The sequence below is a fragment of the Primulina tabacum genome, chromosome 8 (assembly GCF_025594145.1).
Source record: "Primulina tabacum isolate GXHZ01 chromosome 8, ASM2559414v2, whole genome shotgun sequence".
NCBI classification, from domain to species: domain Eukaryota; kingdom Viridiplantae; phylum Streptophyta; class Magnoliopsida; order Lamiales; family Gesneriaceae; genus Primulina; species Primulina tabacum.
Window position 1 is genome coordinate 21,060,430 of NC_134557.1, and position 144,179 is coordinate 21,204,608.

Here is a 144,179-nt window from a genome sequence, read left to right on the forward strand (position 1 = left end):
TAAAATTAAGTTCTGAATATTTCCCACGAAATCACTTTACCTCTCTGTTCTAGCATTCTTTTACTTGTAATCCACCAACTCCTGGCAGTCTCTCATAACTGGTGGAATATCAGTTTAATTCTCTGTTCATCTGAATAATCAAGTAAATCAAACAGTATTTCTATGTCATCAAACCAGTTCTCACAATCTTCAGACGTCTCGATACCACTCAGAATCGGCGGCTGAAATACCTGAAACTGTTCCAACTGTATTTCCATCGGAGTTTCTGATATATCTATGTGTTCAGTCGAAGTACTACCCCTTTCTGGAATTCTCCGTGGAGGTATATCTGCTTATCAAAACATTAGTACCCAAATACTACAAATCTTTTCGAAATCTTTCTCTGATCATCTTACTGCTGATCGAGAATCAAATATGATTCATACTGAATAATACATATTACCAATTCAAATCAGATAATTAGATAACATGTACGTTAAAGCAGTAAAACATAATCTCATGCTAGCATACACAATGTCAATCAACATTAAAATAATTCTCATGCTATCAATTACATGCAAGGAAAGAAAACTCAATCTATCTACCCCGCTCATTCTCTTCTATCTCAGTCTAAAGGATCTATCGCTCTGATACCACCTGTTGTGGGGACCCGGATGCTAATCATCTTCTTAATCATCTTTGGGATTTAATTATCAATTGAGATAAACAGGGTCTAAAAATTTTTCTTTTTAAAATATAAGTGCGGAACGTAATGGAATTTAACTAATATACATCTCAGTATAAAAGTACAATAATGTACAACAATTATTCAAAGTAGTCTAAGGTCCAATTACTAATTTCCATTATTAACCCAAATCTACATCCAAGTCCGGAATCACCACTCTAATCTCGGTCTCTCATCATCCTCTTGACCCTGATCCTGCCCAACCTGTTGTCATGCACACATGCAAACAAGACAACAGCCGGATACTCCGGTGAGAATAAATCCCAGTATAAATAATGTATACATGCAGTTAACTGAATTAACATAAAAGCATGAATTATATCCTATCAAATGTAGCATAATCAAAAAACATGTATCAATACCAGTCTGTAAATAAAACATAAATCGTAATCTAAGAAACATAAATCAATACGGATCTGTAAATCAAATTCAAGTCTCAATATCTAAGACTCGACTCATCTCTCATTCTAATTTAGGGATCCCGGTGAATAAGAACGTAACAAGTCTCCCACCTACTACTACCAGTCGCGGTGGCGGTACGTTCTTATTTCGGGACTTTGGTCTAGCTGTATCGAATAATCTACAATAAGAACAATGTCTGTATCTGTAAGGCTCGAGATTTATTAGTCTTCATTGATGTGATTATTCGGAAGATATGAGTATGCATGCCATGTAATGAGAGGCACTAAATGAGATTATGAAGTGTTGCATGAGATATAGACCGCACCCGCGTCCTAAAGAAGGACTGCACCCGCGGTGCATGGACAGAAAGTTGAATAGAATTACAGTAGCAACACCGCACCCGCGGTTCCAGAGGCAGCGCACCCGCGGTGCTGCTACAGTGAGGTCAGCGCACCCGCATTACAGGACTGAGCGCACCCGCAGGTCAAAGCTTTCGGAAAAATTGATGTATAATCATTACACTGAGCGCACCCGCGGTTATGGAATGAGTGCACCCGTGGTGCGACGAGCAGCATGAAAAATAAGCCACGTTTCCTGGTGTTGCATGCAGTATATATATAAGAATTGCACGCCTTTCCTTCACAAAATTCAGAAAAGGGTCGAAGCTTTTGAGAGAAAAATCCTTACGCCTTTGTAGATTTGTGATTGTGAAAGATCAACCCATTAGAATTTTAATCCGATTTCAGTACTGTGTTCCTATCGACGCAGGCTACAACTGGACGTAAGTTTTGTTACATTTAGACATGATTTGAATTTATGATATTGTCAGAATTGAATATGAATCAGATATGATGTTTATGCTACAGTAGACATTGTATAATTGAAGTCAGATTAAAGAATAGATTGGTTATGCAATTGTTATGATTTTCGAAAGATATTGATTGAGATTTGAAATCAGAGTAGTGTTGTTACTGATTTTCAATATACCGATATTGAAATTATGAGTTGTACTGGTATTGATTATGAATTCCGGTACTATATTTTTGATGTTGGGATTGACGGGATTATCGAGATTTCATTGTTATGCCGTTAAAACATCAGTTGATTTAGATTGATCAGATTCAGTAATGATCTCGAGTGTATCGTGATATCGTTTATATGAATTAGATTGTACCTTGTTCAGATATGGATCAGATTATATACTGAATTGAGTATTGATCAGAACATGTTTTGAATCGAATTATATACTGATATTGTATTTATGCAATTGTCATTGCCAGACTGGTTATGGACAGATTGGAATACAAGACTTCATCTTCAGTCAGACCGGGAAGACAAAGGTATAATTCATGTGAATTCGGGAGATATGACTCGAATCAGACTTGGTTGGAGTTTCCCTAAATCACATACTAGATTTATTATTTATATTTAATTATGATTGTGTCTTGTTTATAGATTTATATTCAAGCATTGAGATAGGAGAGTCATTGGCAGACTTGCTAAACTAGACGTTCGGTGGTATCGACGCTTCGGATCAGATTCAATCCGATTGTAGACATTCAATACAGACGGGGCCGAAGTCTAGGAATAAGACGTACACTTACCCCGATTGAGAGGGTAGGTGACACACAGTGACGTCTTATTCACACCGGGATCCCTAGAGTTAGAGTTGAGTCGAGTCAAGACATGAATTGAATTGAGTTGCATGCTTATGTTATTTTGGTTTCAGAGATTATGGAACCCATTGTACTGCATGCTTATTTTGATTTAGTTTCATAGACTATGAAACTTATTGTTATGAATTTTATGCATGATAATATGCTTTATGATTTATATTGTGTATATGCATGTATACATGTTTTATACTGGGATTTATTCTCACCGGAGTATCCGGTCGTTGTCTTGTTTTGTATGTGTGCATGACAACAGGTGGGACAGGATCGGGGTCAAGAAGATGAGGAGAGAAGATGAGTTAGAGTGGTGATTCCGGACTTATTGTAGACTTGGTTTAGTACTTGAAATTTAGTAGTTGAACCTTAGACTAGTTTGAATAATTGTTGTACATTATTGTACTTTTATACTGAGATGTATATTAGTTAAATTCCATTACGTCCCGCACTTACATTTTAAAAAAGAAAAATTTTTAGAACCTGTTTATCTGAATTGATAATTAAATCCCAAAGATGATTAGCGTCCGGGTCCCCACAGTATCTTAAGCATATCGATACACCAAACGTCCAGTGACTTGGGGTATCTACCAAGACTAAGCCTAATCTGACAATGTGCAATGGGTCAGTGACTATACTGTCAAAATCTAACCCCTCTGTCAGTGACTCTCACTCAATAGCTCTCTGCTTTCTACTTCTAATTCAATAGAATAAACATAATCATTAAGACACAAAGGTATAGAAACAATACCATACAAGTATGTGGTTTAGGGAAACTCGAGTTAAATCTAACTCAAGTCGATCTCCCAATTAACATCAATTTATACCTTTCTCTTTCGGTCTGATGAAGACGAAGTCTCGTATTCCAATCTGTCCATACCCAGTCTAGCAATGACAATCACATAAATACCATATCAGTATATAACTCAACTCAAGACTTGTTCTAATCAATACTCAAATCAATACATAATCTGATCCATATCTGAACAAGGTACAATCTAATTCATATCAACGATATCACGATACGATCGAAATTATTACTGAACCTGATCAATCTAAATCAACTGATGTTTCGACGGCATAACGATACAGTTTCGATATCCCCGTCAATCTCAACATCACAAAGATACTACCAGAATTCATAATCAGTATCAATACAATTCCTAATCTCAATATCGGTACACTTAAAATCAGTAATAACTCAACTCTGATATCAAATCTCAATCAATTCAACTCTAAAAATCATAACAATTGTATAACCAGTCTATTCTTTAATCTGACTTCAATTATACAATGCCTACTGTAGCAGAAACATCATATCTGATTCATATTCAATTCTGACAATATCATAATTTCAAATCATGTCTAAACGTAACAAAACTTACGTCTAGTTGTAGCCTGCGTTGATAGGAACACAGTACTGAAGTCGGATTTAAAATCAGATCAGCGGATGTTTCACAATCCTAAATCTACGATCAAAGAATTGAAAATTCCTCAAAGCTTTCCTTCGGTGTCCTTTTTCTCCCTCTGAATAGATTTGTATAATGTATATTTATATATACACACGTTGCACTTCAAGAGACCAAGTGGCAATTCGACAAAATGCATGCCGCGCGCATATGCGCGCACAAAGCCGCGCATATGCGCCGGTAGTTCTGCCCGGCTGCCTGCTGCATAAATCTTCTCGCGCATATGCGCGCCTTCCGCCGCGCATGTGCGCCGAACTCTCTGGACGTTCCGCGCATATGCGCGCATTCAAGCCGTGCATGTGCGCGCATGGTTCTGTCTTCCTCGCGTATTTGCGCCCAACACGTCGCGCATGTGTGCGGGGACTCTTCCTTACACCTCATGTCAAATCTTCTTACGGCTCTCCCGGTCTGATCCGTTCCGTCTATAATCATCTCAATTAATAAATAAATCATTTCAGATTAATCTGAGATTACAGTAATAAAATCTCGGGCCTTACAGAAGCTTTCAAAACCTCACTGTCGTGCAAAAGGGTTATCATGTCAGCTTTATGTTGGAAAAGTTCCATTTCTAACTTCTTCACTAGCTCTTTTTGGCGTCAAACTTTGCGTACTTCTGTTGTTGAGTGGATAAGGCTTTTTTTCTCTCGAAGATCATACCATCCAACTTTTCTTTTTGTGATTCGAATTTTTTCACCTGAATCAACGTCTCCGAAAAAGTGGAACTCGAATCCTGAAAAGCTGAGAAAATTGTTGGCAAAGTATTTAACACGTCATGAAATGTGGATGGGGGAAAATCAGGGCTACCCTTTAGAATAGACAATATAGACAAGACAATGGCTTTTTTCATGGCCCGTAATGCTTAGATATTCATGTTCAGAAAGTGTCGCAATGAGGCTTTAGCTGTGGCTAATTCCAAACCAAAAGGAAGATGAGATGAAGAAACCATGTGGGAGGGTCCTGAATCTAAAAATCTAAAATAAAAGTCCAGGTCCTCTTCGACCAAAGAAATCATGGCACGTCTTGCTGTTAAGTCCTGCATTATAAAAAAAAAAATTAGCATTGTGTCATAATGAAAGAAAATGAACCTACATTATCAAAAGAAAAAATGAGCATTGTGTCATAACGAAAGAAAATGAATAGAACTACATTTTACCTGAAGGTTGGAAGTGACTACTAAAGGGCATTCTTCTAAGTAATCGGTATGGCTCTCTGTAGCAAACTTCTTACGTTTACGGCAAGACAATAGAATAGCCGTGGAAAAATAATCATTTGATTCGGTCTCTGGATCGGCGGAGTGGGGATTACTTAGTTCGGAGGAAGAACTCTCATCTTCCACGGTTACGGCGCCAATCGACGTCCTTGGTACAGGTTTGGAGATTCCAAAAAGTGGTCTAGTTGTTGACTTGGTTTGTCTCCTCGATAGCTTGGACGTGGAGCCCTTCTTTCCTCGGTCAATGGTGTGCAGTTTAGCGGTGATAGCTTGTGGATCTTTACCCTTTTTGTTGTTCCGGGAAACCGACAAGTCCAATGCGTTTCGGACACCTTGAGTACCTGTAAAGAAAAACATAATATATTTTAGACAGTAATAGTAACAAATCACAACAAAAGAATAAGGAAAAATGAGCGTACCCGAAATTTTTAACGCCTCGAGAACAAGTGTGGGGACCCGGACGCTAATTCATGTCTTAATCATTATTAATGTCCAATATAACAATTAAGATAAGTGGGACTAAATTTTTTTTTTAATATAAATGCGGAAACTGTAATAATGATCTATCAAATATACATGTCAATATAAAAGTACAAGTCATGTACTACATGTATCTATCATAACTAGGTTCAACGACTAGCCATCGAGTGCTGAATCCTATTACTACTTCTGGGCCCAGATCTCGACTCTAACTATCCTTTCTCATCCTCTTTCTGATCCTGATCATGTCCCACCTGTTGTCATGCACACATACAAACAAGACAACAGCCGGATAACTCCGGTGAGAATTACATTCCCAGTATAAATCATGTATACATGCAATCATATAACAGATATAAAAGCATGAAATAGATATTCATAACATGTATCAAATCAGAAACGTAAATCAATACAAACTCTGAATATAACATGTATCAAATCCGACACATGAATCAACACAAACTCTGAATCACACTCAGTGACTCTTGGACTCTGACTCGACTCGTCCTAATCTAGGGATCCCGATCGGAATAAGAACATACACGCACCTACACTCCCGATCGGGGTGGTGGCACGTTCTTATTCACGGACTTTGGCTCTTTCCATATCGAACATCAGTAATAGAAGAAACTCCAATTCTATCCACTTCGATATAACCAAATGTCCGGTGTCTTGGCGAATCAGCCACAGACTAGGCACATCAGCCCTGGCATATCGGCCAAACCTCTATGACAATGTGCAATGGCCTAGTGACGATTCAATCACTATCGGGTACCTCTGTCACGAGATCAATCGTCTACGACTAGGCGTTTCAGCCCATGGCTCAATGCATAAATCAATATACCAAAAATGACAATCACGTCAATTGCAAATAATCAATGCAATAAGATTAAGTATGTGATTTTGGGAAACTCAAGTCGAATCGAACTCGAGTTGTGCAATCCCGCATCAACATCAATTTATACCTTCCTCTTCTCGGTCTGACGAAGTCGAAGTCTCGAAGTCAAATCTGTCCATATCAATCTGGTAATAACAAAGGTCGAGGAGTGTAATATCAATACCCCCATCAAATCAATACTTGATATAATCAGAACTTAATCAAATTCTGTTTCAACGGCATAACTGTACAATCTCAAGATACCGGCAATACAATATCAGTAACACAATCAACAACTCATCTGATCCAAATATGAATAATATCAATATACCCAGCAATACAGTATCCATCACATATCAATCCCAACACCTCATAATAGATAACAATACAATTCTGATATCAAATCGGTCTAATCATAATCAAATTGATTCTGAAAATTCATAACAATTACATACGATATCTGTTCTTCAATCTCGTTTCGATTATACAATATCTGATATCTCAAGAACAACATATATGGATCATATCTGATTCTGCAGTATCATAATTTCAAATCATCATAAAACATAAGCAAACTTACGCCCAGTTGAAGCCTGCGTCGATAGAAACTCAGTACTAAAGTTGGATTGAAAATCTAGCGGACAGATCAAAATATAAAGGCGTAAGGATTTTCAGCCGTTTCTCTCTTCCCTTTCCTCGTTTCATATGTTGGAAATGAAGTATATATGTATACATATATCCTAAGTTGCATGTTTATGAGACGTGTCTACTTTTCACAACTTTCAGGTGGTGCTCGGGCGGTCATAAAGTACCGCTCGGGCGCCGAACACTCTGTTCGGTTACTCGGCTTGATAAACACTGGCGCTCGGGCGGTCAAAAACTACCGCTCGGGCGCCAGAATTTCTGTCCAAGCCCTCATATTCTCATCCCCTGGCGCTCGGGCTGTCAAAAATTACCGCTCGTGCGCCAGATGTTCTGTACGAAAGGTAGACTTATGGTGCATTGGCGCTCGGCTTCTCCTCTCGCATCTTCCTTTGCTCTTGAAATCTCAATTATGTTAATTAATCAATATCTGATTACAGTGTTAAATTCTCGGGCCTTACAACAAGAGATGTATATCTCACAGCCACCAGTCAAATTTTCCATCAGAAACAGTGACATATTTTCATTGACAGGATTCTTGAAGAATCTTGCTTTCTCAAATAACTCGATGAGAGACAGTGAGGTGAAATTTTTCTGGGAAAGTTCCATTTTCATCATGTCATTGATGGGGTGAGGCAGATATAAGGTGCTAGAAGGGAAACTCGGTCACAAGCCTAGCTGAGAATGATACAATGCAGGATTGTAAAACTCAAAGGAAGTGAGTGCATTGGTCGCGAGGGGAGGTCTCATCACAAAATAAGGATCTAAGGTGAAAAACGGTAATGTGGACAGCCTCAACGACAGATGGTGCATCAGCCTTCCTCGTAGTGGCCTGTGTTCGATCCATTGGTAGTCTTCAGCCCTAAATGTGATGCAAAGTGGACGACAAGTTGGCCTATCAAAGGGTAAAGGTTGCAGGAAGGAAAAAGCCTCTACAATAGTGAATTCAGTTTGGCAAGACATAAGACCTTTCCACGACAAATTTTCTGTAAGAGAGCCTAGACGAGATGTCAGTTTAGGGAAGTAAGAAAACAACCATATTTGGAGAATCCACATGACACCATTCATCTTGGACAGAGGCGCGTCGTTCACAGCAACATTAAACATCGATAAAGGGACCCTAAGAACATCACGCCGAGAACATGGATATGTCCAACACTTAAAGACCTAGAAAGAGCTAAATATTCCATGGTGGGCTTATCGGAAGAGGGACAAAAAAGATATTTACTTATCAAAACCCACATGAAATATATGCTCTCCTCACTGATGGAGGAAGTTCATTTAAAGGCACACCAAGACCAGATAATTTGGGAATAGGATGAAGGATTTAAATGTTTTTCGAAAAGTTGAGGCAAATCTTTAGTGTCGACTAGACCAGCAAATTCACTCCCACGAAGTGGAAGACCCGTGAATTGAAGGATATCTTGCAAAGTAACAGACATGGGACCACAAGGGAATATGAAAGAACTACATGGAATAACCGACAACCTGATAACACCCTCGAGAAGATCTATATTGAAAGTTGTGTCAACAGTAAACATATGGATGAGTTGGTAAAGACCTTGTTTATCCCGGGTAGTACCATCAAACTTTTTCAATAGGTCTACCCAAGTGTTCCAATTTGCATCACCCCGTCATAAGGATTAAAACCTTGCACACTCCAATGGTGGTGACACTTTGCTATCTAACAACAAATCACTAGACTTGATAGTGGAGAGAGGGCACAAAAGTTTGATGCTCTCAATGGGTAAAGGGATTTGATGGTAAGAAGGATCTATGGCTGGATCGAAAACTTCTACCAAGGTAGAATTTTCAGAGATGTCTCCAGACCTGCAAGTACATATAAAATCAAGGAAAGAAAACATGGGCTGATCCATCGAAACCAAACAGATATGAAAGCAGTACCAAGAAGTCAACATTTGTTGATTACCGAAAGGGAATCGCCCTGATAACCAGGGGAGTCGGCGCCAACAAAAAGAGAACCACTAGACGTCTTTGCCACATCAAATAAGCAAATCACATTGCCTCATTGGCGTGGTAACCACTGAAATTTTTTCACTTCCAGGAATATGTTTCACAATTTATGACGCAAGAACAAGACATGACGACTAATAGGGTTCAAAAACTACTACCCTCGTATATGAAATTCGTCTCAAGGGCTTAGGGAGTTTAAGTATTTGCGCATACAATTAAAGACACAAGCACCACTGAAGCGAAGGAGATTAAAAGGCTAAGTGCCAGTTACGATTTTCTTTGCCAAAGACTTCTAGAGATCCCACGCAAATGCGACAATAAGAAACATGCACACGAAACGTTCGAATGAGATCCTTGATAGAGCACATAACTACGTCATCAAATTTAATCCAAAACTTCCCACACTAGAGAAAGAATTGAAGGAATTACTTGTCCCGAGAGGCCTTGTGGTTGGGAGATGGGGGGAAAATTCGATGAACCCTATAGGAGAAACACCTACACCACGCAAAGACTGGAGTCCACCAAGGCTCTAGCGATATCTAATAAACTCCTAGGAACCCCGACGCTGGCAGGCTTCATCCACTGAAGATGCGGAAGGCGTTGACGCAATAGAGAGAGGAGGGGAAAATGAAGACCTTAAATGCTTGTAGCCATTATGAAGGTGAGAGAAGTCAAGAAATGAGAGGTAGCGAAACAAAAGCTTTGAAGTCCGATGACAATGGAAGCTCGAAAAATGTGGAGAGGCCCAGTAGACAAGCCTAAGAAGGAGTCAGTTGAAGACCAGGATGAGAGGAGTTAACCCATGATCCACGATGATGGATCATGGAAGATTGCCAACTATTTGGTGGAGTGGAACAAAAGCTGATACGAGGAATCGGAAAAAGAACACGACAAAACTTTCAACAAAGCAGCAACAAAGCTTCTTCAATTTCTTTTAATATTTTATCTTCACATTTTTCAATTTCCATCATCCTAGTTTCTTTAGATTTTGGCATATTTCTCCAAATTTCTTGTGAAAATGTCGTTCATGTTCATAACAACATTGTTGGAACTTTTCAAGTTCGCAATCTTGATTTTGATGATAACAAAACTTGTTAATTGTGTTACTAATGATCTACCTTAGTGTGCAGCATCTAGGATCACTCACGAGATGTTTACATCGCAAAACTGAAGACTCAACTGATCGCTCAAAATGAATCAGTCTAACTGATTACATCAATTGAGCAGTCGAGCTGATTGTCCAGTTGATAGGTGATTCAGCAGGAGAACCTCAGAAGCCTGTCCAGCCGAAGGAGTGTTCAACTGATGAAGAAACCCAACTGATCTGTCCAACTGAACAAGTGTGAAATTAGTTCTACTGACAAGTCAACTGATTTCACCAGCCCAACGGAAAGATCAGTTCAACTGAACAGTTCGAAATATCAGTCAGAATCTTTCAGTTATGGATGAAAACAAACTCTTTCAAGTGGAATCCAGCTGTACATGAAGGTACAAAGCCATTGTCCAAGTCAAAGGACAATATGAACGTTGCAATCAGAGTATTAAAGACAAAACGTTTCAGAAGGGCAGTCGAAAAGTCGAGACACAAAGTCTAAGAAACGAATTCAAGATGCAACGGATACAACAAATGTGTCTCACTGTACGATCAGTTTTTCCCGCCTATATAAAGAGAAGATCAGTGAAGACTCAACAAGAAGAACAACGAGAAGAAGAGTGATCAAAAATAAGCTTTTAAGCATATACGAGAGAAAAGAAATGGCACGCTTATTGCACATCAGATTTTAGAAGCAATCAGCCCAGAGGGAACTCTTCACAGTTATATCAGCTTAGATTAGAAGTTTATTTCTCTCGGTGTGTGAGAACATCTTTGTTCAGTTCTCACACACAAACACTGTAGAACCCGTAATTTAGACTACGTATAAGCCATGCATAATTCTAGTATTTTAAATGATTTTATTTCATGAGGATTTAAATGATTTTCCTTAAGTTAATTATTTCATGCAGCAGTTTGATTTTTATCATTTCAGTTAATTTAGTGAGGCCGGACTGGAGTTGGAGTTTAGAGATAAAATTTAAGATTCAGAAAAACATTTCCAGAATTTATTTTTAGCTAGCAAGTAAGTTCATTTAAGTTAAAAAGGAGGTTTGAGGATTTAATTTAATTACTTGAGATGAGTAGAAAATAAATTTATTTAAGTTCCTTAATTAAGGAATTAATTCACTAAATTAATTAAAAGATAGGTGAGGCTTTTAAGGGTTATAAATTTAGTAAATAATCAACATTCCTCCCTTCATTTTTATTGAAGAATTCGGCCACCCCCCTTAGTAGATTAAACAAGGACTTGCAAACTCACCTTTGACCCATTCTTTGTTGAGTTAGCATACTAATCTTTTTAATTCTTGATCCACCTTAATTAATTAATTAATGAGCATTATCCTAGTCTAGAAAGCATGAGGATTTCTTTCACCACCTTCTAGAGTCATCCAACAACTCATTTGATATCAAACAAGAATTCAAATTTCAAAAAGGGGAGACTTGGTCTTGCATGCATCCCACCTATATTGCACCCATCTCCCTCACTCCCCTAACCATTTCCCCCTCTCCCTTAGTCTCGAAATTTAGAGTGTTTTGGAGAGAAAAAAACGTGAGCACCATAGCTAGGAAGAGAGGAGAAAATCGAGCTAGCAAGGTAGAATAGAAAGCGTTCCACCTCCTCCGCGCCGGATCGTTTCGTTCTTTCGTTTTTCTTTCAAAATGAAACCAGGCATGCATATATTTTCCTTGACTCTTCAATCAAGTCCTAGTATCATTTATTTCATTACATGATCATGATTTGATAAACAAAACCGAAGCATGGCAAGAAATTTCAGAAATTACACATGCAGATTTTCGGCCCCTTTTTCTTCAAGCTTCACGATTTTCTTTGGTGTTGTGGTTTCAGGTATTGGCTCGATTCCAAGCTCCTAAGGCGACATCTAGACATGTAATAGGATGCATTAGTACCATTTTGATCCATTCATTTAACCCCATGCACGCTGGAAAACACGAAAACGACAGCAACTCCACCTCTTGTCCAATTGAGCTTTTTCGAAAATTCAGTTTCTGTCATATGGGAAATGAATCTGATCATGGCTGCCACAAGGCCTATAGCCATGGTTAGATCACTTCCCTAGCATGTCTAAGACGTGACTAAGTTGCCCTTTTGGTGGCTTAGTCCACGGTGAATCAGTTTTCAATTTAAAACATCAAGATCGGCCCCTTTCCCTTTCGGCCCTTCATTTTTCAGCATGTGTGTTTCGACTTTTGTGGAATGATGTGGATCTTGGTTGGCCTATGGCCTTTAGCCACGGTTCATACCATACCCCTAGATGTCTAGATCGTGTCCTGGTCAATCAAATGGCCATTGGAACGATTCGTGACATCGAAACAAAAGCAATGCATCCTACGTGCAGAATTTGTTCTAGTTTGGAACGTTTGATTGCTTGCAGGTGTGGTTCGAATTGTGGCTGGCCTAGAGCCCTTAGCCATGGTTCAAATCATTCCTTAGGATTTTGGTAAGAGGTTTTGGTCGGTGGTTCAAGCCCCAATGACCTATTAGCCTCGCAAACGACGCAAGGAAACCAAAGCACTGCTGCTGTATTTTTGGACTGCAACTTGCTATGACGGTTCAGTGGCTCGTTCGAGTTCTCGGTTGGCTTTTAGCCTATGGCCTTGGACTGGGCAGTGCCTTATTGAGTTAGGAAGGTCATGTTTTTGACCGTTTGTAATTCGGTTCATTTTTGAGGTCGTACGAGAATTTACGGTGCGATGTGCCAAATTGACTCTCGAAAGAGCGTTTCATGTTTTGGCCTCCATCCACCTAGATTTCGGCCCTTACTATTTTAGGAGCATTAATTCATCATTTTAAGCGTATTTTAATCATGAGTATATGATGTTTCAGAGTTGGTTCGGGTTGGTTCGGAGTCATGATTAAATACGAAGTCATTAATCGCATTTGTCTCAGTTTTTTTGGATTTAATTGCATAGTTGGGTCAAGTAAAAGCTATTGCATATTTTTAATGGCATATTTAGGTTGCAGCGAGCCTGGGAGCGATCCAATCCATCACTAAAATTATTACAGGATATTTAATTTTGTGTATTAATTATGTTACGTGCAAAATATTCATTTTTGAGATTTATGCGATATGGCTTGTGGTCACTTTACTAACATGATTAAACCCGATCCCCAGTTACCGGTCCGGTCACAAGTTACCGGTCAGTTCAGTTGTTTCACCTAGTTTACTGTGGCAGCAGTCTGATCAGACGTAAATCCGGTCACCAGTTACCGGTCCGGTCCCCAGTATCGGTCAGCTCAGTTCAGTTCAGTTCAGGGACCACATGCGTAGACCATAATCTAACTAGAAAATTATTACTAGCTATTTCAGTACAGGGCTCCAAGGAGCAAACATTTTCACTATGATTTTTAGTTCAGTTATGCACGTATTATAATTGCTCATGACAAGTTATTTTCACTTTATGCCTCATGACATGATATTTTTATCCCATGCAAATTTTACTACATTATTTACTCGTTATTTACGATATATGCATGTTGAGTCTTTAGACTCACTAGACTTGATTGTTGTAGGTACTGATTATGTCGGGATCGAGGGCGGGGACCAGTGAGCTAGCTTGGGTCAGCAGTAATGGCACCCCCGAGGACCTCAGTTTCAGCACTTGCCATTTTATTTTTGATGCTCAAATATTTTATCAGATTGTTGAATACTTTAACTTGTTATTTTGGCAAGTAATAATTTCTTCCGCTGCTATTTTGAACGTTGAACATTTTATCAGTTTTTGGTATGAATGAGGCACTCCATTTATTTTAAAAGAAAAATTTTAAATTTCCCGCAAATTTTCAAAGTAAGGATTTTTAGGCCTTTATAGCAGGTATCAGAGCAATGGTTCTGTATAGGGTTGCACTACTACTGACCGTGAGAAGCTCATGAAGTCACGTCCTCGGTCTATAAGTTTTACATTCACGCAATTTATTTAAAGCATGAATTATTTTGAACGGCATGATTTCATGAAGCATTTTATGTCCAGATTCATTTTATTTGTTCAGTATTTAAATATAAATAAATTATAAAATTATGCATGTTAGTTACGTATGAGTTATGTATGGAACAGTATGCCCCCTAGACGCATTCTAGAGCGCACTAGAAATGAGGAGCCTCGCCAGGAGGACAGGGAGGAGCATAGACGAGAGAGAGATTTACCACCTCCACCCCCACCGGACATGAATGCCCAGATGCTGGATGGGATGACTCAGTTCTTCGGACAGTTTGCGGGGAACAATGTTGTGGCGACCAGGCCGACAGGGCCTGAGGCTGTATATGAGAGAATCATGAAGATGCGTCCAAAGGAGTTTTCAGGGACGTCGGACCCCATGATTGCCGAGGGCTGGATTAAGTCCCTCGAGGTTATCTTCGAGTTTATGGAACTTGGGGATGCAGATCGAGTTCGTTGTGCCTCTTATCTGTTCGGAGGAGATGCCCGCTTATGGTGGGAAGATGCTTCAGTAGCCCTTAATTTGGCTACACTGTCTTGGGTGCGCTTCACGGAGGTATTCTACTCCAAATATTTTACTGAGGAAGTGCGTACCAGGTTGACTACTGAGTTCATGAGCCTAAGACAAGGAGATATGACTGTTACGGAGTTCATCCGTAAGTTCGAGAGGGGTTGTCATTTCGTGCCCCTGATCGCGAATGATGTTAAAGCCAAGTTGATGCATTTCTTGGTTGGTCTACGGCCGATCTTGCGCCGTGATGTTAGGGTATCCGACCCTACTTCTTATGAGGTCGCTGTCTCCAAAGCTCTAGCCGCAGAGCAGGATCAACGTGATATAGAGAGAGACCGCCAGGGCAAGCGCCCAATCCAGGTACCACACCGCCCTCCCCCTCAGCAGCATCAGCAACAGCATCAGCACAAGCGGCCGTTTTACGGCCCGCCCAGAAACAGAGGAGGACCTCAGCAGCAGAAGCAGCAGCAGGGACGTGTCGTCCCGAGGACCTTTGAGCACCCAGTCTGTCCCAAGTGCTCACACCGTCATCCTGGAGCATGCATGTATGGCTCAAGGAAATGTTTTAAGTGTGGCAGCACAGACCACGTGCTGCGGTAGTGCCCCCGGAAGAATCTGCCTACCCAGGGCAGAGTTTTTCTCTCCATGCTGCGGAGACGAACCCCGATACCATGTTGATGACAGGTACTTTACAGCTTTAAGTTTACATTTGCATTCCAATGTTTTGGGAATCGGGATTTAGATTTTGAACTTAGAATTGCGATAGGATTGCATGCTCTACTCAGTATTATTTGAGGGATTAAGATAGAGGAATTGTGACCTTTGCATGCCAATAAGTTCAGCTCTTGTGATTATTTGTGTTCAGCTAAGTGTTCCAAACTTTCAGGGAGAATTTTCATAGCTGGCTCAGCTACCAAAGCCCTGATAGATTCAGGGGCTACCCACTCATTTATTTCGGAGGTCTTTGCCAATTTCCTCAAAGTCAAGACCATCGGGCTAGATGTAGCCTATTCAGTAGTGTTGCGTTCAGGCGAAGAGATGACAGCCACCAATGTGATACGAGACATAGATCTTGAGCTCCATGGCAATCTTGTCTATGCGGATCTTATAGTGTTGCCGATGCCAGAGTTTGAAATCATTCTAGGGATGGATTAGCTATTGTGGAATAGAGTTTTGATTGACTTCCAGCGGAGATCAATTCTAGTCCGACTACCTGGAATGACTCAGTTCTTATTCGAGTCGGACAGGTACTTTCCTTTACCGCGTATTATTCCTTATGTCCAGGCTAGGAAGCTCATGCATAGAGGGTGTCGGGAGTTTCTAGCAACCTTTGTATCTGTCCCCGAGGCGCCCAGTCAGTCAGCCTCAGATGTTCCGATTGTTAGAGACTTCTTAGACGTTTTTCCTGAGGACGTCTCTGGTATGCCACCTGAGAGGGAGGTGGAGTTTTCAATCGAGCTTATGCCAGGTACGGCTCCGATCTCAAAAGCACCGTACCGACTTGCACCGACAGAGATGGCAGAGCTTAAGAAGCAGATTCAGGAACTTCTTGACAAGGAGTTCATTCGCCCTAGCTTCTCACCTTGGGGCGCGCCAGTCTTGTTTGTTAAGAAGAAAGATGGCACAATGAGGCTTTGTATTGACTATCGGGAGTTGAACAGGGTTACAGTGAAGAATAAATACCCACTTCCGAGGATTGAGGATCTGTTTGACCAGTTGCAGGGAGCTTCGATTTTCTCCAAGATAGATCTGCATTCCGATTATCACCAGTTGAGGGTGAGAGATGCTGATATTTCAAAGACAGCTTTCAGGACTCGTTATGGCCACTACGAGTTCCTTGTGATGCCGTTCGGTTTGACGAATACGCCAGCGATCTTCATGGATCTCATGAATCGCGTGTTTCAGCCGTACCTCGACCAGTTTGTGGTAGTGTTCATAGACGACATTCTTGTCTACTCCAAGAATCGGGAGGATCACAGCAGGCATCTGACCACAGTGTTGCAGACATTGCAGAAGCACAAATTATTCGCAAAGTTCAGTAAATGCGAATTCTGGTTAGAGAAGGTGGCGTTCTTTGGCCACATTGTTTCCAGCAGTGGCATTGAGGTAGACCCCGCGAAAGTTGCAGCAGTCAGAGATTGGGTTGTGCCGCAGAATGCATCAGAGATCCGCAGTTTTCTTGGCTTAGCAGGATATTATCGGAAATTCATCAAGGGATTCTCCTCGATTACAGTTCCACTCACAGCACTGACCAAGAAGAATGTGAAATTTGTTTGGAGCGAGGAGTGTCAGAAGAGCTTCGATACTTTGAAGCAAGATCTTATATCAGCACCAGTTTTGGCCGTGCCGTCAGGGTCCGGTGAGTTTGTAATGTATACCGATGCTTCGAAGCTCGGTCTTGGCGCAGTATTGATGCAGCATGGGAAGGTGATAGCATATGCTTCTAGACAGTTGAAGACTCATGAGAAGAATTACCCTACCCATGATCTAGAGTTGGCTGCAGTAGTTTTTGCCTTGAAGATTTGGAGGCATTATCTGTATGGAGAGAAGTGTCAGATCTTTACCGACCACAAGAGCCTCAAGTATTTCTTTACGCAGAAGGAGCTGAATATGCGTCAGAGGCGTTGGTTGGAGCTTGTGAAGGATTATGATTGTGACATTAGCTACCACCCGGGTAAAGCTAATGTAGTTGCGGATGCATTGAGCAGAAAAGTCGCAGTCATGGCTCATTTGACAGCTTCAAGACCTCTTCAGCTTGAGATGCAGAGGTTTGATCTCGAGACTTATCCTCAAGGTAGAGTTCCCCATCTTTCTACCTTGACCATTCAGTCTTCCCTTTTGGATCGTATTCGCAGTGGTCAGGCAGCAGATAAGCAATTGGCCAAGTGGAAGCAGAGGGATGAGGCCAAGGGCAGTCTCTTGTATTCAGTCAGTGATGGTATTGTGAGATACCGAGACAGGATATGGGTTCCTAGCAGTGATTCTGTCCGAGCAGATATTCTATCAGAAGCCCACATGTCCCCGTACTCCATTCATCCAGAGAGTACGAAGATGTACAAAGATCTGCAGCTTTTGTATTGGTGGCCTGGGATGAAGAAAGACATCAGACGATTTGTATCCGAGTGCCTGACTTGTCAGTTAGTGAAGGCCGAGCATCAGAGACCAGCAGGTTTGCTCAAGCCTCTTCCCATTCCCGAGTGGAGGTGGGAGAATGTTACCATGGACTTTGTGACCGGATTGCCGAGGTCAGCCAGAGGATCGAATGCCATCTGGGTGATTGTAGATCGTATTACCAAATCAGCGCACTTCTTGCCTATTAAGACGACTTTCACCATGGTTCAGTATGCGGAGTTGTATATTCGGGAGATAGTCCGACTCCATGGTATTCCAGTTTCTATCGTATCTGACAGAGATCCCAGATTCACTTCCTTGTTTTGGAAGAGCTTGCATTCGACTATGGGTACGAAGTTGCTGTTTAGCACATCTTTCCATCCGCAGACAGATGGGCAATCAGAGCGAGTCATTCAGATTTTGGAGGATCTTCTCCGTGCTTGCGTCATTGATTTCTCTGGGAGTTGGGAGTCGAACTTACCATTGGTCGAGTTCACCTATTACAACAGCTTTCAGTCGTCTATAGGTATGGCTCCTTATGAAGCATTGTATGGCCGCAAGTGTAGATCTCCTATTCATTGGGATGAAGTAGGAGAGAGAGCAGAGCTGGGTCCAGAGATTATTCAGCAGGCTACCGATGTAGTAGTCAGGATCCGTGATAGCATGAGGACTGCTCAGAGTCGACAGAAGAGTTATGCCGATCAGCGGAGGAGAGATTTAGAGTTTGCATTGGGCGATCATGTTTTTGTGAAGGTGGCACCTATGAAGTGTGTCATGCGATTTGGGAAGAAAGGGAAGCTCAGTCCGAGATTTATTGGACCATTTGAGATCCTTGACAGAGTTGGGACGCTAGCTTATCGTGTGGCTCTTCCGCCGAATTTGGCCGGAGTACACAATGTCTTTCACGTCTCGATGCTGAGGAAATAAATGGCGAATCCTTCGCATGTCTTGAACTTCGAGCCGTTGCAGCTTACTCCGAACCTATCTTATGAGGAGAGACCAGTACAGATCTTAGACAGGAAGGAGAAGAAGCTTCGGAACAAGCTGATTAAGCGAGTCAAAGTCAAATGGCTCAACCATTCAGAGGAGGAAGCTACATGGGAGTCTGAGCCGGAGATGAGAGATCGTTACCCCGAGTTATTCGGTGAGGTTTAATTTCGAGGACGAAATTTCTTTTAAGGGAGGAAGGATTGTAGAACCCGTAATTTAGACTACGTATAAGCCATGCATAATTCTAGTATTTTAAATGATTTTATTTCATGAGGATTTAAATGATTTTCCTTAAGTTAATTATTTCATGCAGCAGTTTGATTTTTATCATTTCAGTTAATTCAGTGAGGCCGGACTGGAGTTGGAGTTTAGAGATAAAATTTAAGATTCAGAAAAACATTTCCAGAATTTATTTTTAGCTAGCAAGTAAGTTCATTTAAGTTAAAAAGGAGGTTTGAGGATTTAATTTAATTACTTGAGATGAGTAGAAAATAAATTTATTTAAGTTCCTTAATTAAGGGATTAATTCACTAAATTAATTAAAAGATAGGTGAGGCTTTTAAGGGTTATAAATTTAGTAAATAATCAACATTCCTCCCTTCATTTTTATTGAAGAATTCGGCCACCCCCCTTAGTAGATTAAACAAGGACTTGCAAACTCACCTTTGACCCATTCTTTGTTGAGTTAGCATACTAATCTTTTTAATTCTTGATCCACCTTAATTAATTAATTAATGAGCATTATCCTAGTCTAGAAAGCATGAGGATTTCTTTCACCACCTTCTAGAGTCATCCAACAACTCATTTGATATCAAACAAGAATTCAAATTTCAAAAAGGGGAGACTTGGTCTTGCATGCATCCCACCTATATTGCACCCATCTCCCTCACTCCCCTAACCATTTCCCCCTCTCCCTTAGTCTCGAAATTTAGAGTGTTTTGGAGAGAAAAAAACGTGAGCACCATAGCTAGGAAGAGAGGAGAAAATCGAGCTAGCAAGGTAGAATAGAAAGCGTTCCACCTCCTCCGCGCCGGATCGTTTCGTTCTTTCGTTTTTCTTTCAAAATGAAACCAGGCATGCATATATTTTCCTTGACTCTTCAATCAAGTCCTAGTATCATTTATTTCATTACATGATCATGATTTGATAAACAAAACCGAAGCATGGCAAGAAATTTCAGAAATTACACATGCAGATTTTCGGCCCCTTTTTCTTCAAGCTTCACGATTTTCTTTGGTGTTGTGGTTTCAGGTATTGGCTCGATTCCAAGCTCCTAAGGCGACATCTAGACATGTAATAGGATGCATTAGGACCATTTTGATCCATTCATTTAACCCCATGCACGCTGGAAAACACGAAAACGACAGCAACTCCACCTCTTGTCCAATTGAGCTTTTTCGAAAATTCAGTTTCTGTCATATGGGAAATGAATCTGATCATGGCTGCCACAAGGCCTATAGCCATGGTTAGATCACTTCCCTAGCATGTCTAAGACGTGACTAAGTTTCCCTTTTGGTGGCTTAGTCCATGGTGAATCGGTTTTAAATTTAAAACATCAAGATCGGCCCCTTTTCCTTTCGGCCCTTCATTTTTCAGCATGTGTGTTTCGACTTTTGTGGAATGGTGTGGATCTTGGTTGGCCTATGGCCCTTAGCCACGGTTCATACCATACCCCTAGATGTCTAGATCGTGTCCTGGTCAATCAAATGGCCATTGGAACGATTCGTGACATCGAAACAAAAGCAATGCATCCTACGTGCAGAATTTGTTCTCGTTTGGAACGTTTGATTGCTTGCAGGTGAGGTTCGAATTGTGGCTGGCCTAGAGCCCTTAGCCATGGTTCAAATCATTCCTTAGGATTTTGGTAAGAGGTTTTGGTCGGTGGTTCAAGCCCCAATGACCATTAGCCTCGCAAACGACGCAAGGAAACCAAAGCACTGCTGCTGTATTTTTGGACAGCAACTTGCTATGACGGTTCAGTGGCTCGTTCGAGTTCTCGGTTGGCTTTTAGCCTATGGCCTTGGACAGGACAGTGCCTTACTGAGTTAGGAAGGTCATGTTTTTGACCGTTTGTAATTCGGTTCATTTTTGAGGTCGTACGAGAATTTACGGTGCGATGTGCCAAATTGACTCTCGAAAGAGCGTTTCATGTTTTGGCCTCCATCCACCTAGATTTCGGCCCTTACTATTTTAGGAGCATTAATTCATCATTTTAAGCGTATTTTAATCATGACTATATGATGTTTCAGAGTTGGTTCGGGTTGGTTCGGAGTCATGATTAAATACGAAGTCATTAATCGCATTTGTCTCAGTTTTTTTGGATTTAATTGCATAGTTGGGTCAAGTAAAAGCTATTGCATATTTTTAATGGCATATTTAGGTTGCAGCGAGCCTGGGAGCGATCCAATCCATCACTAAAATTATTACAGGATATTTAATTTTGTGTATTAATTATGTTACGTGCAAAATATTCATTTTTGAGATTTATGCGATATGGCTTGTGGTCACTTTACTAACATGATTAAACCCGATCCCCAGTTACCGGTCCGGTCACAAGTTACCGGTCAGTTCAGTTGTTTCACCTAGTTTACTGTGGCAGCAGTCTGATCAGACGTAAATCCGGTCACCAGTTACCGGTCCGGTCCCCAGTATCGGTCAGCTCAGTTCAGTTCAGTTCAGGGACCACATGCGTAGACCATAATCTAACCAGAAAATTATTACTAGCTATTTCAGTACAGGGCTCCAAGGAGCAAACATTTTCACTATGATTTTTAGTTCAGTTATGCACGTATTATAATTGCTCATGACAAGTTATTTTCACTTTATGCCTCATGACATGATATTTTTATCCCATGCAAATTTTACTACATTATTTACTCGTTATTTACGATATATGCATGTTGAGTCTTTAGACTCACTAGACTTGATTGTTGTAGGTACTGATTATGTCGGGATCGAGGGCGGGGACCAGTGAGCTAGCTTGGGTCAGCAGTAATGGCACCCGAGGACCTCAGTTTCAGCACTTGCCATTTTATTTTTGATGCTCAAATATTTTATCAGATGTTGAATACTTTAACTTGTTATTTTGGCAAGTAATAATTTCTTCCGCTGCTATTTTGAACGTTGAACATTTTATCAGTTTTTGGTATGAATGAGGCACTCCATTTATTTTAAAAGAAAAATTTTAAATTTCCCGCAAATTTTCAAAGTAAGGATTTTTAGGCCTTTATAGCAGGTATCAGAGCAATGGTTCTGTATAGGGTTGCACTACTACTGACCGTGAGAAGCTCATGAAGTCACGTCCTCGGTCTATAAGTTTTACATTCACGCAATTTATTTAAAGCATGAATTATTTTGAACGGCATGATTTCATGAAGCATTTTATGTCCAGATTCATTTTATTTGTTCAGTATTTAAATATAAATAAATTATAAAATTATGCATGTTAGTTACGTATGAGTTATGTATGGAACAGTATGCCCCCTAGACGCATTCTAGAGCGCACTAGAAATGAGGAGCCTCGCTAGGAGGACAGGGAGGAGCATAGACGAGAGAGAGATTTACCACCTCCACCCCCACCGGACATGAATGCCCAGATGCTGGATGGGATGACTCAGTTCTTCGGACAGTTTGCGGGGAACAATGTTGTGGCGACCAGGCCGACAGGGCCTGAGGCTGTATATGAGAGAATCATGAAGATGCGTCCAAAGGAGTTTTCAGGGACGTCGGACCCCATGATTGCCGAGGGCTGGATTAAGTCCCTCGAGGTTATCTTCGAGTTTATGGAACTTGGGGATGCAGATCGAGTTCGTTGTGCCTCTTATCTGTTCGGAGGAGATGCCCGCTTATGGTGGGAAGATGCTTCAGTAGCCCTTAATTTGGCTACACTGTCTTGGGTGCGCTTCACGGAGGTATTCTACTCCAAATATTTTACTGAGGAAGTGCGTACCAGGTTGACTACTGAGTTCATGAGCCTAAGACAAGGAGATATGACTGTTACGGAGTTCATCCGTAAGTTCGAGAGGGGTTGTCATTTTGTGCCCCTGATCGCGAATGATGTTAAAGCCAAGTTGATGCATTTCTTGGTTGGTCTACGGCCGATCTTGCGCCGTGATGTTAGGGTATCTGACCCTACTTCTTATGAGGTCGCTGTCTCCAAAGCTCTAGCCGCAGAGCAGGATCAACGTGATATAGAGAGAGACCGCCAGGGCAAGCGCCCAATCCAGGTACCACACCGCCCTCCCCCTCAGCAGCATCAGCAACAGCATCAGCACAAGCGGCCGTTTTACGGCCCGCCCAGAAACAGAGGAGGACCTCAGCAGCAGAAGCAGCAGCAGGGACGTGTCGTCCCGAGGACCTTTGAGCACCCAGTCTGTCCCAAGTGCTCACACCGTCATCCTGGAGCATGCATGTATGGCTCAAGGAAATGTTTTAAGTGTGGCAGCACAGACCACGTGCTGCGGTAGTGCCCCCGGAAGAATCTGCCTACCCAGGGCAGAGTTTTTCTCTCCATGCTGCGGAGACGAACCCCGATACCATGTTGATGACAGGTACTTTACAGCTTTAAGTTTACATTTGCATTCCAATGTTTTGGGAATCGGGATTTAGATTTTGAACTTAGAATTGCGATAGGATTGCATGCTCTACTCAGTATTATTTGAGGGATTAAGATAGAGGAATTGTGACCTTTGCATGCCAATAAGTTCAGCTCTTGTGATTATTTGTGTTCAGCTAAGTGTTCCAAACTTTCAGGGAGAATTTTCATAGCTGGCTCAGCTACCAAAGCCCTGATAGATTCAGGGGCTACCCACTCATTTATTTCGGAGGTCTTTGCCAATTTCCTCAAAGTCAAGACCATCGGGCTAGATGTAGCCTATTCAGTAGTGTTGCGTTCAGGCGAAGAGATGACAGCCACCAATGTGATACGAGACATAGATCTTGAGCTCCATGGCAATCTTGTCTATGCGGATCTTATAGTGTTGCCGATGCCAGAGTTTGAAATCATTCTAGGGATGGATTAGCTATTGTGGAATAGAGTTTTGATTGACTTCCAGCGGAGATCAATTCTAGTCCGACTACCTGGAATGACTCAGTTCTTATTCGAGTCGGACAGGTACTTTCCTTTACCGCGTATTATTCCTTATGTCCAGGCTAGGAAGCTCATGCATAGAGGGTGTCGGGAGTTTCTAGCAACCTTTGTATCTGTCCCCGAGGCGCCCAGTCAGTCAGCCTCAGATGTTCCGATTGTTAGAGACTTCTTAGACGTTTTTCCTGAGGACGTCTCTGGTATGCCACCTGAGAGGGAGGTGGAGTTTTCAATCGAGCTTATGCCAGGTACGGCTCCGATCTCAAAAGCACCGTACCGACTTGCACCGACAGAGATGGCAGAGCTTAAGAAGCAGATTCAGGAACTTCTTGACAAGGAGTTCATTCGCCCTAGCTTCTCACCTTGGGGCGCGCCAGTCTTGTTTGTTAAGAAGAAAGATGGCACAATGAGGCTTTGTATTTACTATCGGGAGTTGAACAGGGTTACAGTGAAGAATAAATACCCACTTCCGAGGATTGAGGATCTGTTTGACCAGTTGCAGGGAGCTTCGATTTTCTCCAAGATAGATCTGCATTCCGATTATCACCAGTTGAGGGTGAGAGATGCTGATATTTCAAAGACAGCTTTCAGGACTCGTTATGGCCACTACGAGTTCCTTGTGATGCCGTTCGGTTTGACGAATACGCCAGCGATCTTCATGGATCTCATGAATCGCGTGTTTCAGCCGTACCTCGACCAGTTTGTGGTAGTGTTCATAGACGACATTCTTGTCTACTCCAAGAATCGGGAGGATCACAGCAGGCATCTGACCACAGTGTTGCAGACATTGCAGAAGCACAAATTATTCGCAAAGTTCAGTAAATGCGAATTCTGGTTAGAGAAGGTGGCGTTCTTTGGCCACATTGTTTCCAGCAGTGGCATTGAGGTAGACCCCGCGAAAGTTGCAGCAGTCAGAGATTGGGTTGTGCCGCAGAATGCATCAGAGATCCGCAGTTTTCTTGGCTTAGCAGGATATTATCGGAAATTCATCAAGGGATTCTCCTCGATTACAGTTCCACTCACAGCACTGACCAAGAAGAATGTGAAATTTGTTTGGAGCGAGGAGTGTCAGAAGAGCTTCGATACTTTGAAGCAAGATCTTATATCAGCACCAGTTTTGGCCGTGCCGTCAGGGTCCGGTGAGTTTGTAATGTATACCGATGCTTCGAAGCTCGGTCTTGGCGCAGTATTGATGCAGCATGGGAAGGTGATAGCATATGCTTCTAGACAGTTGAAGACTCATGAGAAGAATTACCCTACCCATGATCTAGAGTTGGCCGCAGTAGTTTTTGCCTTGAAGATTTGGAGGCATTATCTGTATGGAGAGAAGTGTCAGATCTTTACCGACCACAAGAGCCTCAAGTATTTCTTTACGCAGAAGGAGCTGAATATGCGTCAGAGGCGTTGGTTGGAGCTTGTGAAGGATTATGATTGTGACATTAGCTACCACCCGGGTAAAGCTAATGTAGTTGCGGATGCATTGAGCAGAAAAGTCGCAGTCATGGCTCATTTGACAGCTTCAAGACCTCTTCAGCTTGAGATGCAGAGGTTTGATCTCGAGACTTATCCTCAAGGTAGAGTTCCCCATCTTTCTACCTTGACCATTCAGTCTTCCCTTTTGGATCGTATTCGCAGTGGTCAGGCAGCAGATAAGCAATTGGCCAAGTGGAAGCAGAGGGATGAGGCCAAGGGCAGTCTCTTGTATTCAGTCAGTGATGGTATTGTGAGATACCGAGACAGGATATGGGTTCCTAGCAGTGATTCTGTCCGAGCAGATATTCTATCAGAAGCCCACATGTCCCCGTACTCCATTCATCCAGAGAGTACGAAGATGTACAAAGATCTGCAGCTTTTGTATTGGTGGCCTGGGATGAAGAAAGACATCAGACGATTTGTATCCGAGTGCCTGACTTGTCAGTTAGTGAAGGCCGAGCATCAGAGACCAGCAGGTTTGCTCAAGCCTCTTCCCATTCCCGAGTGGAGGTGGGAGAATGTTACCATGGACTTTGTGACCGGATTGCCGAGGTCAGCCAGAGGATCGAATGCCATCTGGGTGATTGTAGATCGTATTACCAAATCAGCGCACTTCTTGCCTATTAAGACGACTTTCACCATGGTTCAGTATGCGGAGTTGTATATTCGGGAGATAGTCCGACTCCATGGTATTCCAGTTTCTATCGTATCTGACAGAGATCCCAGATTCACTTCCTTGTTTTGGAAGAGCTTGCATTCGACTATGGGTACGAAGTTGCTGTTTAGCACATCTTTCCATCCGCAGACAGATGGGCAATCAGAGCGAGTCATTCAGATTTTGGAGGATCTTCTCCGTGCTTGCGTCATTGATTTCTCTGGGAGTTGGGAGTCGAACTTACCATTGGTCGAGTTCACCTATTACAACAGCTTTCAGTCGTCTATAGGTATGGCTCCTTATGAAGCATTGTATGGCCGCAAGTGTAGATCTCCTATTCATTGGGATGAAGTAGGAGAGAGAGCAGAGCTGGGTCCAGAGATTATTCAGCAGGCTACCGATGTAGTAGTCAGGATCCGTGATAGCATGAGGACTGCTCAGAGTCGACAGAAGAGTTATGCCGATCAGCGGAGGAGAGATTTAGAGTTTGCATTGGGCGATCATGTTTTTGTGAAGGTGGCACCTATGAAGTGTGTCATGCGATTTGGGAAGAAAGGGAAGCTCAGTCCGAGATTTATTGGACCATTTGAGATCCTTGACAGAGTTGGGACGCTAGCTTATCGTGTGGCTCTTCCGCCGAATTTGGTCGGAGTACACAATGTCTTTCACGTCTCGATGCTGAGGAAATAATGGCGAATCCTTCGCATGTCTTGAACTTCGAGCCGTTGCAGCTTACTCCGAACCTATCTTATGAGGAGAGACCAGTACAGATCTTAGACAGGAAGGAGAAGAAGCTTCGGAACAAGCTGATTAAGCGAGTCAAAGTCAAATGGCTCAACCATTCAGAGGAGGAAGCTACATGGGAGTCTGAGCCGGAGATGAGAGATCGTTACCCCGAGTTATTCGGTGAGGTTTAATTTCGAGGACGAAATTTCTTTTAAGGGAGGAAGGATTGTAGAACCCGTAATTTAGACTACGTATAAGCCATGCATAATTCTAGTATTTTAAATGATTTTATTTCATGAGGATTTAAATGATTTTCCTTAAGTTAATTATTTCATGCAGCAGTTTGATTTTTATCATTTCAGTTAATTAAGTGAGGCCGGACTCGAGTTGGAGTTTAGAGATAAAATTTAAGATTCAGAAAAACATTTCCAGAATTTATTTTTAGCTAGCAAGTAAGTTCATTTAAGTTAAAAAGGAGGTTTGAGGATTTAATTTAATTACGTGAGTTGACTAGAAAATAAATTTATTTAAGTTCCTTAATTAAGGGATTAATTCACTAAATTAATTAAAAGATAGGTGAGGTTTTTAAAGTTTATAAATTTAGTAAATAATCAACATTCCTCCCTTCATTTTTATTGAAGAATTCGGCCACCCCCCTTAGTAGATTAAACAAGGACTTGCCAACTCACCTTTGACCCATTCTTTGTTGAGTTAGCATACTAATCTTTTTAATTCTTGATCCACCTTAATTAATTAATTAATGAGCATTATCCTAGTCTAGAAAGCATGAGGATTTCATTCACCACCTTCTAGAGTCATCCAACAACTCATTTGATATCAAACAAGAATTCAAATTTCAAAAAGGGGAGACTTGGTCTTGCATGCATCCCACCTATATTGCACCCATCTCCCTCACTCCCCTAACCATTTCCCCCTCTCCCTTAGTCTCGAAATTCAGAGTTTTTTGGAGAGAAAAAAACGTGAGCACCATAGCTAGGAAGAGAGGAGAAAATCGAGCTAGCAAGGTAGAATAGAAAGCGCTCCACCTCCTCCGCGCCGGATTGTTTCGTTCTTTCGTTTTTCTTTCAAAACGAAACCAGGCATGCATATATTCTCCTTGACTCTTCAATCAAGTCCTAATATCATTTATTTTTATTACATGATCATGATTTAATAAATAAAAACCGAAGCATGGCAAGAAATTTCAGAAATTACACATGCATATTTTCGGCCCCTTTTTCTTCAAGCTTCACGATTTTCTTTGGTGTTGTGGTTTCATGTATTGGCTCGATTCTAGGCTCCTAAGGCGAACATCTAGACATGTAATAGGATGCATTAGGACCATGTTGGTCCATTCATTTAACCCCATGCACGCTGGAAAACACGAAAACGACAGCAACTCCACCTCTTGTCCAATTGAGCTTTTCGAAAATTCAGTTTCTGTCATATGGGAAATGAATCTGATCATGGCTGCCACAAGGCCTATAGTCATGGTTAGATCACTTCCTAGAATGTCTAAGACGTGACTAAGTCGCCCTTTTGGTGGCTTAGTCCAAGGTGAATCGGTTTTCAATTTAAAACATCAAGATCGGCCCCTTTCCCTTTCGGCCCTTCATTTTTCAGCATGTGTGTTTCGACTTTTGTGGAATGGTGTGGATCTTGGTTGACCTATGGCCGTTAGCCACGGTTCATACCATACCCTAGATGTCTAAATCGTGTCCTGGTCAATCAAATGGCCAATGGAACGATTCGTGACATCCAAACAAAAGCAATGCATCCTACGTGCAGAATTTGTTCTCGGTTGGAACGTTTGATTGCTTGCTGGTGTGGTTCGAATTGTGGCTGGCCTAGAGCCCTTAGACATGGTTTAAATCATTCCTTAGGATGTTGGTATGAGGTTCTGGTCGGTGGTTCAAGCCCCAATGACCATTAGCCTCGCAAACGACGCAAGGAAACCAAAGCACAGCTGCTGTATTTTTGGACAGCAACTTGCTGTGATGGTTTAGTGGCTCGTTCGTATTCTCGGTTGGCTTGTAGCCTATGGCCTTCAACTGAACAGTGCCTCATTGAGTTAGGAAGGTCATGTTTTCGACCGTTTGTAATTCGGTTCATTTTTGAGGTCGTACGAGAATTTACGGGGCGATGTGCCAAATTGACTCTCAAAAGAGCATTTCATGTTTTGGCCTCCATCCACCTAGATTTCGGTCCTTACTATTTTAGGAGCATTAATTCATCATTTTAAGCGTATTTTAATCATGACTATATGATGTTTCAGCGTTGGTTCGGGTTGGTTCGTAGTCATGATTAAATACGAAGTCATTAGGCGCATTTGTCTCAGTTTTTTTGGATTTAATTGCATAGTTGAGTCAAGTAAAAGGTATTGCATATTTTTCATGGCATATTTAGGTTGCAGCGAGCCTGAGAGCGATCCAATCCATCAGTAAAATTATTACAGGATATTTAATTTTGTGTATTAATTATATTACGTGCAAAATATTCATTTTTGAGATTTATGCGATATGGCTTGTGGTCACTTTACTATCATGATTAAACCCGGTCCCCAGTTACCGATCCGGTCACCAGTTACCGCTCAGTTCAGTTGTTTCACTCAGTATACTGTGGCAGGAGTCTGATCAGACGTAAATCCGATCACCAGTTACCGGTTCGGTCCCCAGTATCGGTCCGCTCAGTTCAGTTCAGTTCAGGGACCACATGCGTAGACCATAATCTAACCAGAAAATTATTACAAGCTATTTCAGTACAGGGCTCCAAGGAGCAAACATTTTCACTAAGATTTTTAGTTCAGTTACTGCACGTATTATAATTGCTCATGACAAGTTATTTTCACTTTATGCCTCATGACATGATATTTTTATCTCATGCAAATTTTACTATATTATCTACTCGTTATTTACGATATATGCATGTTGAGTCTTTAGACTCACTAGACTTGATTGTTGTAGGTACTGATGATGTCGGGATCGAGGGCGGGGACCAGTGAGCTAGCTTGGGTCAGCAGTAGTGGCACCCGAGGACCTCAGTTTCAGCACTTGCCATTTTATTTTTGATGCTCAAAATTTTATCAATTGTTGAATACTTTAACTTGTTATTTTGGCAAGTAATAATTTCTTCCGCTGCTATTTTGAACGTTGAACATTTTATCAGTTTTTGGTATGAATGAGGCACTCCATTTATTTTAAAGAAAAATTTTAAATTTCCCGCAAATTTTCAAAGTAAGGATTTTTAGGCCCTTGTAAACACTCTCAATCACTCAAATACAGTCTTCCACAAAGACGTTAAACTTGTGTATGTAGTCTTTCTCACATAGACATTAAAGAAGTGTTGACTGGAAGGTGCTGCCTTCAGTTTAGTCTAGGAGTTCAGTTTAGGCAGTGGGTAAGTCCTAGCTGAGTGGGTTTGTACAAAGAGTTGTATAAATCAAAGTCTTCTAGTGGATCCTAGGCGGTAGAAGGGGTGACGTAGGAGCAGTTGAAGTCTCCGAACATCCATAAACATATCTTGTGTATTTAACTGTTTAACTATTGTTTTCAAACTGTTTGGATCAGTTTGAGTATCCGTCAGTTCAGTTGTCACCATAACTGAACTGATGAATGTAAAAACTAATCTGTCCCTTTTCGGTTATTCAATTTATATAAGATAAAATGCTTTCTAATATAACAGTCTTCTTCACGAAGGATTACTTCGAGTTTCTTCCACTTGGTTTGTAACCAAACTCGATTTAATTCATCGGTGTTAATATTCTTAGAACACGAGCTATTGCAGATCATTGGAGAATATTTTGTTTGAAGCATCCCATAGATGCTCACCAAACCGATCATTCAAACATAATTAAATTTGATGTTGTTCATTGATTTTCTCTATAATTTTATCATATTCCACAGTTTATTTTTTTCGATTTGCCAACATAACGAGGGAATTAGAACTAAACGGTCGAATCGAACACACAATGCTTGATAAAGATGTCAGATCATTCCATATTTTGCACGATCATGTGTCTGGCATGCCCCGCAAGTTTCGTGAGAAACATATATATATGTTGATTCTAACTTTCTTATCCTTTGATTTTATACATGAATTTGTTGAAAATATGGATAAGGAAAGAATTAAAGGATGGATGACGAGCAGTGGACATCCGACGGTGGTTTCAAAGACTCAACGAAACACAATGTACCTTAACTTATGATATTTTTTGCTATTATATTATAGCCTGTCGGTTTCTGGCTTAATTTCATAGCCTTTACGCTCTCTTGGAATCTCCACCACATTCGATGCAGTTGTTTTCCGTCTACGACTGTCTCCTCCGTCCATCTGTCTACCTCTTGACCAACTATTCAGGCAAGAGAAATGAAAGTTTTGATGTTTTTTGGTTGGATTTTGCATAATTCAAACTCAAATATTTGGGAGAATTTTTTTGTTCTGTATTTATGAATAAATTTTAGAAATTTTTTTCATATGCTAACCTTAATAAAGAAGATTGAAGTATGCAAAAATCCAACCATATTTTTTAGTATAATTTAGCAATGTTTTGCATAAAAGACCATTGCAGATTTTTTGCGGAAACCAATAGGGATGGCATGAAAAAGAGTGCTCACAACTTTGTAGCACTTTGGAGAGTGTCCATGAAGATTTTGATTGGGTAAATTTGGAAGCTGATCTTTATCACTAGACAAGATCATTACGTACTGCTCAGGTAGAAATTGATATTACTCTTCGGCATGATGAACCAATTATTTTCTGATGTATTTTATATTTTCTTCTATGCAGATGTTGCCATGGAATTCTCAATGGTATCCTGAACATATAGAAAAAACTGAAAAAGAACTCAAAGAATAGCTGAAATTGATGGATGTTGTAATAAAAGTTAGAGATGCAAAAATACCGATGTTCGCAAGTCATCCATAGGTTTATAAATAACTTCTAGTTGATACCTTGGTAATTGAATGCATCATTTCTTAGGCATAATAACTTTGAAGTGAAGTGCATGCCCTTTACACTCAAAATTACAGACTCGAAGAACTTATTTGGCTAACTACTTGAAATTATGTTGTTATAATTTAATGGAAATTTAATATTCTGACCATGTTGCATCTTTCCTTTATTAATATGGTATTGTGATGATCATTGAACTTTGAATGACATAGATGGTTTCATGGTTGGGGAAATAGGAAGAGGATTATTGTTTTAAATAGAGATTACATGATATCCACAGTGGATCGAAATTATTTGGCTAATTATTATGGTACACATGGAATTAAAGTCGTATTTTCCAATGGCAAGCTTGCAATGGTATTTAACGACATCTCCTTCAAACTTTGGTTAATGAATGAGTCTATTTGAAAATTTCAATGATGACTATGTATTGAGAACATCAGGGTACCATGAAGCTCAGCAGGTTAGCAAAGGCATCGGCAAGTAGCATGAACACCAAGCGCAAGGCAAAAGGACTACTTCCTCGTCGTGTGAGTTTATTGTCCTACTAATAAATTCTGCACTCACTTGTATTGCCAAAAGTTTCTGGCCATAAATATATTCCTAGACATGACTTTGATTAATTTTGTTAACATTTATGTTTTATCTTTCAACCAGATAGTGTAAGAACATTTCAAATAGCAAAATATAGTTTGGCAGGTCAGCCTTGATATTATAAGCTAAATGTTTTTGTTAATTTTTTCATGATTTAAAAATAACAATCTTGTACTATTGGAGCAATCTAGTTCTGAACTTATTAAAGTCGAGGTAAACGAATGTTCTGCAAAATACATTTTTTAAGACATCTCAAAAATGATACATGTTTCATTTATGTTGTTTTTGCATCTTTTCATAGGTTCGAGCTGGAATAATTGGCTATCTCAATGGTGTAGAATTTACTGGTGGATTGCCTCAAAGGAAATTCCTAGTTTCACCGTTTTTGTGTTTGATCTAGATTCTTTTCTCTCCTGATAAAAGATGGGTACGCTTTCGGGATGACTCAGAATAACCGGATTCCACGAGAATGATACCTATGAGGATCAATGATCAATCAACTGCCATAAAATTTTCCATTTGTGATGACACTGGAGAACAGTATGATGTTCCTGAAGTTGCAGTATTCTTGTACAGATGTTGTCTAGGCATCCAACAGTAGGTACATTGCACTGTTTTCAAATATATTACTATTCTAAGCTAATCACAACAATAAAATAACTTATAATATTTCATAAATGTGTCCAACAGCGATCTTGCAACAATATTTTCTTAGTCTTCCTTGTTGAGTAACAGTTTGCTTTTCTTGCTAGAACTTGCTAACATCTTGGAGGGTTCTAATTCTATACATGTCGTGGAAGTATAAAATAAAAATATATTTTTGGCCATGATTATACCACATATTAGGGTGTAATTTGGCATTTACAAGGCAATACATATTCTCTGGTCAGTGATGAATCTCTTTACTAATGGTCCCAATGACCCATCGTCTAATTTCAAAAGTCTCTGTTTTTCATTCTTGTAAGAGACTGTAATTGAATCAACATTAAAGCATAAAAGCGTCAAACCAACTCTTACAACTTTTAGATTGTATCATTGTGTCTCTTAGTTGTATAATTTGATTCTAAAATGCATCTATATAAGTTATTTACTAAAATATGCATTGTTAATGAATGCATATATCACGGAAAGACACATTCATTCATGAAAAGACACATTCATTAATGGAGATACACATTCATTCGTGGAAAGACACATTGATTCCTGAAATAACACAACTCCCCTTTGCAAATCTTGTCTATCTTTAAATATATGTTCTGCAATACAATATGATTGCTACATTATTGTATTGAAGAGTTTGTTGTATCTTGGGGGTAATTTGCCGCCAAAACTCATTAGCAAACTTAAAGGAAAATATTCCTAATACGCCTTAAACCCAAGTTTCTCCCTACACTAGTTCTTTATTCTCGATTGCATATTGTTTTCTCTATATTAACCAACAATCTTTAAGGTTTAGATTCATTCATGCAGTGGCAACAAAAAATAACAACATGAATCATTTTTCCAATCCAAATGTTCAACTTGATCAATTCGACGACATCAAATTCACCCACTGGAAAGGAAAATTATTTTTCTGCTTTTCTGTTCTCAAGATTGCATATGTTGTTGATCCAAAGTTGGAGTCATTTCTGGAACTGAAGGATGATGATACTGAAGCATTCAAGGCTGCATGAAAGAAGCGAAGAGGACATGGTGATATGTCATGGTCACATTCTCAACACACTCTCTTACAGAATCTATGATCTCTACAACTTAATTGAATCTCTTGTGAAGATTTGAAATGCATTGAGCACAAATACAAGACTGAGAAGGAAGGGACTGACAAATTTCTCATCTTAAAAAATCTTGAATTTGTCATGACTGATACAAAGTCCATTTTTTATCAAATACATGAATGGCAACTTATTGTTACGAAGATTCTTGAGTTAAAAATGCTCATTTCTGAATCATTTCAAGTTGGGATTATTATTGCTAAAGTACCCGAAAGTTGGAATGGTCATCGAAAGAAATTTTTTCATAGCAAAGATGACACAACTTTAGAGGATTTGCAAAAGCATTCGAGGATTGAAAAGTTAACTAGAGCTCATGACCCTAAGGGAAATATCCATGAATCCTCTAAAGGTAATGTTGCTTAAGCAAGTAAGTTCAAAATGAATTTCGAGGTAAACAATGATAAAAAGTTCAAGAAGTCAGGAAATAGCCAGAATAATATCTTTAGAAAATGTTTTAATTGCGGAAAGAAAGGTCATATACAAAGTGACTGTAGGTACAAGAAAGAAGTCAATGTCAATAAAGCCAATGTTGTTGGAAATCAACATGAAGATATTTGAGTTATGATTTCGAAAATAGAATTTACATGATTATCGGAACCAACATGGCTGCGACAAAGTCCAATGATTGATGAATTGATTCTAGTGCTACCATTCATGTCTGCAACGAGAATAAATTATTCTCACCATATCAAATTGAAAAGAAAGAGCAAACAATTCTCATAGGGAATAATAATGCAGCAGTGGTTGTTGGAAAAGGAACAGAGCAAATTAAATTTTTCTCCGGAAAGAAAATTTAAACAATTTCTATCATGTTCATGACATTAGAAAAAATCTTGTATCTGCTAGCCTCATGTGTAAGCATGGATTTAAGGTTGTACTTAAATGCAACACATGTATTGTATCTAAGAATGGGTTTTTGTAGGAAAAAGGTTACCTATGTGATGGAATGTATAAGCTTAGTATCAACGATATTAATAAAACTATGAATTATGTTTATCTTGTTGACTCTTTCGATGTTTGGAATGTTCGTTTATGTAACACCCGAAAAATCAGTGTACGTAAATCGCATGCATGCAAATGATTTAAAGTGCATATTTTTTTCTTAAATAATTTTAATTTTTAAATGATATATTTTACATGCTTAAATGTTTAAAGTGCATGATTTCATGAAATTGAAGGATTTTACACGAACATTCGATAATAAGATGTAGAATTGAGACCGGGGACGATCAAGACAAAATAAATATTTTCCAATAAATATTTTCAAGGCTTATTCTTATGATTAAATGTGATTAAATTTTCCTAAAAATAGTAGAGTTCAAAATATTTTACGAATCGAGTACGATTTTTTTTAGGAAGCCGGGTTTGGGCAAACAAGGGATTTTTGAAAAATCAAAATTATTATTTTTGAAAACTAATTTTCATAAACTTTTATTTTTCAATTAAATATGTTTTATTGGGCAAAATTTACCTAGGATAAGTTGGCTCAATTGCTCCTAAACTTGAAAACCCAAAACCTAAGCCCATTATCATGCAAATTAAAATCTATAAAATAAAAACATAGGCTTCAAATCACCATATCAGCCGATCCTCACACACAATACAAACACTAAAATTCGAAAATTTTAAGGGAAGAAAACAAGGAGTCTTCGTCCCCCGTTTGTTCTTCCTCGCACCCCACGCCGACGATTGTATTGTCGAGCGTTCTAAAATGCAAGGCACACTTCTAAACTCCTCTGCGCATAATTCAAATAATAATATGCAGGTTTTATGTAGGTTTGAATGAAAAATATTTGAGTTTAAATTGCTTAATGTTTTGACGAAAATATTCAAAGTTTTGATGATTTACGCTCGATGAAAAAAGTTATGATTCCTAAGTACGCACTGCCATTAGTAGGTGTTTTAGGGCTAGGAAAAGTGTCGTTTAAGGGGCAACACGAGGGCTGGACAAGCATGGAAGATCCGTGCATGGCTAGGAGAAAGAAACCTAGGGTTTCTAGTGTTTGCTGTTGGGTAAGGGGACGGCTAGGGAGAAGCAGCGCACAGGGGCTGGCCAAGGCTTGTTAAGGGATTGGCATAGGATTTGATTAGAGGTTAGGAAGAGTCCTAGGGTAGCTGGACACTGCTGCGTGCAGATAGGGAGCCAAACGGCAAGCATGAAGGCTTGGAGGTGGGCGCAACTCACGTCCGAGACAAGGAGAGGGGAACATGAGGTAGGCTTGAACAAGGGGGCTCTTAGTGGTTCTAGGTGGTGTACCGGTTGGTTGATACAGGCCCGGGCATGGCTGGTTTGAAAAAAGGGCCGAGCGCATGGTATGGAGAAGAAGGGAAAAGGCGCGGCTTGGCTTAGAATTTGGGATGTCTCGGTGGTGGTAAGGAGGGGTTCAGGTAGAGTCTAGGAGGGTCTGGTCATGGATAGGTCCAGGGTGGTCCGGTGGTGGCTCGAGAATTTATGATGCGAATGGCTCTAGGGAGGTAAAGGGTTTGGATTTGGTGATGGCTGGGCTAGGGGCTAGCTGCGCCTTTTAAAGATGGTTCGGGGTGGTCTAGGAGGGGCTGGACATGGTTCTGTCTAAGGTAGGTGTTATAAGTTTATGACGAAAAGAACAAATGATATAAGTATTTGAAATAATATTTAATCGGCAATATTATTATTTTTGTTTTATCGTAAGATACAAATATCTTTGGGTTCAACGATTGCTATGGTATCGGAAGGATTGGGAGTTTGGTAATATAGATAATTTAAGCAAGATAATTTGAGGGGACAAATGACTGAAGGAAGAAAATCAGTAAATGGAATTCGTGTATATGGGGATATTAGGCAAAACTAAAGTTATGAAGGAGTCGAGGAATATAAACAAAGAAATATCGGAGATCGTATAATTTTGTAAGCTTCGATTTATAAGATTTGAGAAAATATTATTTGGGGACTACACGAGATAATTGCGAAATTTTGGGAAGCAAGTGAAAAAGAAATAATTTTATTTCGGGGTTGACAATGCGATTGCTATTATTTCTAAGGTCCAGAAACCTATGTTTTTAAACTTTGTCACTAAACCTTATAAGGATGAATTCATTTGGGGAAATATTTAAAGTTATTAAGAAACAACTTGTAGTGTAATAAAATATTTATTTGGGATTATGAAGTTAGGAACCTAAGTTCTGAATTGGTGATAAGAGTACAATGGTTGCTAAGGGACAATTATTTTCTGATCAATTGAAAATATGTATTGGGATATAGTAAGTTAGGTAAATAATTTATGATTTTATGGATGCTAGGTTCTGTAGACTATGAGATTTATCGTAATAGATCGAACTTAAGCCTCATGGATAAATTTTCGAGTTCCAATATAGGAAATATTTATTTTGGGTCAAGGATTTACCTTGTGAATATTAAGTTTGAAATTTAGGAATGCTACACTTAAATTAGAATATTCAGGACCTTGAATTATCTTGACTACAATAAGTTAAGGAATGACATTTACAGGATAAAAAAATTACTCTACCTTTTGGAATAACAATTAGATAACTACCTTACGTGAAATAAGCCACATAATATAGATAAGCATCTAGGAAAGAGTATCACAATAAGTTTTATATTTACACGATACTAAAAGTAGAAATTATTTTGGAAGGTGGATAAAGGTTTTCTTCCATAGGGCATTAAGATTTTGTAAGTACAAGGTCATAGGACATTATCTTGAATTCCGAGTTTTCATATGTGTTTCAATTTGATAGTGGGATTTAGAAATCAAATCATGATGTGGAATGGTGATTTGGTAGGCTTGAATCGTTTAAGTACCTGGAATTTTTGGGATTTAAGAAATTGAATTGGCGATAGGATTAAAAAAAATATGTTTGGAATATACAAGAATGAGGTTCTAATAAGTATGAAGGATCGTTTGCCGAGCAACTTGTAGTGCTTCAAACAAAATATTCTCCAAGAGCTGCAATAGCTCGTGTTCTTAAGAATTTGTACATCGATGATTTAGATCGAGTTTGGTATAGAACCAAGCGGAAAACACTCGAAATAATCCTTCGTTAAGAAAACACTAATATATTTTTTATCTTGTGTAACTGAATGACTGAAAATAGCTAGGGATCAGTTCTGGCTTATATCAGTTCAGTTATGGACATAACTGAACTGATATCAGCTGAACTGATCAAATCAGTTAAGAATAAAAAAGTAGTTAAACAGAAATAACACAAGATATGTTTATAGATGTTCGGAGACTTCAACTTCTCCTACGTCACCAATTCTACAACCTCGGGTAGGATTACTAGAAGACTTTAATCGATACAATACTTGTACAAACCCACCTAGCTAGGACTTACACTACTGCCTAAACTGAACTCCTAGACTAAACTGAAGGTAGCACCTTCCAGTCAACACTTCTTTAATGTCTATGTGAAAAAGACTACATACACAAGTTTAACGTCTTTGTGCAAGACTGTATTTGAGTGGTGATGTGTGTTTGTGAGAACTGATCTCTGAAAACTACCCGAAAGTGTTCTCACACACTGAGGGAAATATGCTTCTAATCTAAAGCTGATAACACGTTTAAGTGTTACCTCGACAGGGCTGAATGCTTCTTTCTTAAGATGATATGACTTTGAAGCGTGGCCTTTTGTTTTCTCGCGCTTGTATTGTCTATTTCTTCATTGATCTTCATCCTCTATTTATAGGCGTGAAGTTTGATCGTACAGTGAGACTCAATTATTGTATAGTTGCATTTTGAATTTATTCCTCGAAATTTGTCTTATTCTTTCTGGAACACTTTGGTCTTTCAGCTCTAATGCAACGTCCATTATTGTCCTTTTACTGGACAAAATTTTTGGTACCTTTGCGCACAACTGTATTCCACTTAGTTCAGCTTGTCTTGATCTGCAACTGATTGCTCCTAACTGATGTTCTGAACTGGTCAGTTGAACTGGTCTTCAGTTGGGCTGGTGAAATCAGTTGACTCGTCAGTGGACTGATTTCACTCTTATTTAGTTGAACTGATCTAAGTTGGTCTCTTCATCAGTTGAACACTCCTTCGGCTGGCCGGGCTTCTGATATTCTCCTGCTGAATCCACCTATCAACTGAATATTCAGTTGAACTCATTTACGACTCATCAGTTGAACTAGTTCAGTTTGATTGATCAGTTGATGCTTTCAGTTGGCGTCTTCAACAGCTTCAGTTTTGGCTCGTAACTGATTATTTCAGTTTCAACTATCTGCGCACTAAGGTAGATTATAAACAAACAAACAAGTTTTGTTAACGTCAAAATTAAAATTGCAAGCATGAAATGTTCCAACAATTTCCCCCTTTTTGATGATCACAAAACTTGAGCAATTAAAGCTAAAAGAAGTTCTCCCAAAAGAGAATCAAAAAAATAAAGAAAAGATTTTTTTTATAAAAAAGTTTTTCAGTTCGAGAAATAGAAAAAAGAAATTCTTCCCCCCAACAACTGAATGAAATAATTTGAAAACAGTTTTTCAGTTCAAGAGATATTTCTAAACAAAACTTCCCCTCAGAAACTGAATGAAAAACTCCCCTTCAAAAATATAATCATTTACGCGATTAATGAAGTTTTGGTATCAATCAAGCACTTTAGGCAACAAATCTTAAAATAGCAGTTCAGTTATTTAAAGGCTAACCGGATGAACAAGATGTTTATTTAATCAAATAAGGTCCCTTGTATTATACATCTGCACATATTAACCAATGTAAGGGAAATTGCTACTTCACCAGCAGACTTTAAATAACATCAAACATCAATTAATTTACACATAATAGAACTGAATATACCAACAACTGGTCGCCTTGAATGCTTTGAATGTTGCAATGATTTTGAGTTACTTTTTCCAGAAGATCAACTAATTTTTCTTTGGACTTGATCTCTGTGCTGGTTAACTGGTTGAGCTGACTCAAACTGGACTCAACTGGTGCTGAACTACATTGATCATCTATATTTGATCTGATATGGCAATTGATCGGCAGCACTGATGATGATTAAGCTCCACTTAACTCATCAGTTTAAGTTGGCAGCTGGGTTTCGTCTGTTGATCAGTTGAACTGGTAGGCTTTCAACTGAAATCTTGTCTAAAGAGCAGTTTAGTTGAACTGCTGTCAACTGAACTTAAAAACCTGCAAGCTACTTAAAACAACAACGTTAACGAGTCGAGAGAAGTGGCTACAATGTTAGTTCCAGAGCTAAGAACCTTCTCTCTTCTCATGACAAACGCATAAAATATTTGAGAGGATTTTGAAATCCATTTTAAATAACATTTAAAATATGTTTTAAAATATCAATTTTCAAATGTTCTTCTTAGAACATCTAGCTCTGATACCAATTGAAGGATAGTTTTCCGAGCACCTTGTGGTGTTTCAAACAAAATATTCTCCAAGAGCTGCAATAGCTCGTGTTCTAAGAATGTTTACATCGATTAATTAAATCGAGTTTGGTATAGAACAAAGCGAAAAACACTCGAAATAATCCTTCGTTAAGAAAACACTGATATATTTTATATCTTGTGTAACTGAATGACTGAAAATAGTTATGAATCAGTTCTGGCTTATATAAGTTCAGTTATGGACAAAACTGAACTGATATCAGCTGAACTGATCAAATCAGTTAAGAACAAAACAAGCAGTTAAACAGAAATAATACAAAATATGTTTATGGATGTTCAAAGACTTCAACTGTTCCTACGTCACCCCTTCTACCCCTTCGGGTAGTATTCACTAGAAGACTTTGATCGATACAAATACTTGTACAAATCCACCCAGCTAGAACTTACACTACTGCCTAAACTGAACTCCTAGACTAGACTGAAGGCAGCACCTTCCAGTCAACACTTCTTTAATGTCTATGTGAGAAAGACTACATACACAAGTTTAACGTCTTTGTGCAAGACTGTATTTGAGTGGTGGTGTATGTGTGTGTGAGAACTGATATCTGAAAACTACCCTAAAGTGTTCTCACATCACTGAGGGAAATATGCTTCTAATCTAAAGCTTATAACACGTTTAAATGTTCCCTCGACTGGGCTGAATGCTTCTCTCTTAAGCTGATATGACTTTGAAGCGCGCCCTTTTCTTTTCTCTCTTTTATTGTCTATTTCTTCAATGATCTTCATCCTCTATTTATAGGCGCGAAGTTTGATCGTACAGTGAGACTCAATTATTGTATCTGTTGCATTTTGAATCTGTTCCTCGAAATTTGTCTTATTCTTTCAGGAACACTTTTGTCTTTAAGCTCTGGATGCAACGTCCATTATTGTCCTTTGACTGGACAAAAGTTTTTGTACCTTTGCGCCCAGCTGTATTCCACTTAGTTCAGCTTGTCTTGATCTGCAACTGATTGCTCCTAACTGATGTTCTGAACTGCTCAGTTGAACTAGTCTTCAGTTGGGCTAGTGGAATCAGTTGACTCTTCAGTTGAACTGATTTCACTCTTATTCAGTTGAACTGATCTAAGTTGGGCTCTTCATCAGTTGAACACTCCTTCGGCTGGCCGGACTTCTGATGTTTTCCTGCTGAATCCACCTATCAACTGAACATTCAGTTGAACTCATTTACGACTCATCAGTTGAACTAGTTCCGTTTGATTGATCAGTTGATGCTTTCAGTTGGAATTTTCGACAACTTCAGTTTTGGCTCGTAACTGATTATTTCAGTTTCAGCTATCTGCGCACTAAAGTAGATTATTAAAAACAAACAAACAAGTTTTGTTAACATCAAAATTAAGATTGCGAACATGAAATGTTCCAACAAAGTACCAGTCATTAAGGTTATTTATAATCATGGATACTATAAGATGATTATGGATTGAAACTGAGTTTGGAAATAGGAATATATTTGGGGAAACTAAATTATACTGTCAGGAGGACGCGAGGTAGAGTCAACTAATCAATTACCTTTTGGTAAGATAAATAATTTAAGGTAACTTAGGATTTCACTAGTAGAAAAATCGGATTTTACTTCGGCAGGCTTTACTTAGGCAATAATAAATTACGAAGTAATACATTTCCAATAACTTCAGTAATAACACAAGCGAAGTAAAATAATATATTTTACTTCGGATGTTTAAAAACACGGGTTTCACTATATTTTTTTATTATATTTTACTTCGGCATATAAATGTTGACGAAGTAAAAAAATAAGAAAAATAAGTTCATGCTGAAGTAATAAGATGAACCGCGCCGATTAAAAAGAAAGCTTAAACTATACTGAACATTTAGCGACGGTTTGTAGTTAAAAACCCGTCGCTGATTTAATCAGCGACGGTTTTTCAAAAAGCCGTCGCTAATAGCGACGCTTTTTTCGCGCATATGCGCTAAAGTGTGCCTCTGTTCTATCGCGCGCATATGCGCGAGGTCCTCTGCCTACCTCGCGCATATGCGCGCATCGGTGTCGCGCATATGCGCAAGAGACACTGCCCTCACACATCAATTTTCGCATGTAATCACATTTCCAGTCACGGTTTGCTTTAAACCGTCGCCGATTTAGTCAGCGACGGTGTTATAAAAAACCGTCGCTATTAGCGACGGACTTGTCAAAAACCGTCGCTAGTAGCAACAGATTTTTAGAAACCGTCGTTGAATAATATCGATTATATCATATTTCCTTCACAGACGAGCTCATTATATCCATCCACATTTTCTTTCAAAATTAACCCTAACACCACGCCGTTCCACTCACCGCCGTGGGCTTCGAACCACCAACACCACCGCCGTTCTACTCACCGAGAGGGAAGCAAAACACCACCACCACCACCGTTCAAAGCACTGAGTTAGTCCGGCACCAGTTTCCCGAGGTATGGTATTGATTGGAACGATAATTGGTTAATTTCTTGTTGTCGTACCTCTGTTGAGTTATTTATTGAAAATGGCCACCACCAACCTTATCAGAAGTTCTAAATACATGGTGTTAAGACTTTATAAGTCAAGTGTATTCTATGCGGCTCACGTGTTGACAGAATTAATGCAAGCAATTGGTAGGTCTTTCGATACTGTAATTGATATATTGTTGTGTTCAAAGACTCAGTAGTCTATTGTCTTGTATTATAAAGAGATACTAGTTGAGAAGTCCCTTTCTGTATGACTCAATAGTTTCTGATGAGGTTGGTGGTTGAGATACACACCATTTCTCTGGAGGTGCGTGTTGTTTTCTAAGGGCCTTGGTTGTCCGTCTCTGGGTTCTTAATGTTCGGCATTGTCTAAAATATTTGTTGTCCCCTTCTTGTTAGGCATTGTCTAATTTTCGGTTTTTCTAACTTATATGCACTGTGTGTTGAGGACTGGACATGACGGTGTTTGCTAGTCATTGTCTCCGTCGAATTTTTTTGTTTTTCTAACTTATATGCATATGTGTAGTCTTCTTTCGTTTGTTAGTCAATAGGTAGTCTTCTTTCGTTTTTTTTGTGCTCAACAAATTAAATTGAAAATGACATTATTAAATTTAATATTTTCAGGTTTAGATCAAATTTATTGTTATATATTTCTGGTATTTTGCTGTATTGAAATGGATAATTCTTGGATTCACTCGGATAGAAGGTCAAAACAGTACGAGGAGGGTGTGGAACTGTTTATCAGAGGTTGTTTAGAGAATCCCCATATTGACCCTAATTTAATTCATTGTCCTTGTTGCAAATGTAAAAATCTTAAAAAAAGACCAGTTAAGTCCGTTCGAGAGCATCTTTATTTCCATGGTTTTAGTCAAAATTATGTGAATTGGATTTGGCACGGTGAGTCTGCTGAAAGTGACAAAGTAAATTGGAGCATGAACAAGGAGCCAATTGGTAACTATCACGGACACTTTGAAACCACTAATATGTGTGAGACAGCATATGATAACTATACAGAAAATCCAGAAGCGTTTATGGAATTTTTTGAGGAAGCAGAGAAACCTTTGTATAATGGATGTAAGCGTTACACAAAGTTGAGTGCAATTGTGAAACTATACAACACCAAAGCAAAGCATGGGATGAGTGACGCTCTATTTTCCGATCTACTAATGTATTTTGGGGATATGCTACCAGATAATCACAACCTGCCAACCAAAATGTATGATGTAAAAAAGACATTGAGTTGTTTGGCGTTGAGTCATGAAAAGATTCATGCTTGTTCCAATGATTGCATTCTTTATAGGAAGCAATATAAAGACTGCTTAAACTGCCCTAAATGTGGCTTGTCACGGTGGAAGCTAACCAAGAAGAACGTTGAGAAGAAAGGTGTTTCTACAAAGGTGTTGTGGTATTTCCCTCCCATACCAAGATTTAAGCGCATGTTTAAATCTCTACATACCTCGAAAAATTTAACATGGCATGCAGAAACCACAGGAGTTCCAGGTCAGTTACGTCATCCAGCTGATTCGCCATCTTGGAAGTTGGTGGATCATATGTGGCCCGACTTTGAAAGTGAACCAAGAAATCTTCGCCTTGCACTTGCAGCTGATGGCAACTAAACGATATATATCTAAACGATATATTTGTGCATCTATATCATGCAGTCACCTCTACAAAGATTTGAAAAAAAAGACAAGGCTGATTATTTTTCGTTTGTGGATCCTGGTAATATACCTACATGCCCGATTGGCACAGATGGCCGTGACTTATCACAACATATTGCTGATCAGTTGGACGCAGTGTGTAGAGATAGCATCTGCCTCATCCCATACAACACTGGGTAAGAATTTAGTTATTTATAGATTTTTACTTCATGGTAGTCAATGCTGTAATTTCATTTTTTCAGGCACCATTGGATCTTGACAATCGTCAACGAAGATAAGAATATGATATATTTATTGGATTCAACGTCTAACAGGAACCGAGATGATACATGGAAAACTATTGTGACAAAGTAAGTAGTAGCTTATGTTGATTTTGAATACATTAACTTATAAATATGCAAAAAAATAACTTCTTACTTTTTAAAATGTAGTGGGGTGAAGATGTACAATGCCTCCAAGGGTATTTCTAAAGGGCCAGGTTTTAAAATATTGACGGTATGTATCGTACTTATTTATGAATACATGAATTGGTAGTGGTTATTAATTAGATTGTGATTGTTGCATTAACTTTTCAATTTCACTATAGGGTAATCTGAAACAAAGTGGTTCGGTTGAGTGTGGATATTGTGTGATGAGGTACATGAAAGAGATAGTCGATTGTGATTATCCACAGTTGGAGAAGATGGTGAGTTTCTTCTTGGGATAAATTTGTTGATTGATTGAGATGAATTGTTGTCATTAAGATAAATTTTATTGTTGAGATAATGTGTTGCCATTGGGATATATTTTATTGTTGAGATAATTGCTTGAGATGAATTGTTGTCATTGTGATATATTTTATATTATTGATAAAAAAAGGAACTTTTGTTCCTGATTTTCATATCTTCTATGTTGTAATCTTAAGCTTTTGTGTTTATTCTGTTTATTGCTGATATATGTTTTGGTTAAAATACTTTCTTTTCATTTGTTTTATTTGGTGGGTTGTTGGTTTTATTAAGAAATTTGAAGCCCAGAAATCATATACGGGAGTATGATTCTGGACTGTAAGTGTTGTCTTTTTTTCAAGATTCTTGTATCATTTCAAGTGGCACAAATTCAATCTGTTCTTACTTTTAAGTTGATTTCGCTTCTTGAAACAAGAAGTTGGTTGGTTCAGATTTTGTTGGAGTTTAAGGTGATCTGGTTTTGTCTTTTCCTGTTTTTTTGGTCTATATCTGTCCTTATTGGTTCCCTCATATCGGATTGAACTCGAGACTCTTGTTGTCTGCGTTTATTGGTACATGCATCATGTTAATCATATCAAAATTGTCTCATATATTAATTCTTTTACGTTAATCTTCAAATTAATATGGTTTTACTTTTTTATGACAGCTTGTTCTTCGAAAAAAAATATGTTGTACATGGGAAATTCTTATAATTGTTTTTAAGCATGGGTTAATTATATTTGTGTTCCAAGATTAAGTTTTAATTTTCCTAGCTAGCTTGGCGGCTCATCCAGCCTTACGTTTTTTATGTTTTAATCATCCAGCCTTACGTTTTTTATGTTTCAAATTTCAGTTTGCAGGATGCATCAAGAACCAATATTACACTCAATGTCAATATGACGAGGTTAGAAGTGAATGGAGTGAATTTGTTTACTCCTATGTAGGTGCTTAGATAGATGGTGTATGTTAGGACAAATATTTTGTTTGTCATTGTGGATTTTGGATATACTTTTGGTTTTGTGGATACATTTTTTAGGTTACTTGTGGATTGATGAATATGTAATTGTGGATTCGTGGATATTAATAATTTTTAGATGGATAATTTACGAGTTTAATTATATTAGTGTATTAAGTCATATATTGCGAAGTCTTTTTTTAACAATTACTTCATCAAAATAAAAAAAATGAAGTGTAATAGATAAATTACTTCGTTGTTATTTGCAAATTGTGAAATTACATAATATTAAATACTTCGTCAATAAGAAATCAGACGAAGTGATAGAATTAATTTACTTCAACATTGTTCTGTTAAAGTGAAGTTGTTTTGCGCAATTACTTCATCAAAATACAAATTACTGAAGTCTTTCGAACCACTTACTTCGTCACTAAATGTAAATTGTGAAGTAACATAATATAAAATACTTCAACAAATAGGATAAATGCTGAAGTTATAGATTATATTTACTTCCACAAATAGGATAAATTGTGAAGTTGTTTGTGTCTATTACCTCATCAAAATACATAACTACGAGGTCTTTCAGATGAATTACTTCGTCGATTATTGTAAATAATGAAGTAAAATTTAAACTACTTCGCTAAATAATAATTAAGACGAAGTTATATATAATATATTACTTCATTATTTACAATAATCGATGAAGTAAAACACATTTCTTACTTCGGCACTGGTCCAATTCTGGACCGGTTTTCCTTCGAAAACCGGCCAAAGACTTCAGTATTTTCAATCATACAACTTCGGTTATTATGCGAAGTAAAAGGTACATCTATTACTTCACGTCCATATACTTCGGCAATTAACTACCTTATTACTTCATTGAATACGCGAAGTAAAAAGCGATTTTTCTACTAGTGTTTATAATTGATAGGCTATGTAGAGTTAGTTAAATCTTTGAGCTCATAGGGATCAAGAAATTTGGGATGAATATATAAAATAGAAGATGGCATATCAGAGTACGCAGCGAAAGTATGATAGAGTTCAAAATTTAAGCCAAGTGGATTAAGTATGAAGTGAATAAAGGAGCCTAGGCTTTTCGAGAATCACGACTAGGCAAATTTCGAGGACGAAATTTTATTCAAGAGGGGGAGATTTGTAACGCCCGAAAAATCATTTCACGTAAACCGCATGCATGCAAATGATTTAAATTGCATATTTAATTTTCTTAATTGATTTTAAATTCTTAAGTTATATATTTTACATGCTTAAATGTTTAAAGTGCGTGATTTCATGAAATGAAGAAATTTACCCGAATATTCCATAAGGCTGAGGAAAGGATCGGGGACGACCAATACAAAATAAATATTTCAAGGCTTATTAATATGATTAAATGTGATTAAATTTTCCTAAAAATAGTAGAGTTCAAAGAATTTTACGAGTCAAGCACGATTTTATCCGAGAAGCCAGGTTTTGGGCAAATGATTGACTTAAAAGATCAAAATTATTAATTTTGAAAACTAATTTTCATATACTTTTATATTGCAATTAAATAGGTGTTATTGAGCCAAATTTACCTAGGATAAGTAGGTTCAATTGCTCCTAGACTTGAAAGCACAAAACTCATGCCCAATATCATACAAATTAAAATCTATAAACTATAAATCTTGGCTTTTAAAGCACCTTATCAGCTGATCCTCACACACAATAAACACACTAAATTTTGAAAATCTTAAGGGAAGAAAACAAGGAGTCTTCGTCGCCCGTTTGTTCTTCCTCGCACCCCACGCCGACGAGCGTATTTTCGAGCATTCTAAAACGCAAAGGCACGCTTCTAAACTCTTTTGACGCACTATTCAAATCATAATATGCATGTTCATGTAGGTTTGCATGAAAAATATTTTAGTTTAAACTGCTTAACGTTTTGATGAAAATATTCAATGTTTTGATGATTTTACGCTCGATGAAAAACGTTATGATTCCTAAGGACATGCTGCCAATACGATGTGTTTAAGGGATAGTAACAGTGTATTTTAAGGGACAACACGAGGTCTGGACGAGCATGGAAGGGTTGTGCATGGCTAGGAGGAAGATTCCTAGGGTTTGCTCTTGGGTAAGGGCACGACTATGGGGAAGCAACGCACGGGGGCTGGCCATGGCTTGTCAAGGGCTTGGCGTGGGCTGTGATGATGGTTTTGGAAGAGTCCTAGGGCAGCTGGGCACTTCTGCAGTGCAGATAGAGAGCTAAACCAGAAGCATGAAGGCTTGGATGTGCGCGCAACTCGCGTCCGAGACAGGGAGAGATGAACACAGGTTAGGCTTGATCCAAGGGGCTCTTATTGGTCCTAGGGGGTGGACCGGTGGGTTGATGCAGGCCCAGATATGGATGGTTCAAAAAAGGGGTCGCGCGCATGGTAGGAAAAGAAGGGAGAATGCGCGGCTTGGCTTAGGACTTGGAATGGCTCGGCGCTTGTCAGGAGGGGTTCACGTAGAGTCCAGGATGGTCTGTTTGTGGTTAGGTCAAGGGTGGTCTGGTGGTGGCTCGAGATTTTAGGATGCGAATGGCTCTAGGGAGGTAAAGGGTTAGGATTTTGTGATGGCTGGGCTAGGGGCTAGGTTTGTTGGTCTAGGATGGTTCAGGGTGGTCTAGGAGGGGCCGGACGTGGTCTGGTATTTGGTGGCTCGAGGATGGTTCAAAGGTTTTGGGAATAAAACCTGACCTAGAAATATTACGGTTCGAAATTGGATAGGAAAAGAAAAGGGTTCGAACCATGATCCACGACAGTCAATTCATGGTTCATGAGGGTATTTTATGGATGAAAAGTTTATATTTAAAGTGTGGGATGGAAATATTAAGTTTTGAATTAATTTGAGAATTAAACACGGAAATAAATCGAAAGGCTCACGTTTACATCTTAGAAAAATATTATAAATCAGTTTTAAGCTTATATGATGGTTTGGGATAGGCTCGAGTCAACAAAAGTAAGGAAAAATCAGAATCGAGAAATTTAAAGGTCAGGGGCAAAATAGTCATTTTATACTTGGGTAGTACAAAAGGGGTTGGCAGTGCCACGAGGGATCATAACACATGCTAAATGATATTTTAAAAGGTTTATGATGAAAATATGAGATTTTATGATTAATGGTAAATCTGTGAAATTTTTACTATTAAAAAATTTTATTTTTCGAATGTGAAAATGACATGATATTTTATGATTAAAAAGAAAAAGAAAAAAATATTTTGAAGGATGTAAATTGACTGAGACAAAAAAATATGATATATGATTTTTGAGAATATCGTGAGGAAGAAGGCCTCAGAGGGAGCCCGTTTACGGGAGAAAGCCCCAGAAAGAGCCAAACGATCGTATTTCTATTTTACGCCGGTTCGTAGTGCCAGTCCCCTAGATTCATAGGATCATTCGAGATCCTAGAGAGAATGGGGACGCTAGCTTACAAATTCGCATTACCGCCGAATCAGGCGGGAGTTCCTAATGTGTTTCATGTCATTATGCTACGGAAGTACATGTCATACCTTTCGCATGTTCTGAATTTTGAGCAACTGCAGCTGACGACGAACATGTCTTTCGAGGAGAGACCCACTCAGATACTGGATAGGCATACGAGGAGGCTCTGGAACAGGGTGATCCACATGGTGAACGTCAAGTGGCTGAATCATTTTGAGTAGGAGGCTATTTGGGAGATTGAGACCGAGATGAGGAGTCGCTACCCGGAGTTATCCGGTACGTCTTAAATTTTGAGGACGAAATTCTGTTTAAGGGCAGGAATTGTAAGGTCTGGGAAATTTGAACTACGTAACCTGACTAAGTAACCTCCTCGCTACTCCCGTGCACATTCTACGCAAAATTTTTCGAGGGGCAATATGGTCATTTTGCACCCGGATCGAGTTACGAGTCCTGGCAGCGCCCTGATCCCAAATTGACATGTTTTAATTGTATATGTTATCAAGAACATGAATGTTTATGGAAATATGAAAAATATATTGCATGCTTAATTTTTAGAAAAAATTACGTATATTTATGATTTTTATAAGTGAGGAATTTGATGACATTTTTTGAAGGATGAGAGTTGGTTGTGACTAATACAAATTAGATAATACGATGACATGTAAGGCCAAGGCTCAGTGGATGGGTAATACTATCGCTGATGTCCCTGCCGTCGGGTACCAGGGTTACACGTAGATGGATCCATCGAATATAGCTGATACGAAAGTCACAACTAATGAACAAAATTCAAATAAAGAAAATGAACACGTATATGTTTTTATCATGAGATATGTTTTGGACACGTTATGATTTGACACGATATGTTTAAGTTCAAGCTTTTAAGATCATGAAGAGTATTTTAATTACTGTACTTTTCACTGCTGCATGATATGTATATGTACTTGTTATAACATTTATGGTGTGTTGAGTCTTTAAACTCAAAAAAATGTGAATGATGTAGTTGAGCATATCGATGAGGAGACTGGAGCCGCCAAAGACTGAGAAAGCGGGGCTCACGCTAACTCGAGGACCTTATTTTTCCGCACATCATGTTTATGAGTTAGGAGAGATCATGGATATTTTCATACTCTGTCATTTTTATATGTTGATGGTTTTCAGGATTTTTGCGTGTTTGAATTTTGAATCACGATGCTCGACCGTCTAGGGTTTGACGTTTTGTCGTATTTTTTTAACTGTAGTGTTTTTACTGTTAGTTGAATACTTTTATTTTAAAATGTGTAAATTTCAGTTGTTGTCGCATGCATGCATAAAAATGTTTTTTTTCGAAATATAGCTTTAAAAAAAAATTTAAAATTTATTAGATGTTACAATGAAGATATGCCAGACTTGGAGCGTAAATGGGTAGAACATCGATTACCAATTAAAGATGGTTTTAAACCACATCGGCAGCTGGCTAGAAGAATGTCCAAAGCAATTGAGTTCAAATTGAAGGAAGAAATTGAAAAATTGCTCAAAGCCAAATTCATCCGTCCAGTGAGATACATGGAATGGCTCACAAATATAGTCCCTGTTATGAAGAAGAATGGAAAACTTTGAGTTTGTATAGATTTCAGAGACTTGTATTGAGCCACCTCGAAAGATGTTTATGTAATGCCAATAACTGATATGCTCGTTGATGCAGTGGCAAAGAACGAGTTGATGTCATTCATGGATGGATTTTCAAGATACAATCATATAAAAATAGCAAAGGAAGATGTGTCTAATACAAACTTTAGATGTCCTGGGACGATTGGCACACTCGAATGGTTTGTCATGCCATTTGGATTTAAAAACGCAGAAGCAACCTATTAGAGAGCCATGAATGCAATTTTCCACGACATGATAGACGTTTGTTTGGAGGTTTATAATGTTGACATTGTCATGAAGTCAAAAAAGCATCAGATCACATCAATCACTTAAGGAAGAGTTTCATAAGGATGAGTTAATACAATTTAAAGTTGAATCCTTTAAAATGTGCTTTCGGTGCTAGAAATTTTCTCAAGTTTTAATTGTACCAAAGGGGAGTGTAGATGGATAAGAACAAAGTTAAAGCTATTATAGAGGCGATGCCACCAAAGAATAAGATAGAGCTGCAAAGTTTCCTCATCAAGGTAAATTATTTGAGAAGATTAATCTCAAACTTCGCAGGTAATGCTCGAGAATTTTCTCTATTATTAAATTGAAAGATTTTGAAAAATTTAAATAAGAGAGATGTCAATAAGAAGCCTTTGATAAAATAAAAGAGTACATTTCCAAACCTCCTGTGCTGATGCGCCAAAATATGGATTCCCCTCAAATTATATATATCAGCCGCTCAGGAGTCTATTGAATGTCTTTTGTCATAGAATAACCAAGAGAATCATGAGCAGGCCATTTACTATTTAAGACAAACACTTAAAGATGTAGAGATCAAATATTCAGTGATAGAAAAATCGTGTTTGGCATTGAATTATTCATGTATGAAATTAAGGCATTATTTGATTAATTCATGAGTTTACGTGATTTCACAAATATTCTTGTTAAATATATGCTTCACAAGCCCATTTTAACCGGGAGGATTGGTAAATGGTCACTAGCCCTGGATGAGTTCACTTTGATTTATTCCCCTAAAAAATCGGGGAAAGGCCAAGAGGTGGCTGATTTTCTAGCAGATCATCCTATGGTTGAAGTGGTGGGAATGGTGCCAGCTAATATCCTCGTGTATTATGCTAATCAGTCATGGATTTTGAAGTTTGATGGTTCAAGTATGGAGAGGGCGTTAGGAGCTGGAGTTGTGATAACATCCCCAACCAGAGTTAAGACGGTTTTTGTCATTTAATCTGGACTTTTCATGCACCAATATTCAGGCCGATTATGAAGCACTAGTGATTGGATTAGAGATTTTATGATATCTGGGTGCTAAAGATGTTTTAATTATTTGAGATTCTCAATTGGTTCTCAAAAAATGTCGGGAGAATATAAATGTTCAAGTTTTGTATTAGCCCCTTATTTCACCTCTGCTTCACAACTCCTTGATGATTTTGACTATGTGGCGTTCCACCACGTGCCGAGACAAGAAAACTGAGAAGCTGATGAACTAGCTCAGATTGCTTCTGGCTTATAGATGCCACCCGAGCTCACCCAAAAGCTTTTGTTGGTACAAAGGATAAATCATCCTTCTATTCATCAACGAGGAATACACGTAAATACTTCTGATATTGATGTTGAGCTTGCCGGGGATTGGAGAGATGAGATAAAAGACTATTTGAGGAATTCTGATCATAAGTTACATTATGGTTTGAAGATGAGAATCCTGCATTATGTCCTTGGTGGAAGATGAACTGTACAGGAAAGGGGACGATGATTTATTGTTGCGGTGTTTGGGCTTCCCACAGTCCATGAGAGTAATTCAAAAAGTACATAAAGGAATATGTGGAGCACACAAGTCTGAAATTAAAATGAGGTGGTTAATCCGCAGACATGGCCATAATTGGCCATCGATGCTAAAGGACTGTATAAGATATTGAAGAGGGTTTTAACAGTGTCAAAAACATGGGAATGTTCAGAGCATACCAGCTGATGGATTGTATGCTGTCATAAAGCCGTGGCCATTTCAGGGGTAAACCATGGATTTGATAGGTAAAATATATCCTCCTTCATCTAAAAGGCATTCCTTCATAACTATGGCTACTTATTTCTTCACCAAGTGGGTCGAAGTCATCCCCATGAAAAAGGTAGAGCAGAGTGATATTTTGTGAAAGAACATATCATTCACAGATTTTGAATCCACAATCGATCACAACCGAACAGGAAACTATATTCGTAGGATCATAAATGAAGGAGTTAGCTGAGGAATACGAAATCCAGTTGATTAATTCTCCACCTCACTATCCCCAATCCAACTGTAAAGTTAAAGCTTCAAACCAAGTATTGATTAAGATGTTGAAAAAAATGATGGAGGAAAACCCCCGAGATTGGCACCGGATTCTATCGGAAACTTTGTGGGCTTATCAAATATCGAAAAGAAAATCTACTGGTCTAAGCCCTTTCACCTTGACTTACGGACATGATGCTATGTTGCCTAAGGAAGTGGTGATTCCTTCTTTGAGAGTGATTCACCAAAATGAGTTGGAGCTAGAGCATTTAGGGAGTCAATGATTATGGAACTTGAAGATTTGGACGAGCAGAGAATGCAAACGTATAATGCTTTGATGCTTCAAAAATCCAAGTTGGCTAGAAGTTACAATAAGCATGTGAATAAGAAAGTGTTCGAGGAGAGAGACGTAGTTTGGAAGGTAATTATACCCTTCAGATCAAAAGACAGGGAATTCGGCAAATGGTCACCCAATTGGGAGGGACCATTCAAAGTTCGTTGAGTGTTGGATGGAAATGCATATTGGTTGGCAAGTCTAGATGGAGAGCCACACAGGAGGAGCATCAATGGCAAGTACTTGAAACATTATTATCCTAGTAGTTGGATAGGGGTACAAGAGACAGATAGTTCATGAAGCTGGAATAGAGTAGAAGTATTATACAAAGTAGGACAAATAGCCACTTTGATGGATTTTGGTAGTGTTGACTTTTAAGAAAATTCTATAAATTTGTGAATAATGAGCTTTTAAGCCATTCCCTTTTTGAGCTTATTTGTAAATAATGATGGAACAGCTGTGAATAAATGAAGATACTTGCTCATGGTGTCCGCTGTAGTTAATAAATTTTGGGCAGAATGTTTGTTGCGTTAGTTTGCCAAATCGATGACAAAGTGAATCTCGTTTAGTGCATGTCTTGAAACTTTGGTGAGCATTATTCGAAAAATGTTTTTTAGCTATTGGTTGGTGACAAATGTTGACTAGCAGTGTTTGCGACAAAATTGCAGAAAAGCAGGCATCCTGTTAAATTTTTTTCACTTTAAAGAAATTTAGCCGAGTTTTCTTTGTAAATGTGATATGCCAAAAATGTAAATACCTGCAAATAAATCCCAAGAAACAGATACAAGAACAACAATGTATTTTACTAGAAAAGTTTGGCTTTTCAGTCACCTTCTAACATTCTTGAAACAAAACGAGGTAAGCCAAATCATTGCAGACAAGTGAAACAAATCGAGAATGTACCACACTACGGTCTGATGCCAAAATAAACCATGATAGCAATGAGGGTGAGAACGAGTGCTCAAGAGAGATCAAGTTGATGCAAATCTTCCCATTTAGAAAGACACTCAGTCTTCTCAGCCACCTTCAAGGTATCTTCCCACTGTTGATAGGCATGCCTGTGATTATATCGTCGCCCAAACATTGGATGTCAGCCCTGAGTTTGAAAGAGGAAGCTTTCAAAACCTCACTGTCGTGCAAAACGGTTATCATGTCAGCTTTATGTTGGGCAAGTTCCATTTCTAACTTCTTCACTTGCTTTTTTTGACGTCAAAATTTGTGTTCTTCTGTTGTAGAGTGGACTGAGGCTATTTTCCCCTCGTAGAGCATACCATCCAACTTTTCTTTTTGTGCTTCGAATTTTCTCACCTGAATCAACGTTTCCGAAAAAGTGGAAATGGATTCCTGAAAAGCTGAGAAAATTTTTGGCAAAGTATTTAACACGTCATGCAATGGGGATGGGGGAAAATAGGGGCTACTCTTCAAAATAGACACAATAGACAAGAAAATGGCTTTTTTCATGGCCCCTAATGCTTTGAGATTCATGTTCAGAAAGTGTCGCAATGAGACTTTAGTTGTGGCTAATTCCAAACCAAAAGGAAGATGAGATGAAGAAACCATGTGGGAGGGTCCCGAATCTAAAAAGCTGAAAGCAAAGTCCATGTCCTCTTCGACCAAAGAAATCATGGCACGTCTTGCTGTTAAGCCCTGCATTATCAAAAGAAAAAACGAGAGAAAATGAACCTACATTATCAAAATAAAAAATGAGCATTGTGTCATAACGAAAGAAAATGGATAGAACTAAATTTTACCTGAAGGTTGGAAGTGAGCCGATTACTTAGTTCGGAGGAATAACTGTCATCTTCAACGGTAATGGCGCCAATCGATGGGCTTGGTACAGGTTTGGAGATTCCAGAAAGTGGTCTAGTTGTGGACTGAGTTCGTCTCCTCGATAGCTTGGACATGGATCCCTTCTTTCCTCTGTCAATGGTGTGCAATTTAGCAGTGATAGCTTATGGATCTTTACCCTTTTTGCTGAACCGACAAGTCCAATGCTTTTTGGACGCCTTGGGTACCTGTAAAAAAAAAAACATAATTATTTTAAACAGTAATAGTAACAAATCACAACAGAGGAATAAGGATGAATGCGCGTACTTCAAATTTTTAACGCCTCGGGGACAAGAGATGTATATCTCACAGCCACAAGTCAAATTTTCCATCAGAAATAGTAACATGATTTTCACTGGCAGGATTCTAGAAGAATTTTTCTTTCTCAAACAACTCGATGAGAGACAGTGAGGTGAAATTTTTCTAGGAAAGTTCCATTTTCATCATGTCATTGATGGTGTGAGGCAGATATAAGGTGCTAGAAGGGAAACTCAGTCAAAAGCCTAGCTGAGAAGGATACAATGTCGGATTGTAAAATTCAAAGTATTGAGTGCATTGGTCGCGAGGGGATGTCCCATCACACAATAAGGATCTAAGGTGAAGAACGGTAATGTGGACAGCCTCAACGACAGATGGTACATCGGCCTTCCTCATAGTGGCTTGTGTTTGATCCCTTGGTAGTCTTAAGCCCTAACTGTGAAGCAAAGTAGACGATGGGTTGGCCTATCAAAGGCTAAAGATTGCAGGAATGAAAAAGCCTCTGCAACAATGAATTCACTTTGGCAAGACATAAGACCTTTCCACGACAAATTTTCAGTAAGAGAGCCTAGAGAAGATGTCAGTTCAGGGAAGTAAGAAAACAACCATATTTGGAGAATTCACATGAAACCATTAAGCTCTGACAGAGGTGCCAGCAACATTAAACATCGATAAAGGGACCCTAAGAACATCACGCTAAGAACATGGATATGCCCAACACTTAAAGACCTAGAAAGAGCTAAATATTCCATGGTGGGCTTACCGGAAGAGGGACCAAAAAGATATTTACATATCAAAACCCACATATAATATATGATCTCCTCACTGGTGGAGGAAGTTCGTTAAAAGGCACACCAAGACCAGATAATTTGGGAATAGGATGAAGGATTTAAATATTGTTCGAAAAGTTGAGGCAAATCTTGCGTGTAGACTAAACCAGCAAATTGACTCCCAAGAAGTGGAAGACCCGTGAATTGAAGGATATCGTGCAAAGTAACAGACATGGGACCACAAGGGAATATGAAAGAACTACATGGAGCAACCGACAACCTAATAACACCTTCGAGAAGATCTATATTGAAGGTGGTGTCAATAGTAGACATTTGGATGAGTTGGTAAAGACCTTGTTTTACCTTGGTATTAACATTGAACTTTTCATTAGGTCTACCCAATTGTTCCAATCTGCATCACCCCGTCGTAAGGATTTAAACCTGGCACAGTCTAATGGTGGTGCCACTTTGCTATCTAACAATAAAGCAATAGACTCGAGAGTGGAGAGAGGGAACAACAGGTTGATGCTCTCAATTGGTAAAGGAATTTGATGGTAAGAAGAATCGATGGCTGGATCGAAAACTACTGCCAAGGTAGAATTTTCAGAGATGTCTCCAGACCTGCAAGTACGTATAAAATCAAGAAAAGAAAACATGGGCTGATCCATTGAAACCAAACAGATATGAAAGCAGTACCAAGAAGTCAACATTTTTTTGATTACTGAAAGGGAATCGCCCTGATAACCAGCAGAGTTAGCGCCGACAAAAATAGAACCACTAGACGTCTCTGCAACATCAAATAAGCAAATCACATTGCCTCATTGGCGTGGTAACCACTGAAATTTTTTCACTTCCAGGAATATGTTTCGCAATTTTATGACGGGAGAACAAGACACGATGATTAATAGGGCTCAAAAACTACTACCCTCATATAGAAATTCATCTCAGGGGCTTAGAGAATTTAAGTATTTGGGCATACAACTAAAGACACAAGCACCACTAAAGCGAAGGAGATCAAAAGGTTAAGTGCCATTTATGATTTTCTATGCCAAAGACCTCTAGAGATCCCATGCCAATGCGACAATAAGTAACATGCACACAAAACGTTCGAATGAGATCCTAGATTGAGCACCTAACTACGTCATCAAATTGAATCGAACACTTCCCAAACTAGAAAAAAAATTCAAGGAATTACTTGTCCCGAGAGACCTTGTGTTTGGGAGATGGGGCGCAAAGTCGATGAACCCTAGAGGAGAAAAACCTACACCACGCAGAGACTGGAGTCCACCAAGGCTCGAGCGATATCTAACAAACTCCTAGGAACGCCGATGCTGGCAAGCGTCATCCACTGAAGCTGCGGAAGGCGTCAACACAATATACAGAGGAGGGGAAATTGAGGAACTTAAACGCTGGAAGCCATTATGAAGGTGAGATAAGTCAAGAAATGCGAGGTAGCGGCGTGGTACAGCATTCTCTTCAGGAGGATCGGTGGGCGCCGCTGGAATTTTTGGGGGAAGGAAGTGAGGAAGAAGGAGATAAGGAAGGGTTTAAGGAAGGTTAGAGAAATAAGAGATTGTTTGGGATGGGAAATGAAATTTGAAAAGGAGATGGAAAAAGACAAGGGTTTTTTTTACTACAAATGAGTTGCACTGATGAACCTCAGATTGAGAAACACCAGAGGAATTAGGGGGTTGAGGGAAAACATACCTTGATTTAACCTGTTGAAAAAAGAACATATGTATCAGCTATCATTTCATCTTCAAGCCCATAGAACCAATCCTTTCAGCCATATGATTCTATGCAAGGCTCATATTTGAATAGCTAGAAGACCGAACATAGAAAATTAGACATAGCCGGTTCGGCCCACTAGGGCCGAATTGGTAGAATTAGCAAAATAGCCGAAATTGGGCCAAATTTTCCAAATTAGCCAATGCCGTAATTTGGCTAGGGGAAATTTTTTAGCCCAAATCTTTGAAGTCCAATGACAATGGAAGCCCGAAAAATGTGGAGAGGCATAGTAGACAAGCCTAAGAAGGAGTCAGTTGAATACCAGGATGAGAAGAGTTGACCCATGATCCACGATGATGGATCATGGAAGATTGCCAACTGTTCAGTTGAGTGGAAGAAAAGCTGATAGGAAGAATCGAAAAAAGCACACAACAAAATATTCAACAAAGCAGCAACAAAGCTTCTTCAATTTCTCTCAATATTTAATCTTTATATTTTTCAATTTCCAGCATCCTAGTTTCTTTAGATTTTGGCATATTTCTCCAACTTTCTTGTGAAAATTTCGTTCATGTTCATAACAATATAACTAAATTTGATGTTGTTCATTAATTCTCTCTATAATTTTATCATATTCCTCAGTTTATACTTATTTGATTTTTGCAACCATAACGAGGGAATTAGAACTAACGATCGAATCGAACATACAATGCTTGATAAAGAAGTTAGATCATTCCATATTTGGCACGATCACGTGTATGGCACACCCCGCAAGTTTCGTGAGAAACATATATATATATATATGTTGATTCTAACTTTCCTATCCTTTGATTTTATGTATGAATTTGTTGAACATATAGATAAGGAAAGAACTAAAGGATGGATCACGAGCAGTGGACATCCGACGGTGGTTTCAAAGACTCATTGAAACACAATGTACCTTAATTTATGATCTTTTTTGCTATTATATTACAGACCGTCGGTTTCTGGCTTAATTGCCCAGCCTTTACGCTCTCCGGAAATCTCCACCACATTCGATGTTGTGGTTTTCCGTCTAAAACTCTCTCCTGCGTCAATCCGTCTACCTCTTCACCAACTATTCAGGCAAGAGAATTGAAAGTATTGAATTTTTTTGGTTGGATTTTGCATAATTCAAACTCAAATATTTGGGAGAGTTTTTTTGTTATGTATTTATTAATAAATTTTAGAAATTTTTTCATATGCTAACCTTAATAAAGAAGATTAAAGTATGCAAAAATCCAACCATATTTTTCAGTATAATTTAGCAATGTTTTGCATAAAAGACCATTGGAGATTTTTTGCGGAAACCAATTGGATAGCATGAAAAAGAGAGCTCAAAACATTGTAGCACTTTGGAGAGTGTCCATGAAGATTTTGATTGGGTAAATTTGGAAGCTGATATTTATCACTAGACAAGATCATTACGTACTGTTCAGGTAGAAATTGATAGTACTCTTTCGGCCTGATGAACCAATTATTTTCTGATTTATTTTACATTTGCTTCTATGCAGATGTTGCCATGGAAATTCTCAATGGTATCCCGAAAACATAGAAAAAACTGAAAAAGAACTCAAAGAATAGCTGAAATTAAAGGATATTGTAATAAAAGTTAGAGATGCAAAAATACCGATGTTCGCAAGTCATCCATAGGTTTATAAACAGCTTCTAGTTGATACCTTGGTAATTGAACGCATCATTTCTTAGGCATAATAACTTTGAAGTGAAGTCCATGCCTTTTACACTCAAATTTACAGACTCGAAGCACTTATTTGGTTAGCTGCTTGAAATTTATGGTGTTATAATTTAATGAAAATTTAATTTCTGACCATGTTGCATCTTTCCTTTACTAATATGGTATTGTGATGATCATTGAACTTTGAATGACATATATGGATTCATGGTTTGGAAAATAGGAAGAGGATTATTGTTTTAAATAGAGATTACATGATATAATTATTTGGCTAATTTTTATGGTAGGCGGGGAACTAAAATCGTATTTGCCAATGGCAAGCTTGCAATGGTATTTAACGACATATCCTTCGAACTGTTGTATCTTGGTTTTCTACGTGCCCAAACGCAGCGGAGGTTTAAAATTTTTATTTTATTTTGATAAACAAAATAATTCTTTTGGACACTCGTATGATTTACGTGAATTAAACATACATAGGATATTTAAAATATACCTTTAGTGAATATTCATTTGCACCAACTACTCTGGTATTAGCGGATGTAGCTCTTGTTGTATATCCCTTCGAACTTTCTTCGATCTCCGAATCAGGTCTACGACTAGGAATAATTGTTCATCTTCTAACTTGCACTAGAAAGTGTAGAAGATCTTTTCGTAAAGATAGAACACACAAAAGAAATCGACCCAATACTTAGAAATTAAGGTGGCCGAAAACTTTTGCAAAAGAATAAGAATTTCGAGAGCAGCCTTTGAAAATTGGGAAGAAGCCGAAAGTCAATGAACTCTTTTCAAAAATCTTGTTTTTGTTTCCACCGAATGCATATCTATTAATAAGGATAAGAAATCCTTATTAAAATACTAATACTTCATTTACTTAATTAACCAATTAATTAAGGTAAAGAAAGATTCTTATTGCATGCCCAATTTTGGTTCTCGAATCTATGTATATATTTTGATAATATTATGCATCAATATTAATTTGCTTTTTGTGTGCAAGTTTTAAATTATGGAATCATGAATATTTTCATATTACATAAATTAATACCATATTTTATAAAAACTTAATGGGCTATATTTTAACTCAATTAAAATATAATTTAATTATTAAAGCCCAATTTGAACTTTAATAAATTAGCATGATGAGCTTATACTCTTACAAGCCATGATCCATGCTCCCATTACATTAATCTCATCATAATCTCGATCGACGATCCAATATCATCGATGTGACAACTTCAACTTATTTGTTATTATGATGCACACTTTAATTTCGAAATCACCAATGTCTAAATAAGGCAGGTGCACTCTTTTGACTGTCTTAACAGTCATGCTCTCAAAATTTCTATAAGTTTTTATAATTTTTATTCATAAGCTTATCGATTGATCATATCAAACTTATTTCTTATAAATTCAACTCATTGAATTTATTATCTCAACGGGAACAAGTAAACCAGTGCTTGTGTGACCATCAATGGTTCAGGGATACAGCTAGCCGTGGGTTCACAACTCTTTGTGATTCAGGACAATTCCTTTATTTGAGCTTACCCTAATTTGCCCCATTCCATGCACCAACATTTGATCATGAGAATGTCAGAAACTAATTTCCGATTAAACCCATCGAATCATGGTAAGAGCGTCTAGTAGCATCGTCCCATGATTCCCTAGGTATCACTGATAGTGCCTGCAAGAACCAGTCGATTATGATTAACGTATAGTACGGTCCCTTCATATCATATATCCCGATCGAATCTGCAACCATTGGTTCATCGAGGGTTGCATAATAATTCGATAACTATGTGACACATCTTTGAGAATAAATAGTGGAATTGCATGTACAACTACAGAACTCCTTCTCTAATGTACATTTCATACTCTGGCCAGAGATTCAATGCACTCATTATTTCATCAGATCACATAGGACATCCACACCCGTAGGTGAGCGGTGAATTCCCGACTACAATACACTGCTCCTACATGTGTCGCAACTGTACCCAATCTCGCCACCTGATGACTCTCCTGGAGTCGGTAAACGAGTCAAAGCACAGCCTTAGCATATAGAGCCTCAGTGTTGTCCCGGGTCGTAAGGACTAATGGTGTACAATCATAACCACAGGACTTATCCTCATGATGAATGATAACCACTTGGAAAGTCCGAGGGAGGGTTGTTCAGTATAATCATCATATGACTACCCATCTGCATGTTTGGACATCTCTATGCCCTTACCAAGAAACGCAGTACACAACATCACAGATGCTAGTCTCAAGCTCAAGCGACCTTTATCCATGTTTTAGGCGGCTGAATCGACTAGGAACGAATTTAGATTATACAGTGTTTACAAACGAGTTTCAACATCGAATTACGATTCATTTGTATTAAAGTATAATCAAGGTCTTTATCTATGTTTGATAACATGGGTATACAGATAAAGAAATAACAAACCATGAAATAATGAATTATATTAAAATAAAGATTGTTCTTTACAACTGAGTCAATAAAATCCCTAGCCAATAGTTGGCTTGCAGGACATCTACTCTAACAATCTCCCACTTTCCCTAGAGCCAACTACCCATAAACTTTAATCCCATTGCTTCGCGATGCTTCTCAAACAATGGTCCTGGCAAGGGCTTCGTGAGTGGATCAGCAACATTATCTGCAGAGGCGACTCTTTCAACTGATATATCTCCTCTTCCCACAATCTCGCAGATGATGTGGAACTTCCTCAGTATATGTTTGGATCTTTGATGAGACCTTGGTTCCTTTGCTTGCGCAACGGCACCAGTGTTGTCGCAGTACACCGGGACTGGATCAACTCCATTAGGAATGACGCCCAACTCTTGGACAAAATTCCTCATCCAAACTGCCTCTTTGGCTGCAGCTGATGCAGCAACGTATTCAGCTTCAGTGGTGGAATCTGCAACGGTGTCTTGCTTGGAACTCTTCCAAGAGACAGCCGCACCATTAAGCTTGAATACAAAACCAGAGGTCGATTTCGAATCATCTACGTCACATTGGAAGCTAGAATCAGTGTAGCCTTCCAATTTTAATTCTCCACCCCCATAGACCATGAACAAGTTCTTAGTCCTTCTTAAGTACTTAAGAATATCTTTCACGGCCTTCCAATGCATTGGACCAGGATTCGCCTGATATCTGCTTGTAACACTCAAAGCGTAAGCAACATCAGGACGCGTCGATATCATACCATACATGATACTACAAATGGCTGGACGCATATGGAACACGTGTCATCATTTCTATCTCTTACATCAGTTTTGGTACACATTGCTTTAGATAGAGTAACACCGTGACACATTGGTAAGTATCCTCTCTTGGACTCTTCCATAGAGAATCGCTTAAGTATGGTATCGATATAAGTGGCTTGGGTGAGTCCCAGCATCCTCTTCAATCTATCTCTATAGATCTGTATTCCCAATACATAAGATGCTTCACCCATGTCCTTCATGGAGAATTTACTAGCCAACCATACTTTAATTGATTGCAGTAATCCTACATCATTCCCAATGAGTAGGATGTCATCAACGTAAAGTACTAGGAATGTCTCTGCACTCCCACTAACTTTCTTATATACGCAAGGTTCCTCAGGATTTTTGGCAAAACCAAACTCTTTGATAGTGCTGTCAAATCTGAGGTTCCAACTCCTTGACGCCTGCTTGAGACCATATATTGATCTCTGAAGTTTGCATACCTTATGCTCACTTTCTACTGATGTGTATCTCTCGGGTTGAGACATATAAATTTCTTCTTTGATGTCTCCATTGAGAAATGCAGTCTTTACATCCATTTGCCATATCTCATAGTCATACCATGCTGCTATGTCTAGTAATATTCTAATGGACTTAAACATAGCAACTGGTGAAAAAGTTTCCTCATAGTCAATTACTTGCCTTTGAGTATAACCTTTTGCAACTAGCCTTGCTTTGAAGGTCAATACCTTCCCATCCGCCCCAAGCTTTCTTTTGTAGATCCATTTGCATCCTATGGGAACTGATTCCCTCAGGTGGATCCACTAATGTCCAGACTTGGTTCGAATACTATGGGGACCCGGGCTCTAACTCAATTCTTTTCGGGATTAATCGGATCTTTATTCAAAAATGTGGGTCAAAATTTAGCTTTTTAACATTAATTCAGATGTATATAAGCAAGCACAAGATAGTTCTTTATTTTATTTCAATAAACATAATTACATGTCTTGTTCTAATACATTCATACAAACTAGTGTTTAATTCAAACAAAAACCACAAGTAGTACAAGTCTAGTAAGAAACAACTAGTAATCTTCGGCGCCCGAAGTCACCACGCTATCTCGAACTCATCTCTGTCGTGACCCAGATCCTGCCCCACCTGTTGTTATGCACACATACAGACATAACAACAGCCGAAAACTCCGGTGAGAACAAATCCCAGTATAAAACATGTATGCATGCTAATACATAATCATAATTCATGCATGAAAGCAATAACAATGGGTTCCATAGTCTCTGAAACTAATCTATATGAGCATGCAATACAAATCAAATCATGTCTTGACTCAACTCGACTCTACTCTAGGGATCCTGCTGTGAATAAGACGTCACTGTCTGTTACCTACCCTCCCAATCGGGGTAACTGTACGTCTTATTCCTAGACTTCGGCCTTGTCTGTATCGAATGTCTACAATCGGAGTGAATCTGATCCGAAGCGTCGATACCACCGAACGTCTAGTTTGGCAAGTCTGCCAATGACTCTCCTATCTCAAATGCTTGAATATAAATCTATAAACAAGGCATCGTCATATCAAGGGATTAGAATATAAGTCCATAAACAAATCAAAATCATATCAAAAGATAGACAACAATTCTAGTATGTGATTTGGTTGAGAAACTCAAATTGAATCTCATTTAAGTTGTGTCTTCCCCAAACAAAAGATGAATTATACCTTTCGTCGAACAATCTGTCGTAGTCGAAGTCTCGCTATCAAAGTTGCCAATATAATCTGAAATGGCACGATCAAAGTGCATTCTATCAATACATATAGGACTCAATCTTTAATCTGAATACAATTCGACGGCATAACGGCGGATTCTCGATATACCGATCAACTCATAAATGAACACAATATAATCAATATCCACAATTCACCATTCTCTTCATAATACACATTAACTCTGAAATCTGAACATGTTAAATCATACATATGATGGAATTCATAACAATTACATACGGTACCATTTCTTCGATCCGGTTGCGAATAACCGTTGCTTATAATCATAAGAACATATATCTACAAGCATATCCAAGTTTCCCCAACATCAATATCTCAAATCATGCAGGAAATGAATGAAACTTACATCCTCTTGTAGCCTTTGAAGTGTAGAACAAGAATTTAAGCCTGGATTTACTTTTGGAAAAGTAAATCTTACACAATCAAATAGTAAAGATGGAAGAAAGCTTGGAACCCTTTTCTCCTTCGTTTCTCAGCTGATGGAAGTGTTAAAAATGAAGACTCAGAACAATTCTATATATATATATATGCCATGTGTCATCATAAGAGACAAAGGTGGCTTTCTCGCATGCTGCACCGCGGGTGCGCTCCATCTAGGCCGCATGTACGCTCAAGCTTCGGCAGTCTATTCATTTTACAAAATCGACGACCGCGGGTGCGCTACATATAAGACCGCTGGTGCGGTGACATCAACGCGGGTGTGGTTACGTTTGAACCGCAGGTGCGGTGTCATTTCTGTAAATAATTTCCAACTCTCTATCCATTAACCGCGGGTGCGGTCTGCCCTTCATTCAAAATTCTAATTTTTCATGTCTCTCCTTCCCCCATCTCATTTATTGCTTCTCATTACATGTCATGCATTCTCATATCTTTGAATATCGCATCAATGAAGACTAATAAATCTCAGGCCTTACATTTCTCCCCTTCTAAGAAATGATTTCGTCCTCAAAATCGCAGGCCATCAATCATATCATAAATGAAAAACAATATAATCGAAAGCTGAATAAATACTCAAATCATGTAAACAACTCGGAATATCTCTGTCTCATATCTGCTTCTGTCTCCCAAGTCGCTTCCTCGATGCCATGACGACTCCACTGGACTTTTACAAGTGGAATAGTCTTCGTCCTGAGCTGCTTCTCTTTCCGATCAAGAATCTGTATCGGTTGCTCAACATAACTCAACGTCTGATCAAGCTCGGCTTCGTCAGGCTGAATGACATGAGAAATATCTGGTATATATCTACGCAACATCGATACATGAAAAACGTCATGTATCCCAGATAAAGAAGGAGGAAGAGCCAGTCGATATGCTCGATCACCAATCTTCTCAAGAATCTCGTAAGGACCGATGTATCTAGGAGACAACTTCCCGCGTTTGCCAAATCTGACAACGCCTCTGAAAGGAGAAATCTTCAAAAACACTCTGTCTTCTTGTTCAAATACTAGCGGTCTGCGTCTGATATTGGCATACTTGGCTTGCCTATCCTGTGCTGTCTTCATCCTCTTCTGAATTATCTTTACCTTCTCAGTCATTTCACGAATCATATCAGGTCCAAGTTCTGGTACCTCAGATATATCATCCCAGCATAGAAGAGATCTGCACTTCTTGCCATATAACGCTTCAAACGGTGCCATCTCTATGCTCGTTTGATAGGTGTTGTTGTATGAGAATTCACACAACGGTAGTGAATCTTGCCAACTAGTGCCAAAGTCTAGTACCAAAGCTCTCAACATGTCCTCTGAAGTCTGGATAGTCCGCTCTGACTGTTCCATCTGTCTGGGGATGATAGGCAGTACTCAGGTGCAATGTCGTACCTAAAGCTTGCTGCAAACTGTGCCAAAAAGTGTGAAGTGAATCGTGGATCACGATCTGATACGATAGACTTCGGCACACCATGCAATCTGACTACCTCTCTGATATAAATCTCAGCCATCTGATCATGTCGATATGTCATTCTGTATGGAATAAAACACGCTGATTTGGTCAATCTGTCAATAATGACCCAAATCACATCACAGCCCCGGGATGATCGAGGTAATTTTCGTCACGAAATCCATGGAAATGTGACCCCATTTCCACTCAGAAATAGATAAACTCTGAAGTAAACCTCCTGGATTCTTTCTCTCGGCCTTTACCTATTGGCAATTTAAGCACTTAGACACGAATTCTGCAATATCTGACTTCATCTGTTTCCACCAGAATTGTGTCTTCAAATCGTTGTACATTTTCCTTCCACCAGGATGAATGCTAAACCGACTACAGTGCACTTCTGACAAAATCTGTTGCTTCAACTCTGCAACATCTGGCACTACCAGACGGTTATTCACATACAGAACATAATCATGTACCCGATATTCAGACTGATGTCCTGATCTGATCATATCAATCGATTTCTTAATATTCGAATCGGTTCTTTGGGTTTCCTTGATTTTCATAATCAAATCTGGCTCAATTTGAATTGAAGCAAGTAGCAATGGTCTACTACCTGTATCAAATGCTTATCCAGACAAACAACAGTCTTCAATCATATTCGTAACACCTATCGTCGACAAGGATAGAGCACAAACCCTTCGACTCAAGGCATCCGCTACTGCATTTGACTTCCTTGGATAGTATTTGATCTCGCAATCAAAGTCTTTCAACAAATCGAGCCATCTGCGTTGTCTCATATTCAATTCTGATTGAGAAAACAGATACTTCAGGCTCTTATTATCAGAGTAGATCTCAAATTTCTCGCCATAAAGATAATGACGCCAAATCTTCAATGCAAATACGATAGCCGCCAATTCAAGATCATGAATGGGTATCGAATCTCATGTGGCTTCAGCTGTCTCGAGGCGTATGCGATCACATGACCTCGTTGCATAAGAATACATCCCAGCCCTCTATGAGATGCATCACAATATACAACGAAATCTCCCGTACCTGAAGGAATCATCAAGACAGGTGCACTGGTCAGCCTCTTCTTCAACTATAGAAAGCTGGATTCACAATCCGCAGAATGCTGGAGAAATCTTTAATGAATCGTCAATAGTACCCTGCCAGACCCATGAAACTGCGTATCTCTGGCACAGAAGTCGGTCTCGGCCAACTGATCACAGCTTCAACTTTAGTCGGATCTACAGAAATACCGTCTCCAGATATGATATGACCCAAGAAGACAACCTCTCTCAGCCAAAACTCACACTTTGACAGTTTAGCAAATAATTTTTCATTTCTCAATGTTTGCAACACAATTCTCAAATGATTGGCATGTTCATTCAGATTCTTAGAATGAACCAAGATATCATCAATAAAAACAATTACAAACTCATCCAAATACCTCTGAAAGACATGGTTCATCAATCCCATAAACACCGCTGGAGCATTCGTTAAACCAAAAGGCATAACAACAAACTCATAATGTCCATACCTGGTTCGGAATACTGTCTTCGGTATGTCAACATCTCTAACTCTCAGCTGGTGATATCCCGATCTCAAATCAATCTTAGAATAAAAGATGATCCCTGCAACTGATCAAATAAGTCATCAATGCGAGGCAAAGGATACTTGTTCTTTATCGTTGCCTTGTTCAGTTGCCTGTAATCGATACACAATCGCATCGAACCATCTTTCTTTCGCACAAATAGCACTGTGCGTCCCAAGGAGATACACTGGGTCTGATATATCCCTTGGCTAGCAAATCTTCTAACTGTGCCTTCAATTCTTTCAACTCAATAGGTGCCATTCTATACGGAGCTCTCGAAATAGGAACGGTACCTGGAACAAGATCTATGCTGAAATCTACCTCTCGGGCTGGAGGTAACCCTGGAATCTCGTCAGGAAATAGATCTTCAAACTCCCGTACTACTGGCAAATCTGCCAATGCCGGGCTCGATTTTTGTAGATATACAGAATAGACAAGGAATCCCTCTGCTCCTTTCTGCAACAATCTACTCATAGTCAAAGCAGATACTAAGAGAATCCGAGATCTGGAACCCTTACCGTAGAATTTCCATTCGTCCGCCATCTCTGGTCTGAGCCTGACAATCTTCTGTAAACAATCTACAGTAGCTCTGTACTTGGTTAACATGTCAATCCCAACAATACAATCAAAATCAGATAAACCAAGCACAACACAGTCTAAATAAATCTCATGCCCCTCAAACTGTAGTATACAATGTCTAACTGAAGTAAAAGATATCATACCACTTCCCAACGGAGAATAAATAGATACTACAGTAGACATTGACTCGACATGCAATGCATGTGTCAATGCAAAATGTTCAAAAATGAATGTATGGGATGCACCTGTGTCTATCAACACATATGCAGGATAACCGCAAAGAAAACAGTTACCTGCAATCACATCATCTGGCGCATCCTGGGCCTGCTCCTCTGTCAGTGCGAACACTCGAGCCTGCTGTCTGGGAGGTTTGCTCACTGTCTGGCTACCTCTGGCTCGGGACTGGGACGGTGCAGGTGGCGGCTGGAAGGAATGAACAGATGATGCTTGCCGCTCCGGCTGAGATACTGAACCAGACGCTCCAATACTCTGAGCTTGCTGTGCACCTCTCTTTGGACAGACTTTGGGAAAGTGTCCCTGCTATTTACGAATATTGCATCGGCCCATAACTCCCTTACACTGCTTAGTGGCATGCCTGCCACCACAAGAACTGCAATAAACACCAGTATACTCTGCACTCTGGCCAGGACCTCTCTGTTGTGACCCACTGGAGCTCGACGAACTGCTCCCTGATCTCTTAAACTGCTTACCCTTAAATTTCAAAGAATCCTTCTTGCCACTACTACTGCTTCCACTATCAAATCGAGGAGGAGGTGGTGGAAACTGGGCGGCAGGCTGTGGCGGTCTCTGACTCTGAGCACTATAAGAAGCCTCATCGCTGCCTGATCAAGCCAGCTTCTGCTCCCTTTGTTCGGTTCAGTGCATCAGAAAAGGTTTTAGGTCGTCCCGTGTTCACCAAAGTAAAAATATCCGGGTTCAAACCATTGATGAACTGGTCCGCGACCACTTCGTCATTTCCTGCCACGTGTGGCGCAAATCGGAGCAAAGAAGAAAACTTGGCAACATACTCTTCTATGTTCCACTGCCCCTGTCTCAAATTGGCAAATTCGGCCACTTTGTCTTTTCGATACGACACTGGAAAGAAACGTTGATAAAATTCATCTTTAAATACTTTCCAAGTAATATCGATACCTCTATGCTCCAGGGCTCGTTTCGTTGTACGCCACTAACTTTTTGCCACTTCGTGTAATTGATGCCCAATCAACTTCACTCTCCGTTCATCTGTATAGGCAAGAGATTCAAACAACATCTATATCAGTCTAGCCAGCTCTCAGAATCCACTGCATTTTCCGTGCCCTTTAAAGTCGGAGGATGGAATTGATTGAAATCTATTCAATAAGGTTTCCATAGGTGTAGCTGTAACATCCATCTGAGTACCTGACGTACTACCCTGTTCTGGCACTCGCCCTGCAGCTGGTTGTGGTATCCTTCTAGGCGGCATATTCTGATTATCAAACAGATTAGTACACAGTCTATACAATCTGTCTCATTCCTCCTCTAATCATATACCTCTGATCCAGAATCAGTTCTGATTCAGTCTTTACAAGTACATGCTGTAACTCAATTCAGATAACAATACATCATGTAATAGGGAAAGCAATAAATCATGCTAGCACATCAAAAGCAAGGAAGGAGACTCGATCTACCCCGCTCATTCTATTCTATCTCAGTCTACAGAACCTACTGCTCTGATACCACCTGTTGTGGGGACCCGGGCTCTAACTCAATTCTTTTCGGGATTAATCGGATCTTTATTCAAAAATGTGGGTCAAAATTTTGCTTTTTATTATTAATTCAGATGTATATAAATAAGCACAAGATAGTTCTTTATTTTATTTCAATAAACATAATTACATGTCTTGTTCTAATACATTCATACAAACCAGTGTTTAATACAAACTACAACCACAAGTAGTACAAGTCTAGTAAGAAACAACTAGTAATCTTCGACGCCCGAAGTCACCACGCTATCTCGAACTCATCTCTGTCGTGACCCAGATCCTGCCCCACCTGTTGTTATGCACACATACAGACATAACAACAGCCGGAAACTCCGGTGAGAACAAATCCCAGTATAAAACATGTATGCATGCTAATACATAATCATAATTCATGCATGAAAGCAATAACAATGGGTTCCATAGTCTATGAAACCAATCTATATGAGCATGCAATTCAAATCAAATCATGTCTTGACTCGACTCGACTCTACTCTAGGGATCCCTGTGTGAATATGAAGTCACTGTCTGTTACCTACCCTCCCAATCGGGGTAACTGTACGTCTTATTCCTAGACTTCGGCCCTGTCTGTATCGAATGTCTACAATCGGAGTGAATCTGATCCGAAGCGTCGATACCACTGAACGTCTAGTTTGGCAAGTTTGCCAATAACTATCCTATCTCAAATGCTTGAATATAAATCTATAAACAAGGCATCATCATATCAAGGGAATAGAATATAAGTCTATAAACAAATCAAAATCATATCAAAAGATAGACAACAATTCTAGTATGTGATTTAGTTGGGAAACTCAAATTGAATCTCATTTGAGTTGTGTCTTCCCCAAACAAAACATGAATTATACCTTTCGTCGAACAATCTGTCGTAGTCGAAGTCTCGCTATCAAAGTTGCCAATAGAATCTGAAATGGCATGATCAAAGTGCATTCTATCAATACATATAGGACTCAATCTTTAATCTGAATACAATTCGACGGCATAACGGCGGATTCTCGATATACCGATCAACTCATAAATCAACACAATATAATCAATATCAACAATTCACCATTCTCTTCATAATACACATTAACTCTGAAATCTGAACATGTTAAATCATACATATGCTGGAATTCATAACAATTACATACGGTACCATTTCTTCGATCCGGTTGCGAATAACCGTTGCTTATAATCATAAGAACATATATCTACAAGCATATCCAAGTTTCCCCAACATCAATATCTCAAATCATGCAGGAAATGAATGAAACTTACATCCTCTTGTAGCCTTTGAAGTGAGGAACAAGAATTTAAGCTTGGAAAAGAATTTAAGCTTGAATTAACTTTTGGATAAGTAAATCTTACACAATCAAATAGTAAAGATGGAAGAAATCTTGGAACCCTTTTCTCCTTCGTTTCTCAGCTGATGGAAGTGTTAAAAATGAAGACTCAGCACAATTCTATATATATATATGTCATGTGTCAACATAAGAACAAAGGTGGCTTTCTCGCATGCTGCACCGCGGGTGCGCTCCATCTAGACCGCAGGTGCGCTCAAGCTTCGGCAATCTATTCATTTTCCAAAATCGACGACCGCGGGTGCGCTACATATAAGACCGCTGGTGCGGTGTACATCAACGCGGGTACGGTTACGTTTGAACCACCGGTGCGGTGTCATTTCTGTAAATAATTTCTAACTCTCTGTCGATCAACCGCGGGTGCACTCTTTCTTGGACCTCGGGTGCGGTCTGCCCTTCATTCAAAATTCTAATTTTTCATGTCTCTCCTTCCCCCATCTCATTTATTGCTTCTCATTACATGTCATGCATTCTTTTATCTTTGAATATCGCATCAATGAAGACTAATAAATCTCAGGCCTTACAAATACATAGAGTCCTATTTCAGACTGCATGGCTTCAAGCCATTTGGTGGAATTAGTATCAGATATTGCTTTCTTAAAGTTCTTTGGATCACATCCAACACAAGACTCATCATGGTCTTGTTCATGAAGAAGTGTATATCTTGCAGGTGGTCTAATAATTCTATCAGACCTTCTAGGAGCTTGTACTTCAACTACTGGTTCTAGGGGATTAGGTTCAACTTCTAAAGTTGAGGGAGTATCTTGAATTTCTTCAAGTTCAATCATCTTGCCTTTTCTATCTAATAGAAACTCCCCTTCCAAAAAGGTGGCATTTTTTGAAACAAACACTTTTGCTTCATTTGGATGATAGAAATAATATCCAACAGAATTCTTTGGATATCCTACAAAGTAGCACAAAGTGGATCTACTATCCAATTTGTCTCCCACTGTCTGCTTCACGTAAGCAGGACAACCCCATATTCTCATGTAAGAATATCTCGGAATTTTTCCCATCCATATCTCATATGGTGTTTTATCCACTGCTTTAGTATGGACATTATTCAACAACATTGCCGCAGTTTCAAGCGCAAAACCCCAAAACGATGTAGGCAATTCAGTGAATCCCATCATAGATCGAACCATGTCCATCAAGGTTCGATTACGACGTTCAGAAACACCATTCAATTGTGGTGTTGCTGGCGGAGTCCACTGTGAGAGAATCCCATTCTCTTTTAGATAATCCGAAAATTTAGCACTCAAGTATTGTCCACCTCGATCAGATCGAAGTGTCTTAATACTCCTTTCTAGCTGTTTTTCTACTTTCAAATCTGAATTCTTTGAACTTTTCAAATGCTTCAGATTTGTGTCTCATTAAATAGACATACCCATACCTTGAATAGTCATCAGTAAAAGTAATTAAGTAGGATTGACCATATTTTGTGCTAACGCTTAGCGGGCCACAAACGTTTGTGTGGATCAAATCCAGTAGACCATGTGCACGTTCCACGTTTCCCTTAAAGGGAGCCTTGGTCATTTTTTCTTTTAGACATGACTCACAAGTAGGTAGAGATTTATGTCTGACAAGTCAAACATGCCTTCTCCCACTAGTTTCTGCATCCTTCTTTAGGAAATGTGACCTAGTCTAGCGTGCCATATCTGTGCGGGGTTTGGATCATCTAACTTTCTTTTGTTTGTTGTTGTTTTCTTTTGTGATTGGATATTGTTCAACGGAATATCTTTCAATTTTAAGTTATAAAGATCGTTCATTAATTCGCCGGTTCCTATCAAACATTTATTCTTGTAAATATTGCAAACACCTTTAGCAAAAACACAAGAATAGTCATCTCTATCAAGCATAGAAATAGAAATAATGTTTTTAACCAATTCAGGAACATATAAAACGTCTCTCAAAAGTAACTTAAAATTATTGTTCAAAATCAAAGTAATGTCTCCAATAGCAGTTGCAGCAACCCTTGCTCCATTCCCCAATCTTAGAAATGTCTCGCCATCTCTAAGTCTCCTGCTTCTTGCCATCACCTGCAAATCATTGCAAAGATGAGAACCACATCCGGTATCCAATACCCAAGAAGAGGAATTAATTGAGACATTTACTTCTATGTAAAACATACCATGGCCGGAACGCTTCTGGGCTAGATACTCCTTGCAATTACGCCTTCAATGTCCAGGTTTATTGCAGTGGAAACAGACATGCTCTGACTTGTCGGGCTTTGAGGGCCCTGGAGTAGGTTTCTTGTATGGCTTTTTGTTGGGCTTGTTCTTCTTTAGAGGGGCAGAACGCTTCTTGCCTTTATTTAGGGCTCCCTTTTTTGTACCAGACGAAGAACCCACTAGAAGAACAGGCTTCTCCTTCTTAATTGTGGCCTCGTAAGTAGTAAGCATATTGACCAACTCTTCAAGGGTGGCCTCAAGCTTGTTCATATTAAAATTAACCACAAATAAATCGAACGAGGGGGGTAGTACAGCAGGAGAATATCAGTCGCAAGCTCACCAGGAATAACCATGTCGAGTGTGGGGACCCGGGCTCTAACTCGATTCTTTTTGGGATTAGTTGGATCTTTGCTAGAAAATGTGGGTCATATTTTTGCTTTTAACATTAATTTAAATGTATATAAACATGCACAAGGTTTTCATTTATTTTATTTCTACAAACATAATATACATGTCTTGTCCAGTACATATTCAACAAACCAGTATTCAAATACAATACATGACAAAACTACAACTACTAGTACATCTGTTATGCCCGTGATCACCACGCTATATCCCTCTATCGTCTCTGTTGCGACCCATATCCTGTCCTACCTGTTGTTATGCACACATACAGACACAACAACAGCCGAAACTTCGGTAAGAACAAATCCCAGTATAAAACATGTATACATGCATGTCATGTTATTAAATACAGAATCATAATACATGAATCGGTAATTATGACACATTAGTGAATACAGATAAAACAATCATGCAAATAATCAATAACAATACGTCCAATAATCTAGAAAACGTAATTCATATTATTCAAACTCATATCATGACTCAACTCGTGTCTAAATCTAGGGATCCCGGTGTGAATAAGATGTAACAGGTCTCCCACCTACTCTCCAATCGGGGTGGCGTTACATCTTATTCCTAGACTTCGGTTCCTGACTGTATCGAATATTTACAATCGGAGTGATTCTGATCCGAAGCGTCAACACCACCGAACGTCTAGTTATTTGGAGAATCTACCAAATGACTCACCTATCTTAAAGGCTTGAATATGAATCTATAAACAAAGTATAAGCATTCCAAAATATAAACAATACTCTAGTATGTGATTTTGTTGGGAAACTCAAATTAAATCTCATTTGAGTTGTGTCTTCCCAAAACAAAACATGAATTATACCCTCTCGTCGTTGAAGTAAATCGCAGTCTCGAAGTCGGTATCAAATCTGTCAATCCAACTCTGAAATGACAATGTTGAGATGCACAATATCAATCCACAACTCAAACTAATACATGTTCATAACAATATTCTATCTCGGTGTATTTCGACGGCATAACGACGTAGTTTTTTGCTACCGATCAACTCACATATCAATATCAACTTTCAACAATCAATAATCAACACCATATATATATCATACTCTCAAATTCTGCTTATTCTTAATCATAATACATGCTGAAAATCGTATTACACGCATACGACATCATTTCTTCGATCCGGTTTCGAATCTATAATCACTACAATCATATGAACACATAATCTCTATCATATCAAGCTTTCCCCAACATCAATATTTCAAATCATTGCCGGAAATGAATGAAACTTACATCCCCTTGAAGCCTTTGATGAGAGGAACAATAATCTCAACTCGGAATACAAATCGGATGACTAAATCTTGAGAAATCTTACTTCAAAGCCTTGAAGAAACTTGAAGTATTCTCAGAGTTCTCTCGGTGGATTCTTGAAGTTTTCTTCACTGAAATGAAAGGTTACACTTTATATATGCATGGCAAGAACACATGGCTCATTCTTTGAATTTCACGTCTCGCGCATATGCGCGACATCACCCGCGCATATGCGCGAGACCTACTGGTCTCGGCAATGTCAATCTTAACTCCTCGCGCATATGCGCGCTTCATCTCGCGCATATGCGCCAAAGATTCTGGACGTGTCGCGCATATGCGCGTATCTACTCGCGCATGTGCGCCAATGTTTCTGGAATTTCACACATATGCGCATATCTACTCGCGCATGTGCGCCAATGTTTCTGGAAATGTCGCGCATATGCGCCGGACTGGTGGCGCATATGCGCCGAGCTCATCTCACACCAAAAATTGCATCTACTTTTCCGTCTCTTCCGGTCCGATACAATACGTCTACAATCCCTTTAATTATCAACAAAACAAGTCTGATTATGATAATCCAATTCTCGGGCCTTACATTTCTCCCCCTCTAAGAAATGATTTCGTCCTCGAAATCGACTTCAATCAATCGAAGTATATACAAGATGCAATATAATTAAAACTGAATAAATACTCATGTCATAGAAATAGCTCGGGATATCTCTGTCTCATATCTGCTTCTTTCTCCCAAGTCGCTTCCTCGATGCCATGACGACTCCACTGGACTTTTACAAGTGGAATAGTCTTCGTTCTGAGCTGCTTCTCTTTCCGATCAAGAATCTGTATCGGTTGCTCAACATAACTCAACGTCTGATCAAGCTCGGCTTCGTCAGACTGATTGACATGAGAAATATCTAGCATATATCTACGCAACATCGATACGTGAAAAACGTCATGTATCCCAGATAAAGAAGGAGGAAGAGCTAGTCGATATGCTCGATCGCCAATATTCTCAAGAATCTCGTAAGGACCGATGTATCTAGGAGACAACTTTCCACGCTTGCCAGATCTGACAATGCCTCTAAAAGGAGAAATCTTCAAAAACACTATGTCTCCTTGTTCAAATACTAACGGTCTACGTCTGATATTGGCATACTTGGCTTGTCTATCCTGTGTCGTCTTCATTCTCTTCTGGATTATCTTTACCTTCTCAGTCATTTCACGAATCATATCAGGTCCAATTTCTGGTACCTCAGATATATCATCCCAGCATAGAGGAGATCTGCACTTCTTGCCATATAACGCTTCAAACGGTGCCATCTCTATGCTCGTTTGATAGGTGTTGTTGTATGAGAATTCACACAACGGTAGTGAATCTTGCCAACTAGTGCCAAAGTCTAGTACCAAAGCTCTCAACATGTCCTCTAAAGTCTGGATAGTCCGCTCTGACTGTCCATCTGTCTGAGGATGATAGGCAGTACTCAGGTGCAATGTCGTACCTAAAGCCTGCTGCAAACTGTGCCAAAAGTGTGAAGTGAATCGTGGATCACGATCTGATACGATAGACTTCGGCACACCATGCAATCTAACTACCTCTCTGACATACAACTCTGCCATCTGATCGTGTCGATATGTCATTCTGTATGGAATAAAACACGCTGATTTGGTTAATTTGTCAATAATGACCCAAATCCCATCACAGCCCCGGGATGATCGAGGTAACTTCGTCACGAAATCCATGGAAATGTGATCCCATTTCCACTCAGGAATAGATAAACTCTGAAGTAAACCTCCGGGCTTCTTTCTCTCGGCCTTTGCCTGTTGGCAATTCAAGCACTTAGACACGAATTCTGCAATATCTGACTTCATCTGTGTCCACCAGAATTGTTTCTTCAAATCAGTTGTACATTTTTCTACCACAAGGATGAATACTAAACCGACTACAGTGCGCTTCTGACATAATCTGTTGTTTCAATTCTGGAACATCTGGCACTACAATACGGTTATTCACATACAAAACAAAATCATGTACTTGATACTCTGACTGATGCCCTGATCTGACCATATCAATCGACTTCTGCACATCCTGATCAGTTCTTTGGGCTTCCTTGATTCTCATAATCAAATCTGGCTCAACTTGAATCATAGCAAGTTTCAATGGTCTACTATCTGTGTCAAATGCTAAACCAGACAAACAGCAATCTTCAACTAAATTCGAAACACCTATCGTCGATAAGGATAGAGCACATACCTTTCGACTCAAGGCATCCGCTGCTGCATTTGACTTCCCTGGATAGTATTTGATCTCGCAATCAAAATCTTTCAACAAATCGAGCCATCTACGCTGTCTCATGTTCAACTCTGACTGAGAAAACAAATATTTTAGGCTCTTGTGATCAGAGTAGATCTCAAATTTCTCGCCATAAAGATAATGACGCCAAATCTTCAATGCAAAAACAATAGCCGCCAATTCAAGATCATGAATTGGGTATCGAATCTCGTGTGGCTTCAGTTGTCTCGAGGCATACGCGATCGCATGTCCTCGCTGCATAAGAACACATCCTAATCCCCTATGAGATGCATCAAAATATACGACATAAATCACCCGTACCTGAAGGTATCATCAATACTGGAGCACTAGTCAGTCGTTTCTTCAACTCCAAGAAGCTAGACTCACATGCTTCAGACCACACAAAAGGCGCATTTTTCTGTGTCAACTGTGTAATTGGCTTTGCTATACTGGAGAAATCTCGGATAAATCATCGGTAATAGCCTGCTAGACCCATGAAACTGCGTATCTCTGGCACAGAAGTAGGTCTCGGCCAACTGATCACAGCTTCAACTTTACTCGGATCCACAGAAATACCGTGTCCAGATATGATATGCCCCAAAAACATAACCTGTCTCAGCCAAAACTCGCACTTTGACAATTTAGCATATAATCTCTCATTTCTCAATATCTGTAATACAATTCTTAAGTGCTCGGCATGATCAGTCTCATTTCTCGAGTAAACCTAGAATATCATCAATGAAAACAATAACAATTCATCTAGATGCCTCTGGAAGACACGGTTCATCAATTCCATAAACACCGCTGGTGCATTCGTTAAACCAAAAGGCATGACAATAAACTCGTAATGTCCATACCTGGTTCGGAATGCTGTCTTTGGTATATCAACATCTCGTACTCGCAGCTGGTGATATCCGGATCTCAAATCAATCTTTGAATAAACGGAGGATCCCTGCAATTGATCAAATAAATCGTCGATACGCGGCAATGGATATTTATTCTTCACCGTTGCTTTGTTCAGTTGTCGGTAATCAATACACAACCGCATCGAACCATCTTTCTTTCATACAAATAGCACTGGTGCGCCCAAGGAGATACACTTGGTCTGATGTAACCCTTGGCCAAAAAATCTTCAAGTTGTGCTTTAAGTTCTTTCAGTTCAATAGGTGCCATTCTGTACGAAGCTCGAGATATAGGACCTGTACCTGGTATGAGATCAATACTGAAATCTACCTCTCGAGCTGGAGGTAACCCTGGAATCTCGTCTGGGAATACATCAGCAAATTCACGTACCACTGGCAGATCTGCCAATACTGGGCTCGACTTCAGTAGATCTACTAAATATATAAGGAACCCCTCTGCTCCTTTTTGCAACAATCTGGTCATAGTTAAAACAGACTCTAAGGGAATCCGAGATCTGGAACCCTTCCCGTAGAATTTCCACTCGTCAGTCATCTCTGGTCTGAACCTGACAATCTTCTGGAAACAATCTACAGTGGCTCAGTACTTGGTTAACATATCAATCCCAACAATACAATCAAAATCAGCTATCCCAAGTACAATACAATCCAAATCAATTTAATGCCCCTCAAACTGCAGTATACAATGTCTAACTGAAGTCACAGATATAAGACCACTTCCAACGGAGAAAAAAAGACACTACAGCAGTTAAGGACTCGACAGGCAAAGCATGCAACAATGCAAAGAGCTCAGAAATAAATGTATGAGATGCACCCGTATCTATCAAACCATATGCAGGATAACCGCAAAGAAAACATTTACCCGCGATCACATCGTCCGGTGCATCTTGAGCTTGCTCCTCTGTCAATGCAAACACCTGAGCCTGTTGTCTGGGAGGCTGGCTTACTGTTTGGCTACTTCTGGCTCGAGGCTGAGTCGGTGTAGGGGTTGGCTGGAAGGAGTGGACAGAAAAAGCTTGCCTCTCAGGCTGAGCTACTGATGCAGAAGAACCTGCACCCTGAGATCTCTATGAATCCCTCTGTGGACAGACCTTGGCAAAATGTCCCTGTTGCCTACATATTTTACATCTGCCCATCACACCCTGACACTGCTTGGTGGCATGCCTACCTCCACAAGAACTGCAATACACACCTGTATATTCTGTTCTCTGGCCAAGACCTCTCTGTCGTGACCCACTGGAGCTCGACGAACTGCTCCCTGATCTCTTAAACTGTTTTCCCTTCGCTTTCAACTGATCTTTTCTTCCACTGTTGCTACCACCGCTCTCAAATCGAGGAGGGGGTTGAACGGAAGGTAGTGGCGGTCTAGGAGTCGGAGTGACATAGGGAATGCTTCGTTGTCTCAGTAATCCAGCTTCCGCTCCCTTGGCACGGTTCAACGCATCAGTAAAGTTGTTGGGCCTACCGGTATTCACCAAAAGTAAAGATGTCTGGATTCAAGCCATTTATAAACTGATCCGCAACGGCCTCTTCATTCTCGGCAACATGAGGAGCAAATCTGAGCAATGACGAAAACTTGGCAACATACTCTTCGATGTTCAATTGTCCCTGCCTCAGATTGGCGAACTCGGCACCCTTGTCTTTTCGGTATGACACCGGGAAAAATCGCTGATAGAACTCAGTCTTGAACACCTTCCAAGTAATCTGTGTGCCACAGTGCTCTAATGCTCTCTTCATAGTAATCCACCAATTCTTTGCTACATCTTGCAATTGGTGCCCAACTAATTTCACTCGTCGGTCATCAGTGTACTCAAGGGATTCGAATAACATCTCTATATCCTCTAGCCAACTTTCACATTCAACTGCATTTTCTGTGCCTTTCAGTGTCGGTGGTCGGAAAGACTGAAACCGTTTAAGCAAAGTCTCCATTGGTGTAGCAGTCACGTCCATCGGATCACTAGATGAACTGCCCTGTTCTGGTGCCCGACCTGCTGCTGGTTGGTGTACTCGTCGAGGCGGCATATCTGAATATCAAACGGATTAATACACAATCTATACAATCTGTCTCAGCCCTCCTCTAATCATATACCTCTGATCCAGAATCGGTTCTGATTCAGTCTTTACAAGCACATGCTGTAAATCTATTCAGATAACAATACAACATGTTATAGGGAAAGCAATAAATCATGCTAGCACATCAAAAGCAAGGAAGAAGACTCGATATACCCCGCTCATTCTATTCTATCTCAGTCTACAGAACCTACTGCTCTGATACCACCTGTTGTGGGAACCCAGGCTCTAACTCGATTCTTTTTGGGATTAGTTGGATCTTTGCTAGAAAATGTGGGTCAAATTTTTACTTTTAACATTAATTTAAATGTATATAAACATGCACAAGGTCTTCATTTATTTTATTTCTACAAACATAATATACATGTCTTGTCAAGTACATAATCAACAAACCAGTATTCAAATACAATACATGACAAAAGTACAACTACTAGTACATCAGCTATGCCCGTGATCACCACGCTATATCCCTCTCTCATCTCTGTTGCGACCCAGATCCTGCCCTACCTGTTGTTATGCACACATACAGACACAACAACAGCCGAAAACTCCGGTGAGAACAAATCCCAGTATAAAACATGTATACATGCATGTCATGTTATTAAATACAGAATCATAATACATGAATCGGTAATTATGACACATTAGTGAATACAGATAAAACAATCATGCACATAATCAATAACAATACGTCGAATAATCTAGGAAACGTAATTCATATTATTCAAACTCATATCATGACTCAACTCGTGTCTAAATCTAGGGATCCCGGTGTGAATAAGATGTAACAGGTCTCCCACCTACTCTCCCATTCGGGGTGGCATTACATCTTATTCCTAGACTTCGGTCCTGACTGTATCGAATATCTACAATCGGAGTGATTTTGATCCGAAGCGTCGACACCACCGAACGTCTAGTTATTTGGAGAATCTACCAAATGACTCACCTATCTTAAAGGCTTGAATATGAATCTATAAACAAAGCATAAGCATTCCAAAATATAAACAATACTCTAGTATGTGATTTTGTTGGGAAACTCAAATTAAATCTCATTTGAGTTGTGTCTTCCCAAAACAAAACATGAATTATATCTTCTCGTCGTTGAAGTAAATCGCAGTCTCGAAGTCGGCATCAAATCTGTCAATCCAACTCTGAAATGACAATGTTGAGATGCACAATATCAATCCACAACTCAAACTAATACATGTTCATAACAATATTCTATCTCGGTGTATTTCGACGGCATAACGACGTAGTTTCTTGCTACCGATCAACTCACATATCAATATCAACTTTCAACAATCAATAATCAACACCATATATATATGATACTCTCAAAATCTGCATATTCTTAATCATAATACATGCTGAAAATCGTAGTACACGCATACGACATCATTTCTTTGATCTGGTTTCGAATCTATAATCACTACAATCATATGAACACATAATCTCTATCATATCAAGCTTTCCCCAACATCAATATTTCAAATCATGCCGGAACTTTGATGAGAGGAACAATAATCTCAACTCGGAATACAAATCAGATGACTAAATCTTGAGAAATCTTACTTCAAAGCCTTGAAGAAACTTGAAGTATTCTCAGAGTTCTCTCGGTGGATTCCTGAAGTTTTCTTCACTGAAATGAAAGGTTACACTTTATATATGCATGGCAAGAACACATGGCTCATTCTTTGGATTACACGTCTCGCGCATATGCGCGACATCACCCGCGCATATGCGCGAGACCTACTTGTCTCGGCAATGTCAATCTTAACTCCTCGCGCATATGCGCGCTTCATCTCGCGCATATGCGCCAAAGATTCTGGACGTGTCGCGCATATGCGCTTATCTACTCGCGCATGTGCGCCAATGTTTCTGGAAATTTCACGCATATGCGCGTATCTACTCGCGCATGTGCGCCAATGTTTCTGGAAATGTCGCGCATATGCGCCGGACTGGTGGCGCATATGCGCGGAGCTCATCTCACACCAAAAATTGCATCTACTTTTCCGTCTCTTCCGGTCCGATACAATACGTCTACAATCCCTTTAATTATCAACAAAACAAGTCTGATTATGATAATCCAATTCTCGGGCCTTACATCGAGCCCCACCAATTTCTCAATGAGCCCAATCATCCTAACACTATGCTCTTGGACAGAAGTCCCATCTCGCAGACGTGTAGTCATGAGTTCTTTCACAGTAGCATGTCTCTCTGAGCGAGTCTGTACTCCATACAACTCTTTCAGATGAAAGTGAATGTCAGCAGTATTTACAGCCTCCTCGAACCGCCTCTGCAATTCATTCGACATAGAGGCCAACATATAGCTTTTAGCTTGGAGATCATGGTCCCACCATTTCTCAAGCTTAGCTAGTTCAGTCTCACAGATGTCCGAAGCTGCCTCCTTCGGTGGCTTCTTATCAAGCACATACAGTTCTTTTCCGAGCTCAGAACAATTTTTAAAATTCGAAACCAGTCATTATAGTTAGGGCCAGCCAACTTGTTTTGATCGAGGATGATAGAAAGTGGATTTCGTGACTGTCATTGCAAATATACTGAAAGAAAAACAGATAATTGTAACTGATTATTTTAAAATAATTTTAAGATATAAAATATGGATTTTCATTTTATAAATTTCCCTCCCACTATTTTGACATTTCCATCACCCTCTGATGAAAAAGGGAAATCGTATTTCCTTAGTGGGCACGTAGAGTCCAATTAGTCAATTATAATCCCGAATAATATCAGCCAATTATAATTTCTAAAAGCTAGAATCCAATTGCATCCTTATGCAACCTCCGCGTGTTTTGCCTCACGTTTAATAAGGACCCAATAATATGACGCCGTTTATTTTCACGTGTCAAACCAACCCATCAATATTAAATTGTAGTGGACGGTCGCCATGAGTTCCCCCAATAATATGAGCCGAAGACATGGGAGTTCCACTCAATTCACATCATAAGTCCGGTGGAAGTCATAGCTTTCTGACGTCCAGGCCTCCCCAATAATATGAGCCAGACACTGTCTGCGGGTAGCAATCAACATGCAACCACGGTTGATGGAAGGCAAGAAAAAATTAAACTCCTTTAATTTTACCTTTTTCGGTTTGATATAAATTTTGAATCATATTCAAAATGAGGGATTTTAATTTCAAAATTGTCTCATCATTTTACTTTAAAAATCGCGTGCCATGTTTGTATGTTTGCCGGATTCATGCAACTATATTATATAATAATATACATACATGCATACTACTATATATCACATATATCATAATATGACATTCAACAATAAATAAGGATGATCGATCGCCAACACTATTAGATCCATGTGAGCCAGACATGGATCCAGGACCAAACCTAGGTGAATGCAGGGATGCAAATGCAACTATTACAAGAGCTTCCAATATTTTACATGTCTTCATCCCGTTCATCGGGCCCACCATCTTCCAACTTTATCTCCCACTATTTCTAATAATTACATTTAAATAGCCATGGCACATAAGGTATACATCTCATGGGGGTGGGAACGGGCCATAAACCAGGCCCACTTTAATAATTTCAAATACTAACAAAACGAATAAAACAGTAAAATATCCTAACATACACCTAACACATTGGTCAAGGCTCTCGATCATCTTTCATGCATTTAATATCAAATATTAACATCAATTAATTAAACAAATTTAATTAAATGATAAATCATATATCTAATAATTTTATTACTAACCACCACAGTTATTAAAGAATTTAATAAATTAAATAAACACCTTTTTTAAATTTCCAATTATTTCAATAATAATTAATTTCTTGTAAAAACCTATTTTTATCATAAATAATTAAAATCATATTCTAATTATTTATTTTACAAGAAAATTATTAATTTTCCAAAAATTAATTTTTCAAAAGATAAATTGAATTAATTTTCATAAAATATCAATTTAATCCATAGTTTTGAAAAATCAGAAAATCGCACCCTGGGCCCAAACAATTCAAGCCCAAAAATCAGCACAGTGCCCGAAACGTTCTAGGGCAGCCGCTCGCGCTGCCCGTGCACTGCCCGAACGTTTCGGGCAGTCGCAGGCACACTGTGCGCGTCATGCGCGCACAGCCGGGCGCGCAGCGCCTGCGCGAGCGCCGCCCGCACACTGCGCAGACGCTCCGCGCAGCTCCTGCGCGCACGCTGTGCGCGCGGTCTGCTTGGAACAGTTCCGGGTAGATCCGAAAATATTTATTTATTTTTTTTTGATTTCTGGAAAAATAAAAATTTTATGGTGCTACAATTTTCTGAAAAATTTTTTTGTGTGGTTAGAAACAAATTATTCAATATCTAAACCATACGATTTAGAAAAAAAACTTGGCTCTGATACCATTGTTGTATCTTGGTTTTATTCGTGCCCAAACGCAGCAGAAGTTTAAAATTTTGATTTTATTTTGAAAAACAAAATAATTCTTTTGGACACTGGTAGTGTTTACGTGAATTAAACATACATAGGATGTTTAAAATATACCTTTAGTGAATATTCACTTTGCACCAACTACTCCGGTATTAGCGGATGTAGCTCTTGTTGTATATCTCTTCGAACTTTCTTCGATCTCAGAATCAAATCTACGACTTGAATAATTGTTCCTCTTCTAACTTGCACTAGAAAGTGTAGAAGATCTTTTCGTAAAGATAGAATACACAAACGAAATCGACCCAATACCTATAAATTAAGGTGGCCGAAACCTTTTGCAAAAGAATAAGAATTTCGAGAGCAACCTTTGAAAATTGGGAAGAAGCCGAAAGTCAATGAACTCTTTTCAAAAATCTTGTTTTTGTTTCCACCGAATGCATATCTATTAATAAGGATAAGAAATCCTTATTAAAATACTAATACTTCATTTACTTAATTAACCAATTAATTAAGGTAAATAAAGATTCTTATTGCATGCCCAATTTTGGTTCTCGAATCTATGCATATATTTTGAGAATATTATGCATCAATATTATTTTGCTTTTTGTGTGCAAGTTTTAAATTATGGTATCATGAATATTTTCATATTACATAAATCAATACAATATTTTATAAAAACTTAAAAGGCTATATTTTAACTCAATTAAAATATAATTTAATTATTAAAGCCCCATTTGAACTTTAATAAATTAGCATGATGAGCTTATACTCTTACAAGTCCATGATCCATGGTTCCATTACATTAATCTCATCATAATCCCGATCGACGATCCAATATCATCGATGTAACAACTTCAACTTATTTGTTATTATGATGCACACTTTAATTTCGAAATCACCAATGTCTAAATAAGGCAGGTGCACTCTTTTTACTGTCTTAACAGTCATGCTCTCAAAATTTTTATAATTTTTTTTATAAGATTATCGATTGATCATATCAAACTTATTTCTTATAAATTCAACTCATTGAATTTATTATCTCAACGGGAACAAGTAAACCAGTGCTTGTGTGACCCTCAATGGTTCAGGGATACAGCTAGGCGTGGGTTCACAACTCTTTGTGATTCAGGACAATTCCTTTATTCGAGCTTACCCTAATTTGCCCCATTCCATGCACCAACATTTGATCATGAGAATGTCAGAAACTAATTTCCGATTAAACCCATCGAATCATGGTAAGAGCGTCTAGTAGCATCGCCCCATGATTCCCTAGGTATCACTGATAGTGCCTGCAATATCACTGATCGAATCTGCAACCATTGGTTCTTCGAGGGTTGCATATTAATTCGATAACTATGTGACACATCTTTGAAAATTAATAGTGGCATCGCATGTACAACTAGAGAACTCTTTCTCTATTGTACATTTCATACTCTGGCCAGAGATTCCATGCACTCATTATTTCGTCAGATCACATAGGACATCCACACCCGTAGGTGAGCGGTGAATTCCCAACTACAATGCACTGGCTCCTACATGTGTCGCAACTGTACCCAATCTCGCCACCTGATGACTCTCCTGGAGTCGGTAAACGAGTCAAAGCACAGCCCTAGCATATAGAGCCTCAGTGTTGTCCCGGGTCGTAAGGACTAATAGTGTACAATCATAACCACGAACTTATCCTCTCGATGAATGATAACCACTTGGAAAGTCCAAGGGAGGGTTGTTCAGTATAATCATCATATGACTACCCATCTGCATGTTTGGACATCTCTATGCCCTTACCAAGAAACGCACTACACAACATCACAGATGCTAGTCTCAAGCTCAAGCGACCTTTATCCATGTTTTAGGCGGCTGAATCGACTAGGAACGAATTTAGATTATACAGTATTTACAAACGAGTTTCAACATCGAATTACGATTCATTTGTATTAAAGTATAATCAAGGTCTTTATCTATGTTTGATAACATGGGTATACAGATAAAGAAATAACAAACCATGAAATAATGAATTATATTAAAATAAGGATTGTTCTTTACAACTGAGTCAATAAAATCCCTAGCTAATAGTTGGCTTGCAGGGCATCTACTCTAACACGAACATTGGTTAATGAATGAGTCTATTTGAAATTTTTAATGATGATTTATGTATTGAGAACATCAGGGCACCATGAAGCTAAGCAGGTTAGCAAAGGCATCGGCAGGCAGCATGAACACCAAGCACAAGGCAAAAGGACTACTTCCTCGTTGTGTGAGTGTATTGTCGTACTAATAAATTCTACACTCACTTGTATTGCCAAAAGTTTCTGGCCATAAATATATTCCTAGACATGACTTTGATTACTTTTGTTGTCACAACATTTATGTTTTATCTTTCAATTAGATCATGTAAGATCATTTAAAATAGGAAAAGATTGTTTTGCAGGTCAGCCTTGATATTATAAGCTAAATGTTTTTGTTAAATTTTTCATGATTTAAAAATAACAATCTTGTACTTTTGGAGCAATCTAGTTCTGAACTTATCAAAGTCGAGGTAAACGAATGTTCTGCAAAATACATTTTTTAAGACGGCTCAAAAATGTTACATGTTTCATTTATGTTGTTTTTGCATCTTTTCACAGGTTCGCGCTGGAATACTTGACTATCTCAATGCTGCAGAAGTTACTGGTGGATTGCCTCAAAGGAAATTCCTGGTTTCACCTTTTTGTGTTTGACCTAGATTATTTTCTCTCTTGATAAAATATGGGTACGCTTCTGCGATGACTCGGAATTGCCGGATTCCACAAGAATGATACCTATGAAGATCAATGAACAGTCAGCTGCCATAAAATTTTCCATTTGTGATGACATTGGAGAACAATATTGTAAGGCCCGAGATTTTATTACCGTAATCTGAGATTAATTTGAAATGATTTATTTATTAATCGAGATGATTATAAACGGAACGGATCAGACCGGGAGAGCCGAAAGAAGATTTGACATGAGATGTAAGGAGAAGTCCCCGCGCACTTGCGCGACGTGTTGGGCGCACATGCGCGAGGAAGGCAGAACCTTTCGCGCATATGCGCGACGTAGATGGCGCATTTGCGCAACGTAGATGGCGCATATGCACGAGCTGACAGAATGCTGGTTCGAACTACCAGCGCATATGCGCGACTTTGTGCGCGCATATGCGTGCAACGTGCAGAACATGCACGATGCCACTTGCCTTGCTGCATGCCTGGTGTATATATATATATATATATATATATATATATATATAAGAACAAGCCGATCTTCAGAAAAAAAAAAGAGGAAGTCGAGAAGCTCCAATTCCTTCGGGTGAGAATTTGAGTGTTACTCAAAATCCGTCCATTTGTTTTTAAATCCGACTTCAGTACTGTGTTCATATAAACGCAGGCTACAACTCGACGTAAGTTTTGTTACGTTTAGACATTATTTGAAATTATGATATTGTCAGAATTGAATATGAATCAGATATGATGTTTCTGCTACAGTAGGCATTGTATAATTGAAGTCAGATTAAAGAATAGACTTGTTATACAATTGTTATGATTTTCAGAGTTGAATTGATTGAGATTTGATATCAGAGTTGAGTTATTACTGATTTTAAGTGTACCGATATTGAGATTAGGAATTGTATTGATACTGATTATGAATTCTGGTAGTATCTTTGTGATGTTGAGATCGACGGGGATATCGAAACTGTATCGTTATGCCGTCGAAACATCAGGTTATTTAGATTGATCAGATTCAGTAATGATTTCGATTGTATCGTGATATCGTTGATATGAATTAGATTGTACCTTGTTCAGATATGGATCAGATTATGTATTGATTTGAGTATTGATCAGAACAAGTCTTGAATTGAGTTATATACTGATATGGTATTTATGGGACTTGTCATTGCCAGACTGGGTATGGACAGATTGGAATACAAGACTTCGTCTTTATCAGACCGAGAAGAGAAAGGTATAAATTGATGTTAATTGCGAGATCGACTTGAGTTAGATTTAACTCAAGTTTCCATAAACCACATACTTGTACGTTATTGTTTTTTTACACCTTTGTATTTTAATGATTATGTTTATTCTATTGAATTAGAAGTAGAAAGCAGAGAGCTATTGAGTGAGAGTCACTGGCAGAGGGGTTAGATTTTGACAGTATAGTCAATGACCCATTGCACGTTGTCAGACTAGACTTAGTCTTGGTAGATACGCCAAGGCACTGGACGTCTGGTGTATCGATATGCTTAAGATACAGACATTGTTCTTATTGTAGATTATTCGATACAGCTAGACCAAAGTCCAGAAATAAGAACGTACCGCCACCGCGACTGGTAGTAGTATGTGGGAGACTTGTTACGTTCTTATTCACCGGGATCCCTAGATTAGAATGAGAGATGAGTCGAGTCTTAGATATCGAGACTAGAACTTGATTACAGAGTTGTATTGATTTATGTTTCGTAGATTACGATTCAGATATTATTTACAGATTGGTATTGATACATGATTGTTTGATTATGCTACATGTGATAAGATATAACTCATGCTTTTATGTTAATTCAGTTAATTGCATGTATACATTATTTATACTGGGATTTATTCTCACCTGAGTTATCCGGCTGTTGTCTTGTTTGTATGTGTGCATGACAACAGGTGGGACAGGATCGGGGTCAAGAAGACGATGAGAGGAGACAGATTAGAGTGGTGATTCCGGACTTATTGTAGATATGGTTTGAACACTTGGAATCTAGTAGTTGTACCTTAGTCTAGTTTCATGATTAATGTACATTATTGTACTTCTATACTGAGATGTGTATTAGTAAATTGCATTATGTTCCGCACTTGCATTTTAAAAAGAAAAATTTTTAGACCATGTTTATCTGAATTGATAATTAACTCCCGAAGATGATTAAGAAGATGTTTAGCGTCCGGGTCCCCACAACAGGTGGTATCAGAGCGATAGATCCTTTAGACTGAGATAGAAGAGAATGAGCGGGATAGATAGATTGAGTTTTCTTTCCTTGCATGTTATTGCTAGCATGAGATTTATTTTAATGTTGATTTATATTGTGTATGCTAGCATGAGATTATGTTTTACTACTTTGAAATACATGTTTACCTGATTATCTGATTTGAATGGGTATTATGTATTATTGAGTATGAATCAGATTTGATTCTTGATCAGCAGTAAGATGATCATAGAAAGATTGGAACAGATTTGTGGTATTTCGTTACTAATGTTTTGATAAGCAGATAGATATATCAGAAACTCCGATGGAAATACAGTTGAAGCAGTTCCACTCGTTTCAACCGCCGATTTTGAAGGGTACTGAGATGTCCGAAGAGTGTCAGAATTGGTTAGATGACATAGAACTATTGTTTGATTTACTTGATTATTCAGAGGAACAGAGAATTAAACTGGTATTCCACCAGTTACAAGAGGCTGCCCCGAAGTTGGTGGATTACGATCAAAGGAATATTAGAACAACGTGGTACTGTGATCACGTGGGAAGTTTTCAAAGCTGAATTCTATCGAAGATTTTTCTCAGTTTCGTACCGGGAGGACAAAAGAGCAGAATTTGAGAATTTGAGACAAGGCCAACTGAATATTGAAAAATATATTGCTAAATTCTCTACTCTACTGCGTTTTGTTCCTCAGATAGCTGGGAATGATGAAGCTGTAGCTGAGTAGTTCATGAAAGGATTGAATTCAGAGATAGTTGCATTGATAAATATGTAGCGACCTTACCATTTTGCTGATACGTTGAGTTGGGCAAAGAGAGCTGAGGTGAGTCTGATTCGACAACGAGAAAGGTTAGATGTGATTCAACTCCCTCTTAGACTTGATAAAGGCAGTACGAGTGGAAAGCAAGATTTGCTGAAAGCTCGAAAGAAACAGTTTAAGAAGTTAGGGAGCAGACTGAGTGGTTCATCTAGCTCCAGTTGTTCCAGCCCGAGTTATATTGGAATATATTGCAGAACTTGCGGAGGGAGACATCCCACAGAGCAATGCTAGGGAGTGACTGGTAGTTGCCATATTTGTAGACAGCCGGGACACTTTGCTAGAGTTTGTCCTCAGAGAAGTTTCCGAATATTTTAGGGAGCAGAAGACCGAGGAACAGACATAGGACACACCTGATGATAGACTGGCAGGTATTGTTCTTTTATGATTATATTGCATAGGTATTGATATATACTAATGCATTCCCTACGATTATATTTGACTGAGTTGCATTGAGATATGCTGTATCTGTTGAGTCTGATTGTACTGTAGTATTGATTCCCTTATTTTTTTGGAAAGAAAGATTGATATCAGAGATTTCTGTGAAATATTGTATACTACGATAAGATGAGAATGAGATTGAGTTGGACGGTGTTGTACTTGTATTGTCCGATTTGACTGCATTATTGATATTAATATGCTGACCAAGTACAGAATTATTATAGACTCCTTTTAGGAGAGTATAAGATTCAGACCAGATATGGCTAAGTGGAGATTCCACAATAAGGATTCTAGATCCCGAATTCCATTGATATTTATATCATCTATGACTCGATAGTTACAGAAAGGAACAGATGGTATCCTTACGTATTCAGTAGATGTACTGAAATCGAGCCTAGCATTGGCAGATTTGCCAGTGATGTACGAGTTGGATGATATTTGCCCAGATAAGATTTCATATTTGCCTTGTATTAGAAAGATGAATTTCAGAATTGAATCGATACCAGGTATTGGTTGTCGTTTTAGAATTCAATTCAGAATGATATTGAATGTACAAAATGACACTGAATGAAGTGAAAGAATTGAAAGATCAGTAGAAGAGTACTGGCTAGGAGTTACATCTGATTTAGTGTTTCTCTTTGGCATGTTTCAGTATGTTCAGAGATATTCTGATGATTTCATGCTTATTGTATCCATGATATTTTGATATATTTGCAGCATTTGATGGATTGAATCGAATATCTGAAAATTGTATTGAATACTCTGAGAACTGTGATTATTGTATACAGAAATTATTCAGATATGAATCCTGCTTGAAACAGATTGTATTCAAAGTATGCGATATCTGAAGTTAGTATACCGATTGATTTTGACACAGTTGAGATCATGATCAGTGATTGAGAATGATACCGATATCAGAACGATCAGAAATATCAGAAATGTCCGAAATGTCAGAAATTCATTTCGTCTGAGTTTAGTATATTATCTTAGTCCGATGGTTGTTTTGAACTGTTTGAAATTTTTTTAGTTACTAGATCAGTATAGATTAGTGATATTTCGAATGTGATTCGATAGTATCGTGTTCTGAATTCGTATTTGATACAGATTATTGTGAACCGTTGAGATTATATACAGTTCAAACCGAATCAGAGCTGAATTCGAGAATTACAGCAGTTCAGAACGTGATCAGAGTGACAGATATGTGATTTTTACTGTATAAGAATAATTATCTTGTGATGTCTAATGTTTCAGAATTGTACAACAGAATTTGATATCGATAGTCAGAACCGAATACCAGGTAGGTATTTTTCTTTAATTTATATTATTAACTGATCTGTTTGTACCAAATAGTTCGAATCTGAAATTGACAGATAGTGTCAGAAACACATAGTAGTGGATTCAGTTTTCATTTTGGTGACGGAGAATGCATAATATTCGGACATACAGTTTTGATATAGACAGACTAAATCAGTTATGATAGAATTTGTACGGCAATGTTGGCAGGAATTGTACTGAAATGTCTAAATCGCCAATAAATGAAGACAGAAAGATAGAAATCAGAAGATTTATTACAGAATTTGTATATTCTTGACTAGACATGAGGAGTATATTTCGATGAATTTCGTAATAAGACCACTGTAATACTTTCCAGATTGTGATATGATATGATTGTGATTGACAGATTGTTCAATCTATATATATTAGTTGTACCAGATAACGTACAAACATGACCAAATGACACAGATCGATGTCAGAGAAGTGGTCAGAGTAACTAGAAAGCCACAGTAGATTATATCAGATTGTGATTTTGCTTGATTTGGTACTTGTGGCAGAATATACCACAAACTCCTTCGCATACTATCCAGATCTGAGAGATTATGTATAGAGCTATAGTGCTGGATGTTAGCACTAATTAACACGATGCATTGTCACTTGGTGCATTCTGCTACAATGAGAATCATCAAATGAGTATTTGGATAGCAACATACGAAGCATTGTACAATAAGTACTGCAGATTTCTTTGGTATAAGAATAATGTCTCAAAGATATCTGAGATAAGATATGATACAGTCAGAGATAGAGCAAGAAAAATGAAACTGATTCAGAAGAAAATGAAAATTATTCTGTTGTTGAAAACACAGTAATATTTTCAGAATAGCAAAGAGATTATTTGAAAGACAGAATCTGATATGAGATTGAGATTTCAGAATGGATTCATTGAGATGAGTTTCTGATTTAAACTCTGTATACATTCTTCTGATATATCTGAATTGAATACTTGCAAGTTCGAGGACGAACTCAGATCTAAGAGGGGGAGAAATGTAAGGCCCGAAATTTTATTACCGTAATCTGAGATTAATCTGAAATGATTTATTTATTAATCGAGATGATTATAAACGGAACGGATCAGACCGGGGGAGCCGAAAGAAGATTTGACATGAGATGTAAGGAGAAGTCCTCGCGCACTTGCGCGACGTGTTGGGCGCACATGCGCGAGGAAAGCAGAACCTTTCGCGCACATGCGCGACGTAGATGGTGCAGATGCGCGGGATGGGCAAAATGTTTGGCGCATATGCGCGACGTAGATGGCGCATATGCGCGAGCTGACAGAATGCTGGTTCGAACTACCGGCGCATATGCGCGACTTTGTGCGCGCATATGCGCGCAACGTGCAGAACATGCACGATGCCCCTTGCCTTGCTGCATGCCTGGTGTATATATATATATATATATATATAAGAACAAGCCGATCTTCAGAAAAAAAAGAGGAAGTCGAGAAGCTCCAATTCCTTCGGGTGAGAATTTGAGTGTTACGCAAATCCGTCCATTTGTTTTTAAATCCGACTTCAGTACTGTGTTCCTATCAACGCAGGCTACAACTGGACGTAAGTTTTGTTACGTTTAGACATGATTTGAAATTATGATATTGTCAGAATTGAGTATGAATCAGATATGATGTTTCTGCTACAGTAGGCATTGTATAATTGAAGTTAGATTAAAGAATAGACTGGTTATACAATTGTTATGATTTTAAGAGTTGAATTGATTGAGATTTGATATCAGAGTTGAGTTATTACTGATTTTAAGTGTACCGATATTGAGATTAGGAATTGTATTGATACTGATTATGAATTCTGGTAGTATCTTTGTGATGTTGAGATCGACGGGGATATCGAAACTGTATCGTTATGCCGTCGAAACATCAGGTTATTTAGATTGATCAGATTCGGTAATGATTTCGATTGTATCGTGATATCGTTGATATGAATTAGATTGTACCTTGTTCAGATATAGATCAGATTATGTATTGATTTGAGTATTGATCAGAACAAGTCTTGAATTGAGTTATATACTGATATGGTATTTATGTGACTTGTCATTGCCAGACTGGGTATGGACAGATTGGAATACAAGACTTTGTCTTCATCAGACCGAGAAGAGAAAGGTATAAATTGATGTTAATTGCGAGATCGACTTGAGTTAGATTTAACTCGAGTTTCCATAAACCACATACTTGTATGGTATTGTTTTTTTACACCTTTGTATTTTAATGATTATGTTTATTCTATTGAATTAGAAGTAGAAAGCAGAGAGCTATTGAGTGAGAGTCACTGACAGAGGGGTTAGATTTTGACAGTATAGTCACTGACCCATTGCACGTTGTCAGACTAGGCTTAGTCTTGGTAGATACGCCAAGGCACTGGACGTTTGGTGTATCGATATGCTTAAGATACTAGACATTGTTCTTATTGTAGATTATTCGATACAACTAGACCAAAGTCCAGAAATAAGAACGTACCGCCACCGCGACTGGTAGTAGTAGGTGGGAGACTTGTTACGTTCTTATTCACCGGGATCCCTAGATTAGAATGAGAGATGAGTCGAGTCTTAGATATCGAGACTAGAACTTGATTACAGAGTTGTATTGATTTATGTTTCGTAGATTAAGATTCAGATATTATTTACAGATTGGTATTGATACATGTTCTTTGATTATGCTACATGTGATAAGATATAATTCATGATTTTATGTTAATTCAGTTAACTGCATGTATACATTATTTATACTGGGATTTATTCTCACCGGAGTTATCCGGCTGTTATCTTGTTTGTATGTGTGCATGACAACAGGTGGGACAGGATCGGGGTCAAGAAGACGATGAGAGGAGACAGATTAGAGTGGTGATTCCGGACTTATTGTAGATATGGTTTGAACACTTGGAATCTAGTAGTTGAACCTTAGTCTAGTTTCATGATTAATGTACATTATTGTACTTCTATACTGAGATGTGTATTAGTAAATTCCATTACCTTCCGCGCTTGCATTTTAAAAAGAAAAATTTTTAGACCCTGTTTATCTGAATTGATAATTAACTCCCAAAGATGATTAAGAAGATGATTAGCGTCCGGGTCCCCACAAATATGATGTTCCTGAAGTTGCAGCATTCTGGTACAGATGTTGGCTAGACATCCAATAGTGGGTACATTGCACTGTTTTCAAACATATTACTATTGTAGTTACTCACAGTTTAAATAAAAACGTCGCAATTTTAAATTAGCGACGGTTAATATAGCGAGGGTTTCATAAAACCGTCGTATTTTTACATTAGCGACAATTTTAAAACAACTGTCGCTAGATTTAGCGACGAATTTAATAAAACCGTCGCAATTTTAAATTAGTGACGGTTTGTTTAAACAACCGTCGCTAATAGCAACGGCTTAACCTTAACCATCGCTAATAGCGATAGTCTAATAAGAGCCGTCGTTAATAGCTACAGTTTAAGCCAAAATTGACGCAAGTAGCAACGAATTGAACAAAAATCGTCGCAAATTGTCTATAAATATCCGCGTCCTAGGTCATTTTCATCACACATTAAATGCTTCTCTCTTCCACGATTTTAATTTCTCTTAAATTCTAAGTGTTAAGATTATATATTAATAGTTTAGTAAGATTGTATGTTTTTTTTGTTAGATTTATTAAATTATAAAAGTAATTTTTTTAAATTTACGTAAAACAATAGCGACAGAAATCATATGAACAACTAGCGACGGAAATCAAATGTACAACCGTCGCTAATTAGCGACGGAATTTTAAAAAGGTCGCTAATTAGCGACGGTTTTTTAGAAAAATCATCGCAATTTAGTTTAACAACGATTTTTCAATGCTACGACAACGGTTTTTCAACTTCGTCTTTAGACATCTACGGCAACGGTTTTTCACCGATGTCTTTGAGCGCAACTTTTAACCACAGGGCCCGTAGCAACGATTTTACAAGACCTACGACAACGGTTTTTCACCGTCGTCTTTAGACGTCTACGACAACGGTTTTTTACCATTGTCTTTGAGCGCACCCTTTAACCACAGGGTCTTTAACAACGGTTTTACAAGACCTACGACAATGGTTTTTCACCATTGTCATAGGATTTTTTTTGTAGTGATGTCGTGGAAGTATAAAATAGAAATGTATTTTTGGCCATGATTATACCACATATTAGGGTGCAATTTGGAATTCACAAGGCAATACATATTCTCCGATCAGTGATGAATCTATTTACTAATGGTCCCAATGACGCACCGTCTAATTTCAAAAGTCTTTGTTTTTCATTCTTGTAAGAGATTTTAATTGAATCAACATTAAAGCATAAAAGCGTCAAACCAACTCTTACAACTTTTAGATTGTATCATTGTGTCTCTTGGTTGTGTCACTTGATTCAAAAAATATTCATCTATATCAGTTATTTACTAAAATATGCATTGTTAATGGATGCATAATTCATGGAAAGACGCATTCATAAATGGAAATACACATTCATTGATTGAAAGACACATTGATTCTTGAAATGACACAACTCCCCTTTGCAAATCTTGTCTATCTATAAATATATGTTCTGCAATACAATATGATTGCTACATTATTGTATTGAAGAGTTTGTTGTATCTTGGGGGTAATTTTCCTCGAAAACTCATTAGCAAACTTTGAGAAGTGAGAGCAAATAAAAACTTAAAAGAAAGTATTCCTAATACGCCTCAAACCCAAGTTTCTCCATACACTACTTCTTTATTCTCGATTGCTTATTGTTTTCTCTATATTAACCAACTATCTTTAAGGTTTTAATTTCACTCATTCAATGGCAACTGAAAATAACAACATGAATTATTTTCTCAATCCAAATGTTCAACTTGATCAATTCGATGGCACAAAATTTACCCACTGGAAAGGAAAATTATTTTTCTGCTTGTTGTTCTCAAGATTGCATATGTTCTTGATCCAAAGTTGGAGTCATTTGTTGAACTGGAGGGTGATGATACTGAAGCAGTCAAGGCTACATGAAAGAAGCGAAGAGGAGATGGTGATATGTCATGGTCACATTCTCAACACACTCTCTTACAGACTCTATGATCTATACAACTCAATTGAATCTTTTGTGAATATTTGAATGCACTGAGTACAAATACAAGACTGAGAAGGAAGGGACTGACAAATTTCTCATCTTAAAAAATCTTGAATTTGTCATGATTGATACAAAGTCCGTTTTTTATCAAATACATGAATCACAATTTATTGTTACCAAGCTTCTTGGGTGAAAAGTGATCATTTCTGAATCATTTCAAGTTGGGATTATTTTTGCTAAACTACCCCAAAGTTGGAATGGTCATAGAAAGAAACTTTTTCATAGCAAAGATGACACAACTTTGGAAGATTTGCAAAAGCATTTGAGGAATTAAAAGGCGACTTGATCTCGTGACCCTAAGGAAAATATCCATGAATCCTCCAAAGTTAATGTTGCTGAAGCAAGTAAGTTCAAAATGAATTTCAAGGTAAACAATGATAAAAAGTTCAAGAAGTCAGGAAATAGCCAGAATAATTTCTTTGGAAAATGTTTTAATTGTGGAAGGAAAGGCCATAGACAAAGTGACTTTAGGTAGAAGAAAGAAGTCAATGTCAATAAAGCCAATGTTGTTGGAAATCAACATGAATATATTTGAAATATGATTTCGGAAATAGAAATTGACATGATTATCAGAACCAACATGGCTGCGACAAAGTCCAATGATTGGTGAATTGATTCTGGTGATACCATTCATGCCTGCAACGAGAATAAATTATTCTCACTATATCAAATTTAAAAGAAAGATCAAACAATTCTCATGGGGAATAATAATGCAGCAGTGGTTGCTGGAAAAGGAACAGTGTAAATTGAATTTTCCTCCGGAAAGAAACTTTAAACATTTTCTATCATGTTCATGACCTTAGAAAAAATCTAGCTTGTATCTGCTAGCCTCATGTGTAAGCATGGATTGAAGGTTGTACTTGAGGGCAACACATGTATTGTATCTAAGAATGGGTCTTTTGTAGGAAAAGGTTACTTATGCGATGGAATGTATAAGCTTAGTATCAATTATATTAATAAAACTATTAATTATGTTTATCTTGTTGATTCTTTTGATGTTTGGAATATTCGTTTATGTAACACCCGAAAAATCAGTGCAAGTAAACTGCATTTATGCAAATGATTTAAATTGCATATTTTTTACTTAACTAATTTTAAATACTTAAATGATATATTTTATATGCTTAAATGTTTAAAGTGCACGATTTCATGAAAATTGAATGATTTTACACGAATATTCGATAACAGGATGGGGAAAGGAGACTGGTCGATCAAGACAAAATAAATATTTTCAAGACTTATTAATATGATTAAATGTGATTAAATTTTCCTAAAAATAGTAGAGTTCAAAATATTTTACGAGTTAAGCACAATTTTATCCGAGAAGCCAGGTTTGGGCAAACGAGGGATTTTTAAAAGACCGAAATTATTATTTTTGAAAACTAATTTTCATAAACTATTATTTTTCAATTAAATAGGTGTTATTGAGCCAAATTTACCTAGGATAAAGAGGCTCAATTGCTCCAAGACTTGAAAACCCAAAACTCAAGCCCATTATCATTCAAATTAAAATCTATAAAAAAAAAAACCTAGGCTTCAAATCACCATATCAGCCGATCCTTACACACAATACAAACAATAAAACTCAAAAATTTTAAGGGAATAAAACAAGGAGTCTTCGTCACCCGTTTGTTCTTCCTCGCACCCCACGCCGACGATCGTATTTTCGAGCGTTCTAAAAAAACATAAGGCACACTTCTAAACTCTTCTGCGCATCATTCACATCATAATATGCATGTTTTATGTAGGTTTGCATGAAAAATATTTGAGTTTAAATTGCTTAACGTTTTGACAAAAATATTCAAAGTTTTGATAACTTTACGCTCGATTAAAAACGTTATGTATAGCCCAAAATCAGAACACGTAAAACCCATGCATTTATTTAACTGTTAAATCATTTATTTAAATTTAAAATGATTTTTAGTGATGCATGATTTATTAAATTACATTATTTTAATGTTTATGTGATGCACGTTAAAATATTTTCTTGAGTTTCATGTTTGAGTCGATTATTCGATGCAGGAGCGAGGAATTGATTCCGGCGACGATTTTTGGCAATTTTAAAATGTGGTATTTTATTTTAAGTTAAGGATGGAGCATTTTAAATAATTTATTAAGTTTTAGCATTTTTAAGCCCAAAGTATTTATTTAAGTGATTTTTGAATTTTAAAACTTTTAAAGTCTATCAAGTGTGCATTTTATTTTAATTAAGGTGTTTGTTAAGGTTAGTGTGATTAACTTTTAATTAGCATTTTTAATTAAAATGTTAATTGTAAAATTAAGCAATTTACTCCCCTAATTAGGCACCTAACTCACACACACACACACTCCTACACACACACTTATACGACAAAACACACACACAAGTTTCAAATCACAATTTCAGAAATTTATTTTTCAGAGAAAATTAGGATTCTTGGCCTAGAACAGCAGCCGCCCTTCCTTTGATTTTCCAGCAAGAATTTCGTTGAGTTTTATTCAAATAATATAGTGCCACGTTCGTCCCAGATCAAGTCTCGCACCGTTTCCGCATCGGTATCGCCGTATCGTGAGTTTTAAACATCAAAAGGCATGTATATTCTGTTTTTCCTGCGTCGATCTAGTCATATTATGTGTTGCAATGTTTTTATGCGAGAAAATCTGTGGGGACCCGGACGCTAATTCATTCCTTAATCGTCTTTAGGAATAATTCAAACAATTATAATAAACAATGTCTAATTTTTTTTTTTAAAATACAAAGCGGAAACGTAATGTAATTCAATTCAGATTACATACTAAGCATAAACATATAAATTTTGTATTATCTACAAGAATTCAACTTGGTTCAAATATATATCAGTGTTGAATCCTAAGTTGCTTCGAAGCCCGGATCTCCACGCTATCTAGTCCAGCCTCATTCTCTTCTTGACCCCTGATCCTATCTCACCTATTGCCATGCACACATACAAACAAGACAACAGCCGGATAACTCCGGTGAGAATTACATTCTCAGTATAAATCATGTATACATGCAATCATAAAAGCATATAACAGATATGTCTAACATGTATTCAAATCAGAATATAAATCCATATCAAGAATAAATCCTATTCTAAACACGTACCATTATCAGGAACATAATTCATCATGTACCATATTCAGGAACATAATCAACATAACTCAATATAAACTGTCAATTAAACTCATGACTTCACATTTTAGACTAGACTCAATTCACATTTTTGACTAGACTCAATTCACATTTTTGACTAGACTCAATTAAACTGTCAATTAAACTCATGACCCACTGTCTCGGCATTTCAATACTCGCGCATATGCGCGGCGGAAGTGCACCGAACTCTCTGGACGTTCCGCGCATGCGCGCGCATTCCGCCGCGCATTTGCGCCAAACTCTCTGGACGTTCCGCGCATGTGCGCGCATGGTTCTGTCTTCCTCGCGCATGTGCGCCCATACATGTCGCGCATGTGCGCGGGGATTCTTCTTGCACAAAATGTCAAATCTTCTTTCGGCTCTCCCGGTCTGATCCGTTTCATCCATAATCATCTCAATTAGTAAATAAATCATTTCAGATTAATCTCGGATTACGGTAATAAAATCTCGAGCCTTACATTTCTCCCCCTCTAAGATATGATTTCGTCCTCGAAATCACAGACAATCAAATCAGATAAAGAAGAAATGTATACTAGAGGTTACTTCAGAAAATTTATTCTATAAAATCATTCTGAAATCTCAATCTCATATCAGATTCTGTCTCTTTTAATGCCCTGCTAACTTTACCGTATTTCCAACAACAGAATAGTCTTCATTCTGAATTTTCATTCTTTCACGCATCCCTGATTTCAATTTGAAGAAGAATTCAAGAAGTATAATATCATAATACCCTTCGAAATAACTCTGACAGAATCAATCTCACAATACTGGCTATACAACATCCGTATATACCAATCAACAGCTCATATAAAATCAATATCATCAGCTGTTATCAAATTCAATCTCAGATATCACCGTAATATCATTCCAATTCAGCGGAAATCCGCAGTACTCACTGTACAATGTCTTATCTGTAGCTATCTCAATACTCGTTTGATAGCTATCATTATACAATAATTCATAAAGTGACAAGACATCAGGTCACTAGTGCTAAAATCCAGCACTACAGTTCCTGGATATCCTCCAATATCTAGATAGTTCGCTCGACTATCCGTCAATCTATAAACCATAGATAAAAAAAATCATGCTATACATTCTGCCAACAGTATAAAATCAACCAAAATCACGGTATGATATAATTAACTCTGGCATTCAATACCATTCGGACCCTTTTTTTTTTTGACATACCTCTCGGTCGTCTTGTCATATCTGTACGTCATCCTGTACAATATACGTATGCAGATTTGAACAATCGTTCAATCATAACCATATCCTGGTACGTTCTTGGCACGATTTTTGTAAGTCTATCACCAGATCCATAGAATTATACTCCTATTTCTATTCAGGAATCGATAATCTGTATAACCAATTTCCTGGTTTCTATCTTCCGGTCTTCATCTGTCAGCGATTTAGACATTTCAATACAAATTCTGACATAAGTGATTTCGTTTATTTACATCAAAACTGTCCGTTCGAATTATCACACATTTGCTGTTACCAGAATAATACTAAATCTACTACTGTGTGCATCTGACAATACCTGTCATTTCAAATTCGAAATATCTGGCCCAAACAATCAGCTAATTATATAAAATAAAGCATTACATACCTGGTATTTTGATTGACACAGTGTTCTGACTATCGAAATCAAGTCCTGAACAATCTGATCACTGTCTCAACTGTGCTACAATCAATCAGTATACTATCTTCATATATCACAGACTCTGAGTACAATCTGTTGCAATCTGGATTCATAGCCGAACAATTCTGTATACAACAATCTCGGTTACCAGAATATTCAATACAAATTTCAAATGTTCGATTCAATCAATCATACGTTGCGAATATATCAAAATATCATAGATAAAACGAGCATAAGGTCATCAGAACACTTCGGAACACATGATTTATCAACCCATACACAGAACTGAAGTATTTCCTAGAGGAACACATAATCAAATGTAACTTTAACTCTCAGGCAGTAAATCTTCTAACTGACATTTCAGTTCTTTCAATTCAATCAATATCATTCTGTACAGAGGTCTAAAATGAAATTCATACTTGATATCAAATCAAGGCTGAAGTCGCTCTCCCTGATATAAGACAAATCCGAAATTTCATCTGGAACGACTATAGCAACTCTCCTGCTACTGACAAATCATTCTCAGATAGGCTCAACTTCAGTAATCAACTGAATACATAAGGAATTACTCCATTATTTTCGATAATCATCGAATCATACATAATACGGATATCAAGGAATTCAAAATCGAGAATCCTTACCGTATATCATTCGTTCATCGGCCATTTCAGGTCCGACTCTTACCATCTCCTGGCAATAATCTATAATAGTTCTGTACTTGTTAGCATATTAATATCAATAATGTAATCAGAATCAGATAACACAAGTACAATACAATCTAATTCAATCTCATTCTCTTTTTACTGCAGTACACAATATATCACAGAATTCACTGATATCAATTATTTTCCCCAAAAGGTACAAGGATCAATACTACAGTAATACAGACCCAGCAAGTACAACATATATCAATACAACTCAGTCAAAGATAATCGTAAGGAATGCATTAATATATATCAATACATATGCAACATAATTATAAAATATTATTACCTGCCACTATATCATCACGTGTGTCCTGGGTCTGTTCCTCGATCACTACCATCAGATGATTCTGCTCCCTGAAATCTTCGGGAACCTTTCTGTGGACAGACTCTAGCAAAGTGTCCCTGCTGTTTACAGATATTGCACCTACCAGTCACTCCCTGGCACTGATCCATGGGATGTCTCCCTCCACAGGTTCTGCAATAAACTCCAGTATAACTCGGGCTAGAACAACTGGATCTAGATGAACCGCTCCCTAACTTCTTGAACTGTTTCTTTCGAGCTTTCAACTGCTCTTTCTTTCCACCACTGTTGCTGCCAATCTCAATTCTGGAAGGCAGTTGTTGTGGTATCGATGTTGGAAGAACATATGAAGCTTCCTTTTGTCGCCTCAGAACGGTTTCTGCTCTTTTGGCTCGATTCAGAATATCAGCAAAATTACTCGGTTGATTCACATTCACCAATGTGCGTATCTCCGGATTCAATCCCTGGATAAACTGATTAGATACAATTGTATCATTTCTAGCCACTTGATGGGCAAAAGGTTCTCATTATCCTTCAGAATCGGCGGTTGAAACGACTGAAACCTCTTCATATGTGTTTCCATCAAAGTTTCTGTCTCATCCATCTGATCAATCGAAGTACTACCTCTTTCAGGAATTCTTCGAGGAGGTATATCTGCTTACCACAAGAGTTAGCCATCACATGAGATAAATCAATCTAAGTCCTTTTCTGATCAGCTTACCTCTGATCGAGAATTGGTTCTGATTTATTTTCAAATCAAACACATTACCAAATCAACTCAGGTATTCAGGTAACATGTATTTAAAAGCAGTAAACATAATATCATGCTAGCATACACAATGTAAGTCAACATTATAATAAGTCACATGCTAGCAATCAAAAGCAGGAAAGAAAACTCAATCTACCCCGCTCACTCTCTTCTATCTCAATCTCAAGAACCTACAGTTCTAGAACCTACTGTTCTGGAACCAAATGCTCTGATACCACCTGTTGTGGGGACCCGGACGCTAATTCATTCCTTAATCGTCTTTATGAATAATTCAAACAAATAAAATAAACAGGGTCTAAATTTTTTTTTAAAATACAAAGCGGAAACGTAATGTAATTCAATTCAGATTACATACTAAAAATAAACACATAAATCATGTATTATCTACAAGAATTCAACTAGGTTCAACTATATATCAGTGCTGAATCCTAAGTTGCTTCGAAGCCCGGATCTCCACGCTATCTAGTCCAACCTCGTTCTCTTCTTGACCCTGATCCTATCCCACCTGTTGCCTTGCACACATACAAACAAGACAACAGCCGGATAACTCCAGTGAGAATTACATTCTCAGTATAAATCATGTATACATGCAATCATAAAATCATATAACAGATATGTCTAACATGTATTCAAATCAGAATATAAATCCATATCAAGAATAAATCATATTCTAAACACTGTACCATCATCAGGAACATAATTCATCATGTACCATATTCAGGAACATAATCAACATCACTCAATATAAACTGTCAATTAAACTCATGACTTCACATTTTAGACTAGACTCAATCCTAGAATAGGGATCCCGGTTTCCAGAAGTTGGCATTCCCATATCGATCAACAGTAATAGAAAAGAAACTCGTATTCTATCCACATCGATATAGTATCGATCACCAGTAATAGAAGAAACTCCAATTCTATCCACATCGATATGATATCGATCATCAGTAATAGAAGAGTTACATTCTATCCACATCGATACAGTACCGATCACCAGTAATAGAAGAAGCCGCATTTCTATCCACATCGATAGCCAATCATCCGGTGACAGACTTTGACACTATCGCCAATACACTATCTTGTGACATCGTGCAATGTGCCCGTGGCCATCCCACCATTATCAGGCACTTCTGTCCCAAGATACTCGTCTAATACCTGCTATCTATCAATCAAGAGAACAAGTATATCAATCAAACAATACAATAAGGTAAAGTATGTGATTTAGGGAAACTCGAGCCAAACCTCACTCGAGTTGTGCAATCCCAACTCAACATTAATTTATACCTTTATCTTCACGCTCTGACGAAGACGAAGTCCTGAATTCAACTCTGTCCATTCTCAATGCCCAGTGGTAGCTGTCGTCGCTAGGAACTCGGTACTGTACTCGGATTCAAAATCAGACGATGAAATCTTCGCAAAATCACAATTCCTAATTTTGAAGAAACTCTCCTCGGCACTTCCGATTTCTCCCCTTTCTATTTTCAAAGACTGATATGTATATATATTTATATATATACACGGTGCATGAGAGGCAAGTGGCTTGTTGCATGTTCTGCACGTCGCGCGCATATGCGCGCCCAAGGCCCGCGCATATGCGCCGGAAGTTCTATCCGGAAGATTAGCTGTTTGACTGCTCGCGCATATGCGCGCACATAAGTCGCGCATATGCGCGAGACCCACTGTCTCGGCATTTCAATACTCGCGCATATGCGCGCCTTCCGCCGCGCATGTGCGCGCATTCCGCCGCGCAAGTGCGCCAAACTCTCTGGACCTTCCGCGCATGTGCGCGCATTCAAGCCGCGCATGTGCGCGCATGGTTCTGTCTTTGTCGCGCATGTACGCCCATACATGTCGCGCACGTGCGCGGGGATTCTTTTTGCACAAAATGTCAAATCTTCTTTCGGCTCTCCCGGTCTGATCCGTTTCATCCATAATCATCTCAATTAGTAAATAAATCATTTCAGATTAATCTCGGATTATGGTAATAAAATCTCGGGCCTTACAAAATCCATGTGTGATGTAAATGGTTTGAGCAGAAAATTGTTTGATCAATCTATGCAACGTTTTTAGATCTCAGAATTTCGGTTTTACTGTATTTTGAATTACTGCGATTTTTCGGTTGAGATTTGGGGAAAACTTTCAACCTATAAAATGTAGAACATTTTGATACCTTTGATTTGATATAAAATTCGAAATATTTGGATAAAATTGAGTGAGTTATGATATTTTTTATTGGACTACTCAAACTGCGTTTTTTCTGGAAAATATGTTATTGATGTGTTCTTGAAATGTTTAAGTTGCAGGATTCGTTGGACATTGCTAGGCCATCACTACTGCATTTAGGACTTGATGTGGCATGTGTTTAGGTACTATTTGAGGTTTCGTTTCGGGTCGGGGATGGCTTGGGAGACAATAGAAGTCGTAGGAAGATAATGGTGTCGAATTTGGAATTTGTGTCGTTTTGTTGTTGATTGTCGACGTTGGGGTTGTTGGATTGTTGGCACGGGTTGGAGTCAATACCTTAGCTTCATAAGATGAGTCTCGAAGTATCGATTCTTATTTCATTCAATTGAGTTGGGAGAATTAAGAACAATATAAAAATTTCCTCAGGTTTGTTTTCACCCGAGGCTAGCCGGACCCCTACACGGACACTAGCACGGGGCCCGTGCCCTTGTTATTCCGAAGTTCCATTTTCCAGTGCCTACACGGACCCCTAGACGTACCCTAGCACGGGGTCCGTGTCCTTCCTTCTTTTCGGTGTGTCTTTCCAGAGCCTACACGGACCCAGAGCCAGACCTGTGCATGGGGTCCGTGTACCTCCTGTTTGGGAATAGTTTAGGCTTCCCTCTGAGATTTGTTTTGGGTTGTATGTCATGGTTTAGTACGTTAATTAAACGAGGTCAAGTCCTGAGTAATCTAGAATGTCATAATCTATTTATTTGTTTCGGTGGTGAGCACTAATACCTACGTATAAGTTATGCATGTTATGTGTTGAAATACATGTTAGTGTGTGCAGCATTGGCCCCAAGCGAGATCCAATGAATTCCTCAATGCCAAGTAAGTATGTTCGATGTGCAAAAGAAAATATTTCAAGTTTTTGAGATAAGCTAAATGTCTTGTGACCAAATTATGTATGGGATTGGAAAGCGGTGAAGTATGACCAGGGATCAATCCACCCGTTAAATTATGAACGGTAATCTCATGTATATGGCAATGGATCTTCCCTGTCAGCCCAGTACTGTGGTTTAGTCTGATCAGACGTACTTATGTATGGGTCACTTGTTTTGAAACATGCCTCTACACAAAATGATGAAGTTTATGTATCTTCAAGTATGTACGATGTAAGCATGTTAAGAAAAGTTTTATGTTGATGGCACATCTATGTTATGTACGTATGTTAAAGTTCATGTATGGAACTTAAAGTTCAAGTATGTATGCCCTATTTTTAAAGTTGCATGTGATTTTATTACGTAATACTTGTTACTTCCAGTTTATGCGTGTTGAGTCTTTAGACTCACTAGATTAAACGATGCAGGTGAGGATGAGTTTGAAGAGACGAGGTGTGAGGACCAGTGAGCTGGCTTGGACTGAGCGGGAGACTAAACCCGAGGACCGCCATATTCTAAGTTTTAAGAAATGTTCAAAATAATCTGATTATACGTTTTTGTTTATGATCTTTAAACAAGTATTTTCCTTTAACAAATTTTATTGGCGATTTCTTTTAACGCAAATTTTTTGGATGAACTATTGAATTATGAACATAAATTGAAAGCTCATTTGGTTTTTAATAAAATTTTATTTTTCCACAAATTTCAAGTAGTTTAAAAGTACGGTACATTACAGTTTGTATCAGAGCGGTGTTCTTGTAAAGAGTTATGCCTACTGCAAGTTGCGAGAAGCTCACGAAGCCACACCTAAAGTCTGTAAGTTTTAAGATTTTGAATTATTCCATGTATTAAGCACTAAGTCATGATTTCAACATGTCATGTTTCAAGTTCAAATTACGTGCATCTTATGCTACTGATATTATGTTCATGCATGTGCATTGGGTTTATGTGTTGGGTAAATTGTTGGAACAGTATGCCTCCTAGACGCATGATTAACCGGGAAGCAAGGGATGAGGATAGAGAGGCTCGAGAGGAGGGGAGAGACGCTCCTACTCCTACTCCACCGCCAGATATGCAGGCACAAATGCTTGCAGGAATGAATTAGTTCTTCGCACAGTTTGCAGGGAACCAAGCGACAGTATATGCAGGGGCTAGGCCCAGACCAGAAGCGGTGTATGAAAGGTTTAGGGGGATGAATCCTAAGGAGTTCTCGAGTACTACCGACCCGATGATAGATGAAGGATGGATTAAGTCCACCGAGGTGATTTTCGCATTTATGGAGCTGTAAGACGCAGATAGAGTCAGATGTGCCACGTTTCTTCTGACAGGGGACGTCAGACTTTGGTGGGATAGTGCGTTGGTGTCAGTGAACTTGCAGACACTGACGTGGAATGGTTTCAAGGAGGTATTCTACTCCAAATACTTCACTGAAGAAGTACGATCCAAATTGACGAGGGAGTTCATGACGCTGCGACAGGGAGACAGCAGCGTGGCAGACTTCATCAGGAAGTTTGAAAGGGGGTGTCACTTTGTGCCCCTTATAGCTAATGATGCCCAGGGGAAGCTAAGGCATTTTATGGATGGGTTGCGGCCGATCTTGCACCGTGACGTCAGGGTTGCTGGTCCTACTACCTATGCCGTTGCCCTATCTAGAGCTTTGGCGGCAGAGCAGGACCAAAGGGATATCGAGAGTGACAGGCAGGGCAAGAGGCCCTATCAGGCACCGCAACAGCAGCAAAAACAGCGACCTCAGTTCAAGAGGCCCTTTCAGGGGCAGCCGGGGAAAAAGCCATTTCAAGGACCGCCGAAAGGCATGGGTCCTGTTCCACAGCAGAAGGCTCCTCAGGGGCCGGAGTACCCAGTGTGCCCAAAGTGCAACCGCCAGCACCCAGGACAGTGTTTATATGGGTCGGGCAAGTGCTTCAACTGTGGAGCTAGTGATCACATGTTAAAGGAGTGCCCACAGTAGAGGCAGCCAACCCAGTGAAGAGTGTTTGCCATGCATGCTCAGGAGGCGAACCCAGACACGACGTTATTGATGGGTAAACTTATTTAATTAAGCACCGTACTATTTGTCAAGCATGTGTTGAATTTTATTTGTGATTATTAGTGTGCTAGTTAATACTTTACTAACTTGGGATAGAAATTTTCTGCTATGCTTGAGGTTAAGGTTAGAACTTTGGGATATAAGTTTTTTGTTGTACTATTGTCTCTCAGGGAATATTTTTATAAAGAGAGTATCCGCGAAGGCCCTGATAGACTCAGGAGCCACTCACTCTTTAATTTCGGAGACGTTCGCTATTCACCTGGATGTCAAGTCTATTGGACTCGACGAGAGCTACTCAGTGACAGTCCCATCAGAGGAAGAATTATCATCTACTAGTGTGGTCAGGGACATTGATCTTGAGCTACAGGGCCACCTAGTGTACGCCAATCTGATCGTTTTGTCGATGCTAGAGTTTGATATCATTTTAGGAATGGGCTGGCAGACGAAGAACAGAGTTCTCATTGATTTCCAGAAAATGTCAGTGTTGGTAAGATCTTTTGGCATGGAGCAGTTTCTATTTGAGCCAGCTAGATGGAGGAGTTTCTCTCGCATGATCTGGTTCATGCAGGCGCAGGAGACTTATGCACAAGGGTTCTCAGGCTTTCTTTGCCAGCATTGTGTCTGCACCTGAAGTACCCACCCCGTCAATAACTGAGGTACCGGTATTAAGAGATTTTCCTGACGTATTTTCGGATGACATCACAGGCCTTCCACCAGAGAGAGAAGTGGAGTTTTCAATTGACCTTGTGCCAGGCACCGTGCCAATCTCTAAGGCACCGTACCGTCTAGCTCCAGCTGAGATGTTAGAGCTCAAGCTGCAGATTCAGGAGCTTCTAGACAAAGAATTCATCCGCCCTAGTTTCTCACCATGGGGCGCATCAGGTGCTCTTTGTGAAGAAGAAAGATGGGAGCATGAGGTTGTGTATCGATTACCGAAAACATAACAAGGTAACGATCAAGAATAAATACCCACTTCCAAGGATCGAGGACTTGTTCGATCAGTTGCAGGGAGCCACAGTTTTATCTAAGATAGATCTTCGGTCGGGGTATCATCAGCCGAAGGTAAAGAATGCCGATGTTCATAAAACAGCTTTCAGAACAATATATGGGCATTTCGAGTTTTTAGTGATGCCGTTTGTACTGACGAATGCTCCAGCAATTTTTATGGACTTGATGAATCGAGGATTTTAGCCCTACCTAGACCAGTTCGTCATAGTGTTCATTGACGATATTCTCATTTACTCGAAGAGCCGCGAGGAGCACTGTCAACACCTGAGTACAGATTTGCAGGTTTTGCAAAGTCGCGAGTTGTTTGCGAAATTCAGTAAGTGTGAATTTTGGTTGGAGAAGGTAGCGTTTTTGGGTCATATAATATCTAGCAGTGGTATTGAGGTGGATCCAGCTAAAGTAGGAGCAGTCAAGGAATGGGTTGAACCGAAGAATACGTAAGTGATTCGCAGTTTCTTAGGCCTAGCAAGCTACTACAGGAAATTTATTCAAGGGTTTTTTTCGATAGCAGTGCCACTCACTTCACTGATAAAGAAGAATGATAAATTCTTGTGGAGTGATGATTGTCAGAGGAGCTTTGATACTTTGAAGCAAGCCCTTATTTCAGCGCCAGTGTTAGCCATGCCATCAGGGCAAGGAGATTTTGTGTTATACACCGATGCATCTAAGCTCGGGTTAGGCACAGTGTTGATGCAGCATGGTCGGGTGATAGCTTATGCTTCCAGGAAGTTGAAGGTGCATGAGAAGAACTACCCGACTCATGATCTTGAGTTAGCTGCCGTTATCTTTGCATTGAAGATATGGAGGCATTACTTGTACAGCGAGAAATGCCAGATATTCACTGATCACAAGAGTCTCAAGTATTTCTTCACGCAGAAAAAATTGAATATGAGACAGAGACGGTGGTTAGAGTTGGTGAAAAACTACGATTGTGAAATTAGGTACCATCCAGGGAAAGCTAATGTTGTGGCAGAAGCCTTGAGCCGAAAGGTTAAAGTCGTAGCACAGTTGTCAGTGCAGAGATCTCTTCACAATCAGAGATTCAGAGATTCGGGTTAGAGGTTTATCATAAAGGCAGGGCTTCTAAACTATCTAATCTGACAGTCAAGTCTTCCTTTTTAGACCGAATCCGTGCAGGTCTTCCTTCAGATGAGCAGTTACAGAAATGAAGACTAAAGGATGAGGCCAAAGGCAGTGTACTCTACTCAGTGTTTGATGGTATTGTGAGATACAGAGGTAGAATGTAGGTTCCTAGTGTTGATTCGATCAGAGAGGATATTCTGGCAGAGGCACATGCATCTCCGTACTCCATTCCTCCAGGAGGTACCCATATGTACAAGGATTTGCAGATTTTGTATTGGTGGCCAGGTATGAAACGTGATATCCGTCGATTTGTGCCTGAATGTCTCACTTGTCAGCAGGTGAAGGCAGAGCATCAGAGGTCAGCAGGAATGCTTAAGCCACTCCCTATCCCCGAGTGGAAATGAGAGAATATCACAATGGACTTCGTTGTTGGATTGCCGAGATCAATCAGGGGATCCAATGCTATTTGTGTTATAGTGGACCGACTAACTAAGTCGGCACACTTCTTGCCAGTGAAGACGACTTTCTCCATGACGCAGTATGCAGAGCTCTATATAAGGGAGATAGTCCGATTGCACGGAATCCCAGTTACTATTGTGTCGGACAGGGACCCGAGGTTTACATCGTCTTTATGTAAGAGTTTGCATGCCACAATGGGAACGAAGTTGCTATTCATTATAGCTTTTCAGCCGCAAACAGATGGCCAGTCTGAGCGAGTGATTCAAATTTTTGAGGATCTGTTGTGAGCCTGTATGATCGATTTCCATGGGACTTGGGAATCGAAGATGCCTCTAGTGGAGTTTACCTACAACACTAGCTTCCAATCATCTATTTGTATGGCTCCATACGAGGCATTGTATGGAAGGAAGTGCAGATCGTCGATTCATTGGGATGAAGTCGGTGAGAGATCAAAACTTGGTCTAGAGATTGTTTAGCAGACTGCAGATGTGGTGGTCAATATCCGAGATAGGATGAAGACCGCCCATAGTCGTCAAAAGATTTATGCTGACAAGATGAGAAGGGATCTAGAGTTTGCCGTAGGTGATCAAGTTTTTGTAAAGATAGCACCCATGAAGGGTGTTATGAGATTTGGAAAGAGAGGCAAGCTTAGTCCAAGGTTTATTGGACCGTTTGAGTTTCTTGACAGAGTTGGGACACTAGCTTAGCGTGTAGCCTTACCGCCGAATTTGGCCGGGGTACACAATGTGTTCCACGTCTCGATGTTGAGGAAGTACTTAGCGAATCATTCGCATGTTTTGAGCTATGAGCGGTTGCAGCTTGCTCCAGATCTGTTATATGAGGAAAGACCTATTCAAATCCTAGACAGACAAGAACGGAGACTTCGGAACAAAGTGACCAAGTTAGTCAAGGTTCAGTGGCTGAATCAATCAGTGAAAGAGGCCACTTGGGAGACAAAAGCGGATATGAGGAACCGTCACCCAGAACTGTTTGGTAAGATTTAATTTCGAGGACGAATTTTATATAAGTGGGGGAGGAACTGTAGAACCCAAAATCAGTACACGTAAAACTCATGCATTTATTTAATTGTTAAATCATTTATTTAAATTTAAAATGATTTTTAGTGATGCATGATTTATTAAATTGCATTAATTTAATGTTTATGTGATGCAACTTAAAATGTTTTCTCGAGTTTTATGTTTCAGGCGATTATTCGATGCGGGATCGAGGAATTGAGACCGGCGACGATTTTTGGCAATTTTAAAATGTGTTATTTTATTTTAAGTTAATTATGGGGCATTTTAAATAATTTATTAAGTTTTAGCATTTTAAATCCTAAAGTATTTATTTAAGTGATTTTATAATTTTAAAACTTTTAAAGTCTAGTAAGTGTGCATTTTATTTTTATTAAGGGGTTTGTTAAGGTTAGTGTGGTTAACTTTTAATTAACATTTTTAATTAGAATGTTAATTGTGTAATTAAGTAATTTACTCCCCTAATTAGGCACCTAACTCAGGCACACACACACTCCTACACACACACTTACACGACAAAACACACACACAAAAGTTTCAAATCACAATTTCAGAAATTTATTTTTGAGAGAAAATTAGGGTTCTTGGCCTAGAACAGCAACCGCCGTTCCTTTGATTTTCCAGCAAGAATTTCGTTGAGTTTTATTCAAAGAATATGGTGCCACGTTCGTCCCGGATCAAGCCTCGCACCGTTTCCGCTTCGGTATCGCCGTATCGTGAGTTTTAAACATCAAAAGACATGTATATTCTGTTTTTCCTGAGTCGATCTAGTCATATTATGTGTTCCGATGTTTTTATGTGAGAAAATCCATGTGTGATGAAAATGGTTTGAGCAGAAAATTGTTTGATCAATCTATGCAATGTTTTTAGATATCAGAATTTCGTTTTTACTGTATTTTCAATTACTACGATTTTTCGGTCGAGATTTTGGGAAAACTTTCAACTATAAAACGTAGAACATTTTGATACCTTCGATTTGATATAAAATTCGAAATATTTAGATAAAAATTGAGTGAGTTATGATATTTTTTGTGAGACTGCTCAAACTGCGTTTTTCTGAAAAATATGTTATTGATGTGTTATTGAAGTGTTTGAGTTGCAGGATTCGTTGGAAATCGATAGACCATCACTACTGCATTTAAAATTGATGTGGGAGGTGTTTAGGTACGATTTGAAGTTTCGTTCGAGTCGGGGATGACTTGGGAGACAATAGAAGTCGTAGGAAGATAATGGTGTCGAATTTTGGAATTTGTGTCGTTTTGTTGTTGATTGTCGACGTTGGGGTTATTGGATTGTTGGCACGGGTTGGAGTCAATACCGTGGCATCCTAAGATGGTCTCGATGTATCGATTCTTAGTCCATTCAATTGAGTTGGGAGAATTAAGCAAAATATAAAAATTTCCGCAGGTTTGTTTTCACCCTGGGCTAGCCGGATCCCTACACGGACCCTAGCACGGGGCCCGTGCCCTTGTTCTTCCGAAGTGCCATTTCCCAGTGCCTACACGGACCCTAGCACGGGGTCTGTGTCCTTCCTTATTTTCGGTGTGTCTTTCCAGAGCCTACACGGACCTAGAGCCGGACGTGGGCACGAGGTCCGTGTACCTCCTGTTTGGGAATAGTTAATGCTTTCCTTTGAGATTTGTTTTGGGGTTGTATGTCATGGTTTAGTACGTTAATTAAACGAGGTCAAGTCCTCAGTAATCTAGAATGTCATAAGCTATTTATTTGTTTCGGTGGTGAGCACGAATACCTACGTCTATGTTATGCAAGTTAAGTATTGAAATTCATGTTAGTATATGCAGAAGTGGCCCCGAGCGAGATCCAACGAATCTCTCTACGCCAAGTAAGCATGTTTGACGTGCAAAAGAAAATATTTCAAGTTTTTGAGGTATGCTAAATGTCTTGTGACAAAATGATGTATGTGATTGGAAAGCTGTAAAGTATGGCCAGAGACCAATCCACCCCGTTAAATTATGAACGGGTTTAGATCAGAATTGAAAAGTGGTAAAGTATGACCAGGCACCAATCCACCCGTTAAATTATGAACGATGATCTAATGTATACAGCAGTGGATCTTCTCTGTCAGCCCAGTACTATGGTTTAGTCTAATCAGGCATACTTATGCATGGGTCACTTGCTTTGAAACATGCCTCTACACAAAATGATGAAGTTTATGTATGTTCAAGTATGTACGATGTAAGTATGTTTAAGAAATGTTTTATGTTGATGGCACGTCTATGTTATGTACGTATGTTCAAGTTCATGTATGCAAGTTAAAATTCAAGTATGTACGCCCTATTTTTAAAGTTTCATGTGCTTTTATTACGTAATACTTGTTACTTCCAGTTTAGGCATGTTGAGTCTTTAGATTCACTAGACTTGATCGATGCAGGTGAGGATGAGTTTGAAGAGACGAGGGGTGAGGACCAGTGAGCTGGCTTGGACTGAGCGGGAGGCTAAACCCGAGGACCGCCATATTCTAAGTTTTATGAAATGTTCAAAATACTCTGATTTTACGTTTTGGTTTATGATCTTTAAACAAGTATTTTCCTTTAGCAAATTTATTGGCGATTTCTTTTAACACAAATTGTTTGGATGAACTATTGAATTATGAACATAAATTGAAAGCTCATTTGGTATTTAAGAAAATTTTTATTCTTCCGCAAATTTTAAGTGGTTTAAAAGTACGGTACGTTACACCTTATGATTCCTAAGTACGTGCTACCAATAGTATGTGATTAAGGGCTAGGAAAAGTGTCGTTTAAGAGACAACACGAGGCTGGACGAGCATGGAAGATCCTTGCATGGCTAGGAGGAAGAGTCCTAGGGTTTCTGGGGTTTGCTGTTGGGTATGGACACGGCTAGGTGGAAGCAGCGCACATGGGCTGGCAAGGCTTGTTAAGGACTCATTGTAGGATGTGATGAGGGTTAATTAAGAGTCCTAGGGTAGCTGGACACTGTTGCGTGCAGATAGGGAGCCAAATCGCAAGCATGAGGGCTTGGAGTTGGGTGGAACTCGCGTCCGAGACAGGGAGAGGGGAACACGAGGTAGGCTTGAACCAAGGGGCTCTTAGTGGTCCTAGGTGGTGGACCAGTGGGTTGATGCAGGTCCGGACATGGCTGGTTCGAAAAAGGGGCCGAGCGCATGGTATGGAAAAAAAGAGAGAACACGCGGCTTGGCTTAGGACTTGGGATGGCTCGGTGCTGGTCAATAGGGGTTTTGGAAGAGTCCAGGAGGGTCTGGTCATGGTTAGGTCCAGGGTGGTCCGGTGGTGGCTCGAGATTTTATGTGCGAATGACTCTAGGGAGGTAAAGGGTTTGCATTTGTTGATGGATGGGCTACGGGCTATGTGCGCTGGTCCAAGATGGTTCAAGGTGGTCTAGGAGGGGCTGGACGTGGTCTGGCCTTAGGTGGCTCGAGGATGGTTCAAAGGTTTCTAGAATATAATGTGACCTTGAAATATTAGGGTTCGAAATTGGATAGGAAAAGAAAAGCGGTTCGAACCATGGTCCACGGCGGTCGGTTCATGGTTCACGAGGGTATTTTAGGGATGAAAAGTGAAGGACCGTGTGCTGGGCACTGTGAGGTGCTTTGAACACAATAAATCATTGAGCTGCAATAGCTTGTATTCTAAGAATGTATATACCGATGAATTAAATCAAGTTTGGTTACAAACAAAGCGGAAAACACTCTAAATAATCATTGGTTAAGAAACACTGATACATTTTATATCTTGTGTAAATGAATAACTTGAAATTACATGAGATCAGTTTTGGCTTATATTACTTCAGTTATGGACAGAACTGAACTGATCAAATCAGTTAAGAACAAAAACAGGCAGTTAAACGTAAATAACACAAGATATGTTTATGGATGTTCGGGGACTTCAACTGATCCTACGTCACCCCTTCTACATCCTCGGGTAGGATATACTAGAAGACTTTGATTAATTACAATAAGTGTAATAACCCACCTAGCTTAGGACTTATCCACTGCCTAACTGAACTCCTAGACTAGACTGATGGCAGCACCTTCCAGTCAACACTTGTTTAACATCTGTATGTCAAAGACTACATACACAAGTTTTAAGTCTTTGTGCAAGACGAAATTTGAGTGGTGGTGGTGTGTGTGTGTGAGAACTGATCTCTGAAAACAACCCGAAAGTGTTCTCACACACTGAGGGAAATATGCTTCTAGAACTAAGCTTATAAATCTTTGAAGTGTTCCATCTTGGATGATTGCTTCTTGTAAGCTGATATGCAATATGTGTGCCATTTTTCTTTGTTTTCCACACACTTGTTGTTGGCTCTCATCCTTGTCTTCACTGAGCTTCGGCTTCTATTTATAGGCGTTTGGCTGAATGTACAGTGAGTCTCAGTAAATGAATCCGTTGCAGTTTAAATTTGTTCCCCCAAATAGATATCTGGAACATTTGGCTTTAAGCGCTGCTGCAACGTCTCTTATTGTACCTTGATCATACAATAGCTTTTGTACGTTTGTGCACAGCTGGATTAAGCTTGTCATATCTGCAAACTGGTTCGCTCCTAACTGATTTTCTGAACTGGTCTTGAACTGGTCATGTGAAATCAGTTGACATTATAAGAGCACCTGGCTTTGCCCGTTCACAAGGACTCTATTCTATGTCAAAACATCACATTCTAGCAGACGTGGTCAGTTCAACTGTTTTCATTGATTCAGTTGAACTGGTCAGTTGGGCTTTTCATCAGTTGAACACTTCATCAGCTGGTCGGGCTTCTGAAGGTCCTCTGTTGAACCACCTATCAACTGGACAATCAGTTGAACTTCTCTTGATATTTCAGTTGTACTGGTTCAATTCGATCAATCAGTTGGCACTTTCAGTTTGCGTCTCGATAGCTTCAGTCTAAGCTTGGTAACTGATCCGTTCGAATCCTGATCAGTTTCAGTTTTTGTGCACTTAGGTAAACTCATTAGAAACAAATAAACAAGTTTTGTTAATATCAAAATCAAGATTGCGAACATCAAGTGTTCCAACAAAACGTTTATATTTAAAGTTTGGGAAGAAAATATTAAGTTTGGAATTAATTCAGGAATTAAAAGCTTCACGTTTTAGTAATTACAAAAATAAATTGAAAGGCTCCGGTTTAATTCTAAGTAAAATATTAGAAATAAATTTTAAACTTATATGATGGTTTGTAGGCTCGAGTCAACAAAAGTAAGGAAAAGTCAAAATCGAAAATTTTAAATCTAGGAGTAAAACGGTCATTTTACATCTGCGTAGTACAAAATGGGTTGGCAGTGTCCCGAGGGATCATAATGCATGATAAATGATATTTGAAAAGGTTTATGATGAAAATATGAGATTTTATGATTTATGGTAAAGCTGTGAAATTTTTTACAGTTAAAATGTTATTTTTCGAATGTGGAAAGGACATCATATTTTATGATTAAAAAGAAAAAGAAAAAGGTAAATATTTTTAAGGATGTGAATTAATTGTGACAAAAAAGTTTTGATATATGATTTTTGGGATTATCGTGAGGGAGAAGGCCCAGAGGGAGTCTGTTTACGAGAGAAGGCCCAAGAGGGAGCCAAACGATCGTATCATTTTACGTTGGTACCTAGTGCCCGTCCCCATGCGCAATGGTGAGCTAAGACTGATCAGTCGATCAGAGGATAAAGGCTAGTAACTTTCAAAGATCAAATTTCACCAAAAATGATAAACGATTGACGGCTTTACGATTTTACGATTTATGAGATATTTATGATTAAAAGCTTATTTTAAATAAAAGTATGATTTTAATGTATGTGCATTTATATGTATTATTTGCTACTCGTGTTTATAACGTGCTGAGTCATTAGACTCACTAGGTTTAAATGATGCAGGTGAAGAATTTGTTGATGGAGGCTCTGACGTTTGTGTAGGATCGAGTCAGGCAGTACACTCCGAAGAGACATTATTTTCCGCATTAGCTTGATAGTTAAAGTTTTAAAGGATTTTTTTAATGATTTAATAGAGATCTTTATTCTTTATTTTTAAGTTTAAGTTAGGATTATCTTTAAATGTTGACATATGATTTTGGAATGGTTGTGTGGTTTTTAATTAAAGGTTTTGAATTTTATAAAAAATTAATAGAAAAAGTAGGATTTTAAGCTCAAAAAGTAGTGGACGTCTCAATTGGTATCAGAGCGAAGGTTTTCCCCAAAGGATTGTGTTACTGCCACTCCGAGAAGCTCAAGAAATCACGCCTCGAGCAAGTGAGTTTTTATTGTTTTAATTTTATATGCTAAAATTTTAAATGCTTTCATGATGCATGATAAAGAGGTTAGGTGCATGAATTTCAAAAATTAAATGCATGTTGGTTACGTGGTTTGGACGGTGTGTAAAGTTATGCCGCCTAGTCGTGAGGAGAAATTGGTTTTGCGCCTCTATAGTTTTGCACTACCTAAGACTAAGTTGAGGTGAATTAATCTTGGTTATTTTGGACTATTTGTTTTCGATTTCTACATTGTGTAAAAAGAGAATTTCGAACTTGATATTTATGGGTTGAATTTTTAGGAATCATGAACTTAAGGACTGAATTATAAGACATTGAGGAACTTAATTGCAAGTTTTCGGAAATATTGAGGGCGATTATGATATAATTCAAAAATCTAGAGGGCTTGGTGTAAGAATCCGAAAATGTGGGTCTTAATTGAAAATTTTAGGAGAATTATTGGGTCATTTTAGAGAATTTTTGAAATCTATGGGATCCGTTTTGGATTAAATTCGATAGCTTGAGGAGCTAAGAATGCGATAATTTAGGCTTGATCGAATAATCCAAGAGCTTTGGGATTTAGGTAGCAATTTACTAAAAAAATAAAAGGATCTTTTTCAATGAAGTCAGCAAATAAATTACAAATTAAGGGTTACATAAGGAATTGCGGTTGAATGAATTAGACATATATGTAAGTATGAGGATGTATTAGGAGGAACGAGAAATATGGGCATTAGCAATTTTGATGAGAATGGAAGATTCGTCTAATTAATAATCTGGGGACCATAGTGGATTATAGAGAATTACGATTGTATTATAGGTGTTATAAGTTTATGACGAAAAGAACAAATGATATAAGTATTGAAAATAAGATTTTATCGACAATATTATTATTTTTGGTTTTATCGTAAGATACAAATACCTTTGGGTTCAACGATTGCTATGGTATCGAAAAGTTTGGGAGTTTGTTATTATAGATAATTTAAGCAAGATAATTGAGGGAATTAATGACGAAGGGAGAAAATCAGTTAATGGAATTCATGTATATGAGATATTAGGAAAAACTAAAGTTATGAAGGAGTCGAGGAATATAAACTAAGAAATATCGGAGTTCGTATAATTTTGTAAGCTTCGGTTTATAAGATTTGAGAAAAATATTATTTGGGGACTATACGAGGTAATTGCGAAATTTAGGGGAAGTAAGTTAAAAAGAAATAATTTTATTTCGGGGTTGACAATGCAATTGCTATGATTTCTAAGGCCCAGAAACCTCTATTTTTAAACTTTCACTAAACCTTATAAGGATGGATTCATCTGGGGAAATATTTAAAGTTATTAAAAAACAACTTGTAGTGTCAAAAAATATTTATTTGGGATTATGAAGTTAGGAACCTATGTTCTGAATTTGTGATAAGAGTACAATGGTTAATAAGGAACAATTATTTTCGGATCAATTGAAAATATGTATTGGGATTATATACTAAGTTCTATTCGATAAATAATTTATGATTTTATGAATGCTAGGTTCTGTGGACTATGAGATTTTTGGTAATAGATCAAACTGAAGCCTCATGGATAAATTTTAGAGTTCCAGTAGAGGAAATATTTATTTTTGGTCAAGGATTTACCTTGTGAATATTAAGTTTGGAATTTAGGAATGCTAAACACTTAAATTGAGATATGCAGGACCTTAAATTATCTTGACTATAGTAAGTTAAGGAATGACATTTACGGGATAAAGAAATTACTCTACCTTTGAGAATAACAATTAGATAACTACCTTACGTGAAATAAGTAACAAAATATTGATAAGCATCGAGGAAAAAATATCACAATAAGTTTTATATTTACACGATATTAAGAGTAAAAATTATATTGGAAGTGGATAAAGGTTTTCTTCCATAGGGCATTAAGATTTTGTATGTGCAAGGTCATAGGACGCTATCTTTAATTCTGAGGTTTCATATAATGTGGGGACCCGAACGCTAATCATCTTCTTAATCATCTTTGGTATTTAATTATCAATTAAGATAAACAGGGTCTAAAAATTTTTCTTTAAAATGCGGAAGGTAATGGAATCAATCTATTTTACAAACCAGTATAATAATACAAATCTTGTACAACATGCTTCTAGTTCAAACTCATCTAAGGTTGAACTACTAAATTTCAAGTATTAAACCAAGTCTACATCCAAGTCCGGAATCACCACTCTAATCTCGATCTCTCATCATCTTCTTGACCCCGATCTTGTCCCACCTGTTGTAATGCACACATACAAACAAGACAACATCCGGATACTCCGGTGAGAATAAATCCCAGTATAAATAATGTATACATGCAGTTAACTGAATTAACATAAAAGCATGAATTATATCTTATCACATGCAGCATAATCAAACAACATGTATCAATACCAGTCTGTAAATAAAACATGAATCTTAATCTACGAAACATAAATCTATACGGATCTGTAAATCAAGTTCTAGTCTCGATATCTAAGACTCGACTCATCTCTCATTCTAATCTAGTCTACGGATCTCCGTGAATAAGAACGTAACAAGTCTCACACATACTACTACTGAGTCGCAGTGGCAGGTACGTTCTTATTTCTGGACTTTGGTCTAGCTGTATCGAATAATCTACAATAAGAACAATATCTGTATCTTAAGCACATCGATAAACCAAACGTCCAGTGCCTTGGCGTATCTACCAAGACTAAGCCTATTCTGTCAATGTGCAATGGGTCAGTGACAAGTCTGTCAAAATCTAACCCTCTGTTAGTGACTCTTACTTAATAGCTCTCTGCTTTCTACTTCTAATTTAATAGAATAAACATACTCATTAAAATACAAAGGTATAAAAAACAATACCATACAAGTATGTGGTTTAGGGAAACTCGAGTTAAATCTAACTCAAGTCGATCTCCCTATTGACATCCATTTATACCTTTCTCTTCTCGGTCTGATGAAGACGAAGTCTTGTATTCTAATTTGTCCATATCAGTCTGGCAATGACAATCATATAAATACCATATCAGTATATAACTCAATTCAAGACCTGTTCTGATCAATACTCAAATCGTTATATAATCTAATCCATATCTGTATAAGGTACAATCTAATTCATATCAATGATATCACGATACAATCGAAATCATTACTGAATCTGATCAATATCAATCTACTGATGTTTCGACGGCATAACAATACAGTCACGATAACCCCGTCTATCTCAACATCACGGATATAATACCGGAATTCAGTACAACTAAAAATCTGAATAATAACACAACTCGAATATAGAATCTCAACTAAATCCATTCTGAAATTCATAACAATTTCATAAACAGTCTATTCTTTAATCTGACTTCAGTTATACAATGTCTACTGTAGCAGAAACATTATATCTGATTCATATTCAATTCTCAAAATATCATAAATTCAAATCATGTCTAAATGTAACAAAACTTACGTTCAGTTGTAGCCTGCGTCGATAGGAACACCGTACTGAAATCGGATTACAATTCTAACGGGCTGATCTTTCACAATCACAAATCTACAAAGGCGTAAGGTTTTTCTCTCAAAAGCATTGTCCCTTTTCTGAATTTTGATAAGGAAAAGCGTGCAATTCTTATATATATACTGCATGCAACACCAGGAAACGTGGCTTATTTTTCATGCTGCACGTCGCACCGCGGGTGCGCTCATTCCATAACCGCGGGTGCGCTCAGTGTAATGATATACATCAACTCTTCCGAAAGCTTCGACCGCGGGTGCGCTCAGTCCTGTAACGTGGGTGCGCTGCCCTCACTGTAGCAGCACCGCGGGTGAGCTGCCTCTGGAACCGCTGGGTGCGGTGTTGCTACTGTAATTCTATTCAACTTTCTGTCCATGCACCGCGGGTGCGGTGCTTCTCTAGGCGCGGGTGTGGTCATGCTACTGTAACTCTTCCATATTTCATGAACCATTACCGCGGGTGCGGTTCTTTCCTTACCGCGGGTGCGGTCTATATTTCATGCACCACTTCATAATCTCACTCAGTGCCTCTCATTACATGTCATGCATACTCATATCTTCCGAATATCACATCAATGAAGACTAATAAATCTCGAGCCTTACATTTCTCCCCCTCTAAGAAATGATTTCGTCCTCGAAATCACAAGTAATCAATTCAGATATATCAGAAGAAATGTATACAGAGTTAAATCAAAACTCATGTCAATGAATCCATTCTGAAATCTTAATCTCATATCAGATTCTGTCTTTCAAGGAATATTTCTAATGCTCCGTCGACATTACTGTATTTGCAACAGTAGAATATTCTTCGTTCTAAATTTTCTTCCTTTCACAGATCTCTGATTCCAAACCAGAGTAGTCATTCAAGAAGCATAAAATCATAATACCACTCGAAACCATTTTAATCGAATCAATCGCAAAATACTGGCTATACAATATCCGTATATACCAATCAACAGCTCATACCAAATTAATATCATTAGCTGTTATCAACTCTGTTTATCCAAGTTAAGGATATACTAAATCTTCGGCCCCAAATACCAATCGTCACCATCCGACGTTGGCGTATTAAGTCTGTCTGGTCTGAGCTATCTTCATTCTCTTCTGAATTAGCTACATTTCCTTTGTCATAGCTCTGACCGTATCAAATCTTATCTCAGGTATCTCCGAGATATTATTCTTATACCAAAGAAATCTGCAGTACTCACTGTACAATATATCATCTGTAACTATCTCATTACTCTTCTGATGGCTATTATCATACTATAATTCATAGGATGACAATATGTCATATTAACTAGTGCTAGCATCATGCACTGCCACTCCCTGGGTATCTCTTAATATCCGGATAGTACACTCTGGCTATCTGTCAGTCGGTGGATAATATATGAATGAGTTCATGGTACGTTCTGCCATAATCACAAACTCAATCAAAATCACAATCTGATATAGTCTAATTCTGCATTCTGATCAATCTGACCATTTCTTTGACATCGATCTTTGTCATCTGGTCATGTTTGTACGTCATCTTGTACAAACTAATAGATATAGATTGAACAATCTGTCCATCACAATCATATCATATCATAATCTGGAAGGTATTATAGTGATCTCATTACGAAATTCATCGAATTATACCCCCCCCCCATGTCTAGTCAGAAATATACCAATTCTGTAATAATTCTTCTGATCTTTATCTTTCTATCTTCATTTATTGGCGGTTCAGACATTTCAATACAAATCTGCCAACATTTCAGCATAATTTCTGCCATAACTGATTTAATCTGTCTATATCAAAACTATCTGTTCGAATATCATATACTTTCTGTTATCTGAACGACTACTGAATCCATTTCTGTGCGCTTCTGACCCTATCTGTCATTTCCAATTCGAACTATTTGGTATAAACAATCAGTTAATAATATAAATTAAAGAAAAATACCTACCTGGTATTCGGTTCTGATTATCGATATCAAATTCTGCCTGTACAATTCTGAAACATTTGACATCCCAAGATAATCATTCTCATACCGTAAAATCACATATCTGTCACTCTGATCGATGCTCTGTTCTGATTATCAAAATTAAGTTCTGGACATTCTGATTATATTTCTGATCTACTGAAATTCTCGAATTTAACTCTGATTCGGATTGAACTGTATATAATCTCAACGGTTCACATTGATCTGTATCAAATACGGCTGTAGAAATATAACAATACTCGGGCAGACACAAAATAACAATCGTATACGAAAATCTGTCAATTAAGACCAAACATACATTTCTGACATTTCTGAAATTTCTGATATTTCTGATATGTCTGATATCGGTATCATTCTCAGTCACTGATTTTGATCTCAACTGTGTCAAAATCAATCGGTATACTAACTTCAGATATCGCATATTCCGAATACAATCTGTTTCAGGCAATATCCATATCTGAATAATTTCTGTATACAATAATCACAGTTCTCAGAATATTCAATACAATCTTCAGATACTAGATTCAATCAATCAGATGCTGCAAATATATCAAAGCATAATAGATACAACGAGCATAAAATCATCAGAATATCTCTGAACATACTGAATTATGCCACAGAGAAACACTAAATCAAATGTAACTCCTGGCCCGTACTCTTCTACTGATCTTTTAATTCTTTCAATTCATTTAGTGTCATTCTGGACATTTAATATCATTCTGTACTGAATTCTAAAACAATAAACAGTACCTGGTCTCAATTCAATTCTGAAATCTATCTTTCTGATATAAAGCAAATCTGAAATCTTATCTGGCCAAATATCAGCCAACTCGTACCTCATTGGCAAATCTGCCAATGCTAGACTCGATTTCAATGCGTCTACTGAATACATAAGGATGCCATCTGCTCCTTTCTGTAATAATCGAGTCATAGACAATCTAAATATTAAAGAAATTCTGAATCTAGAATCCTTACCGTAGAATTTCTACTTATCAGCCTTATCTGGTCTGAATCTTATATTTTCCTGATAGAAATCTATAGCAGTTCTGTACTTGTTCAGCATATTAATATCAATAATGCAGTCAAATCGGAAAACACAAGTACATCATAATCTAACTCGATCTCATTCTCCTCTTACTGTAGTATACAATATTTCACAGAAATCTCTGTTATCAATCTTTCTTTACCAACAAGTAAGGGAATCAATACTACAGTACAATCAGACTCAACAGATACAGCATATCTCAATGCAACTCAGTCAAAGGTAATCGTAGGGAATGCATTAGTATATATCAATACATATGCAATATAATCATAAAAAAATAGTACCTGCCACTCTATCATCAGGTATGTCCGTTGTCTGTTCCTCGGTCTTCTGCTCCCTAAAATCTTCGGGAACTTCTCTGAGGACAAACTCTAGCAAGGTGTCCCGGCTGTCTACAAATATGACAACTACCAGTCACTCCCTGGCATTGCTCTGTGGAATGTCTCCCTCCGCAAGTTCTGCAATATACTCCAGTATGACTCGGGCTGGAACTACTGGAGCTAGACGAACCACTCAATCCGCTCCCTAACTTCTTAGACTGTTTCTTTCGAGCTTTAAGCAAATCTTTCTTTCCACTCGTACTGCCTTTATCAAATCTAAGAGGGGATTGTTGTACCCGGGGTTGCATCGCACACACCCTTTTTAGTTGTCTAATCAGACTCGCCTCCGCTCTCTTCGCCCTACTCAAGGCATCAACCAAATGGTAAGGTCGCTGCATATTCATCAATGCAACTATCTCCGAGTTCAATCCTCTGATGAACTGATCCTCTACAGCTTCATCATTTTCAATTACATGAGGAGCAAAACGCAGTAAAGTAGAGAATTTAGCAACATATCCTTCAATATTCAGTTGACCTAGTCTCAAATTTTCAAACTCTGCTTTCTTGTCCTCCTGGTACGAAACTGAGAAAAATCTTCGATAAAATTCAGTTCTAAATATTTCCCACGAAATCACTGTACCTCTCTGTTCTAGCATTCTTTTACTTGTTATCCACCAACTTCTGGCAGCTTCTCGTAACTGGTGGAATATCAGTTTAATTCTCTGCTCATCTGAATAATCAAGTAAATCAAACAATATTTCTATGTCATCAAACCAGTGCTCACAATCTTCAGACGTCTCGATACCACTCAGAATCGGCGGCTGAAATAACTGAAACTCTTCCAACTGTATTTCCATCCGAATTTCTGATACATCTATCTGTTCATTCGAAGTACTACCCCTTTCTGGAATTTTTCGTGGAGGTCTATCTGCTTATCAAAACATAATAGTACTCAAATACTACAAATCTGTTCCAATCTTTCTCTGATCATCTTACTGCTAATCAAGAATCATATCTGATTCATACTCAATAATACATATTACCAATTCAAATCAGATAATCATGTAAACATGTATTTCAAAGCAGTAAATCATAGTATCATGCTAGCATACATAATGTAAATCAACATTAAAATAAATCTCATGCTAGCAATCACATGCAAGGAAAGAAAACTCACTCTACCCTGCTCATTCTCTTCTATCTCAGTCTAAAGGATCTATCGCTCTGATACCACCTGTTGTGGGGACCCGGACGCTAATCATCTTTTTAATCATCTTTGGGATTTAATTATCAATTAAGATAAACAGGGTCTAAAAAATTTTCTTTAAAATGCGGAAGGTAATGGAATCAATCTATTATACAAACCAGTATAATAATACAAATCTTGTACAACATGCTTCTAGTTCAAACTCATCTAAGGTTGAACTACTAAATTTCAAGTATTAAACCAAGTCTACATCCAAGTCCGGAATCACCACTCTAATCTCGATCTCTCATCATCTTCTTGACCCCGATCTTGTCCCACCTGTTGTCATGCACACATACAAACAAGAAAACAGCCGGATACTCCGGTGAGAATAAATCCCAGTATAAATAATGTATACATGCAGTTAACTGAATTAACATAAAAGCATGAATTATATCTTATCACATGCAGCATAATCAAACAACATGTATCAATACCAGTCTGTAAATAAAACATGAATCGTAATCTAGGAAACATAAATCAATACGGATCTGTAAATCAAGTTCTAGTCTCGATATCTAAGACTCGACTCATCTCTCATTCTAATCTAGTCTAGGGATCCCCGTGAATAAGAACGTAACAAGTCTCCCACCTACTACTACCAGTCACAGTGGCGGTATGTTCTTATTTCTGGACTTTGGTCTAGCTGTATCGAATAATCTACAATAAGAACAATATCTGTATCTTAAGCACATCGATACACCAAACGTCCAGTGCCTTGGCGTATCTACCAAGACTAAGCCTATTCTGACAATGTGCAATGGGTCAGTGACAAGTCTGTCAAAATCTAACCCCTCTGTCAGTGACTCTTACTTAATAGCTCTCTGCTTTCTACTTCTAATTTAATAGAATAAACATACTTCATTAAAATACAAAGGTATAAAAACAATACCATACAAGTATGTGGTTTAGGGAAACTCGAGTTAAATCTAACTCAAGTCGATCTCCTAATTGACATCCTTTTATACCTTTCTCTTCTCGGTCTGATGAAGACGAAGTCTTGTATTCCAATCTGTCCATATCAGTCTGGCAATGACAATCATATAAATACCATATCAGTATATAACTCAATTCAAGACCTGTTCTGATCAATACTCAAATCGGTATATAATCTGATCCATATCTGAATAAGGTGCAATCTAATTTATATCAATGATATCACGATACAATCGAAATCATTACTGAATCTGATCAATATCAATCTACTGATTTTTCGACAGCATAACAATACAGTCACGATAACCCTGTCTATCTCAACATCACGGATATAATACCAGAATTCAGTACAATTCAAAATCTGAATAATAACACAACTCGGATATAGAATCTCAACTAAATCCACTCTGAAATTCATAACAATTTCATAAACAGTCTGTTCTTTAATCTGACTTCAGTTATACAATGTCTACTGTAGCAGAAACATCATATCTGATTCATATTCAATTCTGACAATATCATAAATTCAAATCATGTCTAAATGTAAAAAAACTTACGTCCAGTTGTAGCTTGCGTCGATAGGAACACTGTACTGAAATCAGATTACAATTCTAACGGGCTGATCTTTCACAATCACAAATCTACAAAGCGGTAAGGTTTTTCTCTCAAAAGCTTTGTCCCTTTTCTGAATTTTGATAAGGAAAAGCGTGCAATTCTTATATATATACTGCATGCAACACCAGGAAACGTGGCTTATTTTTCATGCTGCACGTCGCACCGCGGGTGCGCTCAGTGTAATGATATACATCAACTCTTCCGAAAGCTTCGATCGCGGGTGCGCTCAGTCCTGTAACGCGGGTGCGCTGCCCTCAATGTAGCAGCACCGCGGGTGCGGTGTTGCTACAGTAATTCTATTCAACTTTCTGTCCATGCACCGCGGGTGCGGTGCTTCTCTAGGCGCGGGTGCGCTAATGCTACTGTAACTCTTCCATATTTCATGAACCATAACCACGGGTGCGGTTCTTTCCTTACCGCGGGTGCGGTCTATATTTCCTGCACCACTTCATAATCTCACTCAGTGCCTCTCATTACATGTCATGCATACTCATATATTCCGAATATCACATCAATGAAGACTAATAAATCTCGAGCCTTACATATAAGTGTTCAATTTGATAATGGAATTTAGAATCAAATCATGATGTGGAATGGTGATTCGGTAGGCTTGAATTGTTTAAGTACCTGGAATGCTTGGGATTTAAGAAATCGAATTGGTAATAGGATTAGGGACAATATGTTTGGCATGTACAGGAATGGGGTTCTTATAAGTACCAGACATTTAGGTGTTTTATAATCATGATACTATAAGATGATTATGGATTTAAACTGGGTTTTGAAATAGGAGTATATTTCGAGGAAATTAAATTATATGGTTGGGAGGACGCGAGGTAGAGTCAACTAATCAATTACCCTTTGGGAAGATAAATTAACTTAAGGTAACTTAGGATTTATAATTGATAGGGGATGTGGAGTTAGTAAAATCTTTGAGCTCCTCGGGATCAAGAAGTTTGGCATAAATATATAAAATTGAAGATGGCATATCAAAGTACACAGCAAAAGCATGATAGAGTGCCAAATTTAAGCCAAGTGGATTAAGCATAAAGTGAATAAGGGAGCCTAAGCTTTTTGAGATTGAAGACTAGGCAAATTTTGAGGACGAAATTTTATTTAAGGGGGGAGAATTGTAACGCCCGAAAAATAAATTCACGCAAACCACATGCATGCAAATGATTTAAATTGCATATTTAATTTTCTTAGTTGATTCTAAATACTTAAATGATATATTTTACATGCTTAAATGTTTGAAGGGCGTGATTTCATGAAATGAAGAATTTTACCCGAATATTCTATAGTAGGCTGGGGAAAGGAGACCGGGGACGACCAAGACAAAATATATATTTTTCAATAAATATTTTCAAAGCTTATTAATATGATTAAATGTGATTAAATTTTCATAAAAATAGAAGAGTTCAGAGTATTTTACGAGTTGAGCTTGATTTTATATAGGAAGCCGGTTTTGGCAAACGATTGACTTTTAAAAGATCAAAATTATTATTTTTGAAAACTAATTTTCATATAAATTTATTTTTTCATTAAATAGGTGTTATTGGGCCAAATTTACCTTGGATAAGTAGGTTAAATTGCTCCTAGACTTGAAAGCCCAAAACCCAAGCCTATTATCATGCAAATTAAAATCTATAAAATAAAAACCTTGGCTTAAAAAGCACCTTATTATCCAATCCTCATACACAATACACACACTAAATTTTGGAAATCTTAAGGGAAGAAAACAAGGAGTCTTCGTCCCCCGTTCGTTCTTCCTGGCACCCAACGCCGACGATCATATTTTCGAGCGTTTTAAAACGCAAAGGCACGCTTCCAAACTATTTTGACGCATCATTCAAATCATAATATGCATGTTTTATGTAGGTTTGTGAGAAAAATATTTGAGTTTAAACTGCTTAACGTTTTGACAAAAATATTCAAAGTTTTGATGATTTTACGCTCGATGAAAAACATTATGATTCCTAAGGCCACGCTGCCAATAGGATGTGTTTAAGTGATAGAAAAGTGTCTTTTATTGGACAACACGAGGGCTGGACGAGCATGGAAGGGCTGCGCATGGCTAGGGTTTTCTCTTGGGTAAGGCACCACTATGGGGAAGCAGCTCACATGGGCTGGCCAGGGCTTGTCAAGGGCTTGGTGTGGGATGTTATGAGGGGTTTGGATGAGTCCTAGGGTAGCTGGACACTGATGCGTGCAGATAGGGAGCCAAACCAGAAGCATAAAGGCTTGGAGGTGCGCGCAACTCGCGTCTGAGAAAAGGAGAGGGGAACACGGGGCAGGCATGAACCAGGGGGCTCTTAGTGGTCCTAGGGGGTTGACCGATGGGTTAATGCAGGCCTGGGTATGGATGGTTCAAAAAAGGGCCGCGCGCATGCTAGGAGAAGAAGGGAGAATGCGCGGCTTGGCATAGGACTTGGAATGGCTCGGCGCTGGTCAAGAGGGGTTCAGGTAGAGTCCAGGATGGTCTGTTCATGGTTAGGTCAAGGGTGGTCCGATGATGGCTCGAGATTTTAGGATGCGAATGGCTCTAGGGAGGTAAAGGGTTCAAATTTGGGCATGGTTGGGCTAGAGGCTAGGTGCGCTGGTCCAGGGTGGTCGAGGAGGGCTGGACGTTGTCTGGTCTTAGGTGGCTCGAGGATGGTTCGAAAGTTTTGGGAATAAAACGTGACCTAGAAATATTTGTAACACCTCTAACCGATTTTAATAAAATAACAGCGGATTACTAAAAATTTTACTTGAAGGGAGGAAGGATTTAAAATTCTCTTGACATAAATCGTTTACAATCAAAAGTATAAACATGATCAATCAAATGCAGCATCAAAATATAAAATATCGTTTTTGATCATGTCCAAAATGCTAGCAAAATAGCCTTCTTCCTTCCATCTCTATGCATATGACATCGGCTCCAATCAACGTCCTGGCCCGTCCCTCTTATCTGCATTATATGAATAACTGGAATGAGTATAAAACTCAGCAAGTAGAACTCTTACATAACAATCTGTACATATCATACTCTGTAAAACATGGCTTTGAAATCATTAAATACCATCAACTCTGAAACATAAATATCATAGCATGAATAACAATAACGATGGTATTTCTCTTTTCTCTTATGATTGATATTTCAATAGTATCTCTATCTCTGTACCTATATCCCATCGATATAAATCGATTACTCTGTTGGGATATAAGCCTATGGCCGTTGATCAACTCATTGCATGCAATCTCTGACTATCTCTTTATCAATCCAATAAATCATTTGAACTCTCTCTTTGGCATTAAACCAAACACTTTGAATACTCTTTTCTTTTGTATTCCCTTTTTACATAATTGAGACATATAAAGCCTCTTATATACAACAAAGTGTATCTATACATAACATGAATCAAATGGAAGGGAATATCATATTAAAACATTGGAACACAATACATATATTATCATGTGAGCACAAGGAAAAGAATTCCACTTACTAAACTTGGAAACCTTGATTCTAAACTCTTGGTTCAAAACCTACCACAATAAACCATGAATTGCACCATCAACATCTCAATAATCAAACAACCATACCAATAAATCCATAAAACCAATACCATCAACAAACCAATGATTTCCCAACATCAAAATCCAAGAACAAACAAAGCCACAAGCTTACCTTAGCTTCTTGAACCCAAAATAACCTTGTTCTCTCTTCAATACTCCAACTAGAAGCTAGAATCAAAGGTACCAAATGAAGAAATTGAGAACCCTAGGTCACCTTGGAGCTAAGAACCGAGAATAGAGGAGAAGAAATGAGAGAAATGAGGACAACTCTTGTATTTATAACACTTAAATATCGAAAACACGCTTTCACTGTTCATACACCGCGGGTGCGCTGCTGATCTTACCGCGGGTGCGCTGAGCGTACTGGACAACCACCGAAAATCTGAAAACGTCGACCGCAGGTGCGCTACAAAACTGACCGCGGGTGCGCTACAAAACTGACCGCGGGTGCGCTGAGCGTACTGGACAACCACCGAAAATCTGAAAATGTCGACAGCAGGTGCGCTACAAAACTGACCGCGGGTGCGGTGCCACCTTCTGCCAATCCACCGCGGGTGCGGTGCCTTACCTGGCGCGGGTGCGGTGTCACCTGAAGCCAACAATATACTTTTGCAACTAAAATCGAATCGCAACGTCGCTTCTCCTCATAATTCGGCAACACTCTCAACATGAAAGTTGAACCTCTATGTCTTATCTAACCATACCATGAATTAAATTGCAACAATGCTACAATAAAACCACATATCAAGAATAACCAACGATACTATAAATCATAAATCGAAACTCTTAACATCAAAACTATACTTGAACTTGACCAAGTAGTCAATAAACGTATAAAATCTTAAACCGTACTGTTCACCAGGCTTGGATATTACAATCTCCCCTCGTTAAAGAAATTCCGTCCTCGAAATTGACGTCACTACACAAACAACTCAGGATACTTCTCTTTCATTTCATCCTCTGGTTCCCACTTGGCTTCTTCAATCAAATGATTCCTCCAAAGAACTTTAACAATGCCGATCTCTTTATTTCTCAACACTTTAACTTTGCGATCCAGAATCTGGACCGGAATCTCTTGGTACGTTAAATTCGGCGTCAAGGCCAATGGCTCGTGACGAAGAACATGGGAAGGATTTGCAATATACTTCCTGAGCATTGAGACATGAAAAACATTATGAACTCTGTCAAGATCTGGCGGTAAGGCTAACCTGTAAGCTCGATCACCGACTCTATCCAAGATCTCAAATGGGCAAATAAATCTCGGACTCAACTTTCCTTTTTTGCCAAACCGCATCACACCTTTAAGAGGTGCTATCTTCAAGAACACGTGGTCACCAACCTCAAATTGCAATGGCCTACGTCTTACATCAGCATAACTCTTCTGTCTTGACTGTGCTGTCTTCATCCTTTCTCGAATAACAGTAACAACATCAGCTGTCTGTTGGACTAACTCTGGACCCAACATTTTTCTCTCACCAATCTCATCCCAATACAAGGGATATCTACATTTCTTACCATAAAGTGCTTCATACGGTGCCATTCCAATTGTCGCTTGGTAGCTATTATTGTACGTGAACTCAACAAGAGGCAATTTGGAATCCCAACTACCAGGATAGTCTATAGTACAAGCTCTGAGTATATCCTCTAAAATCTGAATAACTCTCTCTGATTGACCGTCGCTCTGGGGATGATATGTTGTACTAATTTCCAACCGTGTACCCAAGGCTCTGTGCAAACTCTTCCAAAACTCTGAAGTAAATCTAGGGTCACGATTAGACACAATCGACACAGGAAGACCATGAAGTCTAACAATCTCAGCTATGTACTCTTCGGCATACTGGTTCATGAATACGTTGTCTTAACTGGGAGAAAATGCGCTGACTTGGTCAATCGATCAACGATAACCCAAATAGAGTTATAGCCTTTCTGCGTTCTAGGAAGACCAGTCACATAATCCATTGTAATGTGCTCCCATTTCCATTGAGGAATCGGCAATGACTGCAACGTTCCAGCAGGTCTCTGGTGCTCGATTTTCACCTGCTGACAAGTTAGGCACTGAGAAATAAACATGGCAATATCCTTCTTCATACCTGGCCACCAATAGAGTCTACGAAGATCCTGATACATCTTGGTGCTGCCTGGATGTATCGAGTATGGCGCGGTATGTGCCTCTGTCAAGACGTCTCGCCGAATATCATCACCAGCGGGAATACATATACGGCCTCTAATTGTCATCAAACCATCTCTATTCATCTCAAACTCTGAATTACCTCTCTCCTCTGCTCTAGCTCTCATCTCTGTCAACCACAAATCATTGGCCTGCTCTCTACGGATCCTGTCCGTCAATGTAGCCCGAATGATCAACGTTGAAAAGCAAGCAATGGTTCCCGGTACTACCAAAACTATCTCTTCTCGTTGCAAGTCCAACAAAAACGGCTGCTGAATCATAGCACTCAAAGAAGAACTCGACTAACGGCTCAATGCATCCGCTACAACATTCGCCTTCCCAGGGTGGTAACAAATTGTCACATCATAATCTTTGACAAGCTCTAACCACCTTCTCTGACGCATATTGAGTTCTTTCTGAGAAAACAAATACTTCAGACTCTTGTGGTCCGTGAAAATTTCACACTTTTCGCCATATAAATAATGTCTCCAGATTTTCAAAGCGAAAACCATAGCTGCCAGTTCTAGATCATGCATAGGATAATTTTTCTCGTAGTCTTTCAACTGGCGAGAAGCATAAGCTATAACCTTTCCACGTTGCATCAGCACTGCACCGAGACCCTTCTATGACGCATCGGTATAAACAATAAAGTCCTCTGTACCACCGGGCAATGTAAGTACCGTAGCTGTCGTCAACCTTTCTTTCAACTCTTGAAATCCACTTTGGCATTCATTGGACCACTCAAAATTCACAGTCTTCCTCGTCAGGTTGGTTAACGGCAGAGCAATCTTTGAAAAGTCTAAAATAAAACGACGAAAATAACCCGCCAAACCAAGAAAACTGTGTACCTCTGATGCAGTGGTAGGAATAGGCCACTTCTGTATCGCGTCGATTTTCACTGGATCAACAGCTTTACCATCCTTCGAGACCACATGGCCTAAAAAAAGAAATCTGCTCCAACCAGAATTCACATTTCTTCAACTTAGCATACAACCTCTTCTCTCTCAACAAATGAAGAACAACTCTAAGGTGTTCTGCATGAAGCTCTCTGGTCTTGGAATAAATCAAAATATCATCGATGAAAACAATGACAAAGCTATCCAAATACGGCTTGAACACTCGGTTCATAAGATCCATGAAGACTGAAGGAGCATTAGTCAGACCGAATGACATAACCAGAAATTCGTAATGACCATACCTGGTCCGAAACGCCGTCTTAGGGATATCAGACTCCCTAACTTTCAACTGGTAATACCCTCATCACAGATCAATCTTCGAAAACACTGTTAGCCCCATGCAGTTGGTCAAAAAGATCGTCTATCCGTGGCAACAGATATTTATTCTTTGTGGGGACCCGGACGCTAAATCATTTTCTTAGTTATCTTTGGGATTAATTATCAATTAAGATAAACAGGGTCTAAAAATTTTTCTTTTTACAAATGTAAGTGCGGAACATAATGGAATTTAACTAATATACATCTCAGTATAAAAGTACAATAATGTACAACAATTATTCAAACTAGTCTAAGGTTTAACTACTAAATTTCAAGTATTAAACCAAGTCTACAATAAGTCCGGCATCACCACTCTAACTCATCTTCTCTCATCATCTTCTTGACCCCGATCCTGTCTCACCTGTTGTCATGCACACATACAAAACAAGACAACAGCCGGATACTCAGGTGAGAATAAATCCCAGTATAAAACATGTATACATTCATATACACAATATAAATCATAAAGCATATTATCATGCATAAAATTCATAACAATAGGTTTCATATTCTAGGAAACCAAATCAAATAAGCATGCAGTAACAATAGATTCCATAATCTCTGAATTCAAAATAAAATAAGCATGCAACTCAATTCAATTCATATCTTGACTCGACTCGACTCTAACTCTAGGGATCCCGGTGTGAATAAGACGTCACTGCCTGTCACCTACCCTCCCAATCGGGGTAACTGTACTTCTTATTCCTAGACTTTGGTCATGTCTGTATCGAATGTCTACAATCGGAGTGAATCTGATCCGAAGCGTCGATACCACCGAACATCTAGTTTAGCAAGTCTGCCAATGACTCTCCTATGTCAAATGCTTGAATATAAATCTATAAACAAGGCATTGTAATATCAAGAGATTTGAATATAATTCCATAAACAAATCAATCATATCAAAAGGTAAACAACAATTCTAGTATGTGATTTTGTTGGGAACTCAAATTGAATCTCATTTGAGTTGTATCTCCCCAAAGTCACATGAATTATACCTTTGTCTTCCCGGTCTGACGAATACGAAGTATTGTATTCCAATCTGTCCATATCCACATCTGATAATGTCAATCATATAAATACAGTATCAGTATATAACTCAGTTCAGAACTTGTTCTGATCAATACTCAAATCGGTATATAGTCTGATCCATATCTGAACCAGGTACAATCTAATTCATATCAATAATATCACGATACAATCGAAATCATTATTGAATCTGATCAATATCAATCTACTGATGTTTCGACGGACATAGCAATACAGTCACGATAACCCCGTCTATCTCAACATCACAGATATAATACCAGAATTCAGTACAACTCACAATCTGAATAATAACACAACTCTGATATAGAATCTCAACTAAATCAACTCTGAAATTCATAACAATTTCATAAACAGTCTATTCTTTAATCTGACTTCAGTTATACAATGTCTACTGTAGCAGAAACATCATATCTGATTCATATTCAATTCTGACGATATCATAAATTCAAATCATGTCTAAATGTAACAAAACTTACGTTCAGTTGTAGCCTGCGTCGATAGGAACACAGTACTGAAATCAGATTAAAATTCTAACAGGCTGATCTTTCACAATCACAAATCTACAAAGGCGTAAGGATTTTTCTCTCAAAGCTTCGACCCTTTTCTGAATTTTTTGAAGGAAAGGCGTGCAATTCTTATATATATACTGCATGCAACACCAGGAAACGTGTCTTATTTTTCATGTTGCACGTCGCACCGCGGGTGGCTCATTCCCTAACCGCGGGTGCGCTCAGTGTAATGATATACATCAACTTTTCCGAAAGCTTCGACCGCGGGTGCGCTCAGTCCTGTAACGCAGGTGCGCTGCCCTCACTGTAGCAGCACCGCGGGTGCGCTGCCTCTGGAACTGCGGGTGCGGTGTTGCTACTGTAATTCTATTCAACTTTCTGTCCATAGCACTGCGGGTGCGGTGCTTCTCTAGGCGCGGGTGCGCTCATGCTATTGTAACTCTTCCATATTTCATGAACCATAACCGCGGGTGCGGTCCTTTCCTTACCGCGGGTGCGGTCTATATTTCATGCACCACTTCATAATCTCACTCAGTGCCTCTCATACATGTCATGCATACTCATATCTTCCGAATATTAAATCAATGAAGACTAATAAATCTCGAGCCTTACATTTCTCCCCCTCTAAGAAATGATTTCGTCCTCGAAATCAGAAGTAATCAATTCAGATATATCAGAAGAAATGTATACAGAGTTTAAATCAAAACTCATGTCAATGAATCCATTCTGAAATCTTAATCTCATGACAAATTCTGTCTTTCAGATAGTCTCTTAGAGGCCCTATCAACTTACTGTATTTTCAATAATAGAATAGTCTTCATTCTGAAATATCTTTGTTGTACGGATCTGTGATTCTAAATTGGAATAATAATTCAAGAGCATAATATCATACTACCCTTCGAAAAAACTCTGACCGAATCAATCTCATAATACTGGCTATACAACATCTGTATATACCAATAAACAACTCATACCAAATCAATATCATTCGCTGATATCATATCTGTTTATCCCAGTCAAGGATATATTAAATCTTCGGCCCCAAATACCAATCGTCATCATCCGACGTTGGCGTATTAAGTCTGTCTGGTCTGAGCTATCTTCATTCTCTTCTGAATTAGCTACATTTCCTTTGTCATATCTCTGACCGTATAAAATCTTATCACAGGTAATCTCCGAGATATTATTCTAATACCAAAGAAATCTACAGTACTCACTGTACAATATATCATCTGTAACTATCTCATTACTCTTCTGATGGCTATTATCATACTATAATTCATATGATGACAATATGTCATATTAACTAGTGCTAGCATCCAGCACTACAACTCCATAATTATCTTTCAATATCTAGATAGTACACTCTGGCTATCTGTCAGTCTGTGGATAATATTTGAATGAGTTCAAGGTATATTCTGCCACAATTACAAACTCAATCAAAATCACAATCTGATATAATCTACTCCTACATTCTGATCAATCTGACCATTTCTTTGACATCGATCTTTGTCATCTGGTCATGTTTGTACGTCATCTTGTACAAACTAATAAATATAGATTGAATAATCTGTCAATCACAATCATATCATATTTACAATTTGGAAAGTGTTGCAGTAATCTTATTACGAAATTCATCGAATTATACTTCCCAGGTCTAGTCAGAATTATACCAATTCTGTAATAACTCTTCTGATTTCTATCTTTCTATCTTCATTTATTGGCGATTCAGACATTTCAGTACAAATCCAGCCAACATTTCAGTACAAATTCTGTCACAACTGGTTTAATCTGTCCAGGTCAGAACTATCTGTTCGAATATCATACATTCTCAGTCACCAAAATGAAAACTGAATCCACTACGGTGCGTTTCGGACACTATCGGTCATTTCAGATTCGAACTATTTGGCATAAACAATCAGTTAATAATATAAATTATAGAAAAATACCTACCTGGTATTCGGTTCTGACTATCGATATCAAATTCTGTCGTGCAATTCTGAAACATTTGATATCACACGATAATCATTCTCATACAGTAACAAAATCACATATCTGCCACTCTATCATCAGGTGTGTTCGGTGTCTGTTCCTCGGTCTTCTGCTCCCTAAAATCTTCGGGAACTTCTCTGAAGACAAACTCTAGCAAGGTGTCCCGGCCGTCTACAAATATGGCAACTACCAGTCACTCCCTGGCATTGCTCGGTGGAATGTCTCCCTCCCCAAGTTCTGCAATATACTCCAGTATGACTCGGGCTGGAACTACTGGAGCTAGACGAACCACTCAGTCCGCTCCCTAACTTCTTAGACTGTTTCTTTCGAGCTTTCAGAAAATCTTGCTTTCCACTCGTACTGCCTTTATCAAATCTAAGAGGGGATTGTTGTACCTGGGGTTGCATCGCACATACCCTTTTTAGTTGTCTAATCCGACTCGCCTCCGCTCTCTTCGCTCTACTCCAGGCATCATCAAAATGGTAAGGTCGCTGCATATTCATCAATGCAACTATCTCCGAGTTCAATTCTCTGATGAACTGATCCGCTACCGCTTCTTCATTCCCAATTACATGAGGAGCAAAACGCAGTAGAGTAGAGAATTTAGCAACATATCCTTCAATATTCAGTTGACCTTGTCTCAAATTCTCAAACTCTGCTTTCTTGTCCTCCCGGTACGAAATTGAGAAAAATCTTCGATAAAATTCAGTTCTGAATATTTCCCACGAAATCACTGTACCTCTCTGTTCTAGCATTCTTTTACTTGTAATCCACCAACTCCTGGCGGTCTCTCATAACTTGTGGAATATCAGTTTAATTCTCTGCTCATCTGAATAATCAAGTAAATCAAACAGTATTTCTATGTCATCAAACCCGTTCTCACAATCTTCAGACGTCTCGATACCACTCAGAATCGGCGGCTGAAATTACTGAAACTCTTCCAACTGTATTTCCATCTGAGTTTCTGATACATCTATCTGTTCAGTCGAAGTACTACCCCTTTCTGGAATTCTCCGTGGAGATATATCTGCTTATCAAAACATTAGTACTCAAATACTACAAATCTGTTTCAATCTTTCTCTGATCATCTTACTGCTGATCATGAATCAGATCTGATTCATAGTCAATAATACATATTACCAATTCAAATCAGATAATCAGGTAAACATATATTTCAAAGCAGTAAGGCATACTATCATGCTAGCACACACAATGTAAGTCAACATTAAAATAAATCTCATGCTAGCAATCACATGCAAGGAAAGAAAACTCACTCTACCCCGCTCATTCTCTTCTATCTCAGTCTAAAGGATCTATCGCTCTGATACCACCTGTTGTGGGGACCCGGACGCTAATCATTTTCTTAGTCATCTTTGGGATTTAATTATCAATTGAGATAAACAGGGTCTAAAAATTTTTCTTTTTACAAATGTAAGTGCGGAACGTAATCTAATTTAACTAATATACATCTCAGTATAAAATTACAATAATGTACAACAATTATTCAAACTAGTCTAAGGTTCAACTACTAAATTTCAAATATTAAACCAAGTCTACAATAAGTCCGGCATCACCACTCTAACTCATCTTCTCTCATCATCTTCTTGACCCTGATCCTGTCTCACCTATTTTCATGCACACATACAAAACAAGACAACAGCCGGATACTCCGGTGAGAATAAATCTCAGAATAAAACATGTATACATTCACATACAAAATATAAATCATAAAGCATATTATCATGCATAAAATTCATAACAATAGGTTTCATATTCTAGGAAACCAAATCAAATAAGCATGCAGTAACAATGGATTCCATAATCTCTGAATTCAAAATAAAAGAAGCATGCAACTCAATTCAATTCATATCTTGACTCGACTCGACTCTAACTCTAGGGATCCCGGTATGAATAAGACGTCACTGTCTGTCACCTACCCTCCCAATCGGGGTAACTGTACGTCTTATTCCTAGACTTCGGTCATGTCTGTATCGAATGTCTACAATCGGAGTAAATCTGATCCGAAGCGTCGATACCACCGAACATCTAGTTTAGCAAGTCTGCGAATGACTCTCCTATGTCAAATGATTGAATATAAATCTATAAACAAGGCATCGTCATATCAAGAGATTTGAATATAATTCCATAAACAAATCAATCATATCAAAAGGTAAACAACAATTCTAGTATGTGATTTTGTTGGGAACTCAAATTGAATCTCATTTGAGTTGTATCTCACCAAAGTCACATGAATTATACCTTTGTCTTCCCGGTCTGACGAAGATGAAGTCTTGTATTCCAATCTGTCCATATCCACATCTGATAATGACAATCATATAAATACAGTATCAGTATATAACTCAGTTCAGAACTTGTTCTGATCAATACTCATATCGGTATATAGTCTGATCCATATCTGAACAAGGTACAATCTAATTCATATCAATAATATCACGATACAATCGAAATCATTACTGAATCTGATCAATATCAATCTACTGATCTTTCGACAGGATAGAAATACAGTCACGATAACCCATGTATCTCAACATCACAGATATAATACCAGAATTCAGTACAACTCACAATCTGAATAATAACACAACTCTGATATAGAATCTCAACTAAATCAACTCTGAAATTCATAACAATTTCATAAACAGTCTATTCTTTAATCTGACTTCAGTTATACAATGTCTACTGTAGCAGAAACATCATATCTGATTCATATTCAATTCTGACGATATCATAAATTCAAATCATGTTTAAATGTAACAAAACTTACGTCCAGTTGTAGCCTGCGTTGATAGGAACACAGTACTGAAATCGGATTAAAATTCTAACGGGATGATCTTTCACAATCACAAATCTACAAAGGCGTAAGGATTTTTCTCTCAAAGCTTCGACCCTTTTCTGAATTTTGTGAAGGAAAAGCGTGCAATTCTTATATATATACTGCATGCAACACCAGGAAACGTGGCTTATTTTTCATGTTGCACGTCGCACCGCGGGCACGCTCATTCCCTAACCGCGGGTGCGCTCAGTGTAATGATATACATCAACTTTTCCGAAAGCTTCGACCGCGGGTGCGCTCAGTCCTGTAACGCGGGTGCGCTGCCCTCACTGTAGCAGCACCGCGGGTGAGCTGCCTCTGGAACCGCGGGTGCGGTGTTACTACTGTAATTCTATTCAACTTTCCGTCCATGCACTGCGGGTGCGGTGCTTCTCTAGGCGCGGGTGCGCTCATGCTACTGTAACTCTTTCATATTGCATGAACCATAACCGCGGGTGCGGTCTTTTTCTTACCGCGGGTGCAGTCTATATTTCATGCACCACTTCATAATCTCACTCAGTGCCTCTCATTACATGTCATGCATACTCATATCTTCCGAATATTACATCAATGAAGACTAATAAATCTCGAGCCTTACATTCTTAATCGTCACTTTGTTGATTTCTCTATAGTCAATGCAAAGCCGCAAAGACCCATCTTTCTTTTTGACAAAAAGAACCGGAGCTCCCCAAGGCGAAGAACTCGGCCAAGTAAAACCTTTATCCAAAAGATCCTGCAACTGC

At 38.5% G+C, this 144,179-nt stretch overlaps 3 protein-coding genes, 1 long non-coding RNA gene and 1 pseudogene across 4 annotated transcripts; all 5 read left to right on the forward strand.

Moving 5' to 3' along the window:
• The first annotated feature begins 31,219 nt into the window (after nucleotides 1-31,219).
• Nucleotides 31,220-33,311, forward strand: LOC142554842 (DAR GTPase 3, chloroplastic-like). Its single transcript, XM_075665510.1, has 5 exons — nucleotides 31,220-31,403; nucleotides 31,605-31,758; nucleotides 31,833-32,354; nucleotides 32,441-32,527; nucleotides 32,893-33,311. The coding sequence occupies exons 3-5, from the start codon at nucleotides 32,265-32,267 to the stop codon at nucleotides 32,989-32,991; spliced, it is 276 nt and encodes a 91-aa protein (XP_075521625.1). The 5' UTR covers nucleotides 31,220-31,403; nucleotides 31,605-31,758; nucleotides 31,833-32,264; the 3' UTR covers nucleotides 32,992-33,311.
• A 10,564-nt stretch (nucleotides 33,312-43,875) lies between these two features.
• On the forward strand, nucleotides 43,876-44,817 carry LOC142554635 (uncharacterized). Its single transcript, XM_075665300.1, has one exon. The coding sequence runs from the start codon at nucleotides 43,876-43,878 to the stop codon at nucleotides 44,815-44,817; it is 942 nt and encodes a 313-aa protein (XP_075521415.1).
• A 286-nt stretch (nucleotides 44,818-45,103) lies between these two features.
• Nucleotides 45,104-45,520, forward strand: LOC142553843 (uncharacterized). The gene is made up of 3 exons (XR_012822015.1): nucleotides 45,104-45,212; nucleotides 45,294-45,357; nucleotides 45,449-45,520. It is a non-coding gene; the product is annotated as an uncharacterized LOC142553843 (long non-coding RNA).
• An 8,314-nt stretch (nucleotides 45,521-53,834) lies between these two features.
• On the forward strand, nucleotides 53,835-54,158 carry LOC142554636 (uncharacterized). Its single transcript, XM_075665301.1, has one exon. The coding sequence runs from the start codon at nucleotides 53,835-53,837 to the stop codon at nucleotides 54,156-54,158; it is 324 nt and encodes a 107-aa protein (XP_075521416.1).
• Nucleotides 54,159-59,641: 5,483 nt separating this feature from the next.
• On the forward strand, nucleotides 59,642-88,616 carry LOC142554843 (DAR GTPase 3, chloroplastic-like; annotated as a pseudogene).
• Nucleotides 88,617-144,179: the final 55,563 nt, after the last annotated feature.

Bases quoted from the DNA above. Each gene is read 5' to 3' on its own strand.
- LOC142554842 (XM_075665510.1), top strand. From the start codon at position 32,265: ATGATATCCACAGTGGATCGAAATTATTTGGCTAATTATTATGGTACA. The intron at 32,355-32,440 runs GTATTTAACGAC...TGAGAACATCAG, and splicing joins CCAATGGCAAGCTTGCAATG to GGTACCATGAAGCTCAGCAG. The intron at 32,528-32,892 runs GTGAGTTTATTG...ATCTTTTCATAG, and splicing joins AAGGACTACTTCCTCGTCGT to GTTCGAGCTGGAATAATTGG.
- LOC142554636 (XM_075665301.1), top strand. From the start codon at position 53,835: ATGAAGGAGTTAGCTGAGGAATACGAAATCCAGTTGATTAATTCTCCA.
- LOC142554635 (XM_075665300.1), top strand. From the start codon at position 43,876: ATGGATAATTCTTGGATTCACTCGGATAGAAGGTCAAAACAGTACGAG.